Source organism: Pelobates fuscus, chromosome 6 (assembly GCF_036172605.1).
Source record: "Pelobates fuscus isolate aPelFus1 chromosome 6, aPelFus1.pri, whole genome shotgun sequence".
Lineage (NCBI taxonomy): Eukaryota > Metazoa > Chordata > Amphibia > Anura > Pelobatidae > Pelobates > Pelobates fuscus.
Genome location: NC_086322.1, coordinates 252,180,528 through 252,324,564, shown reverse-complemented (window position 1 = coordinate 252,324,564; position 144,037 = coordinate 252,180,528). Strand labels below are relative to the sequence as shown.

The window sequence follows — 144,037 nt, the reverse complement described above, 5'->3', positions numbered from 1 at the left end:
CTTGCACCTCACTTGCCAAATAAACACATTATAGCATCACTGCGCACAAGGAACATCACCTACATACATATACATACATGCCAGGACATACTTGAAAACGAGTGAAATCTCAATGTATCTATCCTGGTAAAATATTTTATAAATAAATAATACCCAATGCCCAAGATGTTACATGCATATGTAGATGACAATCGTACTGTCATGATTCTATTTGCTCACTATAGGTCTTAATGCTTTCCAATGGAAAGCATTGGAAAATGCACAGTAGTGCCGGTGGTATTAACACTGCCTAGTTTTACATTATTTTCAACAACATATCTGTCTGTGCATATTGATCACAACATACTTACCATTTGCAAACTTGGTAACCATGGAAGAAAATTCTATAAATCTATTTATTTGGGTATCTTATAATGATTTTCTCATAGGGGTGCTTATATCCATTCAGAATCCAGCTCGGAAACAAAAAATACACAAATGAACTTGTGATGACTTTTAAAAAGGATTGTATTGGTTGTTTGTATACTTAAGATTTATTCTATTTTTTATGTGTCACTTTGTTTAAATAAATTGCCTTTTGTAAATAAAGAGAATTGTATATTTATGCTTCGTTTCGCTTTTTCCATCAAAAACAGCCATCAAAAAGTAGTCAACTTGGAGAATTATTATTACCATATCGGCCTATTGTGACCGAACATTTGACATTCCTGACAAAGCACACTGATGCACAAAGGTGTTACAATGATAGAAGAGCAAACGCGTTAAACAAAAGGGATGTGAAAATCAAAAAGGAAAATTAATTCCAAAAGCTGTGTTAGAGAGACATGGCTAAAATTTGCTTGGCTAAAACCCCCTTATCGAATCCCTAATTTCCAGTTTTGTGAATAAAACCTTTGATGTATTGATTAAATAAAAAATTCAGGCAGCTGAAAATCAAAATGAAAAATTTCAGTTAAAATAGCCGTACAGAAAACATACTAGTCAAATTCAGCTATTCACATTGTCAATTCTCCACTATTATCTGCTTACTTTATAGACCCCTGTGAGTATGTCTACATTTCCTAAGCTCGGACCTGGATTAAAGGTTTCTTGTGTCAAGAGTAAACTGAATGGCAACTTGCATGAAGTAATTAAAGGATCCAAGCACCATGACCACTTGTGACCATTGATTTGAAGTGGTCATGGTGCCTGAAGTCTCTATGTGTAGGGTTTTGCTTTGAAACACTACACATACCCCTCTGCCCTATTGCCGTGGAGTGGAACCAGTCCAAAATATACAAAATCCCTCAGCTCTGCAGTGCATTATAGTGGTGCCAGGACTGCCCCATTTTTAAGTGGTTAAACTATTTAATTTTGGTTTGACCTCTTACCTGGGATCTTTATCCATCTCTGCCATCAAGTAAGTCTTTTGTACAGCAACCTAGGCTCTAGTGGCATTCGGAATCTGGAGTGGCATTCGGTTAGACGTCAAGTGCACACGGAACCCCAAGTTCATGCGGAAACCCAGCCCTACCAAGAGATGCATGGTGCATTCAGATCCAATGGTATCCAACCTGGAAAATATTGATTGGCTGATAGTATTATTCCCTACACTGTCAGCCAGCCATTGTTGGATTAAAGGAACACTATAGTTGTCCACACCACTTCATCTCAATGAAGTGGTCTTGCTGCAGTGTCCTTGACCTCTTAACCCTGCCAAGCAAAACATCAGTTTTTGAGAAACTACAATGTTTACTTTGCAGGGTTAAGTCCACATCTACTGGCTGACAGCCACTAGAGGCGCTTCGGGTGAGGAGTAAAAAAATAGGAAAGCATTGCAAGCTTGATAGCACACTCCTTTTGGAGTATTGGAACATCACAGAGCTGGCCAATCTGTTCGTGTGAGCCTCAGACTATAAAAAGGTAAGTAAATATTTTTATTTTTTTTAATGTTTATTGCATACGGAGGGGTGGTTCCCAAAAAAGAGTAGGAACATGATAGCATTAGAAATACAGATTTTTATTCCAAACACTCTAGTGTTCCTTTAAATTGAGATTGATAACCCAGAAGTGTAAATTCTGAATTATTATTGTAGCCAAGATCAGGTCTGCGTTTATAAAGGATCTTTAGCGTTCCCTGTAGGAATGTGTTCACAAATGCATTGGTTTATTCTCCCTATACACAACAAAAGACAGAAATGGAAGGTATAAATAAAGGTCCTATCTACATGACTTTCAAATAGCAAGAGTGATATAAAATAAATCCTATAATTACTGTAAAACATTATTCATATTCTGTAGTTCTGGAGAAAGACTTTCATTGGTAAGAAGAAATAATTCTCTATTGTCTCTTATATCCCATCTATAACGCCCATTATTCATGCCTTACTAGTACAAATTGATTTATAACTTCTGCACCCAATACATTTCTTCAAGGTATGCTTGGTGATATGTAGGTCATGCATAAAAAGACTTTTTGGCCTTGATTTAATTCTATTGGCAAAAAAAAATATTTATTTTTTTGCAGTGCATATGTAATAACAAACGTGCACGGGGTACCCCAAAGGCAATCCTCCTGCTTTGCAGACATTAGTAACAATGGAGTATACATTAGTACTTGCACAATTTTTAGTTAGGAGATGAAGTCATGTTCAAAATACATTAGATGCACAATTTAATAATCATGTGATAGGTGATACCATTAGGTTCATCTCTTAGCGTATGTGGGCTGGTTCGATCAGCAGATATTAGTCTTCTTAAGCAAGGGTCATCAGCTGTAGCTAGCACAACCCTTCAAGTGTAACTGTGATTATTTAGCTTAGGGTGATGTACAGGCTAGGAAAACGTGAGTTACTATAGAAGATTGTCTAGTCTATATATGCACATTCCAACAGTGGTTCTATGTAAGACTTAAGGTGCATTACATTACATTTTTATGCGAGTTAATATTAACCCCTTAAGGACACATGACATGTGTGACATGTCATGATTCCCTTTTATTCCAGAAGTTTGGTCCTTAAGGGGTTAACGATTAGGAACGGGCTAGTGCAACCTGTCTAGACTAGACTGGGAAACACTTGTATAGTGGGGATTGATGCACCAGTAAATGTCAGTAAAATTCTGGCTTCTTGTGCCTAAACACATTTAAGCTTTGTTAGGAAGTTGCTTGGAGCTTAGTACTGAGTGCCTAGCTATTTGAAATTATAGATAAGAGGAGACAGCAGAGCAACATCAGTTAACAAACTGAGAGTTCATTCTGTTGCGCAGAAACCTTTCCCAGTGCTCGCGTGGAGTGTCTAGGCCTCAGTCCTCAGGGGGGCCTGAAGTGAGCCGACGCCTGTTCTGCTGAGACGCTGGGGTTGCGTGTAGGCTGCCCGGGTCCAGGCAGCGCCCAGAATTGTGGATTTCATGGATGTCATATCACCTTTCACTTGTGCGCTCTGGGCTTGGTCAGGGGCCTGATTCGGTGCGCCCCAGTCCTGGGGTCCCCAGGAGGTAACCAAGTCTAGTGTTCCTGAGGGCCATTTGGGACTCTGGTGCGTCACTTTTACCCTTCTGCCCTGGTACCGTTTGAGAGCTGATGCCCTTTCGCCACGAGCCTGGGTTCTGGTGTGGCCCAGGGTCTTCTCTGTCGGGATTTTGCGGTGGGTCCTGTTCACAGGTCGCCATCGTTTATGTCTTACCCACCTCCACTGGTGTGGCTGGCACCTGTGGGGCATAACCCCTTTCGCTCTTGGTCAAGGAGGGCTCCAGGTTCGGGAATCTGTAGCTTGGGGCTCCCAAATGCCTGTAGGCGGTGTTCCAGGTGTCCCCTCTGCCAGGGCTGCTTGCTTTGCAGGCTTTATATGACTTGGCCCAGTGATCTGCAGGCGTGTCAGTAGTTTGGTCCAAAATGTTTCGAAGATTATGTCGATCGGGTCTCTTTCATTCTTGTTAGTGCCCGGCCTGGTAGGCTGGTGTTTGTCTCGCATAGCTGGATCAGATGTGTCCGCCATTTTGGAGGCCCCGAGTCCCACATTGCTAGTATGCGTTGCTGGCTGGATCGGGGGGTGTGGGGTTCTCTGTTTGGTGGGGACCGGGATATCCCACCGATCCATAAAGGGGGGGGGGGGAGTTTTGCATGCTCGTATGTGGCTGTGTGCGACTGGCGGGAAAGCAGCCGCCTTTCCCCGACGCCTCCCACGGTAGGCCTCACTCCGCTGTTGCGGTTCCCGGTTATCCCAGGTGTCGATTTTGGCATCACCGGGTTCGGGTAGGTTTCCCCAGTGCAGTGGACCGACTTGCAGGAGGTTTGTGACGCTGCAGCTCGGGTTAAACAGCAGCTTGTGCGCTCGTCGGCAGGAGCTCATGCAGAGCACGTCCTGTCAGCTCGCTGGCTAGGCTCCGTCCCAAAAATACTGTTTAATGCTTTCTAAAAATTCAAGCAGTAAAACCCGATAAGCAGGTTCACAGCTCGAAATTAAACCATCTATAAATGCGCATCGGTACATTAGTCATTCCAAATGTAAACTTTTTTAAAAAGCCTATGAAGGTCAATATAACCACCATATTTAGTAGACATACCTGCGCTCACCATACTGCGGTGAGGGTTTGTCTACTAAACAGTGATCAGCTATTTTCCTGTGATCGTCAGGTGGGGGCTACTAATACAGTACACAAGTTTAGGACTTAGTGTCCCCCCACCCATGTGTGTTTGGCTGTTGCTAATAATAATATACAGACCCCAGCACGACCCACTTGGCAGTGTCTGGTGGCTACTAACAGAAGGGAACTGTTGTCACCACCCATGGTGCCAGATGAGGCTAATAATATAATAAAGGTGGGACCTATTGTTATCCCCCCAGCTCCCACCCATAGGCATCAGGTGGAGGCTATTAATTAAAGGGAGATTGACATATTGTCAAGCCTGCTCCCCCCCCCCCTCCCCCATTTATACAAAATCTGTATCACCCTAATAATAGTGAGGGCACCAATAAATCTAATACCTGTAAAATAAATGATAAAAGTTTGTCAGACTTTTTTTTCCTTCTTAAATCTTTTCATCAGCTCCCTCCCAAAAGAAATGAATTGTCAATGCTACTATTAAAAATAAACGAGACCCAATTCACCAAAAAAAAAAAAAAAAAAAAAAAAAGTGATGCTTTACAAATTAATTAATTCATTGATATAGTGTTCCTGTAAGTTGAAGGGTTACTCCAACCACCATGACCACTTCAGTAATTTGAAGTGACCATGGTGGTGGGAGTAAGTACATGCAGTGTTTTCGTATTTATTCTGTACTTTTGTGCTCGGGCTAGTTGCATGTTGTAAATTCTGGCAACAGATGTAAAGATTTCCTCCATTGCAGGCAAAACGCCTGCAAGAGGAAGCTAACTCTCCTCTCCCACCCTGTGCGTCTCCCTCCTGCCATTGCCGAAATATGTTTGTTTTTTTAATCCTCCCTCCTCTTCCGTATGCACTTTGAGCCTGTGAAATGGTCCACTCACAGCCTTCTCTATAGGAAGCCTCTGATTGGACCTCGTGCGACTGCCCTGACGTCACTAAAGAGGTGTGGAAAACAGCGCCTTGAGATTTGCCAGACCCTGGATTCCAGGTAACATAACTTTATTTTTTACCTTTTTTTTTTTGTTTGGGGGGGGGGGGTGCCAAATATGACATTATACTTTGAAAACAAAAACTTAAAAAAAAGGGTTAGAATAACCATTTAGGGTTAGAAATTGGTTTATTTTGTAGTTACATGACATAGGGTTTTTAGTGTTAAGACGATTAAAAGCCTGAGAGGGTTTAAAGTTGTAGTAAAAGGACTGTTTAGCATTAATGGGTTTAGGGTTAGAGTTCATTTAAATTTAGTATTAAGGTACATGATGAGTTTAGTGTTGAATAGGATTAAGGTAAATGGTTTATTTTCAGGTTAAGGCTTTGAGTGCTGGTGTTTGAAAGATTATTCATAAAGTGCTCACTGATCACCATCCTATGTCTTCTGTAGACAAGTTCGTCTCCTATTGTTGATGATATAAGAGCTGCAGGAGTGGTTATACAGTGTGTATCACTGAAAGCTTCACCTGTTTCTCCAGCAAGACATTTCCTGTGAGAGGCTGTTAGTGGGCAGATAGGAAGTGATCCCTTCTACTTCCTGTCTAGCCTCACACACAGACACTGGTAGAGCAGGGAGTGCACTGAGTATTGCTCCTTCTATATCTGCAGCTTGCTATTAAAGGATCACTATTGGGCCAGGAACACAAACATGTATACCTGACCCTTTAGTGTTAACATCATGCCTCTATAAATATAGTAAACGTCTTACTGTATTCAAGCCTGAAGCTGTAAATCTGCATGCTGCTAGACTCAGAAAAACAAGCAGTCTGCTGAAGTGGTAGCCTGATCCAATCACAGTGCTTCCCCATAGGATTGGCTGAGACTGACAAAGAGGCAGATCAGGGGCAGAGCCAGCATGATTCAAACAAGCCCTGGCCAATCAGCATCTCTTCATAGAGATGAATTGAATCAATGAATCTCTATGAGGAGAGTTCAGTGTCTGCATGCAGAGGGGGGAGATACTGAATCACAGGATGCTGTGCACAGTGCTGCCCTGTGCTCTGCTGACAGCAGATCTGAGTGGATGGGGGCATAATATGCCTCCATCAACTCCGAAGTCCCTCTGGTTCACTCTGAGTGACTGCAACTGGAGGTGTTCCTAGCTTTCAATGTAAACAATGTATTTTCTCAGAAAATACAGTGTTTACATGAGAAAGGCTGCAGGGAGCTATAGTTCTCACCTGAACAACCTCATTAAGCTGAAGTTGTTCAGGTGACTATAGTGTCCCTTTAAGGCTGATCACAGAGGACACTGGCCAACAATCCTGGTACGTATTTCTACCCACCCGCTGTCACGTATTCATCCGCTTATAAAAATGTGGTTAATGACATTTACTGTCCACACAGGAAAAGTTGTGCCTTGCAGCAACCTAATCCACAGAAGGGTTAATGCTGAGCAGCAATTATGCAAATGGAAACCTGGTAACTGACTTTGGGGTCAAAGGCCGGTTACAGCCTAGCAGACCTAGAGGAGGGGTATTTAGGCCCAGTTCTCATCCTGCTCAGTGCCCTGTCGTGGTTTCCCTTGTGCTTGTCCGAGAGCGCGTTATTGATTCTGGTATTTCTGGTTATTTGACTTTGGCATTGATTTTGACTTCCCTGTTTTCTGGTATCCCTGACTCCTGGCTTTTCCTTATCGTTGTGTCTCTTTCTGTATCCCTTGACCTCGGCTATTCCTGACTATTCTTTGGTACGTTAGTCCGGCCATTCTAAGGTCGGGTATACGTTACCTATCAGTCCTCTGTTACACAATTCTACGTGCTGGATCATACTGTAATCCTGACACCCAGCCTATTTAAAGGGAAACGGTGGGCTAAGAATACTATAGTGCCCCTTCACTTGTATCCCCCCATCCCCCACAGCTCTGCCTCTGCTCCTCCTTACTAGGGGGATCTAATGCGCATGCGCTGTGAGCACATTAGTACAACCTCATCGGAAAGCATTGACTCAATGACCTAATGACCTGGAAGGTAGACAGCCACTAACCCTGCAAGGTACTTATTGCAGCTTATCAATAACTGCAATAATTTCAATTGCAGGGTTAAACCAACAGGGGCATTGCACCCATACCACTTCAATGAGCTTAAGTGGTCTGGGTGCCTACAGTGTCCCTTTAAGCACAAAAGGGCACATTATAAGTGCTGAAAAAGGTACCCCCTTCTGGACAGGTGCCTACTCTACCTAATGCAAAATGCAGCCATGGTTAAAATAGCAGAGTATCCTGTACTAGTCCCCCCACCCCTCTTTATTTTATTAGCGACTGGGCAGGAATAGATTTTCTTTACAGTCAGCAGCTGCTGGTTACTTACTGTTTAGTAGATATGCCCTACTCTTGGCATGGCAGTAGGTTTAAGACCTCCCTCATACTAATGTGGTCATATTGACCTCCATAAGATTTCCTTTTATTTATTTATTTTAACTATATGCTCACTCTCTGCATGTGTTGCCATCATGGCAAATAGTCCAAAAGGAATTTTAGATTTGGAGATTTTAAACTAGAAGTCTACAAAATGAGAATAGAACCAAAAGAAGATAGGATGTATAAATATTACATTATTCGTCTCTATCCCTCGAACACGTTAATAAGGCCCATTTAATTAATTAAACACGTTATTGTTCCTTTTTGCATCTTTTATATACTTCTAATAAAGAAGTATATTTTTAATCTTTCCTGGACCATCCAGCTCTGTTCATAACAACTAGACATTATCCCCTGTAGTGGGGATTAAGCCACCTACATTCTGAGGACTGAGCAAAAAGGTTTGAGTGAGTAAATCTTAAATTATTGTATATGCTTTTCCTGTTACAGTATGCACTATAGTTTATTTATTTTTTATTTTATGTCACAGTGAGGACTAGTACCACGAGATAGATCCATATATTCTATATGCAGTGCTTGAATAGTGTATGCATTGTCTTTGTAGTTTATGCAATGTGTTTTTTGTGTTGGCCGTTACATAGTTACATAGTTAGATAGCTGAAAAGAGACTTGCGTCCATCAAGTTCAGCCTTCCTCACACCTGTTTTTTGCTGTTGATCCAAAAGGCAAAAAAAAACCCCAGTTTGAAGCACAATTTTGCAACAAGCTAGGACAAAAAATTCCTTCTTGAACCCAGAATGGCAGTCAGATTTATCCTTGAATCAAGCAGTTATTACCCTACATTGAAAGATTATATCCTTGAATATTCTGTTTTTGCAAGTATGCATCTAGTAGCTGTTTGAACATCTGTATGGACTCTGATAAAACCACTTCTTCAGGCAGAGAATTCCACATCCTGATTGTTCTTACAGTAAAAAAACCTTTCCTTTGCCTTAGACAAAATCTTCTTTCTTCCAGTCTAAACGCATGGCCTCGTGTCCTATGTAAAGTCCGGTTTGTGAATAGATTTCCACACAATGGTTTGTATTGGCCCCGAATATATTTGTATAATGTTATCATATCCCCTCTCAGGCGACGTTTTTCTAAACTAAATAGGTTTAAATTTGTTAACCTTTCTTCATAGCTGATATGTTCCATTCCTTTTATTAATTTTGTAGCCCGCCTCTGCACTTTTTCTAGTGCCATGATATCCTTCTTTAGAACAGGTGCCCAAAATTGCACAGCATATTCAATATGTGGTCTTACCAGTGATTTATAGAGAGGCAAAATGATATTCTCGTCCCGAGAATGAATGCCCTTTTTCATGCATGACAATACCTTACTGGCCTTGGCCACTGCTGATTGACATTGCACATTGTTGCATAGTTTGTTGTCTATAACAATTCCCAAGTCCTTTTCGTGTGTTGTTATCCCTAATTCACTTCCATTAAGGGTATACGTTGCTTGTGTATTCTTTACGCCGAAGTGCATAACTTTGCATTTTTCAACATTAAATTTCATCTGCCATTTGAGTGCCCAGTCCTCCAGTCTATCTAAATCCTTCTGCAGCAAAGTAATATCTTGCTCACATTGTATTATTTTACAAAGTTTTGTGTCATCTGCAAACACTGAAACATGACTTTCAATGCTGTCTTCAAGATCATTTATAAAAATGTTAAATAGAAGGGGTCCCAGAACAGACCCCTGAGGGACACCACTTGCCACCTCTGTCCAGCTTGAAAATTTACCATTAACGACAACTCTTTGTATTCTGTTTTTAAGCCAATGCTCTACCCAAGAACAAGCATTTTCATCGAGACCGATTTCCTTGAGTTTGAACACTAATCTTTTGTGTGGAACTGTATCAAATGCCTTGGCAAAATCCAAATAGATCACATCCACTGCAACACCCTGATCTATACTTCTACTTACTTCTTCGTAGAACGCAATCAAGTTAGTTTGACATGACCTGTGCTTCATAAAACCGTGCTGATTTTTGCTGATAACCATATTCTTCTCAAGGAATTCTTGAATATTATCCCTTAATAACCTTTCAAATATTTTACCAGCCACAGAAGTTAAGCTCACAGGTCTATAATTTCCAGGCAAGGATTTTGAACCCTTTTTGAATATAGGAACCACATCTGCCTTCCTCCAATCCTCCGGAACACTTCCTGAAAGAAAAGAATCTTGAAAGATTAAAAACAGAGGTTCACTTATTTCTACACTTAGTTCCTTAAGTACACGTGGATGGATACCGTCAGGCCCTGGAGCTTTGTTTATATTAACTTTCTTTAGTTGCTGCAGCACATTGTCTTGAGTTAACCAATTACAATTATTCTGCAAGTTTTTAGTAGCAATCATTTGCACATCTATTGCCATGTGTGACTGACAGGCAGTGATAGGGTCTGTATTGTCAGGGGAAAGTGAGAGAAACAATTAATTAATTTATTATTTTTTTCTTTATTTCATATGTTTCTCCCCTTCCTGCCTTTTACCTCTGGTCAGGGAGCGGGGACAATGTGTCCGGTAGTGTATGGAGGTTCCTAAGCTCTTCTCTCGGCCCCGGCAGAACGCAGCATCGGAGAGTTATCATGGTAACCAAGGCAACACTTTAACCGCCGAGGCTTGAGAGAGGAAGAGGACCTGGCAGAGGAGGAGACAGACTGCCTCCCTGTCTTCTTCCTCCTCACTAGGCAAGTGTGAAATGACTGCATGTATGTACACACACACACACACATGCATATATTTATGGGTCCCAGGTGCCTTACAGTGTACTGCTTCAACTCTCCTGATGGCAGCCTTACAAATAAAAATAATTAACACAGGCAGTTCAGGACTTTGCATTCAGGTTGCTTGATTGGCAAGTCTGAGGGATGGCAGTCGTATAACAGATTAATCACATAAATATAAATAATATCAAATTGAAATCCCAATGTCAAAAGTAAGGATACAATTTTCTAGGCAAGCTATTCTTGCCCACATTTGCTACAGTTCAGATTTTATTGTTGAATAACTCTTTATGTTTGCTTATCACCTAAGCACTACAGAATTTGTTGGCGCTATATAAATGCCAATAATAAGATTTAATTTAACAATTTGTGAGGTCTGCATAATAAAATTAAATGTGGAAATCCACTTTTCTGAATTTACTTATCAGTTTGCCTTTCATGTCTTTTAAAAAAAAAAAAAAGTCTTCAGACCGGTCAGTAAGCATACAGAGCATAGACCGAGAGAGAGAGAGAGAGAAACCAAAGTAATGCTACTGCAATGTGTGTCCAGGCTTTTCCAAGACTAAATTGTACAGTGATGTCTATTGCAAAATATTAACTACTGGTACATATTTAAAAAACATGCAAAAAGCACAAGTTAGCAGTGATTTTCAATGGGCTTTTTTTTTTTCCAATGACATGATGGGTCCCCTTTAATGCAACTTAGAAAATATCCTGCTAGTCATTTAACTATATTACTACCCAACAGTATCCAATAGATGTCAGTGTAGTACAAAAAAACTTGCCTCCATGACCAAAATGATATGCTGAAAATATATAGATAGAATTTGAAATCAAAGCTGTAATAAGAAAATGTTTGTCTCTCTTTGTGGTTGGAATTGCGCTTGTTACTGCTGTGTGATGGATGTGAGTGAGTAAATATATAGGAGCTTCATATGTGCTATGGTCTCTCTCTCTCTCTCTCTCCTGCATGAGTGTGAGTGTATAACTGCGTACATGTGACAGGAGTTGTGATGAAGATCTTCCCTTATTTATGATGTTGCATGCTGCTTTATTATCAGAAAAGCATTTTACTGCTTTCCCTTGCCACAGGCAGATGTAGTGTGGAATGAGGGTAGACCGTGGGTCTCAACTGGCCAGAAATCTCTAAACCAGGCTTCGTTCGCCAAAGATGGCTGCAAACCCTATATGAGCTGCGGCATCGCTCCATATGACCGGGGAAGAATCTGATAGGGGTGGAAGGAACATTGCTTTCCCATTCCGATTTGAAAGAAACCTAAGCCACATATGTAGGTCTGTCTTAGCGTGTGCGTATAGAGATATGGAGCTAGTGTGGGTATTAAGAAGAGGAAGAAGGCACAACAATCTAGAAATAAACGCCCGGCCTTGTGGAATAACTTTCATGACGAAGTTCAACGTGCCCAGTAAGGATTGTAGGTCTGCTCTGGTACACGTGTCCTTAGCCAGAAAGCATTCCAACAATTCTATGATCTGCTGTACCTTCTTTATTGGTAAACTAGCTTGTAATAAGACAGTGTCTAGGTGGATACCCAGAAAGGTCAGATTGGTCGTAGGGCCTATTGTTTTCTCCTGTGACAGCGGAACCCCTAATGCTAAAAATAGAGCCAGAGTTTTGTGAATACTGACGGTTGAGGACTGAGGTGATTCTATGGTAAGAAAGTCATCCAAATAATGTAGGACCGAGGGGCATTCGGCAATGTTGAGGTGCAGCCAACATAACGTGTCAGGAAAAATATCAAAGGTTAAACGAGTGGCAAAGTAGTACTTATTTCCCCAACGAATGCCGTGCACATGCCACAGGGATGAATGAATGGGTAGGAGCTTGAATGTGTTTTCCCTAACCAAGCTCCTACACCAGTCCTTAGAATGGCATCATCCACCACTGTGGCGTATTGCAGGGAGAACTCGTTAATGCTGGGGGTAGATAAAGAATGTGGAACCGACAAACTGTAGATTAGCCTTTTTTTATTGTTGAATTTTCCAGTGGCTATACCTATTGGGTTGGTAAACCAGCTGGAAAAGGTGGGGTTAGAAAAAGGGACTGTTGCTCAACTCTTTCGTAAGCAGTAATTCTGTTCTGACGGGGTCAAGAAGGGCAGACTGTAGGTTGGGACATTTGTGAATACCAGTGGGGAGTGTGACAAGGCCAGTGTGGAAACCGTCGGTGAACCCTTTTACCAAGAAGTCGACTAGGTGATGGGAAGGGTGTGCCTGGAGGTAAAATGCTAGGTTATCAATGCTAACTTCGGTTAGGCATTGTTTTGGGTACAGACGATTAGGACACATATATTTTGTGTGTGCCCTGAAACAAATTGAGCAGGCGTGCAACAATGTGCACAAGCTAAATCCACAACTGCCAGAATTAAAGTTGTTGCAGATTTGAGCATTCCCCTGGTATACTATGGGTCTACCCAACTTGTCTTTCAGTCCTCTGTGTTCTGCAGTGGAAGAAACGAAGGAAGCACGTCTAGTGGTAGGAAGACTAGGATTGACTGGGCACAAGTTGGTGGAGTGTGAGATGGAGGCGCACAAGATGGTTTTTGACCGGCAAAATGCTGACAGAAAGGTTCTGTGTCAAGCTTACTCCAGTTGGTGTGGGTATTAAACTGGGTGAGGGATGCTGCTTTAGCCAAAAAAGATTTATGATAGTCAGAAAAAGAGAACCTCCCCCCCCCCCCAATAATTGTGCCCTTTGTCCACCAACTTGTGCATGTACAAATCCAAATCCTCCCTATGGTGAGGGGAAGTGGAACAGATTATGATAAAGGCACGATAAAGGCTAAAAGCAAGGACAAATTCAGGTATGGTAAGCTTTCGGTTGAGTCTGGGGTATCTGGCTTTCAATACAACCGAAAGATCGCCATAGCAGTATGCCTTGTTCTCAACCACGTCCTGAGAATCAATTAGCAAAGAGACTAGGTTTATGTCCCTGCCTTCCAGGATGTCTTAACGAATGGCCGGGGGTACGAAGTAGGCGGGCGTGATGACGTGAGTTGAAGTGCTCGGTATTGGGTTATGGTGGTGTCATTACCGTGGGAGGGAGCCGGAGTGGGGGTCAATATGGGTGGGACTGTCGATGTCTGGGGAGATTCCAATTTGTCCAGCCTAACGTTGATCGTATTAATAGAGGCAAGGAGAGATTACATTAAACCATGGGTGGGCTGTAGGAGGGGGGCTGGCAGAGAGCTGTTACTTACCTTCACAGCAGCTCCTGTCAGCTCCCTTCTCTCTCCTCCGGTCCATGCAGCTCCCAGGTCAGCTCCCTCTGCAAGTCTCGCGGCCACGCAGAGCGTTGCCACGGTAACCCGTGGCAACGCTCTGACCACGCGGCTCTCGCGAGACTTGCAGAGGGAGCTGACCTGGGAGCTGCACGGACCAGAGGAGAGAGAAGGGAGCTGACAGGAGCTGCTGTGAAGGTAAGTAACAGCTTCCTGCAAGCCCCCAGTCCTTGTCTGTATTATGGCAATGTAAATTGCCATAATACAGACAATTGACTCGAGTATAAGACGAGTTGGGTTTTTTCAGCACAAAAAATGTTCTGAAAAACTCGTCTTATACTCGAGTATATACGGTATATACATTTTAATGAGAGCAAGAGAATTGGAACCAGTGGTGTACACACGATCCATGGGGCCCCGGTGCGAAAACTGGTCCGTGGGCCCTCCCCGGCGCTTACACTGCGCGGGCCGGGGCCGCAACACATGGCATGCGCATTCGGAGCTGAGAGGCGGATCGGGGGGCAAAGATCCCCAGCGTCAAGGGAGCCCGGCACTGGAGAAAGGCAAGTGCTGAAGGGGTTTTAACCCCTTTAGCCCAGCGGGAAGGGGGCCACAAGGGTGGGACCCAAGGACTATATAGTGCCAGGAAAACAACTTTGTTTTCCTGGCACTATAGTGGTCCTTTAATGACAAACTTTCAGATACACATACAGACAAACAGATATCCATGCAGACGAAGCGATACACATACAGACCCACATACAGACCCACATACAAGCACACACACGTGCAGACACACAGAGATACACATACACATACACACACTCATACTGACAGACCCACATACACACTCAATGACAAACACATATACACTCTAACTAACAAACACACACTCAATAACAGACAAGCACACACACACACTCACTAACATACACACACACACTCTCACAAACAGATGCATACACACTAGCTAACAGACATACATACACACTCACTGACAAACACACACTCACTAACAGACACCAAACAGACTCACTAACAGACACACATACAGTAACACTCACTGACACTCACTAGCAGACACACACTCAATAACAGACACACACTAACACACACACACACAAACTAACACACGGCTAACACACTCAGTAACAGACACACACATTAACACACTCATGACACAAACACACTCACATATTTTATTTATTTTTTAATCCCCAAGCCTCCCAACTTTCCCTGGGGTCCAGCAGAGCTGCTGGGCAGCCGGTTACTGCAGGCAGCGAGGGAGCACTGATCTTCCTGTGGGAGCTGGGCAGAGAGAGCTCCCTCGCGCCCGCCCGCAAAGTGACGCCACTGCTAGCCTGGTAGACCCTGAGGTGGCCAGCTCCTGGGCCCCCCAGGAGAAGAGGCTGGCAAAATGCGGCCGTGGCCCCACTGGCGTACATACCAGGGTCGTCGGGCGAGCCTGGTCACAGCTGCGACCCCTGCGACAGCGGTATTTACGCCAGTGATTGGAAAAATACAATGTACATGAAGAGTAGTTATATTTTTATCTGCTGTCATAATGTAATTTGGCCGCTAGGGGTCGTAGTAGAGCGACCGAGTGCATAGAGAGTGTTTGTTTGTAATGACTTGTTCGTATGACGAACGACCGGCTTGCCGATCAGCATTCAAAGTTAGTACCAGAACCAGAAATAAGTGAACCTCTGTATTTAATTTTTCAAGATTCTTTTGTTTCAGGTATTGTACCGGAGGATTGGAGGAAGGCAGATGTTGTTCCTATATTTAAAAAGGGTTCAAAATCCTTGCCTGGAAATTATAGACCTGTGAGCTTAACTTCTGTGACTGGGAAATTATTTGAACGGCTATTAAGGGATAATATTCAGGAATTCATTGGGAAGAACTGTGTTATTAGCAATAATCAGCATGGTTTTATGAAACATAGGTCATGTCAAGCTAACCTAATTGCATTCTACGAAGAAGTAAGTAGAAATATAGATCAGGGTGTTGCAGTGGATGTGATCTACTTGGATTTTGCCAAGGCATTTGATACGGTTCCTCACAATAGGTTAGTCTTCAAACTAAAAGAAATTGGTCTAGATGAATATTCTTGTTCTTGGGTAGAACATTGGCTTAAGGATAGAGTACAGCGAGTTGTCATAAATGGTACATTTTCAAGCTGGACAAAAGTGGGCCCGCAGTGGGGTGACCGGTCGACCTGCACCGGAGTACTGGTAAATCCGTTTTTTTTACAGTAAGAGCAATAAGGATATGGAATTCATTGCCAGAAGAGGTGGTTTTGTCAGTCTATACAGATGTTTAAATTGCAATTGGATAAATACTTGCAAAAACATAACATACAGGGATACAATTTCTAATTAGTGGGCTAATAGCTGCTTGATCCAAGGAGACATCTGACTGCTATTTTGGGGTCAAGAAGGAATTTTTTCCTAGTTTGTTGCAAAATTGGAAGCGCTTCAGACTGGGTTTTTTGCCTTCTTTTGGATCAACAGCAAAAGCATATGTGAGGAAGGCTGAACTTGATGGACGCAAGTCTCTTTCCTTATAGCAATGCCCAGTAGGAAGGCTGAGCTAGGTATCCCACTATCCCACAGACTGGCACACATACATACATACATACATACATACATACATACATACATACTTACATACAGACAGACAGACAGACATGCACACACACACACAAGACATACATACAAAGACAAGACACACATATATACAGACATACACACATACAGACACACACAAGACATACTACAAAGACAAGACACACATATATACAGACACACACACACACACATACAGACACACACAAGACATACATACAAAGACAAGGCACACATATATACAGACATACACATACAGACACACACAAGACATACATACAAAGACAAGACACACATATATACAGACATACACACACAAGACACATACAGACACACACACAACATGCATACAAAGACAAGACACACATATATACAGACATACACATACATAAGACACACATACAGACACACAAGACATACATACAAAGACAAGACACACATATATACAGACATACACATACAGACACACACAAGACATACATACAAAGACAAGACACATACATAAGACACACATACAGACACACACAAGACATACATACAAAGACAAGACACACATATATACAGACATACACACACAAGACACATACAGACACACACACGACATGCATACAAAGACAAGACACACATATATACAGACATACACATACATAAGACACACATACAGACACACAAGACATACATACAAAGACAAGACACACATGTATACAGACATACACATACATAAGACACACATACCAACACATACAAGACATACATACATACACACACAAGACATACATACAAAGATACATACACAAACAAACACACTTTATATTTAAGTCACCCTCCTGTTTCCTACCTTTAAAGTGCAGGAGGGTGACTTTCCCTGGGGTCCAGTGGTGGCTCAGGTGGATGGGAGTCAGAGTTCCTCCTCCTTCCTCCTGCGCGGCTCTCAGTATGCTGGGAGGAGTGACCGGGTAATCACTTCCTCCCAGCAGAGATGATGTCATCACAGAGGGCCCGGTCGCGCTGTTAAAGCGCCCAGCGCTGACCGGGCCCCCTCACAATCCACATCCATCGGGTGACCCTGACAGCATGGGCCACCCGATGGACCCCTCCATATGTGGCAAACCGCCGGGGCCGCAAGTGGTGATGGCGGTACCCAGTCACAGGGGTACCGCCGGCTCTCGCCCACCCGCCTAATCAATCATCAATCACCCAATTTGTAAAAAAAAATTGAAAATCCCTACCGCCCACCTGGAATCCTGAAACGCCCACTAGTGGGCGGTAGGGACCAGGTTGACGACCCATGGTGTAAATAATTTGATTGTCATCTATTTTTGTATGCACTGTGACTATTTTTTGTTCAAAATAAATATTCCTTTATTAAGTTCTGCCTTTGTCTGGTAAAGAATCACATTACCTGAAGAGACTAATTGTAGATTATGCTAACGTAGTGTACCTATAATCTTAATTTTAATAATGACAGGAGGCTTCATATTTTGCATAACTTTCTTTACTTTATGCCTCCAGCACAAGTCAATCAATAAACTTTAAACAAATCAGTAACAGGCATCACATCCATTTATAAAGCCCTGACAGACACATGACTTCCTCTTTCTTTGATACGTGAAAACAATCTGTAACAACGTCAGGGAACATAAGTCCTGAATAACATGGAAAACATAAACTTGATCTATATGAGATAAATTCCAGCTTGTCCGATATATAATCCACCAGCGAAGATCACACTGAAAAGAACAGAAACAAGTGAAAGGTGATAAATTCCAGTTTCACTGTATATCAATATAAATGATAACATTATGCATCTTCTAAAGTTCTAACATCATGAAATATATACACTAATGATAGACGAATATTACCACATAAAACATCCTATGCATACACAAGATTAGATGAACTAAACCAAATACATTACTGAGTAATTGGAAAACAGTGAACAAAACTTCCCATAGAAAAGGGGGGAGGGAAAATACTCACCTCCTGTCATTATTAAAATTAAGATTATAGGTACACTACGTTAGCATAATCTAAATTTTTTGTCACATGACAGGAGGCTTCATATTTTGAATTTTTAAAGCTGTGGTAATAACGAGAAAGATGTGTGTATTCTGAAAAAAATAAAATATGCGGAAAGTGTCTTCCAGCGTCCTGCCGAACGTATATTGGATAGAAAAACTCCGCCAAGAGCGCCTGAAAAGCGGTGTAGCTTCACACTGAGTGAGCCCCGAAACATGTCTCCCCTCGACCAGAGATAACAATCAACAACCCATCTAGCCAGAGTGGTAGTGGCAACTGATATGTGAGGTTTGGTATAGGAGACCATAAGCTGTCCGCATCGTGAAAAACTAAGGGTTGTAGTGACCTCCCCATATCGAGTAAGCGCGATCACTACACCCAGACAGGTACCGTAGGAAAAAAGGGCTAAGACACGGATTTAGACTCCGTTTTGGTTCTATGGGACACCATGAAGGTCGCTCCTCCCGGGAAATCGAGAAACCGTCCTCGAACGCCGACACTCGTTTAAAAGGATACTAGACATAAAAGTAATGTGAGTTTGGCCGAAAATCGCAGAACGTGCAACGTTAATGGACCGTAACGATCGGTCATTCGAAAAAAGGTGAGATAAGAAATCCAACCCGTGGTAATAGATACTGTAAAGGAAGCAACATCCCTTCTCATATACCAGTGGCTCCAAATATTCCATGCTGATGCATGACTCTGTCGAGAACCTGGTGCCATTGAGTCCCATAATAGGTCTCTAGTTGGCTGTGATAGTCCCTCGACGATCCAGGCGTCCCTGAAACATTCAAGGTCACTAACTCCAGATGCTCCTGTAGGATCAGTGGATGCGGTTCCCTTTTCAGGTCTGTCAGAAGAAGGGGAAATGATGGGAGGAGCAGAGGGTGATACTGAGCTAGGGTCAACAAGTCCGGGAACCATGCTGGACTCCTCTCCAACGGTGCTGTGTGCTCTCACCAAAGAGAATACTAGTCAGTGACCGAAGAACCGGTCTGCCGTGAGGTTGTTGATCCCCTGTAGATATTCCGCCTTGATCGTAACATTGCGGTAAGGCAAAACGGTAAATGACCCTTGTCTCAGTCAGTACGCGTGACCGGGCTCCGCCCAAGTTGTTAATGTATTGAACCACGGAGACATTGTCCAAGCGTAAGAGAATGCAGCAATTGGACATGCTCTTGGTTAGACTGTGGATCGCAATAGGATCCTGCGATCAGTACCAGATAGGTGATATGGAGACCGTTACTCAATGGTCGTACGTGTTTCCGGTTCTTAGGTAGTGGGCTTCAGTCTTGCATGGTAATGAAGCAGTCCCGGAAAAGTCACTTAGATGGAGGACGAGAACAGTCTGACTGCCCTCACTAGTAGGCGGAGAGGTATGGTGTCTTTCCGGAGTACCTGTCTGATTTTGTCCGAACTGCCGCTATCTTTGTGGGGAGGCGTAAGACGCATGAGTTGGAGTATATTTCGAATCCGAGGAAATTAATCACTCGAGACAGGGACAGAGCCGACTTCTCTCTGTTCACTACGAAGACCCAACCATTTCAGGAATCTTATTACAAACCTCGTTTGTGACTGTAGTCTGGAACTGGACTAGCAAGAAAACCACAAGTCGTCCAGGTATATGAGACCGCAGATACCCCGTGCTCTCAAGCTGTGTCATGACCGGACCGTCAAATCCAACCGTGTGAACCAGTGATGGTCGAGGATTAGATCCCATAGGAGGTAACTACCTTCCATTTGAAATATTGGTACACCATAAAGCCCTTGAGTTGGTGTAAGTAGGTGACTGGATGATAGTCCCCCTTATTCTTTCTGACCACCAAATTATTGCTGAAATAGCCCTCGTCGTCTGGAGCGAACCCTACGGCTCCTTTGGCGAACAGTGGTCAAATCTCCTTGTCTTGGAGTGATATGTGGGCTTTCGGTGCCCGCAGTGGGGTGACCGGTCGACCTGCACCGGAGTACTGGTAAATCCTATCGCGTACCCCTTTATTGTTTGGAGGACCCACGCGTCCTGGGAACCCTTTTAACAGGGCCGCTTTGCGTCATTCCACGCACCTGGTTACATTCGTGTTGCTCAACGTGCATATTGCCCGTTGAACCCATTCCCTCACATCATGAGTCTTTAACGGTGTGTCTTGGGCGAGGGTTAGGTGCGCAAATTAAAGTATTTCTGCCAGGGTCAATCATATTCAGTAGTTTGTCTTGAACTGCTTGAAACCCGTTTCCTAAGCTCTTCCATGGTTTTTGGCCTGATCTGGACAGAAATATCACCACCGTGGTATCGAACTCCGGGGTGAGGGCATTCTTGTCCGGTAGTAGGGGTGTGGCATTCGGTCCTGGAAAACAGAATACCAGTTCGATACCGTAGTACTCTTGTTGTTACCCCGTGTGCCTCCACATACACTGGGGGTCACCCAGATGTTAATCAATCAGTACCACTAGTATATTCTGAGGAGGGGGGCAGGGCCGGATTAAGAGCCCAGTGAGCCTGGTGCTGACGATTATGATGGGCCTAATTACAAAATCTTATTGACCAACAACACCAAAACAGTCCTACCTCCTAAGCGTCATGTATCTGATGGAGATGGTGCTGGAGGGAAATTCATAGGATGCAGCTATGAGAAAACACATACCCTATGCTAATATCACGCTTTCATCTTTTAAGTAAACCCGTCCCATAGCATACCCCCTAACAGCAGTTAATAAATAGTCCGAAAAAATACTTTTATTTAGATTAAACTAAAGATTAGATTTTAATCTAAATAAAAGTATTTTTTCGAACTATTTTAAATACTTTTATATTTATCCTTATTTTTTTACCTGGCATATTCTAAACATCTGAAACTTTTATACCATCCAAAGACTCCATGGTGGGGTTTGTACCACCCAGGCGCTTTACACAGAGCGGTTTGTCTGCTCTGTAAATTGTAAGTACATCTCTTATTTTATCCAGCACTTTTTTAATATAGAGCCCACTATGGGCATTCTCTTGTGTTTTTATTTCATGTAACCTGCACTGAAAATCTCGTGAGAGGAATATCCTACATGTGGGGAGTTTAAATACCACTGTATGCTGTTTTAACTCGAGCTGGTTATAGCTCCCATAAATGTGAGTTGGCATTTCTTAATCTCAGTGTTGTCTGTAGCCATACTCCCTTAAGTTACTGCACCATTGGTCCCCTCTGTGTGTTTTTTTTTTCTTTCATATATGCTGATGAGAACTTGACCCAAGACGTCCTGAGAATTTCTGAAGAATATACCTGTGAATTAGAGAATTTAATTTGCCTGTTTCCCTGGTATTTTTTTCCCCCTATATATTATACATTTTATTTATTTACTTTGTTCTTGGCGCACCCTGTAGTTGTTGTTTCCTGTTTTTCCACCCCTAACAGCAGTGTCCAGTAAAGCAGGAAGCCTACAGATGGGGTAAAAGGGTGGGCCATTGACACAAATCACATAACCAGAACTGCCGAAAGGGGCGAACATACACAAAAAGGGGACATGTCTGTGTCCCCATGTCTCCCAGTCCCTTAGTGTCTGTGTCCCTATGTCTCCCAGTGTCCCCATGTCACTAGGACACTAGGGGACATTAAGAGACATTGGGACACTGGCTGACATGGGGACACTGGGATACTAGGGAACACTGTGAAACAAAGGGACACAGACTCTGGGGACACTGGGAGACATGGAGACACTGGGTGACTGAGACATGAGAGGAAAATGGGAGACATGGTGCACTGAGACACTGTGATACATAGGGGACACTGTGATATATAGGGGACGCTGGAGACTCGATAAAGACCTGAGTACAGGTCAAAACATTGTGGTGTCCAATAAACCTGCTTGAATCTATTAAATCTATCACAGTGAGTGCCTGAGTTTTTTTTCTTTTATACTAGGGGACACTGAGACACTTGGGGGCACTGTGAGACATGGGGACATTGGGATACTAGGGGATTCTGAGAGACTAGGGGGCACTGAGACACTACAGGCACTGAGACACTATGGACACTGGGAGACACCAGGGAGACATGTGGCACTGGGAGACATTGGGCAGTGGGAGACATGGGGCACTGAGACACTCTGATACATAGGGGACACTGGAGACTTGATAAAGACCTGGGTACAGGTCGAAATGTTGCGGTGAGTGCCTGAGATTTTTTATTTTATACTAGAGAACACTGAGACACTTGGAGACATGGGGACACTGGGAGACATTGGGACACTAGGGAGACATTGGGACACTCCCTGGCTGGGAGACATGGGGACACTGAGAGACTAGGGGCCACTGGGAGACATGGGGCCACTGTGTCCCTAGTGTCTCAGGGTCCCCATGTTCCCCAGTATCCCTATGTCTCCCAGTGTCCCAATGTCTCAGCGTCCCCAAGTCTCTCACTGTCCCCAAGTCTCTCACTCTCCCCATGTCTCGCAAGCTCGAAACTGCTGTCTGGACTCTCTGTGCAGAGCTGCTCCCCCGCGGATCAGTGAGTAGAGAGAGGCAGGGAGGGAGATGCTGTAACTTCTTATCCCTGCCTCTCTCCACACAAACCCCTACTGGCCGGCGCTGGTATTGCAGAATAATCTCTGTTTATACTGAGACAGACATTTGTATTGTCGGTATTACTGCAATACCGGCACCGGCTAGGCAGCCTTAAATACTTGAGAAATACTTCTGAGAAATACCTGGCAACCATAAGAAATACATGAGAAATACCTGGCAACCCTAAGAGTAGTGTGTAAAAAAAAAAATCATTTTTTTTTCTTTTTTTTTCTTTTAAATCAATGGGCCTATTCCATGGGCCTGGGCCTGGAGCTGCAGCTCCATCAGCCCCTATGTTAATCCGGCCGTGGAGGGGGGTCACCCTCAATAAGACCGGGTTGAGCCGTCAGTAAAGTCGAGACACAGCCGTTTATGTCATCCTTATGTCATAGTACTGTGGAGGTTTGGCCACAGTGTGAGCCCTCCTTCCAACATTGGTAAGGAGGTGTACGGATGACCCCAGCTGTAGCATGGAGATGCCGTAATACAGTAACTTATGGAGACCTGTGGTCTGTGTATACTATGTGGTGAGTCCCTAGTAGGGCGCAGGGGTCAGCCCGTCTGTAAGGGGGGTCACCCCTGTAATTGTATGTCACTAGGGCTGATGCCAGGCTCGCTTGGGGGTCACCCAGCATAGGGGGTCACCCCTGTATATGTATACAATTTAGGACTGTTGCCAGGCTCGTTTGGGGGTCACCCAGCGTAGGGGGGGGGTCACCCCTGTATATGTATGCCATTTAGGACTGGTGCCAGACTCGCTTGGGGGTCACCCCTGTATATGTATGCCACTTAGGACAGGTGCCAGACTCGCTTGGGGGTCACCCAGCGTAGGGGGGGTCATCCCTGTATATACATGCCACTTAGGACTGGAGCCAGACTCGCTTGGGGGTTACCCAGCGTAGGGGGTTCACCCCTTTTATATGTATGTCACTTAGGACTGGGGTAGACTCGCTTGGAGTTACCCAGTGTAGGGGGGTCGCTCCTATATCAGTTTGTCACTAGGATTGGTGCCAGACTCGCATGGGGTTCACCCAGCTGAGGTGGGGGTCACCCCTGTAATAATAACCATTAGAGGTAGTCCCCTAGGTTTAATTGCCAATGCTGGCCTTCTGTAAAGGTTATGTCTTTAAGCAGTAAAGTCTGGACAGAGAGGGAGTTAAACTGCACAAAGAGTGGAGCAAGAACATCTATAGAGGAAAGTGGCACAGAAAAAGGCCTGTGTCCACATGTTATATCACTGCAAGGGAACAGATACATTATCCCAGGTAATTGGTACTTTCCTTTGGATTTCATGTTAAATATATATTGATACGGTAGTCCAATGAAATTTGTAATAACCATTCCCTCTTTCTCGTGATTGGGTTATTAACTTGTTTACGCATATAGTGCCTATTTGCTCATTTCAGAGATAATGACATATGTGAAGCAGTAAGTCTATAAGTACGTAATACAAACTCTTTAGGTGTGCAATCCCTCTGACTTACTGTAGCAACCAAACAATTTAGTAAAAAGAAGCAAATATAGAGAGCCAATTCGTGGGAATCATGAACTGACGAAACAAGATGGCCGCTGAGGATCTTGCGGTATCGCGAGATCCATGATGGCCGCCGTTCGCACGCGAAATGCCGTGTGGTCCATAAACGCAACCGCGGCCGGCCGGTACAGGCAGGCGCTCCCTCGCACCTCCAACACCCTTGGGAACAGCCCCAGAACCTGACTAGCGCGAACGCGATAAAATGTTGTGATTCGCGCAAGAGATGGGGAGGGGGAAACAATAATACAAGTAAAACACTTGCAAAGTGACAGAATTATAAATAACATGGGGAGCAAGGGGTGGAAGAACCACAATTTTAAAAAAAAAAAGATAAGCACTTGTAAAGTGACAGTATATAAAATAGCAAGGGGTGGAAAACACAGAATTATAGAAATAATCACATGTACAGTGACAGTATCATAAATATGTAAAAACCACAATATAGAAATAAGCACTTGCAAAGTGACATGATTATAATAACAACGGGAGAAAGGGGTGGAAGAACCCCAATAATAAAAAAATAAGCACTTGTACAGTGACAGATTATAAGATATATGGGGAGACAGAACCACCATTATAGAAAAATAAGCACATGTTAAGTGACAGAGTGTAAGTAATAAAGGGAGAAAATAAGCACTTGCAAAGTGACCGATTATAAGTAATAAGGGGTAAAGAGGGGATAAAACCAAGTATCCAGTATATAAAAAAGAAATCAACATCAATAGCTTAAACAATGAAAAAAAACTGTTGGAGCAAATTACTCTGACCTCTGCCTTGGCTGGAAGCAGCAAAGAAAGAGGAAGTCATGTGTCTGTCAGGGCTTTATATATGGATGTGATGCCTGTTACTTGTACAGTGACAGATTATAAGATATATGGGGAGACAGAACCACCATTATAGAAAAATAAGCACATGTTAAGTGACAGAGTGTAAGTAATAAAGGGAGAAAATAAGCACTTGCAAAGTGACCGATTATAAGTAATAAGGGGTAAAGAGGGGATAAAACCAAGTATCCAGTATATAAAAAAGAAATCAACATCAATAGCTTAAACAATGAAAAAAAACTGTTGGAGCAAATTACTCTGACCTCTGCCTTGGCTGGAAGCAGCAAAGAAAGAGGAAGTCATGTGTCTGTCAGGGCTTTATATATGGATGTGATGCCTGTTACTGATTGAATTGTGCTGCTGGAGGCATAAAGTAAAGAAAGTTATGCAAAATATGAAGCCTCCTGTCATGTGATAACATTTGAGTTTTGCAATTGCATAGGTATTGGGCTAAATTGTTTTTGGTGGGTTTTTATTTTTACGTTACCTTGGGGACCAAGGCACCCCATTTATAGATTGTCTTGGTGGTGGCAGCGTTTAAATAGTAACATTTATATTATTATGGTTAAGTGTGGGTGGTGTTAAGGGATGTTTTTATCATTATGTCCGGTCTACTGCAGACAAATAGTGAATCTTTCACCACCAGAACCAGAACCAGAAGTCACGCACATTCTTGGAGTAGGGTGTGCTCGTGACAAGCATGTCCACAGAATGAAGAAATAGAATTAAGCATACAATTTAAATAAGAATTAACAATTCTACCTAACCGGTTAGAGATTAGACAGTTGTTAGACTATATGTAGAGAAATTTGAATAGATTAGGTAAGATAAATAATTAGAGTAATGCAACTCCACCTAACTTGTCAAAACTAGGCAGGAGGAATAAAATATATTAGAATGAGATAATATAGATAGTACAAAATGGCAAATAGATGTCCTATAGATGTAATTTAAAATAATTAGATGATTGAATATTAAATAGAAAACAATCCCCAGAACTTTAGATAATTTATCTCTTATCTAACTCTATATAAGACTAATCAATTTACTGCTTAAATTAATCCCAATTCCTCTGGTATCAAGGGATTCCCTTCTTAAACCCTGAAAATTCATTCAGAAGGTTTTCCCCAGGCGAAGGTGCTACTCCAGCACCGAATCGCCCATCGGGAACCTTTTATTCCATATTTTTTTGCACAATGCACAATCTTTACAAGTTTTTCACTTCTGGCGGGGGCTGGGACTGAGGGAATCTGTGGGGAACATTGAGGGACTGCTTACGTAGGTAGAGATGTGTGTAGGATAAATTGAGGTTATATGAAGCAAATTAGCCAGTGTTTGGAGACCTAGTGTTTGAGTTGAGACCAGAGGAATAGGGATGAATTTAAGCAGTAGATTGATTAGTCTTATATTGAGTTAGATAGGAGATGGATTATCTAAAGTTCTGGGGAATTTTTTAAGCCAGAGCATCAACAGCAGATATCTATGGGTGCTTCCTCAGGACCATACCCCTTTCAATGGACAAGATAATGCAAAGAACCACAAGAATATCTAGAATCAATAATGGACTGCACCTCATACTCATCTTGACCATCAACAGACACCGGACAAGGAGCAGGGACGTCACCTGCCTAGTAAGCCTGCTATAAAGGGACGTCTGGAAAGTATTTGGAATCCATAAAGAACTGGGCAGGTCAAGTGAATAAGTCACAGGATTGACGCATTGAAGAACCTTGTAGGGACCAATACACCTAGGAGCAAACTTCATTGAAGGGAGATGGAGATGTATATTGCAGGTAGACAACCAAACATTGTCACCAACCTGATAAGAAGGGAGAGGTCTTACAATGCAAACGATTTTTGGGACATAGCAGTATTCTGCACAGAAATCTTTAAATTTTCTCAAACAGAATGCAAATCATTTAGATGTGAATCCAAGGAAGGTATGCCACTGGACAAAAAAACACCTGGAAGCACACTATTCCATAGACAAAGAAAGGACATTGAATAGTAGATTAATGTGGAGTAGTGTCCCTGGCATATTCAACCCAAGGTAACAGAGCAGTCCATGTATCTTGATTTAATGTCATGAAACCTTGTAGACAAGTTTCAAGAGACTGATTAGTACTGATTCAGCAGCCTCATTCGACTGAGGATGATAGGTTGAAGAAATAGTTGATTGCCCATTTCGGAACAGAACCCCATCCAAAACTGAGAGATGGATTGAGAACCTCTATCTCCTCATGTATAGGTAATGACTTCAGTGGTATGAAGTGAGCCATCTTTGAGTACCTGTCTACTACAATCAGTAGAACGATATTGCCTTAGGAGGGTGGTAAATCAACTATAAAATCCATAGACAGATGTGTCCATGGTGTAGAAGGTATAGGTGGTAAAAGTAACAAGAGACCAGCTGTTTTTCGTGTTGACGATTTGCTCCGAATACAAATAGAGCAGGCTTTGATTAAGTATGTGACATCTGTTTTTAATGAAGGCTACCAAAACTTAATTTTCTCAAGGGGCAACTCTGTAGGTGCTTTATCTTGATGAGATTGTATTTTCTTTAACAAAAATGATGAGATAGTCATATGAGCAGTGGCTATGATACGTTCAGAAGACACGATGGGAAGGTCACCTTCTGGATTAACCTCCTGGGTTTCGAATTGTATAGACAAGACATCAGCCTTTTTGTTACCTTATCCTGGTCTCTAAGTGATTATATAATTGAAACGTGAGAGAAAAAGACACCAGCGTGCTTGATGCAAGGACAACCTTTTAGCATCGGTAATGTATAAACGGTTCTTATGGTTGGTTATTACTAAAACAGGATCTTTTGTACCCTCTAATAAATATCTCCATTCCTTGAAAGCAAAGACCATGGCCAATGATTCTTTATTACCAATGTCAAAAATCTTCTCTGTCTTGCATAGTATTTTAGAGGAGAAATAACAAGGATGTAGAGGTTGAACCTGATTAGTTCTTTGGGACAATATAGCACTAATTCCATCTTCTGATGCATCGATCTCCATTAAAGGGACACTCCAGTGCCAGGAAAACAATCCGTTTTCTTGGCACTGCAGGTCCCCTCTCCCTCCCACCCCCCATCCCCGGTTGCTGAACGGGTAAAATCTGCTTCAGAAATGATATAGCCCAGCAACTGAACACTAGAGTGGTGAAATGAACAATTCTCAAATTTACAAAACAATCCATTCTCATATATAATGTGTCTCAAGATCAGGTGAATGTACAAGAATGTTATCGAGATACACAACAACGCATTCAGTGTTTCCTTTTCTAATGATACTTCCTCCCCTCGTCTTGTCTCGATTGGAGTCCCCCAAGGCTCTGTCCTTGGTCCCCTTCTATTTTCTCTTTATACTGCCTCTCTTGGCAAACTTATTGCCTCTTTTGGATTCCACTACCACCTGTACGCTGATGACACCCAGATATATATCTCCTCCCCGGACCTCTCCCTTGGCATCCTGCAATGTGTCACTGCTTGCCTTTCTTCCATCTCTGATTGGATGTCCTCCCGCTTTCTAAAACTCAATCTCTCTAAAACTCCTTGTCTTTCCTCCTCCAAATACTGATCCTCCTCTCTCGCTCTCCCTTTAAGTCAGTGGTATTCACATAAGTCCATCCTTGTCAGTGCGCTGTCTTGGCGTCAAACTTAACTTTGGCCTCACCTTTGAGCCTTACATCCAGTATGTTGCCAAATCCTGTAGATTCCAACTTAAAAACATAGCCCGCATCCGCTCTTTTCTTACAAAAGATTCTACCAAGGAGCTTGTCCATGCTCTAGTAATTTCCTGCATGGATTATTGTAACTCTCTCCTGATTGGGATTGGTCTTCCCAAAAGCCATATTGCCCGGCTACAGTCTGTAATGAATGCTGCGGACAGACTGATTTTCATCTCCAGTCGGTCCTCTCACACCTCACCCCTCTGTCAGTCCTTACATTGGCTTCCTGTATCTTATAGGAGTCAATTCAAAGTGCTAACCGATACATATAAAGCACTAAACAATTCTAGCCCCCCTTATATCTCTTCACAGATCCATAGGTATGCCCCTTCTCGGTCCCTCCGCTCTGCCCGTGACCTTCTCAGGTCCGCTGCTCACACCCATACAGCCAACTCGCGCTTGCAGGACTTCTCGCAGGCCGCTCCCTTCCTATGGAATAGCCTGCCTACCCCAATCAGACTATCCCCTAGTCTTCAATCATTTAAGAAGTGCCTTAAACCCATCTCTTTAGGAAAGCTTATGGACTCCCAGAGTAACCTCTACCTTAAATACCTGTCGCTTGCTCTCTCCTAAAGGGCATCACTCTACTCTCTCCTCCAGCTCTGCTTCACTCCCACCTTGTTTGATTGATATTTCTGGCCTAATTTGTTTTATACCCCATAACCTATAGACTGTAGGCTCGTTTGAACAGGGTCCTCTTCAACCTATTGTTCCTGTAAGTTTTCTTGTAATTGTCCTATTTATAGTTAAATACCCCTCTCATATTATTGTAAAGCACTACTGAATCTGTCGGCGCTATATAAATGGCGATAATAATAATAAAATAATAAATAGCTTTGGATAACTTTGTCACACCTAATTGCATGGGTTACATAGTTACATAGTTAGATAGCTGAAAAGAGACTTGCGTCCATCAAGTTCAGCCTTCCTCACACCTGTTTTTTGCTGTTGATCCAAAAGGCAAAAAAAAAAAACCCCGTTTGAAGCACAATTTTGCAACAAGCTAGGACAAAAAATTCCTTCTTGACCCCAGAATGGCAGTCAGATTTATCCTTGAATCAAGCAGTTATTACCCTACATTGAAAGATTATATCCTTGAATATTCTGTCTTTGCAAGTATGCATCTAGTAGCTGTTTGAACATCTGTATGGACTCTGATAAAACCACTTCTTCAGGCAGATAATTCCACATCCTGATTGTTCTTACAGTAAAAAAACCTTTCCTTTGCCTTAGACGAAATCTTCTTTCTTCCAGTCTAAACGCATGGCCTCGTGTCCTATGTAAAGTCCGGTTTGTGAATAGATTTCCACACAATGGTTTGTATTGGCCCCGAATATATTTGTATAATGTTATCATATCCCCTCTCAGGCGACGTTTTTCTAAACTAAATAGGTTTAAATTTGTTAACCTTTCTTCATAGCTGATATGTTCCATTCCTTTTATTAATTTTGTAGCCCGCCTCTGCACTTTTTCTAGTGCCATGATATCCTTCTTTAGAACAGGTGCCCAAAATTGCACAGCATATTCAATATGTGGTCTTACCAGTGATTTATAGAGAGGCAAAATGATATTCTCGTCCCGAGAATGAATGCCCTTTTTCATGCATGACAATACCTTACTGGCCTTGGCCACTGCTGATTGACATTGCACATTGTTGCATAGTTTGTTGTCTATAACAATTCCCAAGTCCTTTTCGTGTGTTGTTATCCCTAATTCACTTCCATTAAGGGTATACGTTGCTTGTGTATTCTTTACGCCGAAGTGCATAACTTTGCATTTTTCAACATTAAATTTCATCTGCCATTTGAGTGCCCAGTCCTCCAGTCTATCTAAATCCTTCTGCAGCAAAGTAATATCTTGCTCACATTGTATTATTTTACAAAGTTTTGTGTCATCTGCAAACACTGAAACATGACTTTCAATGCTGTCTTCAAGATCATTTATAAAAATGTTAAATAGAAGGGGTCCCAGAACAGACCCCTGAGGGACACCACTTGCCACCTCTGTCCAGCTTGAAAATTTACCATTAACGACAACTCTTTGTATTCTGTTTTTAAGCCAATGTTCTACCCAAGAACAAGCATTTTCATCGAGATCGATTTCCTTGAGTTTGAACACTAATCTTTTGTGTGGAACTGTATCAAATGCCTTGGCAAAATCCAAATAGATCACATCCACTGCAACACCCTGATCTATACTTCTACTTACTTCTTCGTAGAACGCAATCAAGTTAGTTTGACATGACCTGTGCTTCATAAAACCGTGCTGATTTTTGCTGATAACCATATTCTTCTCAAGGAATTCTTGAATATTATCATTTAATAACCTTTCAAATATTTTACCAGCCACAGAAGTTAAGCTCACAGGTCTATAATTTCCAGGCAAGGATTTTGAACCCTTTTTGAATATAGGAACCACATCTGCCTTCCTCCAATCCTCCGGAACACTTCCTGAAAGAAAAGAATCTTGAAAGATTAAAAACAGAGGTTCACTTATTTCTACACTTAGTTCCTGGGGCAGGCAATGCTAAACGCTAACGAACTGTAACGTAATCGATCAAATAATTTAATTCAGAAGGCAACTCCTTAGCAACGATTTTATCCTGGATGTTATCAGCTAATCCTTATTATTATTATTATTGCAATTTATATAGCGCCAACAGATTCCGGAGCGCTTTACAATAATCCTTCCTGAAAAGTAGTAATCAAGTTACTGTTGGTCTAGACTACCTCAGAAACTTGCGTCCTGAACTCAATAGCATACTCTGCTACTGTGTGAGAACCTTGTCTGATTTTCATCAGTGATTTGCCAGCATAATGACCACACCCTGGAGCATCAAAAGTTCTATGGATTATGGGTGATTCTGACTCCCATAAAGGGTTAGCCCAAGCAGGAGTCTTATCAGCTAAATGGTTGATTTGGAATGCAATCTTTGCTCTAACCGTAGGAAAAGAGCAGGGTTTCATTTCAAAGTGGATGCTGACCGGATAGATTAAACCACGGCAATTCAGTGGATCTCCACCATATCATTGTGAAAGTTTCATATGAGTAGGGGGAGCATAATGACTGTTCTCATAGGCCGAGAATGTGATAGCGGATACACCGGTAGCAGATTGTGCCTGGGGTTGCAAGTGAACTGTGTGTTGTAATAACTCCAGTCCAGTAATATGGTCTGGAGGGCCTTGGCAAATTGATCTGTACGATGATCAAGCCCAGCCATTCTTGCTCCTTGTACTGCCATCTGCTGAGATAGGTCCGAAGGGTCCATAGTGGCCCTGTTGTACTTTCACGGTTATGTAGAAGAACCCAACACTTAAGAGATATAAACTACGTATTACCAGGCCCTATAACATGTAGAATAGTCAGAGAGGAAGCCGAAGTCAAGAGTAGAAGAGACGGTTAAACAAGCCAACATTTGTAACAAGAAATCCAAAATACAATAAAGCACACTTTTGGTTAATCAAGAACCACAACAGGGCAACTTGCTACAGAAAACCCTGGGTTTATATAGACAGGGCACTAAAACTATTGCATAACGTTACCTTGGAGCACCTGAAAACCCGAATTCAGGTGAACGCAGAATTCAGGTGCTTGGTCTGTGCATTCGTGCCGACTAAATCGTCACTTAGAGTCGCGCCGCTCTGATATCAGCGTGTGTGTATACAAATAGATGCACATGCACAGTATGCAGCGTCTGACCCGACAGATTGGCGAGCTCCAGAATGGGTAAGTATTACAGTAGGTTCCTAAACAAGTACAGTATTTTTAGCAACAGCATTTTCTTGCCCAATGCTGTCCTGCCTGACCAGGTCAAACATGTTCCTACTGTGTGTGACATTGCTGGGAGAAACTTGGAATAGTTGGCCTAGAATAGGTCCCCTCCTATGTCGGATAAGATAATAAAAAAAATTTATGGAACAGCCAAAATGTTGTTTTTTTTATATGGTAATTGTAGCACATGTCAATTTCAGGCTAGAAAAACACAAGTTTTAGAATTCCATTACAGGGGAAACTTTTCAAATTAATCACTTTTGGTTTTATATGGTTTTCAGTTTTTTTGTCTTTTAATATATATTTTTTTATTATCATGCATTTATTTGGAGTCACATGATGGGTTTCTTTATATATACATATATTTATTTCTATATATATTTTTAATATATTCTAATCTGATTTCAGTATCTGATAAAAGAGTATTTTCCGTGGATATAGCAGCACATCGGATTTCCTTAGAATAATGTATATATGTGGTGGTATACACTGCAGCAAAGTGAGAGCCTAAAAAAACTCAAAAAGATAAAAGAGAAAACATTAGTGCTCTCTGTATGGTCTGTGCCAGAATAATTAATATAAAGAATCAGATTTAGGTGGTATAATCCCCCTCAAGGATCCGATAAGCTGGTCCACATCAAAGTACCCGCACACAGGAGAAAATATCCAGTAGTGATGATATGAACATGTGAAAGGCGGACTTCGCAACAAGGTGAGAACCAGGGAACCCAGAAGGAAAAATTAAAAGGAGATCAACAGTGCTCTCTATATGACATGGGTCACAAAGATGAATTTTTCCTCAGATATTCCTCTCTTCACTGAAACTCCTGGTATAAAACAATCTGAAATCTTCCCATATTAAATTATGTATTTTATGATCTGGAACTATCAAAATAAACAGAAGTCCTAGAAATATGATGTACTCTATAAATCAGGGCAAAAACATTAGTTTATTATGAATTACTTTTATTTAGATGCACTAATTATGTAAACATTATTAATACCAAAACTGTGAAAAAAAAAGTATTTCTCATAATTTTTTATTATAATTAATGAAAATGTATAAATGTATATATCACATCGAATCAAAGCCGCCTTTCTCCTTTAAAAATGGTATTTGATATGTGCTACTGCAATAAATGAGGATGGAAATAGCAAAAATGCCAAAATTGCTCGTTAATCCAAGTAAACTAGCAAGCTGAAGCTGTGTCATTAAGGTGTTAATGTAAATTTTCAAGTTAATCCCCACCAAAATGCCAGCAGTCTTTATCACATTCTTTCTTTGCTTATATAGCATAGTATCTTCACTTATCTCCGGGTGGAACCTCTATTTACAGGTGCTGACACATCTGTGGCTCCCACCCCTCCTTTGATCATCAGACCCCCATCAACCAACATGCCCCAGGTCACTCACCCTCCCAGCCAGTCTCTGCTTAATGACGTGATCTTGGTGCCTATTGTGTCCTTTGAATTTTACCACCATAGGAATGGACTTATAAGTTTGCAGGGGTTCCTGACGCTGGAGACATAAGACAATATTTTATTTTAGTCAAGGTAGACACAATATTGATATTCTGCAACATGTACAGGGTGGCCCATAAGTCCTTACCCATCCAGCACACAGATTCACTATATACATAAGATATATGGATGGGTAGGGACTTACGGCCACCCTATATACAGTTGCAAGAAAAAGTATGTGAACCCTTTGGAATGATATGGATTTCTGCACAAATTGGTCATAAAATGTGATCTGATCATCATCTAAGTCACAACAATAGACAATCACAGTCTGCTTAAACTAATAACACACAAAGAATGAAATGTTGCCATGTTTTTATTGAACACACCATGTAAACATTCACAGTGCAGGTGGAAAAAGTATATGAACCCTTGGATTTAATAACTGGTTAAACCTCCTTTGGTAGCAATAACTCCAACCAAACGTTTCCTGTAGTTGCAGATCAGACGTGCACAACGGTCAGGAGTAATTCTTGACCATTCCTCTTTACAGAACTGTTTCAGTTCAGCAACATTCTTGGGATGTCTGGTGTGAATCTCTTTCTTGAGGTCATGCTACAGCAGCATCTCAATCGGGTTGAGGTCAGGACTCTGACTGGGCCACTTCAGAAGGCGTATTTTCTTCTGTTTAAGCCATTCTGTTGTTGATTTACTTCTATGCTTTGGGTCATTGTCCTGTTGCAACACCCATCTTCTGTTGAGCTTCAGCTGGTAGACAGATGGCCTTAAGTTCTCCTGCAAAATGTCTTGATAATTGGGAATTCATTTTTCCTTCGATGATAGCAATCCGTCCAGGCCCTGACGCAGCAAAGCAGCCGCAAACCATGATGCCCCCACCACCATACTTCACAGTTGGGATGAGGTTTTTGTGTGCTGTGCCTATTTTTTTGCCACACATAGTTTTGTGTGTTTCTTCCAAACAACTCAACTTTGATTTCATCTGTCCACAGAATATTTTGCCAGTACTGCTGTGGAACATCCATGTGCTCTTGTGCAAACTGTAAACGTGCAGCAATGTTTTGTTTGGACAGCAGTGGCTTCCTCTGTGGTATCCTCCCATGAAATCCATTCTTGTTTAGTGTTTTATGTATTGTAGATTCGCTAACAGGGATGTTAGCATTTGCCAGTGACTTTTGTAAGTCTTTAGCTGACACTCTAGGATTCTTCTTCACCTCATTGGGCAGTCTGTGCTGTACTCTTGCAGTCATCTTTTCAGCAGTGCTGAACTTTCTCCATTTATAGACAATTTGTCTTACCGTGGACTGATGAACAGCAAGGCTTTTGGAGATACTTTTATAACCCTTTCCAGCTTTATGCAAGTCAACAATTCTTAATCGTAGGTCTTCTGAGAGCTCTTTTGTGCGAGGCATCATTCACATCAGGCAATGCTTGTGAAAAGAAAACCCAGAACTGGTGTGTGTTTTTTTATAGGGCAGGGCAGCTGTAACCAACACCTTCATTCTCATCTCATTGTTTGGACTCCAGTTGGCTGACATCTCACTCCAATTAGCTCTTGGAGATGTCATTAGTCTATGGGGTTCACATACTTTTTCCACCTGCACTGTGAATGTTTACATGGTGTGCTCAATAAAAACATGGCAACATTTCATTCTTTGTGTGTTATTAGTTTAAGCAGACTGTGATTGTCTATTGTTGTGACTTAGATGATGATCAGATCACATTTTATGACCAATTTGTGCAGAAATCCATATCATTCCAAAGGGTTCATTCCAAAGGGTTTACTTTTTCTTGCAACTGTATATGTTTGATGGATGGAAAGTCTTGCTTCATGACATCTGCTAGAACATTGGGAAACTGCAGTTTGCTTTCAGAGGGGGTAACGGCATTAACAACAAAAAAAAAAAAGCCAAAAAAACACCAACCTTTTACACTTTCTTAACAAAAAGCAGATTTAGTTCAGTCAGTCCTTTTGATGGTCTTTGAAGTGTCCAAGAGTGTAGTAAAGATTTCTTAGGAAACACAGTTATCCAGCCTGGGGGGAAAACATTTTAATGGAAAGAGCAGGAGAGACGTTTTAACTATTTAAGCACCGGAATAATATCTAGTGAAATACATTGCATGCGTATGGCTGGATATTTTTTTAGTTTAGACACCTTTCAGACCAGTTATGTTTTTAATAATTTTAATACAGCAAATCAAATGAGTTTATCAAATATTAATGTCTAAAAGCCCACAAATAACTGAAAAGGTGCAAAGTATATATTAACACACATGTATGAATATATATACAGAGCTGGCCCAAGACATTTCCTGCCTGTGTCCAGCGACAAAATGCCCCAGAGAACTCTGCTGTCAGGCTACCTTCTGCTAGACATTAGTTTACTGCGTCAAAAGTTATGTGAGTGGTGGTCAGTCGACCCTGCACCAGGGTCATGGCACTGTATGTGTTTCTAGTATCAAATGTAACATATCTCACTATGGCCATAGTTCCTTATGTAGTCAAACTGTTGCAAATATGATGTAACTTTGGTAACACCCATCTAGAACATTCTGGACCCATTCTGATGACATCAGACTCTAGGCCTACATAATAATCTCAGACCACTATTGGAACGGTGTTTTATCAATGTTTCTAATAGCCACGGAGTGCTTTCCGTATTATTTTATAATTTTCAGTTTTTTGGCTTCTCTGTTACCCTGATTTTGGATTGTTTACTCGTATAGTCTCTATTCTGTACCCCATTGAACTCGGCTTGCTCTTTGACTATTCTTTCGTTATAGTATGTTAAGCCGGGCCACCTCTAAAAAACGGTAATACATATTGTTCTTTGCTTTGTCCTATATTTGTGAGTTGGGACTCCATACTGTCCTGGCTATGCTCTGTCTATTAAAACCCAAACCTACTGAGGCCATACCTATAAAAGGCACCACCACCGCACATTACAAAAACATAATACAAAACTTTTCCCTGTACTCCAATTCATATTTAATTTCCTTTCCAACCCATTCCCACATCCGAACATCCTCTACATATTTAATTACACCTCTGCATGCCCAGATGGTATCCATTGTCTCCCCACAGGATATTTTAGCTTCCATTGAAAACACAGTTGAAAAACAGAATATAGCCCCCATGTCCCACATTCCAAGCACAGCCCCACATTTACATTCCCATGTCTGTTCTTAAAATAATCCGCTTACCATATCCACTCAATTTATCACCCAAACTCACCTAGTTTATTGTCCCAGCAATATGCCCTGTTTATTATACCCAGCAAAATTCCTCTCATTCACTGTAATTGAAATAATTGTCAGAATATGTTTAGATTCTATAAATTAATCATATCGCGCCATATTTCCTTGATATATTGTCCTTATCTCTATTCCTCAATTTACTGCTTTCAACCTTGATTTTCAGTTCACAACATTTGTCAATAGTTCCCCATTTTTGGTATAACAACCCAATAGGAGGGGTGGGGACAGAGAAGGGCACTTTGTGATCACCAATGTCACAAACTCCAAGTTTCCCTACAGAGCTGTTGCATAGGGAAAATACACTGTTTCTTTTCACATTGTGCCAGTGAATAAAATTATACGCTTGTTTTGTGTTTGCTGGTGACCTGTGTCTATTCCTTCCAACTCCGGTGTCGTGCATGTCGGGAGGCCAGTGAAAGGAAGGTAAAGTGGGCGAGCCAGTCAAGTGACCATGCCATTAACTGGCGGACCCACCATAAAGGACATTGCTCTGCCCGAGTTAATGGTAAGCCAGCCTGGCGTGAATGGTGCATACAGTTTTGGTGCTCCCTGCAGGGTCCTAGTGACTTAAACATAGCACGAGTGTGTCTTATGTTAGGCTCGTGCTATGAATGTTGGGGATAGTTTCCTGGTGTCCCCAAAAGAGGGGCACAAGGAAACTAAGGCGGGACAGTAGGAGAGGACATAAAAATTGGGACTTTCCCACAGAATTCGGGACGATTGGGAGGAAGTGTTTCAGAGGACACATTTAGGACAAAGCTGGGACAGAGTGTTGTGTGCATATGTGTAAATGTGAGTCTGGAAGCTGCTTGTGGTGGTTTATGTGTTTCTATGCCACTTGTGGAGTTGTGTGTGGAGGCTGCTTGTGGTGGTGCATGTTTGTGAGGAGGCTGCTTTGGGTTTGTGTGGATGGGGGTAGTCTACTTGTGCGATTGTTGCATGTGTAGGTTAAAGGATGATTTAGGTGTTGCATATATGTGGGTGAGGCTGTTTGCAGTGTGGTATGTATTTGTGCATATGAATAGGGGCAGTAGTGTGTTTGTGGAGGGATAGAGGTCATTATGTGAGTTATATTTTAACTATTTATCATTGAACATTTCTGGCCATATACTTGGCAACATTGGGGCTCTTGTGTGTTTTGGGGTAGACAGGCTCTAGTGTTGGGAGGAGATGGGAGTGACGTCAGATGATGTTGGAGGAGGTGGGGGACCAACCCACTGCGAGGGACATCAGTGCTGGGATCGGGTAAGTGGAGTAAGGGTTTACACTGCTGAGGTGGGGGGGGGGGGGGGGGGGGGGAGCTGAGGAAAGTATAGTGCTATGAATACAGCTTAGTATTCCTAGCATTATAGTTTCCCTTTAAATGAAGTCTGGATGCTTTTCGTTACTTTAAAGAGAGTGAAGTGGGGGATGTCTCCTAAGGACACTGGTATAGACAGGGACATTTTAGCCGCGAGGCAAACAAGGCATTTGCCTTGGGCGGAATTTGCCCAGGGCAAATGTCTTGCTAGCCTTGCGGCTAACAGTGAGTGTGTGTCTGTTAGTGAGTGTGTGTGTCTGTTAATGAGTGAGTGTGTCTGTTAGTGTGTCTGTTAGTGAGTGTGTCTGTTAGTGAGTGTGTCTGTTAGTGTGTGTGTCTGTTAGTGAGTGTGTGTTAGTGTGTGTGTCTGTTAGTGTGTGTTTGCCTGTTAGTGTGTGTGTATGTCTGTTAGTGAGTGAGTGTGTGTGTCGGTTAGTGAGTGTGTGTGTCTGTTAGTGAGTGTGTATTTCTGTTATCAAATGTGTGTTTCTGTTAGCTAGTGTATGCGTATCTGTCAGTGAATGCGGGGCAGGGGGGAAGGGTTTGGTGGGTGGGTGGCCTAGGGCAGCACAAAACCAGGATACACCACTGGGTATAGAGATGATTGTGGGCTGCTACCTCAAAGAACAAAACTAACATATGTTTGTAAATCATTTTTATAAACTAGTCCTTTCAGCATGGATAACATACATCAATGCAATTCATACCCCTATTTTTATATAAAATTAAGAAGGTGAGTGGAGTGTGCTGGAATGATGTGCATGTGTGGTTTCTGCAATGTTTTCGAATTGGGCCAATCAGGTGATCGGCTGAATTCCGCAACAAATCCGGAAATTGTACCCGAATTACTGATTGGATCATTTTTGCGCCTTTTTGAATCGAAATTTGAATGAGCCGAACTGACATCCAGTTTCTGTCTTCATAAATAAATTATTCAGCAGAACGTACATTTCTTGCTGAGCACAAGTCTGCTGGTTTGGTGGGAAGCTGCTCCTCTGGTTAAAAAAAAAAAGAGAAAAAGTGAGAACTTCCTCTTTAAACCAACCCTTGTTATTAGAAACTTTTCTGGCACTCAGAGGGTTAAATGAAAGAAATGAAGTAGAGGGAAGGTGAGAGCCTCCCTTACTTACATTTTTTTTTTTTTGTGCATTTTAAATAGTGCATGAACAAATCCCAGGCTTGTTATAAACATTGCACAACATTTTTACAAGGAAGTACAATGGCACATAGATATTTTTGTAACTTTTTTTTTTTTATTAGAGCAAGGTTAAAAAAAAAAAATACAGAAAAATAAAAAATAATCATCAAGGAAGACAATGCTCCACCTTCAGATATTTCTTCTAGAATTTTACTTTAAAAGAAAACCAAAAATAAACAAATAAATAGTGTGCTCAAAAAGTCAAGTGACTAGACTCATTTTTTTTTTTTTCAAACGCCCTTTCATGCCCGGGCAGCAACAGCCAATCCGATCTAGAGCACAATGTATCAGCTAACATTCCATTTAAATGACAGTCCGGCCCACCAATAAGAGTCTAGATTGGATTCTATAGCAATCAGGAAGTCCAAAGGTATAAGTAAATCCTGTTAATGTGCCCTGCATCAGTTCTAGAGCCCGGACTGCTGTGATTGTGCCAACAATGCACAGGAACCTCTGAAACTTGTGCTTTTCCAAAAAGATTCTTTTGTAACACTGCATGTTTTTTGGGGTGTGCTAACTCTGCTCCACTGGTCAGAAAGACATACAGAACAAGATACTTTGTATCCCTTAAAGTCATATTTTTTTTATTTCCACCAAAGATGTTTACAGAAGATTGATATTGGTGATTGCAGCAGCCAGTACCAGGTTCTAGAGAAGATCCCTTTGCAGAAATTCCACAATGAAGATTTTGGTGGCAATCTGTATACTTCATGCTTCTTTTGGGGTTGTTTATCCAGCACAGACATTCCAAACCTTGTCCCATTTAAAGCCACAGAAAAGTGATGCTGTGCAGGCTCAAGCAGTGACTGATCTGCTGAAACGTTTGATTGGGGACAGGGCTAATGGATTTGTTGTGAAGGTGAACAGCCACTTGGCTGCTGATGGACTGGACACCTACCAGCTGAGTTCACTGCCAAGTGGCCAAATTTCAGTTGTGGGAAGCAGTGGGGTGGCAGCAGCCACAGGGTGCTACAATTACTTGAAATATTACTGTGGGTGCCACATCTCTTGGTCTGGAGTCCAGCTGAACTTACCACCTGTCCTTCCTCCAATATCATCACCAGTTACTGTCAAAACACCAAACAGGTAATGGCTCTTTAGCATGGCATACCAACTAGAACTGCATGCCAGCAGGAAGAATTGAAGTGTGAATGTCTGTAATGAATGAAAGAATAATTACATATAAAAAAAATAATAATTTTCTGGGAGAAACTTGATTTAAACTTTTTTTTTTTTTTTTTTAGATTGTGGTCACTTGTTTGTGAGGTCCTGCGGTTTATTTTTTAACATTTATTTATGATGGTATTGCAAGCATTGCCCTCTAAAGATGGTTGTTACTTTAAATGACCTAATACAGATGTTTTTGTGTGTTAAGATTTCATGGAAGAGGAACCCTCATTTCAATATTTAGTGTTAAAAAAAAAAAAAAAAAATTACCTCTGATATTTAATTTATGATGTTCCACTCAACTTCCCTGTTTTTTTTTAGTTGTATATTAACATTTTCTGAAATAAGAATTGCCTCATTCCCTCCCTCCAGTAAACTGTATTGAAGCTTACTGGGGTGAGTAAAGCAGAAGAGGTATGTTAAAACACAAAACATACCTCCTCTGCAACACATCACAGTGACTTTACCAACTTGTCTGTATGCCCGCAGTACTATATTCACTTATGTAGCACTGTGGGGGGTTACATTTAGAGGAGCACTATAGTTACCAAAACCACTGTAAAGGTAACAAGGCATAAGATTCTTCTAGCGCTTGTTGTGCGATAAGAGAAGCAGCTCGAACAACAGAATCTAGAGTCTCTCCTTTCCATTCCTGAGTAAGTTATATGCAAGAAGGAGGAAGTAGCGCTTTGGGAAAATCCTCAGATACAGGCCAATATGCAATGAGAAGAGAGGACAAGGAGGGAGATATAGTGTAGAATGTAATTTATTGATCGAAGAAATGCACTTGCACTGTATGGAGCTGATAATTGGCTTCAATTTAGGAAAGCATTGGGAGGCTATTGTGCATGTGTGGCAAAAAGCTGCGCAGCCAATCAACATCTCCATGGGGACCATTCAGTGCTCACAGATCTAATACACTACCCCTGAATCTAATACACTGCCCCCCCCTCCATCCATTATTACACACTGCCCCTTACCCCCACCATTCTAATGTGATACACTGCCCTCCCTCTAATTTAACACACTGTCTCCCTTCCCACCACTCTAGTACACTGTCCCCCTCCCTCCTCCAAATTAATATACTGCTCCCTTCCCCAATCGAAAGGACACTCCAGGCACCCAGACCACTTGTGCTCTTTGGAGTGGTCTGGGTGCCAACTCCCACTACCCTTAAACCTGCAAGTGTAATTATTGCAATTTTTATAAACTGCAATAATTACCTTGCAGAGTTAACTCCTCCTCTAGTGACTGTCTACTAGACAGCCACTAGAGGGCACTTCCTGGTTTCTAACACAGGTTTTCTGTGCTAGAGCGTCGCTGGACGTCCTCACGCTATGTCCCCATAAAATCCCCATAGGAAAGCATTGAAAGCATTTTCAATGCTTTCCTATGGGGAGGTCTAATGCACATGCGCGGCATTGCCGCGCATTAGGTCTCATCCCGCCGCCGGGCATTGCCGTGCATGTGCAATTGGTCTCCCCTGCCGGATGAGGTCGGCGGGGGAGGAGTGTGGGCGCACCCTAAACCTCGGCGGTGGTCTCAGGTAAGTCACTGAAGGGGTTTTCACCCCTTCAGCAACATGGGATGGGGGGTGGGAGGGAGAGGGGACCTGCAGTGCCAGGAAAACTATTTGTTTTCCTGGCACTGGAGTGTTCCTTTAATACACTGCACCCCTGTCCCCTATTCAACACAGGAAGGTCCCCTAAGCGCCTCTTCCCCTACCTTAAGATGAGCCGTCAGTCCTCCAGTTCCAGCACTTCTTTGCTCAAGCAGGCTAGACAGTCTACTGACACTGCGAGCAGGAGGGAAAGGGAGTAGCTGGCCTGCTTTGCTGACGGCCAGCCACTCAGTGCACTGTAGCAACTGGTGTGGACTAATGCTTAGCGGTCTTATGGCCCCGAAGCACGCGATCGATCGTGGCAGCCACAGCATAAAGTGGCCCCAGGGCAGGCGGGTCGCAAATATATTCATTGTGGACAGCAGGTTTGACATGCTTGGTCCAGCATCTTCTAAATCCCCATTAAGGCAATACTTTACTATAGGGAAGGCCTAATGCACACATGGCGTGGGGATATTGGCGCTGGAATCGGGTAAGTAAAAGCTGTTTTTTTTTTGTTTGTTTTTTACCATTTTGTGGCCGTGGGGGCTGCATGGGCTGAGGGACACTTTAGTGTTAGGAATACAGCACTAAAGTGTTCCTTTAACTACCTTTTGAATGTTCATGCCATTGTTTCAATTACTAAGGGACCACTAAGGTCAAGTCATCTCAATGATGTGGTATGGGAGCAGTGGTCCTGTGCTTTTAACTCTGGAGTTGATCAAATCATTTTTTTTTTTTTATACTTTTGTAGAAATGCCATTGTTTACATTGCAGGGTTAAAAATAACCTGTGTGTTTAACCGAACGCGATAGTATTCCTTTACCAACCTAGTCTGTTTTTCTGGATTTTTTTCCCTTTCACCTACTTTTCTCAAGAGAGTGCACACACTGAACTCTCTGTATAGCAAAAAAACATGTATTCAGAACTATAGAGCTTTATAATAACCTTTTAGATTATCTTGCACTCCATGGGTGTATTAATCTTAATTCGACCGCAACACCCCTGTTGGCTCATGTCATCATTACTATTTATGTCAACCAACCCAATAGGGAAGCATTTAGGGAAAGTGTGCATGCGCAGCAATCACCTTGCTGAGACCAATCCGCATTTCTTCTTAGAGATCTGTTGAGTCAATGCATCTCTATGGGGAATGTTCAGCATCTCCATGCAGCTGTCTGACTGACATTGTGGCTTGGTAGAGGTCATGGTTTGTGACCGAAACATTGCCTTGTGAGTCTGGTGATATGCTTCATTAAACTGCCATATTTGGACCATAAAAACATGTATTTCTACTGCTATCGTGTCCTTTTGAAGTGTGTGTGTGTGTGTGTGTGTGTATATATATATATATATATATATATATATATATATATATATATATATATATATATATATATATATATATATATATATATATATATATATATATATATATATATATATATATATATATATATATATATATATATATATATATATATATATATATATATATATATAGATATAGAGAGAGAGAGAGAGGGGGGAAAGCTTTTAATTTACATTTTTCCCAGCATCAACACCCGCTCCTCCTCCGGTAACGTCATCCTGGAAGCGTTGCTTCCTCAATGACCTCCAATCCAATGCACTGGGGACGATATGTTTGTGTGCGTTGAGCACCATGTACACGTCCAATCAAATAAGCTGCAGTTGATGACGTCAAAGGTCATTAAAGCAGAAGCACCTGTAGTGGCCATCAAGAAAACTGCCAATACAAGGGTGTTTAACCCTGCAAGTACAGCCTTGCCATATAGTCTAAATGCAATGTATGCCGCTGAAACAGCGAGGGGTCAGAGATGAGTCTAGACAGTAAGAACCTTACAGCCCATCAAGGAAAATCATCCAATTACTGGGAAATGTTTAGACTGCCAATATAGAAAATATAGATTTTGTTAAAGACAGGAGGCGAATGTTATCCATTAAATTCATTCCTTACTACTCCAACAGCAAAATAGTTAATAACAAAGTTTGATGGAACAAAAGAAAAAAAATCAAACTTGATATGTAACATTAGTGGAACACTCAGTCAGTAACCAATCAATATGAAGCACAGTCTATAAAGGAGATAACCCCCCCAACTGATCTTCCTCTTTCATGCTGCAGAATTCAAGGAAATATAAGAAATGACTAATCCATAAGGGACAGCAGAATGAGGAAAATAAAGGATATTCACACTGAAACGACAAAATGAAACGAAAGGGTGGATTAATCGGGCGGGATAATATTTGTCTCCTGTGTTTAATATTTTCTGACACTGAAGATTAGGAAAATCTTAAATTTGTATCTCAGGCAGGAGGTTTATATAATGCATGTTAAAAGCTAATCTATTTTTTTTTATTGAAAATTTTTATATTTTCCCTTCGTATACTGGGATGTTCCTTATGGTTCTGGACAAGAAGCTCCCCCTTCTTAGAATTTAATTGCTGTGCTCCGCCTGCTGCCTCCATATAACCTGCAATCCAGAGTATCATACCAGTTCTTCTTGTCCCGTCAACGGGACGGACCGGTTCCCCAATGCAGGTGGAGAATTGGTGCGGTCAGCACAGGTTGCTGATCGGGAGGTGAGTGCCCGATAGCTCCCCGGGCGGGAACTGAGCGGCAATAGTACTTCCGGTTTCGCGTTACGGAACCTGACCGGGTACTTACTATTTGTGGCATTTCTGTGAGTTCCCAGGCGGTCCTCATTCATTGATCATTACGCATGCGCACAGCGGTGGAACACACGCCCGGGAGGAGAATTGCGCAACTGAGCATGCCCGAAACGGTGTTTGGCGCCAAATTCAAAATTTGGACTTGTAAAGCTGTGCAGAACCTTCCTGACCCCAAGGGTGGGTGTACAGTCCTGGTTCTCCGTGTCACCAGCCCTCCTACATGGATCTTAGGTGATTTGAGGTGAGATTTAACTCTTTAAACTCTATATGTCCAGTCCTATATCTCCGGATAAGACAGATAAAGACAAGATGTGAGCATCTGTTCCAAAAAAAGCCTTAAGCAAATCTAAACACTTATGTTGTCTGGAATGTGCTGTACCTCTACCTGACGGATGTCGCAAAAAGACATGCAATCAGTGCTCAACGGAATTGCTAGAAAAAGCCAAGCAGACTGATATGGCATCCTTCCTGGGCTGCTTTCAGGAAAATTTGTCCCAGACATTTGAATCTTTTAAAGATGCTGTTAAGAAAGAGCCGGCTATTCAAGAGAAGCTGCCTAAGAAACGTAGGAGAAATAGATCTCCTTCTCTGTCTGATATTTCTTCAGGAGAATGCTCTTTTTCTTCACCTTCTGATATTTCCAGCCTAGCTTCAAGTGTGGAAGAGGGATTTCCACCAGAAGAGCTAAAAAAAAATGTATTAACCCCTTAAGGACACGTGACATGTCATGATTCCCTTTTATTCCAGAAGTTTGGTCCTTAAGGGGTTAAAGAAGTGACGACCGCTGTACAAGAACCAGAACCTACCAAGGGTAAGGTTAAAGGTTTCCCGATGCCACCTAAAATCTTGGATCTCCTTCATAGAGAATGGAAGAATCCGGAAAGAAGGGCATTTATTTCTAAACATTTTAAACTTCTGTTCAAGCTACAGTCTGAAGAAAAATGGGAAGATCTTCATAAAGTAGATATTCAGATTGCACAGCTGTCAAAGAAAACCACTATACCCATAGTCTCAGGACTTAAAGATCCTATGGACAAACGAGCCGAAACTTTGTGTAGAAGAATCTTCCAAGCTGCAGGCTACCAGTGTAGAGCCGAAATTGCAGGTTCAGCGGTTCTCAGGGCACAGAGCGTTTGGCTTCAAGCCCTGGAAGAGTCTCTTATGGGAAAGTCCAATACAGATCCTGCCCATCTTATGTTCCTACTGAATGTCATCAGTGGCCAGAAGAGCGCTTTGGCTACGAACATGGACAGCTTATTCGGCGTCTAAGGCAGCCTTATGTGAATTACCGTTTGAGAGGAACAAACTTTTTGGAACTCCTTTAGAAGACATTATTAGAAAGATGTCGGAAACAAAGAAAGCCCTACCTCTGGAATCAAGAACTCAGGGATATAAAAGATTTCAATACAAGGGTCAGCGGTCCTTTCGTTACCAAGGGCGGTTTCGCAGGTTTCAAAAACATGGAAACAGCAGCCAGTGGTCTAGACAGGAATCCAACGGGCAAGACAAAAAGAAAAAATGTTGACGCCAAAAGAGTTGGAGGACGCCTTCGGTTCTTCGCCCAAGAATGGTAAAAGAGTACGTCAAATGGGTGGATTATAAAAACTGTTTCAGAAGGTTACAGAATCAAGTTTTCCACAAGACCACAACCTTCCTTCCTACTGTCAAGCTATCCTTCCAGGAAGAAAACAGAGGCACTCCTAACAGAAGCCCTTATTATTTTAAGGAAAGATGTTGTAGAGATGGTACCCAAATGTTGGGAGTTTACTCACGCCTGTTTCTGGTTCAAAAGCCAGACGGATCCTTTCGGCCTATCCTAGACCTAAAACAGGTCAACGCCTGCATTCCGTACCAAAAGTTCCGGATGGAGAATATTTTATCGGTAACGCACATTTTACAAAAAGGAGATTACATGGCAAAGTTAGATTTAAAAGATGCCTACCCCCATGTTCCGGTTTCAGAATCTTCCCGGACGTTTCTCAGATTGGCGATCCTAACAGGAAGGTGAAGAATTCTCCATTTCCAATTCAAGGCTCTACCGTTTGGCCTGTCCTCGGCTCCTCGGGTTTTTACAAAAATCCTGGCACCCATAGCAGCAGCTTTATGACTCAAAGGTATCTCAATTGTTCCGTAACTGGACGATTGGTTCTTGAAAGCCCAATTAAAACAAATTCTGAAATATGATCTCAAGATCGCTATGAAGGTTTTAAAAGAACACAGTTGGCTGCTGAACCTAAAAAAATCCAAGTTGATTCCTTTGCTGAGTCTAGAATTCTTGGGTCTTCTGGTAGAATCACAGTCCCTGTCTCTTTTTCTACCAATAGAGAAACAAATGAGGATTTTAATAGCAGTATCAAAGATACAGAAAAACCTAAGCTCAATCAAGGATGCTATGAGGTTACTGGGCCTCCTCACTTCTGCAATCCCGGCAGTGGCATAGACAAAGGCAGAATCAAAACCTTTACAATGGGACATTCTTTTCCAATGGACACGAAAACAGGAAGATCTAGACTCTGCCTTTCACCCATCCAAAGTGGCAAAAAAAATCAACTAAACTGGTGGAAAGACAGAAGCAACATTTCAAAGGGCCTATTGTTTGCACAAAAGCAGTGGGTTACAATAACCACGGATGCTTCCCAGACTAGTCGGGGCGCCCATCTAGGTTCTCAGTTCCATCAAGGTCTTTGGAACAGAGAAGAGGCATGGGCTTCCTCAAATTTCAGGGAGTAAAAAGCGGTATGGAAGGCTCTGGTATCCTTCAGTTCAGTCATCAATCAGGCAGTGAAGATTCAGTCGGACAACGCCACTACAGTAGCGTATTTAAATCACCAAGGAGGCACATGGGTGAAAGCTCTACAGGATCTCTGCTACCATATAATGTCATGGGCCCAAGCGAATCTTCTCGCAATCTCAGCTACCCATATCAGAGGGTCTCTAAACGTTATTGCAGACGACCTCAGCAGAAGTCATTGGTCTCAGGCAGACTGGGCACTATCAAACCAAGTTTTCTTGGAGCTGGTTTCCCGCTTCGGCAGGCCAGATATAGACTTAATGGCCACAAGGAGAAACAGAAAAGTGCAGATATTTGCTTCTCTCCAAGCAGGAGATTACCCAGATGTTCTAGACGGTCTATCGATCACTTGGAACTTCGAAATGGCTTATGTTTTCCCTCCTGTAGCTCTTATTCCATGAATAGTTCAGAAGATAAGATGGGATCAGGCAAGAATTTTAGCAGTCCTGCCCTTCTGGCCAAACAGGAGTTGGTTTTCAGAAGTGGAAAACATGACCATCTCACGTTGGTCTCTCCCAATCTCTGCCAACACATTAGAGCATGTTACTCTTCCCGTAGAAACCCTGGAAATGTTTAATCTGACGGCATGGTTGCTGCAAGGTTGATCCTCCAAAAACATGGTCTTTCAGACCACTTATGTGACATTTTGCTGTCTTCTGTCCGCTTGTCCACTTCTAAGATCTATTTCAGGGTTTGGATGAATTTCAGAACCTGGTGTTCCATTCGAGGTTCGGATCCTGCCAAAGCATCAGTCCCGGAAATTCTTTCTTTTTTGCAGGATGGGTTTGAAGCCGGCCTAGGGGTCTCTACACTCAAAGGCCAGATTTCAGCTCTACGTCACTTCCTGGTTCGTGACATTGCCTCAAACCTGCTTATACGAAGATTTCTTAAGTCCATAAGGCTGAAGAGGCCTCCCAAGTTAGTACCTTTCCCTACCTGGGATCTGTCTCTGGTGCTTCAAGCCCTTTGTGATCCACCGTTTGAACCATTACTGGAGGTTCCTATCAAGCTGCTTACCTTCAAGATGGCTTTCCTGGTGGCTATCACCTCTGCTAGAAGAGTAGGTGAGATCCAAGCTCTCTTCCTCTCCGGAGTTCACCATTTTTCATCAAGACAAAGTGGTCCTGCACACCAAGCCTTCTTTTTTGCCTAAGGTTATATCAAGTGCTGCTATTAACCAACCTATTATCTTGCCGGCTTTTTGTCAATCTCCTACATCTCCTGGATGTTAGAAGATCCCTGAAGATCTACCTTCTGAAGACTCAGGGGTTTAGATCCTCAGATCATCTATTTGTATACTTTCAAGGCACTAACAGGGGTTGTGCTGTCTCCAGACCCTCTTTGTCCAGATGGCTGACAAATACCACCAGGTTGACTTATCAATCCAAGGGAATTTCCTTAGATTCCTGTTAAAGGCTCATTCCACTAGGGCTATGGCGACCTCCTGGGCTGAAAAAGCAGCTGCCTCACCTAAAGACATCTGCAAAGCTGCTACTTGGTCTTCCTTACATACCTTTATCAAGCATTATAGGCTGGACGTATTATCATCTGAAGCTGCTTTTGGGCGTAAGGTGCTGCAAGCTGTGGCCTGCTGAGTTCCCACCCTTTGTTTTGTGCAGGGATCTTGCTATATCCCACTTGTAAGTACTGCCACTATACGAAGGGAAAAACAGTAATTTTACTTACCGTAAATTCCTTTTTTCTTAGTATAGTGGCAGTACTGGCTTTCCCTCCTCTTTCATTTGGATTAAATGAATTTTTGCATTATTCAGTCTCCATTTGGTTCTTTTGTATTACTGGTATGGTACTCTGGATTGCAGGTTATATAGAGGCAGCAGGCGGAGCACAGCAATTACATTCTAAGAAGGGGGAGCTTCTTGTCCAGAACCATAAGGAACATCCCACTTGTAAGTACTGCCACTATACTAAGAAAAAAGGAATTTACGGTAAGTAAAATTACTGTTTTTATAACAATATATGCATTATTATTATTATCTGGACTGGCCCACTGGGATATCGAGAAATTTCCTGGTGGGCTGCGGCACTTAGGGCCAGACTGTACACCGGGAAAGTTAGCAGCTGGCTTCCACCAGCAAAGAGTGAGGAAGCAGTGCCACCTGGGCTACAATGGCCTCAATGCCCCCAGCAAATCACACAATGTACTGCACAAGAAAATCTGGCACTGGCAGTGGTGTGGCCGTGAGGGCATTGGATGAGGCCCCACAGATGGTTAACTGGGAGGTCTTCAGGCGGACCGTTTAATAGTGCACCGGACTGGGCCCTGTCACTTTGTTAGTTTCTCCATGGCCTGCTGGAAGAAAGGGAGTTCACTTCCTCCCAATTAACAGAGTGCTGTGTGGGGAAGAGGAGACGTCACACAGAAGAGTAGGAGGAAAGGGACTGAGGAAGTGTTGTCTTAGACTCCCATCAGCCTAGATCAGTGATGGCGAACCTATGGCACATGTGCCACAGGTGGCATGCCGGGCCCTCTCTGTCGGCACGCGGCCGTAGGTTCGGCATCACTGCAGAGTAGGCACCTGCCTGCCCTAAACGGCAGGTGTATACTCTGCTTCCGTGTCGGCAGGACCGGAAGCAGGGGGGAAGGATCGAGGAAGCAGCTCTCCTGTCCTCCCGCGAGCTGTGTGGAGCGTTGCCGCGCGTTACCACGGCAACGCTCCACACAGCATCGCGCGGGAGGACAGGAGAGCTGCAGGCTCCTGTCCTAGATAATTACCACCACCGGACCACCAGGGATGGCTGTGTCCCCCCCCCCCCCCCCTTCACCAAAGGTAAGAGGAAGGGGGGGGATTCAGTATGCTTTAAAAAAAAAAAAAAATGTTTTTAATGTATCAGAACACCCCTACCCACCCCCCCAACAGAACATCCCTACCCACCCTCCCCAACAGAGCCCCCCAACACAGCATCCCTACCCCCACCGCACCTCTAGCCCCACACACACACCGCACCCCTACCTCCACACACACCGCACCCCTACCTCCACACACACCGCACCCCTACCTCCACACACACCGCACCCCTACCTCCACACACACCGCACCTCTACCTCCACACACACCGCACCCCTACCTCCACACACACACACACACACCGCACCCCTACCTCCACACACACACACACACACACCGCACCCCTACCTCCACACACACACCGCACCCCTACCTCCACACACACTCACACCGCACCCCTACCTCCACACACACTCACACCGCACCCCTACCTCCACACACACACACACAGCGCACCCCTACCTCCACACACACACACACACACACCGCACCCCTACCTCCACACACACCGCACCCCTACCTCCACACACACACACACCGCACCCCTACCTCCACACACACACACACCGCACCCCTACCTCCACACACACACACACCGCACCCCTACCTCCACACACACACACACCGCACCCCTACCTCCACACACACTCACACCGCACCCCTACCTCCACACACACACACACCGCACCCCTACCTCCACACACACACACACACACACCGCACCCCTACCTCCACACACACACACACCGCACCCCTACCTCCACACACACACACCGCACCCCTACCTCCACACACACACACACACACACCGCACCCCTACCTGCACACACACACACACACCGCACCCCTACCTCCACACACACACACACCGCACCCCTACCTCCACACACACACACACCGCACCCCTACCTCCACACACACACACACACACACACACACACACCGCACCCCTACCCCCACACACCGCACCCCTACCCCCACACACACACAAACACATACACTGCACCCCTCAATACAGTATATGTGTGTGTATTCAGCAGTGTGTGTGTGTGTGTGTATTTAAAGGACTGTGTGTGTATTTAGCAGTCTGTGTATGGATGTATTAACCCCTTCAGGACGGAGTCAATAGTGCACGTTCTGATCAAAACAAAAACTGGAATTTGCGCTATATGTCTGTTCACCCGTAGTTCCCCTCTTTCAAATTATATGCACCCACACTTATTATATATAATTTTGTTCAGGAGAAACAAGGCTTTCATTCCATATCAAATATTTATATATGAAACATAATTTATGAATAAAATTAAAAAAATGTGAGAAAATAAGATTTTTTTTTTTATTTGTATTTCTGTCTGCCTTTTTAGCTGTGAATGTCATAATACTATTAGGTTTTACTGCAAACAAATGCACATATTTGTAATCAGCGATGTCTCACGAGTACAACAGTACCCCCCATTAACAGGTTTTATGTTGTTTTGGAAAGTTACAGGGTCAAATATAGAACATTCCATTTTTAAATTGAAATTTTCCAGATTAGTAATGTTACCTTTGAGACGGTGTGGTAGCCCAGGAATGAGAATTACCCCCATAATGGCATAGCATTTGAAAAAGTAGACAAGCCAAGGTATTGAAAGTGGGGTATGTCCTGTCTTTTTTAGTAGCCACTTAGTCACAAACACTGGCCAAAGTTAGCGTTCATATTTGTTTTTGTGTGATAAAAGCAAAAAACGAATATTTGGCCAGTGTTTGTGACTAAGTGGCTACTAAGAAAGACTGGACATACCCCACTTGCAATACCTCGGGTTGTCTACTTTTGCAAATGGTATGCCATCATGGGGGTAATTCTCATTCCTGGGCTACCATACGCTCTCAAAGGCAACATAACCAATCTGGCAAATTTCAATGTCAAATAAATGAAATGCAAGCCTTATATGTGACTCTCTAACTTTCTAAAACACCATAAAACCTGTACATGGGGGGGTACTGTTATTCTCGGGAGACTTCACTAAACACAAATATTAGTGTTTTAAAACCGTAAAACATATTACAACAATAATATAGACCATAAAAGTGCCGTCCGCTTGTAAAAAATGCGAAAAACTTCACTTTTCACTTTCACGTAAAATATCATCGTTGTAATACAATTTACCAGTTTGAAAGACTAATATTTGAGTTCAGCGAAGTCTCCCGAGTAAAACAGTACCCCCTATGTACAGGTTTTATGGTGTCTTGGAGAGTTACAGGTTCAAATATAGTGCTTGCGAATTAAATTCTCTGCACTTTCTCCCTGTGTTGTCAGGCATGTCAATCCAATTTTAATTAATCAAATCATATAATTACATTAAAAGATTATTTAAATATACACGTAGATTTAATATATATGCATTTAAAGGTATTTAAATTCTACGTGTATACTAATGTAATCTTTTATGTATTTATATACACTTAGAATGACATTCTATATATATCTATCTATATATAAAATACAAATAACCGCAAATATATATATATATTTGCGGTTATTTGTATTTTATATATAGAATGTCATTCTAAGTGTATTTTGTTACATATATATATATATATATATATATATATATATTGGTAACAAAATACAGTTAGAATGAAATTACATATGCATATATAATTTATATTAAATTTTGTTTCAATATTTTATTTATTTATTTGAATTATACGTATGTATATATAATATATGTACATCTATTATATATATAATATATACATATTATATATGTAACGTCATTCTAAGTGTATTTTAATATTAATATATACTTATATTAATATTAAAATACACTTTGTATGACGTTACATATATAATATGTATATATTCTATATAATGTGTATGTGTATATATATATATATATATATATATATATATATATATATATATATATATATATATATATATATATAGTGTGCTCCCTTCATTACTTCTCTCTCTCTCTCTCTCTCTCTCTCTCTCTCTCTCTCTCTCTCTATATATATATATATATATATATATATATATATATATTTTTTTTTAAACATGTTTAATTTATTTTTTTTACTCTTCCTACCAGCAGGGGGACTGTCTGATATTTCAAACAGTCCCCCTGCTGGCAGATCCATAGCCAGCTATAGAGGGCCATGTGATCGCTCTTTGAGAGCGATCACATGGCCCCCGGGGGCCTCATTTGCCAGAAGGGGGCTGCCTGGGCTCTCAGGCAGCCCCCCAGAAGAGGATGTGGATTGCGACGGAGGTAAGTAATTGCTACCTCCTGGGGCTGCAAGCCGTTACGGCGTACCATGCCGTCGCAACGGCTTTAATGCCCATTTAATGCGTGACGGCATGGTACGTCGTAACGGCGGGAAGGGGTTAAGCAGTCGGTGTGTAAATGTGTTCAGGTGTGTTTTGCATTTGTTGGAGATACTAATAAATATATGCTTAATTTTATCTATTAATATCATTATTTAAGATTTTTATAATTGAACTCTGTTGTGTCTTCTAAAACAAAAGATGTTAACTAGTTCGGACAACTGTACGAGTTGTTTTTTCTGAACTTAAATCTCAGTATTCAGGTTTAATTGCCATGTTGGCACTTTGAGGGGAAAAAAGTTGACATGTATTGCGGTTTGTGCACTCGGGCTCAAAAAGGTTCGCCATCACTGGCCTAGATCATCCAGCTACCACTGGAGCAAAAAGGAGGGTGACCAAAATATGTAAATTCTAATAGCTATAACGCGAGTAGGGGCATGTCTAGTAAACAGTAAGCAGCCAGTGGCTGGGGGGGTTGAATAAAAAAATAATAATAAAGTGAGTGTTAATGTGTGTGTGTGTGTGTGTGTCAGGAAGTGTTACTATGTGTTTGTCTGTTAGTGAGAGTGTATGCGTGTCTGTTAGTGACTGTTTATGTCTGTTAGCTAGTGTATACGTGTCTGTGTCATAAAACCCCTCAGATTATGCTCAGTTACTTCTACTGAGTAAAAAAAAATGTCAAATGTATGACATATTTTATGAAATTATAGTGCTGTAAAAGAGACATGACAGGTTTTTAAGTGTAAATTTTCATGGAGGGTTTTGATGCGTCTGTGTCCCACTTTGGAGCACCTGAGCAGGCTACATATTCCAACTACACCATAAAGGCATACCATTTCTTAAAGAAGACATCCCAGGGTATTTCAAACAACATGTTTTGAACCTTAGCGTAGGATACTTTTTCTGCTAGCTTGTACCAAGTGTAGTGGCAATAAGCATTATTTCTGCCTTTTTGACACACAAAGCAGGGGCGGGCTGGGCCGGGGGGCAGGGAGGCAATTGCCCCCCAGGCCGCCCGAAATTATTTTAGGACCGGCCGCGGCGGGCCGGCCCTTTAAATGCTGCAGCCGCCGAGCGCTCTGTAAAGAGCGCTCAGACGGCTGCAGCTGCTTTTCCCTCCCTCCCCTCCCCTGTAGGTGGCCGAGCTGCACTCCGGTCCGCGGTCCCGGCCGGAGTGATGGGAAGGTGCACACTGAGCACCTTCCTATCACTCCGGCCGGGACCGCGGACCGGAGTGCAGCTCGGCCACCTACAGGGGAGGGGGTAAGAAGAAGGGGGGGGAGGGGGGAGAGTAAAAAGAGGGGGGGGCGGAGAGTAAAAAGAGGGGGGGGCGGAGAGTAAAAAGAGGGGGGGGCGGAGAGTAAAAAGAGGGGGGGGCGGAGAGTAAGAAGAGGGGAGGGGGGAGAGTGAGGGGAGGGGGGGAGAGTAAGAAGAGGGGAGGGGGGGAGAGTGAGGGGAGGGGGGGAGAGTAAGAAGGGGGGGGAGAGTAAGAAGGGGGGGGGGGAGAGTAAGAAGGGGGGGGAGAGTAAGAAGAGGGGGGGAGAGTAAGAAGAGGGGGGGGAGAGTAAGAAGAGGGGGGGGGAGAGTAAGAAGAGGGGGGGGGAGAGTAAGAAGAGGGGGGGGGAGAGTAAGAAGAGGGGGGGGGAGAGTAAAAAGAGGGGGGGGGAGAGTAAGAAGAGGGGGGGGGGGAGAGTAAGAAGAGGGGGGGGGAGAGTAAGAAGAGGGGGGGGGGGAGAGTAAGAAGAGGGGGGGGGAGAGTAAGAAGAGGGGGGGGAGAGTAAGAAGAGGGGGGGGAGAGTAAGAAGAGTGGGGGGGGAGAGTAAGAAGAGGGGGGGGGGAGAGTAAGAAGAGGGGGGGGGGAGTAAGAAGAGGGGGGGGAGAGTAAGAAGAGGGGGGGAGAGTAAGAAGGGGAGGGGGTATAATAAGAGGGGAGGAGTAAGAAGAAGAAGGAGTAAGAAGAAGAAGGAGTAAGAAGAAGAAGGAGTAAGAAGAAGAAGGAGTAAGAAGAAGAAGGAGTAAGAAGAAGAAGGAGTAAGAAGAAGGAGTAAGAAGAAGAAGGAGTAAGAAGAAGGAGTAAGAAGAAGAAGGAGTAAGAAGAAGAAGGAGTAAGAAGAAGGAGTAAGAAGAAGGAGTAAGAAGAAGAAGGAGTAAGAAGAAGGAGTAAGAAGAAGAAGGAGTAAGAAGAAGGAGTAAGAAGAAGAAGGAGTAAGAAGAAGAAGGAGTAAGAAGAAGGAGTAAGAAGAAGGAGTAAGAAGAAGAAGGAGTAAGAAGAAGAAGGAGTAAGAAGAAGGGGGGAGTAAGAAGAAGGGGGGAGTAAGAAGAAGGGGGGAGGAAAGAGAGGAAGGGGGGAGGAAGAAGAAGAAGGGGGGAGGAAGAAGAAGAAGGGGGGAGGAAGAAGAAGAAGGGGGGGGGGAGGAAGAAGGAGGAGGGGGTAAGAAGAAGGAGGAGGGGGTAAGAAGAAGGAGGAGGGGGTAAGAAGAAGGAGGAGGGGGTAAGAAGGAGGAGGGGGTAAGAAGGAGGGGGGGAGTAAGAAGAAGGAGGAGGGGGTAAGAAGAAGGAGGAGGGGGTAAGAAGAAGGAGGAGGGGGTAAGAAGAAGGAGGAGGGGGTAAGAAGAAGGAGGAGGGGGTAAGAAGAAGGAGGAGGGGGTAAGAAGAAGGAGGAGGGTGTAAGAAGAAGGAGGAGGGTGTAAGAAGAAGGAGGAGGGTGTAAGAAGAAGGAGGAGGGAGTAAGAAGAAGGAGGAGGGAGTAAGAAGAAGGAGGGGGGAGTAAGAAGAACACAGGGAGGAGGGGGGGTAAGAAGAACACAGGGGGGTGAGAACACACAGAGGGAGGAATGAGAAGAACACAGGGAGGGTGGGTGAGTGTGAGAAGAGTCCGCTAGGGGAGGGTGGGGGAGAGGTGAGACCACTAAGGGGCAGGGGAGAGCTCTATAGGACAGGGGGCAAGACAGGGAGCTCTTTAACACTACGCGCACACACACACACACAATGCACCCCTATACATACACAGAAACACACAATGCACCCCTATACATACACAGAAACACACAATGCATCCCTATACATACACAGAACATGCTTCCCTTACACACAGAGAAACACACAATGCATCCATTACACACACACAATGCAACCCTTACACACAAAGACAATGCATCATTTGCACACATACACAGAAACATACAATGCAAACCCTTACACACACTGTTTTTCTTACATACACACAGAAACACAATGCATCTCTTACACTCAATGCACACACATACAGACACACACCTTGCATCCCTTATGCATACAAACACAGATTCACACAATGCATCCCTCACACACAACCAGAAACACATAATACATCCCTTATACACAAATACACACTGCTTCCACTACACACAAACACACTGCATCACCTGCACAAACTGGTATCCCTATACACTACATACCATAAGCACACATATTAGATCCTCTACAATAACTCATAACACATCCCCTACACACTCCACTCCCTGTGAGCGAGCTCATGGGTGGGTGGAACATATAAGTGGACTTATGAGTGGGCCTTATGGGCATACTCACCGTCAGGCACTGGGGCCCAGACCTTGAGCTGTGTAAGAGGCCCCCCAAAAATGGAGCTGCTTCCAATTCTCCCAGAACGTTGAATTTTGTGACCACAGTTGCAAACAGCCTCCAGAGGTCCTGTTCTACACCAGACCAGTGGAGCCAAACTGCAGCCCATCATCATCATCATCTAATTGTAAGTAGGCAATCTAGTATATTATTAGTGACACTAATCTATAATTTACCTCACATTAAAGGGACACTATAGCTTAATGAAGTGGTTGTGGTGTCTATAGCTGGTCCCTGCAGGCTTTTTAATGTAAACACACACTGTGTGCAGCACTGGCGTTAGTTCATATGGCAGATCATATGGGTGGGGCATTGTGATGTCACATGGGGGGGCGGCAAATTTATATTTTGTCTAGGGCGGCAAAAATCCTTGCACCGGCTCTGATCCTGGGCAGGTGCACCAGTCTACTGGTGACCCACAGGAGGGGAGTGCACTGATTGCACTGCACTCTCCTCCTGTCCAGACCTGTCTTGACCGCAGTGCAAGTGCCCTCTGCCCCTAATTTACAGTGGCTCACACTCACAACAAGCAGTGCCTAGAGCCCTTTGCAGAGACGGAAACAAAGAGGTTCTGCGGCAGCTGGCCGTCCTGCAAGCATTACATTAAACAGCTGTTCCCCATGCAGCCACAGGTGGCGTTGTGCTGGGAGACTGTGATTACTCTTCACTTCCTCCCAGCCTACAGAGCAGCGCATGGGGGAGAGAGGAGGGGGCATGATTTAATCTTGAATAAATCCTCTAAGCAAACCTTTATACATTTTGGGATCAGCTCTGTTTCCACAGTTTATTGGTGTTTACTCTGATGTCTGTATTAATATTGAGGGATGTCTAAATAGTAACGTCAGTGTGTGTGTCAGCAGGGCCAGCCGTTAGGGTGGGCAAGCTGTGCGGTCACGCAGGGTGCCATGACAACAGAGGCGCCCGGCGGCCAACACAGCTCACAAGTTGGGTACACCAGCATATTTAATTTAAATGATTCGCTGGTGGTCCACTGGTGCGCACCAGCAGTAGGTGCAGTCAGATCATATCCTCTCCCTTGTGGTTCCGACGCTCAGTTAGTGAGTCAGAGCACAGGCTCAGAGATTCTCAGCCTGTGCTCTGACAACATTGAAAGTCAGAGCCGTGAAGGAGCGGGTATGGCAAAGAGCTACTGATTAGCATAACATCAATATCCGTTATAAAACCAGGAAAAGGTGGGCATGGATGGTGAACTGATTTGGTGGTGCAATGGGCCACTTGACTGGTTAGTCAAGCCTAAGGCTGCCAGCCCTCCCCTGACACAAAGTGAGTTTGCGCAGTATATTTTGCAAACCTTATGTGTGCTACAGCTGTATAATACTACTTGACAGAAAATTTCCATCTTTAGTCGGGAAGGGGTTAAAACACTATATACAAGCACCCCTTCAAACACCAACAATGTACATTACACTATAGCGCTAGTAAATGCTGCAGCGCTGTATAGATATACAACCTAGAAATTTTGACTTGGGGTGCCTTGTAAAAATACAGAAATATTAAGGGCGCCTTCAGCATAAAAGGTTTGGGAACCACTGGAGTAGACTGTGTTATCAGCACTATGAAAAGTAGGTGGAGAATCATTATGTGGGTTAGACATAGTGGATAATAAGATAACGTATACCGACTGAGGAAGCCCCCACCACAGGGCGAAACGCGTATCGGACCTATTAGCCATCGGGTTGTGCCAATATTGGACATATTTGGACTTTTACCAATTAAGTATTTTATCTTATTGCACACTGTGCATTTTGTTTTACCTTCCTTTTTTTTTTACCAAATAAATCCTTTTTTATTAGAGATATCTCTCATCTCATCATTATTCCAGAATTTTTAAAGGCTACACAAGGACCAGCTAAAAGCAGGATGGGGACCCTTGAGAGCCATATGCTAAGATTTGGCTCCATGCTTGTGAGTACCTGCAACGTACAAGACCTTTACGTTATTCATATTGGCAATATTGCACTGTTATTTTGTTTTTCCTTATAGAATCAGCAGATGTGTGTTCCACCCACTGTATGTATGTATTTTTTTTTTTATAATTCTTTAGAGTGGTATAAGGGGTTCCCACTCAGGTGGTTTGTAGCAATTAGGCATGTGTCAGGTGTATCACGCATTTATCATAGTATGTGACTTATTTTCTACAAAGCCTGTTCCTTATTTTTATTGCACATAATATTTTACAAGTGCGGCACTGAATTTATATTTAAAATTCACTTCTGATTCAAAAACTTCACACTTTGGTGAATAAACCTGTAGGTGAAGCATAACAGTAAATCCGTCTTCTTGAATTTATTTGAAAAAAGCACATAACAATATATATATAGATATATAGATATAAACATGTGCATTATATCTGTAATATCCGTGAGTCCTACACTGATTTAAAATGGGAAATCTATGTGCTAACTGCAATACTTGCTGCTTAAACTGCTTTCATAGACTGTCCTCAATTTATAATTTCTTGTGGTCTCCTCCAAAGAGGCACCCATTGTGGATGGGTGAGGTGCTCAGCCCAATAGTAATCTGATCTGGATTCCAAATCTACATAGAAAAAAAAAAGGTGAAATTAGGGCACACCCAGAACAAGCATTAGGGTTCCCCATTTACCGTGTCGGTGGGGGGAGGAGACCAAGCCAGCGCTGAGAGACCTTGTCGCTGGAATATGATGAGTGAAAGAGGAGTTTTAAAGGACCACTCTAGTGCCAGGAAAACATACTCGTTTTCCTGGCACTAGAGTGCCCTGAGGGTACCCCCACCCTCAGGGTCCCCCTCCCGCCCGGCTCTGGAAAGGGGAAAAGGGTTAAATCTTAACTTTTTACAGCGCTGGGCGGGGAGCTCTCCTCCTCCTCTCCGCCTCCGTTCCGCCCCGTCGGCTGAATGCGCACGCGCGGCAAGAGCTGCGCGTGCATTCAGCCGGTCGCATAGGAAAGCATTTACAATGCTTTCCTATGGACGCTTGCGTGCTCTCACTGTGATTTTCACAGTGAGAATCACGCAAGCGCCTCTAGCGGCTGTCAGTGAGACAGCCACTAGAGGATTTGGGGGAAGGCTTAACCCATTAATAAACATAGCAGTTTCTCTGAAACTGCTATGTTTATAAAAAAAATGGGTTAACCCTAGCTGGACCTGGCACCCAGACCACTTTATTAAGCTGAAGTGGTCTGGGTGCCTAGAGTGGTCCTTTAACAATTTAATAACTGGGGGGAAGGCAGGAGGACATTATAGTGTTAGGAGTACAGTTTTGTAATGGTTTTTAGTTCACCAATTTTAATGCAAATAAAATTGGAACTGTGCCTATTTTGAAACATGGTTACACTTTTTAAGGTGTGGTTTTATCTCTGTATCAATGTTTTTATCATAGCATGTGACTTATTTTCTACAAAGCTTGTTCCTTATTTTCTGATTGTACATAATATTAAACAACAACGGCACTGAATTTATATTTAAAATTCACTTCAGATCACAAAACTTCACACCTTGAATAAACCTAGGTGAAGCATAATGGTTAATCTGTCTTCTTGCATTTATTTGAAAAAAAGCACATAAGCAGTATGCCTATGCATTATTAATCTGTGGTCAGAAAATTATTTTGAAGCCTATATATGGGAAGGCAGTAAAGCCTCGAGTTGTGAGAGGGGCTTGTATGGTAATATATACTCGTCTTGGTGTGAGTCTAGCGTAGAACTCTGTCACTTCCAGTTCCCTGAACACACCTTGAGTAAGAAAGCTGGAACACTGCAGTGATTCCTTCCACTGCATCGTCATTTTCTGGAGAATTGGGCAAGGGGAGGTTTCACCACTGTACAGCTTCAGTAATACATTTAGCAATCCAGATTTGCTGTCAAGGGAGGGGGGAATAAGTATCAGTCCAGTTGTCATGAAAAACATATCATTGGTTACAAAAACAAAACAAAATTACTTGCGCCCTAATCCCTAATCCTTATGCACATATAAAAAGGAACACTATAGGGTCAGGAGCACAAACATGTATTCCTGACCCTATAGTGTTAAAACTACCATCTAGCCCCCCGGATCTTCTTGCTATCCTAAATATAGTAAAATCTTACCTGTATTAAAGTCTGCCCCTGAACTGCCTCTGTCTGCTGACATCATCAGAAGTGGTGGTCTGAGCTAATCACAGTGCTTCCCCATAGAATTGGCTGAGGCTGTCAAGAGGCACACATCGAACACAGCCCTGGCCATTTAGCATCTCCTCATAGAGATGCATTGAATCAATGCATCTCTAGGAGAAAAGTTCAGTGTCTGCATGCAGAGGGTGGAGACACTGAATGGCAATGCTGCACTCAAGGCAGGACTGCTCCAGGAAGCACCTCGAGCAGCCATCTAAGGAGTGGTCAGTGGAGTTATCACTAGGCTGTAATGTAAACATTGCATTTTCTCTGAAATGACCGTGTTTACAGCAAAAAGTCTGAATGGAAAGATTCTACTCACCAGAACAAATACAAATACTGGAAGTTGTTTAGTGTCACTCCAATAGCCATTCAAGTGCAAGCTCACCTGCCACGTCAAGGCAAAACCTCTTATACTAACAATTCAATATAGTCACCAAAACAACTACAACTTAATGTATTTGTTCCGTTGAGTATAGTCAGTCCCTGCAGCCTTTTTGTAGTAAACACTGTCTTTTCAGAGAAAATGCAGTGTTTACGTTACAGCCTAGTGATAACTTTACTGGCCACTCTTCAGATGGCTGTTAGAGGTACTACGTGGGTCAGTGCTGCACATTGTGTCCACACTCTAAAAGGAGATGCCAATTGGCCAGAGCAGTGTCTGGCCTCGCCCCTGGCTCACCCCCTTGGCAATCTCAGTCAATCCAATGTTTTCCTATGAGAAAGCATTGTGATTGGCTGAGGTCATCACTTCTGATGATGTCTGCCAAGGAGGCAGAGCCAACAGACTGGAATAAAGGCAAGACTAGATAGTGTTTTCTAACACTATAGGGTCAGGAATTCATGTTTGTGTTCCTGACCCTATAGTGTTCTTTTAAGTTGGCCTATGGAACAGTCTTTTTGGGTTCTCTTTGATGCCTGGGCAGTTTGAAAGGTGAAAGGGAGATCACTGGGCAACGTAACAATCTAAGCACTGATACCACTTCATCTGAATCCCTGAACTTGACCACTGATCAGTAAGGACACTTTTATAGCTGTTTTTGTTCTTTTGTAACATATCATGTTTTACTTCCTCGTTTTCTCTTCATTTGTTAACCCACACATGGCCCTGCACATTTTTGTTTCCTTACTTTTGCATATTGTCCTAAGTTCAGCGCTTTTTGTTGCTTTGTATTTAGAACTGCCAGATTCAAATTTAAGGTGAATATAGCCAAACTAGAAAATAATCAAAAAAATAATGTATTCAGTTCGGCTGTTGTTGCCTTATATTTGAATTTTATTTTGAATTTTCACTTTATTAAATAGTCCTGTGCATTTAATCTGTATCTACCTGCCCTTATTTTTTTTTTTTTATATATTGTATTACAGAATCTAAATGCCTAAAGCATATTTAAAATGAACCAGTCCTACATTGTAGAAGTTTAACTAAATCACCGCCAAATATATTGAATACAACATATCATGCAAGAGATGCATGATCTATTCCGTTTATAATATAGAGATATACCTATCAGAATTCGGTGGCGCTTTTGCTACCAGCATTTTCTTAGCGTGCATGCTGGATTCTTAGCGGACTGACGTCAGTCACTCCATACCCATACTCCCTAGCCAGCGCTTGCACAGGTGACTAGGGAGCTATCAAAGCAACTACAGCTCATGCGTTGTGGTGTCAATGTGTGGAAAGCAGAAGGTCTATTCTGCTCCTTTTCTATCGGCCAATTGTTTGACATAGTCTATATCGCGGAATGGAGGGACAGATGTTAGAAATGATATAGTTTTCTCCCAAACGATACATTTCCTAGCAAAACTGTTAACACAATGTATAGATGGCAGTTTTAGCCTCTTTAAAAGAGCTTACGGTAGGTTGTACGTGACATGACACGTAGGTAACCTTTTAAACATAAAACTGTGCAATTATATTTTAAGGTACTTGTGAAACAAGACATATGTTCTTCATCTCGTTCCCCTAAAACTGAAATTTCCATTTTAATGCAGTAACTTTTAATGCTCATGGTACAACATTGAGTAACACATTTCTTTTACATGAAGGACGTTTAAAACATTGATGCAGATTATATTAAAGCTGCTAGCTTTGGTACCAGTAACTGATTTTCTCAGAGTTTAGTACAAATGGGCCCAATAAAACATCTCTTGCAAAATGAATGTCATTTTAAATAAATCTCTAAAGATTTCTAACTGCATCCTGTAACCGGAGCTGAATGACGTTTTTTTGACCCCCAAGTAGAAGGAATCCCCCACAAAGCTAACATGTGTTGTTGTTTAAACAGCTCGGTCGTGTTTTTACTTGAGGATGTTTATTCACTAAACTATTCACTATTCATTATTTGCTAGTAAAATAAAGCATAAACGGGGAAAAAAGCTTATGCTTTTTTTTTTTTAAACCGTTGCTTGTTTAGAGACTCGCCCACGACAGACTGGGACGTCTGCCCCATTCTCCCTCCATGCCGCCTGCTAGGCCGCACTGGAACTCCTGCTTCTGGAACGGCTTAGTAGACCGCTGGATGCGCCTCCAGAAGGTCAATCGGTTTGTGTAGCCAAGTTTATGTAGCACGTTGCACAATTGCCGCTATATCAACCAAACAAATGAGTTTTGCTCAGTGTGTCCTCGAGGAGCACTCGAAAGACGCATCCAGTCGCCATGATAGTCAGGCCCTGCCCCCCACTGGCACTGTACTTTAATCATGCAGAGTGAACCGCATGGCCGAATTTACTTGTCAGGTGCCTGTAGGCACAAAATTCTAAGACGACCCCCGATACCCAACCGCAAAGTAAGTTTAATTTATAAACTGCACATTGCAGGCATAAAAATATTCACATTTGACAACTGCATATGTATAAATGTATGTATGTGTATATGTCTGCTCTGCTTGTAATGTATTGTGTAAATCTGTGAGTATAGTGAGTGTATGCAGCTGTGTAAGCGCAGAGTTAAAGATAATGTTAAAAGTGGTTAGGGTTAAAGGGGCGTTAATGTTTGAGAGGGGCTAATGTCAGATTACATAAGGTTTAATGTTAAGAAGATGAAATGGAGAGGGGTTTAAGGGACACTATAGTCACCAGAACAATTGATGTAGTTGTTCTGTTGTCTGTCCTATCTCTGGAGGCTTTTTAATGTAAACACTGCCTCTGCATGGAGATGTTGAACGCTCCCCATAGAGATGCAATGATTCAGTGCATGTATGAGGAGAAGCTGATTTGGCATGTGCAAAAGCATTGGATTGGTAAAAAAAAAAAGGTACGTTTTTTTTTGTCTTTTTTATTTTATTTTTATTTTAAACTTCTTTAAGGATGGAAAGGGGTGGAGCGACCACCTAACAAGTATGTATTTTTTTTTTTTTAAACACATACAGTGTTCCTTTAAAGTTGTGGTATAAAGGTTGTTTAGGATTATTTTTTAGTTTAGGGTTAGAGTTGGCCTAAATGTAGTATAGGTGTACATGAGGAGTTAAACATAGGACTAAAGGACCACTATAGGCACCCAGACCACTTCAGCTCAATGAAGTGGTCTGGGTGCCAGTTCCCCTAGTTTTAAACCTGCAGTAGAAAACATAGCAGTTTTAGAGAAACTGCTATGTTTACATTGCAGGGTTAATCCAGCCTCTAGCAGCGGTCTCCAGAGTTTTCCAGCACTTCGTCATTACGCAAAACTGTTGTTGTGGTGCCTGTTGGGGGAAACGTTGCCATTGTTGCACATTGCGCCACAAGATAGGGTGTTAAAGTAAAATAAATGTTTTTAAAAGTCTATGCTAGTCTAAAAGTTGTCGACTCGTAAGTGGTAGCCTCATGGTAGGAAGAGATCTAATACTATTTTGCCATTTGTACTCAAAGAATCCGGGCAGCCTAGTGATCAGGATGGTAATCTCTTCCTTCATAAATATATTGCTTGTAGTACATTCGCACAATTTCTAAAATTGAATACCATACTGAGCCTACTTGGAATGAAATCCGCTGCTTGAAAAGCAATCTAACCTTGAATTTCATGAGTGATTCATCTGTATAGATGTGCTGTTGATGTAATTTTCAGAAAAAAAATAAACTGCACATTGTATCTTCTTTTTTTTTTTTTTTACTTTTTACTATGTCCATGCCCATCTTCAGTGCCCTTTATTTCAGTTAGGTGAGTGTGGTGCCAGGTGTTTTATTGCTGGTGGTGTGACACTGGATTGACTGGCATACGAATTGGTTTGGGTAGCCATATATTAAAATGAATGGTCCGTAATGAAAAGTAAAAAATAATTTATTGGCTTACAAACTTGAATGCTGGTTCTGATGCCATAAGTTGCTGTATATGGAGGTATCTAAGTTTATGCCGAAACCTTAACATTATTGAATGTTTACATTGTGGCATAACTAGAACTAGTCAGACTAATTTACACATTGCATGGCTGATGGAATAAGTTGAGTTGAGAACTACATACATCTAAGTACTCAGTCTTCTGTTTTTAGGTTTCGCTACTATCAAAATGTCTGTACCTCAAGTTATTCCTTTGTGTGGTGGAACTGGACTCGATGGGAGAAGGAAATCGACTGGATGGCCCTCAATGGCATCAACATGCCCCTTGCATTTACTGGTCAAGAAGCAATTTGGCAACGGGTAAGCAAATAAATATTTTTCTTCCGGTTATATCAAGACATCCACATTTCCTTAGTTCTTCTCGCTGAGCATTACTTAAACCTTTCTTTATCATTAAATTTTTTTTTTTTTTTTTTTTTTTATTCATGGACAATTTAAAAATGTATTTACGAATTTGATCAGTCTTCTACTAAACTAGATCTGGTGTTGCTTAAAGGGATACTATAGACATCAAAACATCTTTAGCTTATTAAATCAGTTTTTGTGTATAGATCACGCTGCTGCACTCGCTCTGCTCAATTCTCTGAAATTTAGGAGTTTCATCACTGCACACCAAAACTGCTTCATTAAGCGAAAGTTGTTTTGGTGCCTGTAGTGTCCCTTTAAGTGGAATGGCACACACAATGCATGTGTCTCACTAGTTTGTTCAGTTTTCCATGCTGAACAAGATTTGCTATTGCTTCTGTGAAATGGAACATTTACCTTAAGGTATGCATTATCTTTCATGAAACCAGTTTTTGTTTTTTCAGGATGTGAAAATCTTTTAGTTCAGTTTTACATTGTGAACAAGATTTGCTATGGCTTCAGTGGAATCACACAGACACAGTCATTCTTAAGATATAAGCCATCTTCCATCAAACCCGCTTTTTTTTTTTACACAAAACATGTGGCCTATTTCGCCTGCAATTTAAAAATCGTTTTATTCGATTGTGATAGGGAGAAATAAGAGTAAAAGGTGTCAGATAAGGACATTGCTGATTTGGTACTACCTAAACATCTCCTAAAGCAACTTAACCCCTTAAGGACACATGTCATGATTCCCTTTTATTCCAGAAGTTTGGTCCTTAAGGGGTTAAAGAAACACTTCAAGCCCTATAGCTTGTTGTAGTAGTTATTGTGGAGGAACAGACCTGGTGGGTCTGATGGGAGTTGGACGCCCCCTGGTGGGTTTTGTATATATTTAAACTTGGCTTTTAATAGCACAAAAAATAAAATGGAAAAACCCTCAAAAAAATGTAAAAAACTAAATAAAGTAATGAGTAAGGAGAGAGAGAATATATGCTCATAAATGGGACATGAAAAAAATCTAGAAGATGTCTTATGATAAGCACAGAAGGAATCTTCAAATAAAGATAAATCCCATATGGGTGCTAAAATCTTTATTGTAGACTACTGGTAGCTATTGAAGAGAGATTTTCATCTATATTGATGAATCACACTGCCTAGAGATCTCTGAGTAAAGACTTGTAAGGTCTAACAGAGTAGCAGTAGCAAAGTGTAACCGTTTTTTACATAGAAGGGAAGGCTTGTTTAAATTGAATTGTATAAATGAGGATTCGGTACAAAGTTGCTGCAGCTTGTATCCATTTACTGGTGTACAGTGTATAGCTAAAAAACAAACAAATAGCTGCAACTTGATTCTGCAAGAGAAATATAGGAGTATGTTGAGAGAGGATAGAGAGAGAATCACCAACTTGGAACCATCCCTTGCATCCAAGACCAAATCCCCAAATGAAGTACACTTTCCGCTTGCTAAGGTTAAGGAAATGAATCCAATTCTGTCTGACTAGCTGGTAGTAATAACGATGGCACACAAGCGTCTATCTGACCTAACAGGCAGTTAGGTGTAAGGGATATCTTTATTTGAAGATTCCTTCTGTGCTTATCATAAGATATCTTCTAGATTTTTTCATGTCCCATTTATGAGCATATATTCTATCTCTCCTTACTCATTACTTTATTTTTTACATTTTTTGAGGGTTTTTCTATTTTATTTTTTGTGCTATTAAAAGCTGTTTTAACCCCTTAAGGACAGGACTGTTTTTGCGATGTTGTACATTTGCGACCAGGCATCTTTTTACACTTTTGTGGTGTTTGTGTTTAGCTGTAATTTTCCGCTCTCTCATTTACTGTTCCCATACAAATTATATATTGTTTTTTTCAGGACAAAATGGGCTTTCTTTACATACCATTATTTATATAATCTCATGTAATTTAATTTTAAAAAAATGAAAAAATATGATGAAAAATTGAAAAAAATACATGTTTTTTGAATTTTATGTGAAAAATCTTTTACTCATCTACAAAAGCGAATGAAAAAAACTGCTAAATAGATTCAAAATTTTGTCCTGAGTTTAAAAATACCCAGTGTTTACATGCTTTTTGCTATTTTTTTGCATGTTATAGGGCTATAAGTACAAGTAGGATATTGCGGTTTCAAAACATACATTTTTAAAATGTATCAATAGTGACATTGTAACACTATTATCTGTCATAAATCGCTGAATAACACCCCACATGTACATATTTTTTTTAAAGCAGACAACCCAGGGTATTCAATATGGGGTATGTCCAGACTTTTTTAGTAGCCACTTAGTCGCAAACACTGGCCAAAGTTAGCGTTCATATTTGTTTGTGTGTGAAAAAAGTAAAAAACTAAATTGAACGCTAATTTTGGCCAGTGTTTGTGACTAAGTGGTTACTAAAAAAGACTGGACATACCCCATTTGCAATACCTTGGGTTGTCTTCTTTTGCAAATGGTATGCCATCATGGGGGTAATTCTCATTCCTGGGCTACCATATGCTCTCAAAGGCAACGTAACCAACCTGGCCATTTTCAATGTAAAAATATTTGACCCATATATTTGACCCTGTAACTTTCAAAAACGCTATAAAACCTGTACATGGGGGGTACTTTTATACTCAAGAGACTTTGCTGAACACAAATATTAGTGTTTCAAAACTGGAAAATGTATCACAACAATTATATCATCAGTAAAAGTGCTGTTTGTGTGTGAAAAATGCAAAAAACTTCACTTTCACTGACAATATCATCGCTGTGATATGTTTTACTGTTTTGAATCACTAATATTTGTGTTCAGCAAAGTCTCCTGAGTAAAACAGTACCCCCCATGTACAGGTTTTAGGGTGTCGTAGAACGTTACAGGGTAAAATACAGTGCTAGCAAATTAAATTCTCTGCAATTTCGGCGTGGGTTGGCAGGCAGGTCCCTCAAATTGCAATTAATAAAATTACTTAATTATGTAAAAATATTACATAAATACGCACGTAGAATTTAAATATATATGCATATTTATATATTTGAAGTCTACATGTATATTTATATAATTATTTATGTAATTTTGTATATGGACATATGAATAGTTCGTATTCTTTTTATTTATTTATATATACATAGATATATACAATTTCATTCTAAGTGTATTTTGATATAAATATATATATTAATATCAAAATACAGTTAGAATAAAATTTCGTATAGATATATAATTTTTTTTAAAATTTTTATTATTATTTTTCTTTTTTTAATTTAATTTAATTTACTTATTATTTGTATTTTATAATAATATATATATACAATATATATCGTTATTATATATATTCTATATATATATGTGTGTAATTTAATAATAAGTGTATTTTTATATTAATATATGTACATATTAATATAAAAATAAACTTAGCATGACATTATATATATATATGATATATAGACATATATTATATAGGTATAATATATGTCTATATATCATATATATATACACATATATAATAATAATTTTTTTTTATTCACTATAACTTTAATTTTTTTAATGATTTTACAGCAGCAGGGAGACTGCCTGTCAGCACAGACAGTCCCCCTGCAGGCAGATACTTGGACACCTATTGTGACCATGTGGTCGCCCTGTTGGGCGATCACATGGCCACAGGGGTCCTAATTCGCCATGGGGAGACTGTCTGGGCTGCAGGCAGTCTCCCCACAACGGGAGCACCGCCGATCACCGCCGGGGGAACGACGGCGATCGGGTAAGTACCTCTTAAATTTAGGACGGTTCAGGACCGTCGTCGGTCGGCAACGCAAAAATGCTGATGACGGTCCTGAACCGTCTAGCGTCGTTAAGGGGTTAATATATACATAAATAAATACAATAAAAAAGGCTGCGCACAAAAATAAAATCCAATGGTTTAGACAAAAAAGGAGAGAATAAGTCCAGCTATTATGTCCTTACAAGTGTCCTTGGTTGTTGAGGTCTTCTACTTGTGTAGTGGTATCACTTGATATGAAAGATAAAAAGGAACAAGGAACAACCAATGGTGTAGTACGTAAAATTCAGATATAGACGTGAAAAATAATAGTATAAAACTCACATTTACCAGAGCTAATGTCCAGCTCTGGAGTGAAGTGCGTACAGCGGTTTAATCCCCGCTTATGGGATATAAAGCAGGTTCCTCTCCGTGAGTGGTTTTCAATTCTCGGGATAAAAAGAAACAGCCAATAGTGCTCACTGTATGGCAATATAAATAAGAATAATAAAAAAATGTACTTACAAAATAAGAGCAGACACACTGCTCTTTGATGACAGCTTGGGTGGATTGATCCCCACCTAAGGATTTCTTTGGGTACAGGAAACTTCCAGGAGTATTCAAGGTTTCTTATAAAACCAGTAAAAAAATGATAAAAATAACAATAAAAAGCCAGGGTAAAAAAGAAGTTATGTGTCTATAAAAAAGATAATTGGCACAAACAAATGACAATTGTGCCAACAATTGTGCCAATTATCTTTTTTATAGACACATAACTTCTTTTTTACCCTGGCTTTTTATTGTTATTTTTATCATTTTTTACTGGTTTTATAAGAAACCTTGAATACTCCTGGAAGTTTCCTGTACCCAAAGAAATCCTTAGGTGGGGATCAATCCACCCAAGCTGTCATCAAAGAGCAGTGTGTCTGCTCTTATTTTGTAAGTACATTTTTTTATTATTCTTATTTATATTGCCATACAGTGAGCACTATTGGCTGTTTCTTTTTATCCCGAGAATTGAAAACCACTCACGGAGAGGAACCTGCTTTATATCCCATAAGCGGGGATTAAACCGCTGTACGCACTTCACTCCAGAGCTGGACATTAGCTCTGGTAAATGTGAGTTTTATACTATTATTTTTCACGTCTATATCTGAATTTTACGTACTACACCATTGGTTGTTCCTTGTTCCTTTTTATCTTTCATATTAAGTGATACCACTACACAAGTAGAAGACCTCAACAACCAAGGACACTTGTAAGGACATAATAGCTGGACTTATTCTCTCCTTTTTTGTCTAAACCATTGGATTTTATTTTTGTGCGCAGCCTTTTTTATTGTATTTATTTATCTTGTTTTAAAGGGTCTGAGGGATTCCCTTTTTTTAAGGTTGCTGCCAAAAAGTTATCTAGCGCTGTCTTATTCTTTTTATTTATTTTAATATATACATACCCACCAGGGGGCGTCCAACTCCTATCAGACCCACCAGGTCTGTTCCTCTTTATTTCACAAATGTGAGGGTTATCCCCTATTCTGGCCGCCCCTGACACACACCAAGCTGACTCCCCTCGGGGTATTTAGCTTTTCTTCCCAGTAGTTATTGTGGCAAGAGGGCCCTGGTACCCCAACTCCTCCCCCTTACCGGTGATCTGCAGGGTGCTGCTCCCTACCTCCACTACTGCTCAGGAAATTTAATTGCCTCTTCTGAGCTAAAAACGGCAATGCAGTGCTAGCTTATTGGCTGAGAGCATACGTTGGGCCAATGAGCACCCTGACCACTAGACTTAGTTCGGTATAGAGAGTTTCTGGAACTCACTGAGCAGTAGTGGAGGTGACAAACAATGCCTGGCTGTCCCCAGGTAACACTAGCAAATATTCTAAAACGGTTTGACTCCTGGCACCATAAAAAACGTGCTGTAGTGATTATGGGGCTTGGTGTGTAACTTTAATATGTAATTTATGATCAATTACAAATCTTCATTGCTTTAGAAGCTGTTGTACCTTTAGATAATGAGATCATAAAGGTTTATGGTTTACAGGTTTGCTATAGTCAAAACAATTGAAAAACAGGAGATAATTGAGTCAGGAAATGTACTCCATTATCTCCAGGCACAGAAATATGCATTTTAACAACACCCAAAAAGTGCCCCCAAAACACATGGAAACCCCTGATAGCCCCGATCTGGGGGACAAACCTATCCAAAAATCACCCAGATTGGTTCAGGGGTTTGGGATTTCCATGAAAGTCATAATTTGACCAACTGCACATGTGGCTCCTGCCCAAAAGAGTTCCAGAGAATCAGGGCATGTGGTCGGTCTAGTTTGGTTGTTTAAAAACCGAACAAACTACCGAACATAGTCAATCGTCTTACCCTGGAGCTTGTTCCCCTCATCCAGACGAACGCTTCCACCAAATAGCGCCCTTCTAAGTTGTGTTGAACCGAGCGCAGGCGATGATGGAAGGCTAGCGGTGTTCGGGAGTTTCCGTGTCCAATTTTTAGTTCCAGGAACTCGACGACCAAACACCGCTGTCTGCATTCATGCGAACGGCGGCCACCCAGACAAACCATTAGAACACTGCGGTTAGAATCGTTACCAAGTGTTAATAGGGTTTAACAAGCTCCCAGGTGGTCTCGTGGTTCGTGCAGCTATTCGGTTGCCGAACCACATAATCCCAATTATGTGCATGAACAGAGCCATGAAAAGAGCCTTTTTAAAGTATATTAGGCAAGGTCTATTGCAGGGGCCATAGTCCTGAGGCAAGAGGCTGGCCTGCAGGCCCCTCCAAGAACCCGTGGCGAGGTTCAGTTCGTCACATATGTCATCTAACACGTCTACTCCAGGTAACAAATAAACCTATATATACCTTGCACATTAAGGTTGTGTTGTGTGGTGGCACAATTTAATACCACTTTGTATATATAATTTATATTCCATTTTCTGCACGTTTATTAATGTTTTTACTACTACTGAGCATAGGTTAGTACAAATCGAGGCTTGATAGACACTATGAATTGTACATTCACTGCTGTGTGTGAGCGAACGATCAACCTGGATCTCCCACATTGTTTCTACATATTATGTAAACTCTCTTGGGGTGTGTGTTGATTGTATTAGAAAAAGGATGTGAGTGAAGGGGGTGTATGCCTTACACAACATTTTGATGTGCATATAGCGAACAGATGTTTTTGGGTTTTTTTAACCATTATTTTATTATTTTATATCTATATATATATATATATATATATATATATATATATATATATATATATATATATATATATATATATATATATAATATAATATAATATAATATAATTTTTATTCTCATTTGTACAAACATTTAATGACGTACATACAACTTTAAGCCAAATTATCGGTTGACATCATTTTGATGCGAACACCAAAATGATCCGAACAGATGTTTTATTTAAATTTTTTTTTACTTTTTTCTGTCAGTCTAGCAGTTTAGTTCCTATTTATTTGAATTTTTTTGAACTAGCCTTCGGATTGTAATCTTCTCCGCTGTTATCCTACTTTCACAGCCTAATGTAATGCATTTAATTTAAAGGATCATCATAGGATCAGGAACACAAACCTATAGCGTTAAAACCACCATCTAGCCCTCATGCCCCCTTTGCCACCCTAAATATAGTAAAATCTTACTTGTATTCAAGTCTGCAGCTGCTGCCTCTGCCCCTGATCTGACATCAGAAGTGGTGGTCTGAGCCAATCACAATGCTTCCCAATGATTTGCCGAGACTGTCAATGAGGCAAATCAGGGGCAGAGCCAGCACAAGCCCTGGCCAAAAAGCATCTCCTTATAGAGATGCATTGAATTAATGCATCTCTATGAGGAAAGTTGAGTCTCTATGCAGAGGGTGGAGACACTGAATGGCAGTGCTGCCCAGTAAGCAGCACTGCCACAGGAAGTACTTCTAGCAGCTATCCGAGGAGTGGCCAGTGGAGATATCCATAGGCTGTAATGTAAACAATGCATTTTCTCAGAAAAGACTGATTACTGCAAAAAGCCTGAAGGGAATGATCATACTCACCAGAACAAATACAATCCGCTGTATTTGTTCTGATTACTATAGTGTCCATTTAATAACAAGAGAGTTGTGTAAGGTAGACAGATTTCTCTTTCTTTGACTTTGCATTGCTGTAAAATAAATGTTCTCTGGATAAATACATATGATCTCCCTCTAGTGTCCTGTTTATTAAAGCTACATTGTAAGGTTAACCCAAAGAGAGATTTACCTGCAACTAATGTGACTGATAAAATAGGGGAGGGATATTGTTAATAAAAAAAAATATAGTGTGAGGTGCACACGTCCCCTGGTTGAGTGTACACTGCGTGGTGTATGATGGTCTCTCAGCAGTGGCACGATGGTGTCCTCATTTTTCCCTTCAACCCAGGATGCTGATGTCAGTGGTGGTGGCTCAGGGATCTGGAGGTTATTCGAGACTCGTGGCAGCAGCTCTTCATTGGAAGATGCGTCTTAGCAGGGCGAATTTATATTGACACAACTCCTTGCCTTGTTATGTTTAAAGGATGTATGTTCACTTGACAACAGGGACAGTGGAGATTTAATCCTCTTTCTATCTGACATAGACACCTGCAAAGCAATTACAAGAGATACAGATCTCTGCAACAACTTGGAAGACTTCTCTGGGTCACACTTAAAGCTTTTATGAGAGGGACATTCATAGAAGCAACCTTCAAGAAAACCCTATGGGCAGGGCCGGACTGGGATAAAAATTCGGCCCGGGCATTTTTTTATCAGAGCAGCCCACTAAGAAGGGGCGGGGCAGAGAGGGTGTGTTTTGTCGTCACTAACGACAAACACGCCCCCTTCTCAAAGTGCAGGCCAGGGCAGACCATGCGCAGAGCTCTGCCAAAGATCTCTAGCATGAGAAAAAAGCCCTGTATTTGTTCTGCACAGTGCAAGCAAATTTAATAACATGCTTGCCCTGTGTTTCCTTGCAACTTGTCTCTGGTGTCTCTATAAATGGATACCAGGAGACAAAAATGCCAGGAAAGAGTATTGTGCTGTGTTTGGAGCCTGCTTGTGGGATTGTGTGTGTGTGTATAGAGTGAGCTGATTGTGGTGTGGTATTGTGTAATAAGGTCGGTTTTAGTAGTGTTGTGTTTGTGGTGTAATGTAATGCATATGTGGCTAGGGGCTGTAGAGAATGTGTGTATAGGGGATGAAGCAAGTGTGTGCATACAGGCTATAGTGTGTGTGTGTGTGTGTGTGTGTGTGTGTGTGTATATATGTGATGTAGTGTTTGTAGAGAGTGTGTGTTTAGGGGTGTAGTATGCGTTTGCTTACAAGGAATCTAGTGTGTGTATAGGGGATCCAGAGTGTGTATGTCAGGAATGTAGTGTGTGTGTGCGTGTGCATATATATATATATATATATATTGTGTATGTGTGTTGGGGAGGTTCTGTGTGTATGTGTGTATAATGGATGCAGTGTATGATGTGTGTGAGGGTCCTGTGTATGATGTGTTTTGTGATAGTGCTGAGTGTGATGTGTGTGAGTCCTGAGTGTGATAGTGCTGTGGATGATGTGTGTGAGTGCTGAGGGTAATGCGTGTGAGAGTGCGGAGTGTGATAGTGCTGTGTGTGATGTGTTTTGTGATAGTGCTGTGTGTGATGTGTTTTGTGATAGTGCTGAGTGTGATGTGTGATGTGTGTGAGAGTGTTGTGTGTGTGATGTGTTTTGTGATAGTGACGAGTGTGATGTGTGTGAGAGTGCTGTGTGTGAGAGTGCTGTGGATGATGTGTTTTGTGATAGTGGTGAGTGTGATGTGTGTGTGAGTCCTGAGTGTGATGTGTGTGTGAGTCCTGAGTGTGATGTGTGTGTGAGTCCTGAGTGTGATGTGTGTGTGAGTCCTGAGTGTGATGTGTGTGTGAGTCCTGAGTGTGATGTGTGTGTGAGTCCTGAGTGTGATGTGTGTGTGAGTCCTGAGTGTGATGTGTGTGTGAGTCCTGAGTGTGATGTGTGTGTGAGTCCTGAGTGTGATGTGTGTGTGAGTCCTGAGTGTGATGTGTGTGTGAGTCCTGAGTGTGATGTGTGTGTGAGTCCTGAGTGTGATGTGTGTGTGAGTCCTGAGTGTGATGTGTGTGTGTGAGTCCTGAGTGTGATGTGTGTGTGTGAGTCCTGAGTGTGATGTGTGTGTGTGAGTCCTGAGTGTGATGTGTGTGTGTGAGTCCTGAGTGTGATGTGTGTGTGTGAGTCCTGAGTGTGATGTGTGTGTGTGAGTCCTGAGTGTGATGTGTGTGTGTGAGTCCTGAGTGTGATGTGTGTGTGTGAGTCCTGAGTGTGATGTGTGTGTGAGTCCTGAGTGTGATGTGTGTGTGAGTGCTGAGTGTGATGTGTGTGTGAGTGCTGAGTGTGATGTGTGTGTGTGTGTGCTGAGTGTGATGTGTGTGTGTGTGTGAGAGTGCTGTGTGTGATGGGAGTGAGAGTGCTGTGTGTGATGGGAGTGAGAGTGCTGTGTGTGATGGGAGTGAGAGTGCTGTGTGTGATGGGAGTGAGAGTGCTGTGTGTGATGGGAGTGAGAGTGCTGTGTGTGATGGGAGTGAGAGTGCTGTGTGTGATGGGAGTGAGAGTGCTGTGTGTGAGAGTGCTGTGTGTGGTGAGAGTGCTGTGTGTGGTGAGAGTGCTGTGTGTGGTGAGAGTGCTGTGTGTGGTGAGAGTGCTGTGTGTGGTGAGAGTGCTGTGTGTGGTGAGAGTGCTGTGTGTGGTGAGAGTGCTGTGTGTGGTGAGAGTGCTGTGTGTGGTGAGAGTGCTGTGTGTGATGGGGGTGAGAGTGCTGTGTGTGATGGGGGTGAGAGTGCTGTGTGTGATGGGAGTGAGAGTGCTGTGTGTGATGGGAGTGAGAGTGCTGTGTGTGATGGGAGTGAGAGTCCTGTGTGTGATGGGAGTGAGAGTGCTGTGTGTGATGGGAGTGAGAGTGCTGTGTGTGATGGGAGTGAGAGTGCTGTGTGTGATGGGAGTGAGAGTGCTGTGTGTGATGGGAGTGAGAGTGCTGTGTGTGATGGGAGTGAGAGTGCTGTGTGTGATGGGAGTGAGAGTGCGGTGTGTGATGGGAGTGAGAGTGCTGGGAGTGAGAGTGCTGTGTGTGATGGGAGTGAGAGTGCTGTGTGTGAATGTTAGAAGGGATTGAGTGTTGGGGGGGGTAAAATAAAATGTAGCATTATGCCCCCCCCCTCCTCCCTTCTTACCTGTAGCCTGGGAGGTGGGGGGGGGGGCGGCACGCTGGTGAGTAAGAGGGGGGGGACCGGCACGCTGGTATCTTCCCTGGCGGTCCAGTGGGTGAGTGATCTCGCGAGAGGAACCCGGCGGAGCTGCAAGATATAACTCCGCCGGGTCCTCTCCCTCCCCAGCCGCATGTCTTTCCAAGTGGGCCGGTGAGGGAGATCTTTGATCTCCTCACCGGCCCTTCATTGAAAACAGCGGGGCCGGCGCTCATATAGTGCCGGCCCTGCATAGACCGGCAGGGGAGATCCTGGGACCTTCCCCTGCCGGCCTCGGCCCATGGCCACCGCGGCCCACCGGGCATTTGCCCGGTGTGCCCGATGGCCAGTCCGGGCCTGCCTATGGGGTTAATATGACCATCATAGTTGGTAAATATGCCTCCACTTACCATGTTGCTGGCTGCTTACTGTAATAACACATTAGTGACTGGGAAGCTATTGCAGCCCAGTCTGTGATAAAACATTAGTGGGACCTGGCGCTGAAGTCATGTACAGGAGATCCTGTGTATAGCCTGATGGGGCAGGATCATGTGCTGGTCAGGCTCCCATTAGACTGAACACAGAGTTATCCCAGAGTTCTGGAACCTATGTTCTGTCCAGCAAACAACCAACAGAGAGTTAACAGACAGGGTATGCACCCTATCAGGCATTACCGTGTAGGTAGGTGCTTACTCTGCCTAAAGGGAAATCTGGCCCTGCATTCAGTTTGGGTCAAACCAGTTTTACTTACCGATCCCTAAAGAGTCTTGGATAATGTGTTACCAATATAACATACATTATCAATCCATCTTTGGGTGTTAATATTGGTTTTGGGCTGGTTATGCCAGCACTCGCAGCTTATCGTTGCCTTTGAGGCTTGGAGTACTTTGATCAGATAATCTTTTGGATCATCAGAACTTTAGCAGAGCAGTAAGGATTTAGATGTAAGGAGAGCCACATATTTCCGGGCTAACTGCCTGAAAACTGTTTGGCACAAACTATCGGACAGTGTCAAACACACTCTCTCTGGACGATGACTTGTTATAGTGCTTTAAGTATCCCTTTATAATATGTTATACGTTATTGCTTTTATGTATGAAACACGCTTATTATAGTCATTTATTTCAGGTGTATTTGACTTTGGGTCTGACCCAGTCAGAAATTGATGACTTCTTCACTGGACCAGCTTTTCTGGCTTGGGGACGAATGGGAAATATTCACACTTGGGCAGGACCTCTGTCTTCTTCCTGGATGAGCAACCAGTTGTCCTTGCAGGTAAATTTTAATCCATGCAATCCCTTCTCAACTGAAACATTACACATAAATACAATCTTGGAATGTTAAGACCTTTATGTTTTTTTGTTCTGCTGAATGCACTCTACCAGGGCCGGACTGGGAAGAAAAATTCAACCCGGGCATTTTTCAATCACAGCGGCCCCCTAAGAAAGGGGTGGGGCCAGAGAGGGTATGTTTTGTCATCAATAATGACAAGCACGCCCCCTCTTAAAGTGAACATGTTGATTCAATGCGCAGAGCCCTGCTGAAGAGCTTTATCATTAGAAAAAGGCCCTGTATTTGTTTTGCGCAGCATAAGCAAATTTAATAACATGCTTGCACTGTGTTAGCTTGTAACTCGTCTCTGGTGTCTCCATTAGTGGGATACCAGAGGAGAAAAGGGCCAGGAAAGAGTATCGTGCATGTGTTTGGAGCTTGCCTGTGGGATTGCGTGTGTGTAGTGAGCTGATCGTGGTGTGGTATTGTGTAAATAGATCAATTTCATTCGTGTTTGTGGTGTGGTGTATGTGTGGCTAGGGGCTGTAGAGAGTGTGTGTGTATAGGGGGCATAGTGTTATAGGGGATGTAGTGAGTGTCTGCATACGGGCTGTAGTGTATGTGACGTAGTGTATGTAGGGATTGTAGAATGTGTGTGTTTAGTGAATATAGTATGGTTTTTTTTCTTTTTTTTCTTACAAGGAATGTAGTGTGTGTGTGTGTTTTCTAGTGTATAAAGGAGAGAGAGAGTGTATCCAGAGTTGGTTAAGGGATCTAGCGTGTATATTAAGCTTGAGGGGTGCTGTAGTATATATATATATGTTTGGAAGTATTGTATGTGTGAGGGGCACAGTGTGTTGGGTGAATGTTTGGAGGGGGGGGAACATATTTTAAATATGTATTTTATTTTATTTTTTCATAAAAAAATGTATATCCTGATTATCTAAATTCATTCATCTACAACATATGTACACTATTGCCTACTGATGATCTCCTTCATAATATATTAGTTCATCAAAAATTGATAAATCACTTATCCATTGGTTACTACATATATGGTACACAGATAGAAAATAAATCATAAGCTCCTGGATAATTAATCTATAATACAAATCCATATATATATATATATATATATATATATATATATACACATACACACACACATCCTAGGCTATATACAATAATCTACATTGACAAAATGTTCAGATGGATCCATTCCTTAGTGATCTTCATTGGAAAAAAAAAGGTGTATATACAAAATGTGAAAAAATAAAAAAAGAATATAAAAATGAAAAAAACGAAAAATAGTAGAAAAGTAAAAAACAGATGAAAAAAATTACAAGTCCTTTGAAAGTTCACTATATTATTGTGTATATAGCCTAGGATGTGTGTGTATATATATATATATGTATTTGTATTATAGATGAATTATCCAGGAGCTTATGATTTATTTTCTATCTGTGTACCATATATGTAGTAACCAATGGATAAGTGATTTATCAATTTTTGATGAACTAATATATTATGAAGGAGATCATCAGTAGGCAATAGTGTACATATGTTGTAGATGAATGAATTTAGATAATCGGTGTATAATAAATCTATTTCACTTTTTTGCATATAAAATATAGACTCTCATAATTTTTTCGTGCATATGAGTGCGGTATTTTATTGTTGTTTTGTATATATTGTTGAGGCTATGGATGGGGAATACCTCTAAATACCTGCACCGTTTAGTAATTGAGTGCCAACACAAGCATTAATTTTGTAAAAACTTTATATCCCCTGTGCCGCAGTCCCTGGAGGCACTAGTGGTGAGTGAACTCTATCCTGCTGGGCTAGAGTTCACTCTCGCGAGATCTGAGCATTGCCGTGGTAACCGCGGCAACGCTCCGACCTTGAGAGAGGAACACGGCAGAGCTGCAAGTAAGAGCTCCCCCGAGTCCTCCTCTCCCTCCCCAGCCATCGGCCGTTTGACTGTGCCTGTGGGCTGGTGAGGGAGATCTTTGATGCCCATGAAGGCACACAACAGGGATAGCGCTCGGATGGTGCCGGCTATGCATGGACCAACAGGGGAGAACACGTGATCTCCCCTGCCGGCCTTTGGGCACAACTAGTCTTCCACCCCAATATATTTGTTCATTAAATGCCCAAGCATGCATGTGCACACCTGCGGTATCATGGGACATAAATTTGCCCAAAAGATGTGCAGCAGAGTTCCTGGCCCCCTCTCCTCCAGCTCCCTGTCAGGCTGGGCCAATGTCAATAACATGACCTCGCTACCAATAATTACAGGATCAAGGGGTGCATTGTTTAACTCACTCGTGCAGTCCCCAATGGTGGAGTGCCCCTCCATTTGTATGCTACTGATGGTGAGAAGTATTTTTTCCTTTCTTCTGTGAGGATATATATGGGGTAAAAAATATAAATAGTATTTTTATAACAATTAGCAAAAATTTATTTAATTTTATTATATCAGAAATTAATATATATTGGCACTGTTCCCCTTGATTTAATATAATTTAAAGCTATGAGCTACCCACTATTTTTAACTCTTATAGACCCTGGAGTAAGTTTCTATTAGAGGTTTTGTATTTCACACATTAATCACAAACTAATTATAAAAATATAATTTATTGTGACAAAAATTAAAGGACCACTCTAGTGCCAGGAAAACATACTCGTTTTGTCCCCACCCTCAGGGTCTCCCTCCCGCCCGGCTCTGGAAAGGGGAAAAGGGGTAAAACTTACCTTTTTCCAGCGCTGGGCGGGGAGATCTCTGCCTCCGATCCTCCTCCGTTCCGCCCCGTCGGCTGAATGCGCGCGCGCGCATTCAGCTGGTCGCATAGGAAAGCATTTACAATGCTTTCCTATGGACGCTTGCGTGCTTTCACTGTGATTTTTCACAGTGAGAATCACGCAAGCGCCTCTAGCGGCTGTCAGTGAGACAGCCACTAGAGGATTTGGGGGAAGGCTTAACCCATTAATAAACATAGCAGTTTCTCTGAAACTGCTATGTTTATAAAAAAAATGGGTTAACCCTAACTGGACCTGTCACCCAGAACACTTCATTAAGCTGAAGTGGTCTGGGTGCCTAGAGTGGTCCTTTAATAATATGTAACATGCGTGACAAAAATCAGTTAATATTTAGGTATAACATAAGTATACAAAATGGCAGTTTAACAGTTAAAATCACTGATAGAAATAGCAACATTTAAAGTTGCAATACACTACTTAAGAAACTTAAACCAACATTTAAGAACACGCATCAGAGGAATTAAGTAGTTTGTTGTTTTTTTTGTTGTTGTTGTTTTGTTTTAGTTTTTCTTGAATTTTTTTTAAATTAAAGAGGCTCGCTAATATATAATTTATTTTGTTTCATTTAATCTCAGCACAAGATTCTAGACAGAATGAGGTCCCTAGGAATGATCGCAGTATTACCAGCATTTGCTGGTCATGTGCCACAGGGTATTGTAAGGTAAGAAAATAACTGATTTTAACTGATTTTATTACCTCTTTTTCCAGCGCCGGGCGGGGGACTCTCCACCTTCTCTCCTCCTCCTTCTCGTAGTCATCAGATGAATGCGCATGCGCCGCGCGCATTCAGCCAGTCTATAGGAAAGCATTCACAATGCTTTCCTATGGACGCTGGCGTCTTCTCACTGTGAAAATCACAATGAGAAGCGCGGAAGTGCCTCTAGCGGCTGTCAATGAGACAGCCACTAGAGGCTGGATTAACCCTATTGTAGTCTTTGAAACTGCTATGTTTATAGAAGAAAGTGTTAATCCTAGCTGGACCTGGCAACCAGACCACTTCATTAAGCTGAAGTGGTCTGGGTGCCTATAGTGGTCCTTTAACACTTTTGATGCCTGGCCTATGGTCTATCCCTTTTACAGGGCACATCAAATGTAAATTAAACTCTTTGGTCAATCAGATGTACTATTATTCAACAGAAATTGGCTCTTAAAAACCCTTGCCATTTAATAGTAAGTCCTATCTGACGGATTATTTTTATTATTGCCATTTATATAGCACCAACAGATTCCATACCGCTTTACAATATTATGAGAGGGGGGGGGGATTTGACTATGAATAGGACAATTACAAGAAAATTTACAGGAACCATAGGTTGAAGAGGACCCTGCTCAAACGAGCTTAGTCTATAGGAGGTGGGGTATAAAACACATTAGGACAGGAAATAACAATCAAATAGACAGATTGATAACAAAGCTACATCAGTTTGTTTGCTTTTTCTTATTAGCACTGTGGATATGGTAGGTATAGTGGGGAACTCCCCAAAAGGTACACTCTTGCTCTTTGGGTTGATAAAACTACTTTGGCAATGTGTCTATTTTCCACACTTGTGAGATTATCTAAAAATAATCTAAAGCTAAGGGTCCAAAGGTAGCATTTTTTTAAATAACGTTGGGATAACCAGTCTGCGATCTTTTGTCGCAGAGAGCTGCATAGAGTACCTTTTACACTACATTGCTTCCAGCACACATCACGTTCGGTTCAATGCTTTTTATAGAACTTTATGTACATTGTGGTTGTGAAAGTGGTTTCCTATTTTTAAAGCTACAATATCATTACAGGTTTTCAGAAAGTCCTTTCATTAATTCTATTTTCTGCATTGTTCCGTAGAGTATTCCCTAAAGTAAACTACACTAAGCTTGGAGCATGGAGCCGTTTCAATTGCACATATTCCTGCAGCTATGTTCTGGATCCTGAAGATCCAGTTTTCCAGAATGTAGGAGGACTCTTCTTAAAGGAGATGATTCAAGAATTTGGGACAGACCACATCTACAATGCAGATACCTTCAATGAGATGAATCCCACCTCTTCTGACCCAGCCTACTTATCGGCAATCAGTAGTGCAATATTTAAATCGATGACAAACGGTAAGAGGACTATCGAGTGAACAGTATTTACTGTAAAAAAAAGGCAAAATATTCATTGTAATAATATTCCCCCCTTTTCCCATCTCACTATGAAAATGGTCTGTGTTCATTAGTGAAGCTTTGCTCTAGATTTATTTATTTTTTGAAATTGTATTTTGAGTTTCCAATTCCAAAAAGCATCTGCGTCAAGGTACAAGAATAGGTATATAACATATACAACAACATATATCAATGTATAGGTAGGTAGCGACACATGCATATCCATGTGTGGTGAGGGCCATGCATGGCGTCCTCTGGGACTTTGCTCAACATGTAAGAATATTTTGACATCAGTCTCTGACTGACATCATTATCAGAAAACATTTAGGAGCTGTTAGGATGGCTGTATGTCGTACGGTAGTGTGTAAAGACTGTGCCAATGTCAACAGGACAATCTGCAGGGGCTATGAATATTTATTCAGTAACTAGATGGAGTCGGGAGGGTCAGTCATCTGTTATGAATGTATCATGTCTGCTTTCCTCTCAGGGGCGTTACAGCCATAGGAGGCCCAAAGAAGGAATGTAGCGAAGTTGTATAGCCTAGTAAAATTGCGGAGCGAGTAAGCCACTCTTCGGCCCTTGGTTGGTTTTAGACTGTTGTTGTGTCCGATTGGCTTCGGCCTGGTGCCTCCCTTATCTTCATCTTGCAGGTTCAGCTGTCGGAGAAATAGCTGTTGGTCGTCTGAAGAGGACATGGTAAACGTCTGGTCTCCCTGTGGTACCGCCAGGGATCCATCCGCGCCCCACCGGTATCTGACCCCCGCCTCCCTTAGCCGTTTGGCTGTTGGTGCCAGCTGTCGCGGTTCTGCCAATGCATAGAACGGGAGATCCCTGTAGAGGGCCACAGTGCTACCCACCATTTGCACTGTGCCCAGGTCTCTGGAGTGGGACACGATAGCGATGTGGGTTGTCATATCCTTCGTGATGGCTATTGTGTCTTTGGGTGCTTCGCCAGGAGCTGCTGCAGCCTTGCGGATTCTGAACGCGGAGAGTCTCATACTGGACTCAGCGCCCCCTTTGATGCCCATTATAGATAATAGGCCGATGAATGTAGGGTAGAAGGGCGTCCCCTTCAACGCTCTGTGCGATCCACCGGAGGCGGACATTCAGACGTCTATGCCGTGCTTCCATTGTAGTGACAGTCCATGTGAGCTTTTGGACTTGTAAGGTGAAAGCTGTCATTGAGTCCTGGGAGTGTTGTATTTGGTGCTGCCTTGCGCTTTCTCTGGACTCCACTGCTGTGAGCCTCTGTTGGAGGTTCCCTACCTCTTTCTGAGTGTTCAGCAAGTCAGCCTTCCACACCTCCCTCATTTCTACCAAGAGCTCTCTGATATCTCGCTGGGGATGAGTCCTCCTCCGATTCGGAGTCTTGGTATTGGGCCCCTATTTCAGCAGGAGATGGGGTGAGACTCTTCCTGAATTAATTTGAGTCCTCGGAGCCTTCTTCGTCACTGGGTGCCTCGGGTGCCATTTTGGCGGGAACCGGCGGAGTAGGCCTCGCAAACAAGAGCCGAATATTTTACATTGTAAACCATCCTTGGGGGTGAAATGTTTAACCCACATATTTACTTTCCTCTAATCACGTGTACTATAGACTTCATTAAATCCTCAACCAAACTGCAGACATGTAGGTAGTGATCTACTCACTCTTTATCTGCCTGTGTGTGCTTTCCTTGTAATGCAGTGATGTCTGTAGCTGAGTCCTGTACATGCACTGATAACAAAGTCTTTAATGCAAAACAAATATATTTAGGCAAAACTTCAAAGGTTTGAGCATACAAAAAATATATATAATCAATTTAAACTAATATATTGTATAATATGAATGAGTAAAATTAATTAAAGGTGTATTGGTGCCCAGAGTGTCCCTTCAATACTGGAAGCGAAGTAACATTTGGCTGATAGTAGAAAAGATAGAAAAACAGTGGTATTATCAGGCCTTAGGATGGTCAGACTAACACAGATAAGAATGAAAAACAAAGTCTAGCAAGCCTAGCAAGGGTCACGACAATTAAGGAACATCTTAGCAATAAAACTAGCTGGGTTGGTATACCAGACGTCAGAATAGTTAAATTACAAAGCCAATGTCACTACTGGAAAATAAAAAAGGCAAAAGCAATAAGCACTTACAGGTGCAAGAACCACAAAAGCACTGGAGAATAGGGTTTGAACTGTAAAAGTACAAGATGAATTCCTTTCAGCGCTGTCAAAATGTGAGCATGCTCATACACATATTGGATGCACAGTTTAGGCAAAGATGCTGGTAAGGCGTGGGGCTTCAATAAAAGCCTTACGTCTGCAGTGTGCAGCTAGGAAAACGCAGAGAATGACGCGGGGTATCAGTGGATTCTCTAGGTGTATTGTTACATTGCTCGAGCTGTAACTTTAAAGATTAAAAAGCAAACCAAACCTATTTCCAATCCAAGACTCATTATTTAACATGGGTCCTCAGAGGAACACTCCAGGCAACATAACCACGATGAGCTATAGTGGTTATGGTGCCAGGTGTGTCCTGGCAGCCCCCCTGTCCCCAATGTAAATAGTCAAATTGACACTTTCCACATCTACTACAGCCTTCAGAGAGCCATAAACTCCTACATGGAGCTTTAGTTGGCTCTCCTGAGCTAAGTACTGTAGTGATAGGCCAACGCATTGTTTGTGAGTGCCGGCTGATTGATGTCAGTCAATGAGTGAAGCTCTGCACTGCTAGGCTTAGCTCAATACAAAGAGCTTCCGGACTTTGTGGAAGAGGTGACAAGCGCCCGGTGGACCCCAGGTAAGTTGTCTAACCATTGGAAAGCAGCTTGGGGTGGACACCATGGCACTCCAGGCATCATAAACACTACAGCAGGCTTACTGAAAGTGGAGTCTTACCATTGCTTTTTATAAAGGGGTGATATAATATTTTCATCTTCTGATTTACTGTATGGCCTTTGTAGTTGTTGACTGACATTGCACATTATTGCCTAATCTGTTACTTTTAGTTATTTCTAACAACTTTTATGTACCATTACCTCTAATACTTCCACATTAATAATATATATTGCTTGTAGGTTCCTTAGCCCGAAATGCAAAGTTTTCCATTTATCTATACTTAATATAATCTACCATTTGTCTGCCCAATCCTATAACTTATTTAAATCACTCTTATATTCTGTTATTATTTTTATGATTCTTATTATTGGCATTTATACAGCGCCGAACTTATTCCGCAGTGCTACACAATATTATAAAGGGGGAAACTAAACAATACATGAGACAATTGCGAAATGTTATTTAAAACTAGGTTGAGAGGACCCTGCTCAAACAAGCTTACAATCTTGAGTTCACACATTTTTACCATGACTAGTTACTTTTACAAACAGTCACATGGCTTTCAATGCCTATTCCAAAATTATTAAACGGTCACTCTAGGTGTCATAACCATTTGTAAGTGGTTATGGTGCCTGCAATCCCTCAGTGCTTTCACATGGTTCAGTGTTTAACTATATGAAAATGGTTTAACACTTCTGCATTAGTACGAGAGGAATAAGTTGTTGGTTGAGAGGATTAACTGAGCACACTCAGCTATCACTGCTGTCCATGACTAGTTTGAGCTGGTATGGTTGAAGTAGAGTATGACTCCGTAGACATACTGCCAGCGGGCTGCTGGTGGCCAGGAACCCTCATTCAGTGTTAAACGTTTTAATAAATATTGTCTATCGGAATGACATCATAAATTAAAGTGCTTAATTCAATGTCTGGAAAGACACAGCTCCTCCTGAGGCTGCAGCTTCTCTTGTTGGTTCTGCTGCCACAGTTGTTCCTGTTCCACACAGATCCCTGGCCCAGAGAGTCTGGAAAGACAAGCATGCAGACCAGATTCACCCACTTTCGCATACATAAAGGAGGAAGTGAGAGGCCAATACGCTTTGCATTCTGTTTGTCAGATACTGCTCTGTGGCATTCGAGAATTGCCAGGATTCCAAGTTGACTTCACACAGCTTTTGACATCACATGGTTTGTCAGCCGGCCGGGATTTAAAAAAAAAAAAAAAATATATATATATATATATATATATATATATATATTTTTTTTTTTAAATTTGCAGCGGGGGCGGAGCTTACCGTGCGGCGGGGCGGAGCTAAAAGCGCCGGAAAACTGATGCAGGGGAAGCAGGAAGGAGTCCCTGCTTCCCCACAAACAGTCACCAGGAGCTGCACTGCCTCCACAATGAACTCCACAGGTAACTGTGATTGTCAGGTGAGTGTGACTCTCTGCCTGTTTGTATTACTGTCTGTGTGTGTGTGTGTATGACTGTCTGCCTCTGTGTGTCTGTGTGTGTGTGTGTATGACTGTCTGCCTCTGTGTGTCTGTGTGTGTGTATGACTGTCTGCCTCTGTGTGTGTGTGTGTATGACTGTCTGCCTCTGTGTGTGTATTACTGTCTGTGTGTGTGTGTATGACTGTCTGCCTCTGTGTGTGTATTACTGTCTGTGTGTGTGTGTATGACTGTCTGCCTCTGTGTGTGTATTACTGTCTGTGTGTGTGTGTATGACTGTCTGCCTCTGTGTGTCTGTGTGTGTGTATGACTGTCTGCCTCTGTGTGTCTGTGTGTGTGTATGACTGTCTGCCTCTGTGTGTCTGTGTGTATGACTGTCTGCCTCTGTGTGTCTGTGTGTATGACTGTCTGCCTGTGTGTCTGTGTGTATGACTGTCTGCCTGTCTGCCTGTGTGTGTGTGTGTGTGTGTGTGTATGACTGTCTGCCTCTGTGTGTCTGTGTGTATGACTGTCTGCCTGTCTGCCTGTGTGTGTCTGTGTGTATGACTGTCTGCCTGTCTGCCTGTGTGTGTGTGTGTGTGTGTGTATGACTGTCTGCCTCTGTGTGTGTATTACTGTCTGTGTGTGTGTGTGTATGACTGTCTGCCTCTGTGTGTCTGTGTGTATGACTGTCTGCCTGCATAGGCGTGCGCACGGGGTGTGCCGGGTGTGCCTGGGCACACCCTAATCCCCGCAGCACGCCTATGTATTGAGACCGGCAGGGGAGATCTCAGGATCTCTGCTGTCGGCTCATGCAGAGGCCGGCGCTATCCGAGCGCCGGCTCTGCTCTCAGCCTCCCTCCCCACCGACCCACAGGCAGGGAGGGAGGCAGGAGAGGACCGGCGGAGCTCTTGCCAGCATCTCCGCCGGGTTCCTCTCGCGAGATTTGAGCGTTGCCGCAGCAACGCTCAAATCTCGCGAGAATGAACTCTAGCCCCGCAGGGTAGAGTTCACTCTCCACTGGACCACCAGGGATGGTGGTAGCATGGTCCCCCCTCCCTACATAAGGTAACAAGGGAGGGGGGATATTAACTAAACGGCACCTCACCTCACCTCCACTGGACCACCAGGGAAGGCAGCAGGAACAAGAATCCCCCCTCCCTACATAAGGTAAGAAGGGAGGGGGGATATTGAGTCATGTACCCCCACCTCCACCCCCCACAATCACCCACACACATACAGCACACACAGCACCTTCACACACACAGCACCTTCACACACACAGCACCCTCACACACACAGCACCCTCACACACACAGCACCCTCACACACACAGCACCCTCACACACACAGCACCCTCACACACACAGCACCCTCACACACACAGCACCCTCACACAGCGCACACACACACATACAGCACCTTCACACACACAGCACCCTCACACAGCACCTTCACACATACAGCACCTTCACACATACAGCACCTTCACACATACAGCACCCACACAGCACCTACACACACACAGCACATACACACAGGACCTACGCACATACAGCACTCACACATACAGCACTCACACACAGGACCTACGCACATACAGCACCCACACACACATACAGCACCCACACACACATACAGCACCCACACACACATACAGCACCCACACACACATACAGCACCCACACACACATACAGCACCCACACACACATACAGCACCCACACACACAGGACCTATACACATACAGCACCCACACACACATACAGCACCCACACACACATACAGCACCCACACATACAGCACCCACACACACAGCACTCACACAGCACCCTCCCACACACAGCACACATACAGCACACACACAACACCCACATACAACACACACAGCACCCACACCCACATACAGCACACACACACATACAGCACACACACACACACACACAGCGCCCTTACACACACACACAGCAGTGTGTGTGTGTGTGTGTGTAAATATATATATACTTCTATATATATATCTATATATATATATATATATATATATATATATATATATATATACACACATACATATACACGCGGCGTGTGTTTGTGCTTTAGGGTGCACACCCTAATGCAATAGGCTGCGCACGCCTATGTCTGCCTGTGTGTGTCTGTGTGTATGACTGTCTGCGTGTGTGTGTGTGTATATGACTGTCTGCCTCTGTGTGTGTCTGTGTGTATGACTGTGTGTGTGTCTGTGTGTATTACTGTCTGCCTCTGTGTGTGTCTGTGTGTATTACTGTCTGTATGACTGACTGCCTCTGTGTGTCTGTGTGTTTTACTGTCTGTCTGTGTGTATGACTGACTGTCTGCCTGTGTGTGTGTGTGAGACTGTCTGCCTTTGTGTGTGTGTATGACTGTCTGCCTGTGTGTGTGTGTGTGTGTGTATGGCCGTCTGACTCTGTGCGTGTGTGTGTCACATACAACCAATACACGCATATCACACACTGTTAATACACCCATTACAAATATCACACATAGCATACATATCACACACAGTCATCACACCTACTATCACATACACAGACAACACAAACATTACGGCATACATGGATGACGGGGGGGGCGCTGTGAAGATTTTTCGCACAGGGCGTCTAAATGCCTAAGGCCGGCCCTGGTCCCGTGTATGTAGTAAAATGCATAGTATAGTAAAAAAGTGCCTTTTATGCACCGACAAGCCGAACATTGACTGCGTCCATGTGAGTGTGGTTACACCAATTGAATTGGACTACCACTTTATATGCATAAAGACCTTCTATTCCTTCAACACCAAGATTGCCTCTGATACCTACATGATGCTAATGCAAGTGTTCCTGAGTGGCAGTCAGTGTAAATATCCTCAGGCAGAGCTCCATGTTCTCCATCAAATAGTGGCTGTCTGCAGATTAAGTGATGCAGATAATCCTTAGAAAAGCTTGTTTTGCAACCTTAAAGGACCACTCTAGGCACCCAGACCACTTCAGCTTAATGAGGTGGTCTGGGTGCCAGGTCCTTCTAGGGTTAACCCATTTTTTCATAAACATAGCAGTTTCAGAGAAACTGCTATGTTTATGAATGGGTTAAGCCTTCCCCCTATGTCCTCTAGTGGCTGTCTCATTGACAGCCGCTAGAGGCGCTTGCGTGCTTCTCACTGTGATTTTCACAGTGAGCGCACGCCAGCGTCCATAGGAAAGCATTATGAATGCTTTCCTATGTGACCGGCTGAATGCGCGCGCAGCTCTTGCCGCGCGTGCGCATTCAGCCGACTGGGAGGAGAAGAGGAGGATCGGAGGAGGAGAGCAGGAGGAGATCTCTCCGCCCAGCGCTGGAAAAAGGTAAGTTTTAACCCTTTTCCCCTTTCCAGAGCCGGGCGGGAGGGGGTCCCTGAGGGTGGGGGCACCCTCAGGGCACTCTAGTGCCAGGAAAACGAGTATGCTTTCCTGGCACTAGAGTGGTCCTTTAACTAAATGACACATGGTACATTCTGTTATGCCCCTTCTTCGATTTGACGATTATGTGTTTAAATGTCTGAGCTGGATACTTGCCCTTCTAGTCGACCCATAAAAACCAGCCCAGCTCAGTACTGTGTGGAATGCAACTGAGCGCTCCTTTGTCATTTTGAGAACCCAATATATTTGTCTGGATATGATTGACTAGGCCAGCACTATGAACCAGATAAAAGTCTGTGATATTATGATGGAATGTTGTAGTCAAGGCAACATTACTATGAAGACAGAACTCCAGAGGACACGGAACCAGGACCCTTGAGGCGATCCCTGCCAGAGTGACACGAGGAGAAGATGCTGAGTGTTGAGTGGACACAGACATTCTTAAGAATATCTAACTTGTAAGTATACTGGAGATGATCCATATAACACCATGCATGCTGAAGAATGTATTTTAACAAATAAACGCATGACTTGGGGAACCGTATCCCCATCTATGATGATGTGCTATTGTGTTCATATGAAAATCCTCCACATCAAAATTATTAAGGCTGAAATTAAGTGTGTGTAAAGCAGTGTATAAACTATGTGCCAATGTCCAAAATTATTTATACCAACATGTTTCACTTCCCATCATGTAAATCTACTGTTGCCCCATAACAAGTCATTACTTGTTTTGTTTGTTACCCTAGTAAATGTATTGTCTAGTCTATCGATTCTTGCACGTGTGATTGTACATGCCTGTAGATACTTTAAATGTTCCTGATTTCTCCAGGGCCCTGGAAAAACTGTACGGGAGGAGGGAGAGGTATAAGGGAGAGAAATAGGATGAATGTATGTTTAGCTAACCCTAAATGTAACTCTAACCATAATTGTAATGCTATCATTAACCCTAAATGTAATGCTAAGCCCTTAATGTAACTGTAAGCCTATATGTAACGCTGTTAAAGTTAATGTTAACTTTTAATGTAACGGTTAAGGCTAAATGCTATGCTGCTCTATAACACTAATGCATAGGTAACGCTACATGAAAATATACTGTATAAATAGTGTTCTTTATAAATGCAGTTATAGTTCACACACAAAAATAAAATAAAAATAAAAGTCCAATAAACTAACACTTTGTTTGTTGATTCTAACTTGTGCCAGGTTCCTACATTCTAGAAAGATTTTTTTTTTTTCTTATTTTTTTCTTTCTTCATTTCTGACAGTACCCGCCAGTAAATTTCTGCTGCAGTTCCTGTAACTCAGGCCTTGGTACATAAGTCATCATCAATGCCTTCCCTTTTATCTCATTTTCCTTCCCAATAAGTCCACACTCTAGTCCTACATTCTAGAAAGATTTAGTGCATGTTACATAATCTGTCTCCTGCATGGAATCTTTGAGTTGGGCAAAGTCGACATGTGGAATAGGCGTTCACACACTTTGGCATCGATTTAATATCTTTTGTTTAAGCTTGTTAAGTGATTTCATATTTTCAGCTTACAAAGATTCTTTTCAGGATAGTAAAATAGCAAAAATATATCCTATATAAAAAATCAATATATAAAAAAATATTAAAATCGTAAAACATTTTTAAAAATATTAAATCATTTGAAAAGTGCTGCACTTAAATTGTGCAAAGTACAATGAATATTTATACTTCTATCAAGCTCAGCTGTGCAAGCAATTTTCATACATATCTAAACATTTAAAAAGTGCTTTCTAGTGCAGAATATCTGATGATAATGAATACCTTATTAAATATCTATAGATAGCACTCACAATTTCCAGAGCCTCTTCAAAATGGGTCTGGGTATAACAGCTGAATATTCGAAGGATACAGAATTTTTATCTCCTTCCCAGACACAGAAATCTGTAGTGATTTGGATACAAGGTGAGAACCCAAAAGGCCCCAACAGTGTGATCTAGACAAAATTTGAATTGGTTATATTCAGATAAAAACCTCTTGCAATCGTTTTGTTAGAATAATAAAAAAAAAAAAAAAATTCTTGTTTTCATAGTCTTTGCGTCAAAGCTGGCTAACCCCTGCTCTCCCTCCATGTGCGATCCATAGTGCTCTGGTTCACCAAGAAGTTCCAGGTCAGCATACTCTTGACATCACTGACGCGTTTAGCCCAATGAATTCGGGCTTCCTCTAACAAACCCTGGTTCTCTCCCACTTTATACAGGGTCCTCATCTCTCTTTGGCGTTCATTGATTTGTCCATTTCCCAAAGCTTATTTAACTAATGTTTGTGTTAGTGTCCATTAAATGCAAATAATATCTCAATATATATATATATATATATATAATATTTCTTTTAAAATAAAACCCTTCTTGCCATAATACAATGCAAAAAAAACATACATTTCTTAAATTTTTAATACTTAATTCACACATTTATGTTATGATCACTTATATGTACTTGTAACAAGGAAGGGAAAAAAACTTAGTATCATAAAATGAAATAGCAATATTTCTACATATAATACAAAAAAAAATATTTAAATTTTGTTTTCATACTTCTAACTCATACTTCAATTTGAATACTCATTTCATTTGAGAAAATTGAAGACTATTTGCCCCTTGGGTTTGAATGTTTGAGTTAAAAGTATGCCTTTTTTATTGAATTTTTTTAAATGTAGAAATGTTGCGGTTCTATGATACAATTTTTTCCCTTCAGTTCTTGTAATATAAGCTTGTTAACAAACTACGATCTATAAATTAATTTTATAAATGTATGTGGCGTATTAATATGTGGATAAATAAAAATGATTTATGTAAATAAACTTTTTAAATATACAATATTTGTAATTTATAATACAAGCCACAACAGAGAGAAATATGCATTGTACGATAAGTATGGATTAAATTACGTTTAGTAATTATGCCCTTATGTTGCATATATACATACGTGATCATAATAACAGGAATGTGTGACTAAAGTATTAACCCCTTAAGGATACAACTTCTGAAATAAAAGGTAATCATGACGGAATATATCCGTCATGTGTCCTTAAGGGGTTAAAATGTAGTAAATACATGTTTTTAATTGTTTTATGGTAAAAAAGGTTTTATTTTGAAGAATTCCCATGGATATTGAGAGAGCCAGCCTTGACACAAAGACTATATACAAGGATCTTTTATTTTACTAATGAATGTGAAAGTTTTAATTGAATATTGCAAATTAACACTTTGGTAATCTTACACTATTGGGGCCTTTTGTGTTCTGTCCTTGTGTCCAACTCTTCAGATTTCTGTATATCTGTGTATCGGAAAGAGATAAATAAACAGATTACCTGGAAAATTCAGCTGTTCTACCCAGAACCGGTTTGAAGAGGCTCTGGGAATTGTGAGTGCAATACTTTCAGTTATTCAATAGGGCATTCGATAATATCAGATATCCTGCACTTTAAAACTTTATATTTTTTAGATCTGTATGAAAATTTTTGCACAGTAGAGCTTGGTATTTTTATGTATTTCTTATATTTTCCAAATTTTAGGTGCATTACTTTATATGTTTTTTGGGGGGTGGGGGGACACTGTATTTATAACTTGTTGCAGCTGTAATTGCATTTATATGCACTTTAAAAATTTAAGCTCTTTGTAAATGTATAGCGCCTTAGCACTTTTGGATATATTAACATTTGAAATTTTATCCAGAAATATTAAATATATTAAATCAAAGCCTTAGGCTAAATAAAATCTCAACACCGCTTTAAAATGTAAATCGGAGAGTGAGAAAATAAGAATAGGGGTGTCCTAAACACTTCAGCCATGCATGTGACCTTTAGTGGGTGCAATGGTTAAAAATCACTTTTCGCCTGCAGTAGGCCCAAAAGGATGATAGTCGCCAACACCTATTAAAAACAATCTAAGACAATTTAACAGAAATCTATATGATAACACAATACCAATATAAATGTCTGTTCAGTAACATTTGGTATATTCTTCTACCAAAGGTAGGACTTAACTAAAAAATAACATTAATTATGAACAAAATTGTTACAAATTACACCAAGCAAACAGATGAAATAAAAAAGGGAGACAGACTTACTATCCTAGTAAGGCAACACCATGTTCCATCCCTAGAGTGTATTTGATGGAGTACGGCAGTGATAATTCAATGCAACTTTGCGTTTTAAAAGTCCTAGGTGTCATTCGATATTATATAGACTTTTAGTTAATTTAGCTTGCTAGGTCTGTCCTCCTGAATTGGGATTGAATTTAGAACTCCCAGTTTCATAAATGAATACCAAATCTGGCCAACAATCTACACAGTATTTTTTACAAATCTGGCCAACAATCTACACTGTAAGGCATTCAAAGCAATTTTTAGGACAAAATAAACAAACTGGAAAAATTATCCAAGTCAGCTACGCTTTTAGTTCAACTTTTTGGCCTAAAATGTAATATTCACTTTGAATTCCCGACAAGTCACACATTCCGTTTTGTGATACAAACTACTTCTACGTCCTAATATTGAGGGTGTCCCTGGAACTATTTTTTTACTGGTCTCTCGTGGCCAGCCGACATGCAATTTGGAGTTAGTCTACAGGCACACCTGTTCCCTATCTTTGGCCTGCTATATACCGTACAACACAGACATGATCTTCTGTATTGGAGATTTGAAAGTGTCTCATGTATTGATAGAACGAAACTGTGTATCCCTGTGTGGACAAAGTGGTTTGTGTATGCATGTTAAAATGTCAACAGTTAAATGTTATATGTGTATGCATGTTAAATGTCTAACGTTTGATGGAATTTCTTCAAAAGGCATGTGCTATGTATATGCTTACCTTCAACATCTCTACCAACTCACTGTTGGCTTGTGTCTTGTGGGTCCCATGTCATTCTCCCCTTCTTTAACTTCCTCTGCTTCTCATTATTATTATGATGATATTTATAGAGCGCCGTCAAATTCCGCAGCGCTTTACAATGGGTGGATGAACAGACATGTAGTTGTAACCAGACAAGTTGGACACACAGGAACAGATGGGCTGAGGGCCCTGCTCAATGAGCTTACATGCTAGAGGGAGTGGGGTAAAATGACACAAAAAGGTAAGCATAGTATTAGACTAGTGACAGTTTCAGAAGAGGAATCGATTGGGAGCTATTAACAGCTTAATTAATACTATTTTATGAAGAAGTGGGTTTTTAACGATTTTTTGAAGGAGTGGAGACTGGGTGAGTATGGACAGAAGATAGACGTAAGTCTTCAGCAGATCGTAAGGGCCTAGACGGGACATACTTGTGTATAAGGGAGGATAGATAGTTGGGTGCAGCATTATGTAGAGATTTGAAAGCAAGAACCAGAATTTTAAATTGAGCTCTATATTTTATAGGAAGCCAATGTAGGGACTGACAGAATGGTGAGGCATGGGAGTTGCGGGCGGACAGGAAGATGAGCCTCGCTGCCGCATTCAGTATGGACTGTAACGGCGCAAGTTGGGAGCACGTAAGACCACTGAGAAGCAGATTACAGTAGTCAAGGCGAGAAAGGACAGTGGAATGAACCAACACCTTAGTCGCATCTGGCGTTACGTAGGGGTGGATGCGCGCAATGTTTTTGAGATGGAAATGACAGGATTTGGCGATAGATTGAACATGAGGCTTGAAGGAGAGGTCGGAGTCAAAGAGAACACCTAGGCAGCGAGCCTGCGTGGTGGAGCTGATGGTAGCACCGTTGACTTTGAGGGAGACAGACACAGGAGTAACAACACTTGAGGGAGGAAAGACCAGAATTTCAGTTTTGGTCAAGTTTAGTTTAAGGAAGTGGGCAGCCATCCAGTTAGAAACAGCAGAGAGGCCGTCAGAGACACTAGTCAAGAGGGACGGGGAGAGATCAGGAGAGGACAGGTAGATTTGCGTGTCATCTGCATAGAAATTATATTGGAAGCCAAAGGAGCTAATGAGTTTACCAAGGGAGGCAGTATAGATGGAGAACAGTAGGGGACCAAGGACTGGACCTTGGGGGACACCAACAGAGAGGAGTTGGGGAGAAGCAGAGCCAGAGGAAAAACACTGAAAGAGTGCTGGGAGAGGTAGGAGGAGCACCAGGAGAGAGCAATATCTTGTAGACCGATATTGCGGAGGATGAGAAGAAGCTGTTGATGATCAACACTGTCAAAAGCCGCAGACAGGTCAAGGAGAATTGGGATAGAGTAGTGACCACGAGATTTTGCAGGTAGATCATTGGATACTTTGGTCAGTGCCGTTTCCACAGAGTGCTTAGCGCGGAAACCAGACTGAAGCAGGTCTAGCAGAGAGTTGGACTCGAGGAAGTCTGCAATCTCGCATACACAATTCTTTCAAGGATCTTGGATGCAAAAAGCTGTAGCGAGATAGGACGATAGTTGGATGGGGAGTTAGGGTCATTGTGTATACCTAAGACCCACCCTATTATGTACCTCTGTCTGAGTGGCCTTTCCTAACATCTACCCCCTTGCTCCCCTTTATACTCTCCTAAAATTGCTCCTTGTAAGATAATCCATGCTTTCCCTCTGTCTCCCTGTCCTACTGTGTTACTGTCTATATCATTTTACTTCATCATGTAGACTTATTAATGAAACCACAAAATGTAACTGTTTTCCTAGGTTTATACACAATATATGGAAATAAACTTTCCTGTTCTCTGATTGGTCGAAATGTTTAATATGTTTGTTTATACCTGATTACTTTTACTACATATATTAACCAGGGGAAATTTTTTTTTTTGTTTTTCAGATCGATTCTTTATTATGATTATTATTCAAACTTTGGTGCATCTGAAATTTTGGAAATTCATTTTTCTTATTTCTTAAGACCATTATTCCCTATGACCAAAGAATGAAGGTGGCAATCACAAAATGACCAAGGAAATTACCAATTTACGGGGTTATCTGCTAAACTGCTGAAATATCTAAATTAAAGGGACACTGAAGACACCCAGACCACTTCTGCCCATTGGAGTGGTCTGAGTGCCAACTCCCACTACCCTTAACCCTGCAAGGTAATTATTGCAGTTTTTTAAAAAACTGCAATAATTACCTTGCAGGGTTAAGTCCTCCCCTAGTGGCTGTCTACTAGACAGGCACTAGAGGGCACTTCCTGCTCCATACATGTGCTATAGCGTCGCTGGACGTCCTCATGCAGTGTGAGGACCTCCAGCGTCGCTCAATTCCCCATAGGAAAGCATTGAAAGCATTTTCAATGCTTTACTATGGAGAGCTCTAATGCGCGTGCGCGGCATTGCTGCGCTTGCGCATTACGTCTCCTCAGCTGGCGGGCGGGATCAGTCTCGCCCACCGGCTGACGTAATGAAGAAGAGGAGTGGCAGCAAGCAGAAACCACCGCCTAGGGACACCCCTTCAGCAGCCGGGGATGGGGGGGTGGGAGGGAAAGGGGACCTGCAGTGCCAGGAAAACTGATTGTTTTCCTGGCACTGGAGTGTCCCTTTAAGAAAAGCCCTTTTCTTAATTTTGATTTTTCAGCTGTTTAGTAGATGACTCCATAATTGTATCTCCTTACATGGGATAGCATAAGGATGCCAATTATCAAATAAGGGAGCAGGGGTGTACCTGGAGCAATTGGCACCCGGGGCGGATCCTTTATTTGGCGCCCCCAACTTTGAAATGTAAAAAACAACTGCAAATTTTTTAAATGTATTTGGCACTGAGCACCGACACACAGACACAGACATGTATAAGTGTGTGTTTGCGTAGTGGATGCAGTCAGGGCCGGATTAACATAGGGGCTGATGGAGCTGCAGCTCCAGGCCCAGGCCCATGGAATAGGCCCATTGGTTTAAAAAATATATATATATATTTTTTTTTTACACTTTTTTTTTTTTTACACACTACTCTTAGGGTTGCCAGGTATTTCTCATGTATTTTTTAGGGTTGCCAGGTATTTCTCAGAAGTATTTCTCAGGTATTTGAGGCTGCCTAGCCGGTGCCGGTATTGCAGTAATACTGGCAATACCAATGTCTGTCTCAGTATAAACATAGATTATTCTGCAATACCAGCGCCGGCCAGTAGGGGTCGCTGTTTGTGTGGAGAGAGGCAGTGATAAGAAGTTACTGCATCTCTCTCCCTGCCTCTCTCTACTCACTGATCTGCGGGGAGCAGCTCTGCACAGAGAGTCCAGACAGCAGCTCCGAGACATGGGGACGCTGAGACATTGGGACACTGGGGAACATGGGGACCCTGAGCATGGACGTCCGCAGGAATTTTTCCGGGGGGCTAGGGGGGCATAATTGTAATGACATCCATGCTTGGCCCCTTTTTGACAGTGTCATGAAAGGGAAGGAGCATAGTCATTTTCACATAAAGCAAGGATGAATAGCGTTTTCACAACTATGGTGTCAGGAATATATGTTTGTATTCCTGACACTATAGTGTTCCTTTCATCAAATTACAGGAACATTCTGGTCAGGAAAATGCTTTGATGCAAGGAGGCCCTTGGGTGCTCTTTCTTTGAAGGGGTGAAACCGCTCTCAAATGGTTTACCCCCAAAGGCTTCCTTCAGCTCCAGATCTCCAGGTCGCTCAGTAGTATTCGACTTCTAAAACAGAGTGTCAGGAAGTGCAGATTGACGTTGGGCATGGGTGCCGCTGATTGGCTAGAGTGGTGAGCTGACACTCTAAGCCAATCGCTAGTTCCCGATTCATAAAAATGTTTTACGTGTTTATGAATGGGGAGCTACTGATTGGCTTAGAGTGCTAGCAGACCCATCTAGCCAATCAGCGGCACCCCTACCCAGCGGCCCTCTGTGTTTCCTGACACTCAGTAAATAAAAGTGAACACATTAACACTGATATTGTTTGTTTTTACCTGGGGAGATGAGAAGGTCCAAAGTTTCCATGCCAGGCACAGGTACCAGCGCCTTATGATGTGGTGTCCAGAATGAAGTGCTCCAATCTCATTTTCTTCTCCTTCATTTGACACAGTCTTCTTTTTCTTCTGAGGCTCCTTCTGCTCCTTTACCTTTCTGCTACTTTCTGCTTATTTTGCGCCCTTCTGCTCCTTTCTCTTTCTGATCCCTTTCTGCTCCTTGATGACCCTTCCTGCTTCTTACTGCCCTTCCTGCTTCTTTCTGCTCCTTCCAGCTTCTTGCAGCCCCTTACTGATCCTTTCTGTTCCTTCTGCTCCTTGCAGACCCTTCCTGCTCCTTGCAGACCCTTCCTGCTCCTTGCAGACCCTTCCTGCTCCTTGCAGACCCTTCCTGCTCCTTGCAGACCCTTCCTGCTCCTTGCAGACCCTTCCTGCTCCTTGCAGACCCTTCCTGCTCCTTGCAGACCCTTCCTGCTCCTTGCAGACCCTTCCTGCTCCTTGCAGACCCTTCCTGCTCCTTGCAGACCCTTCCTGCTCCTTGCAGACCCTTCCTGCTCCTTGCAGACCCTTCCTGCTCCTTGCAGACCCTTCCTGCTCCTTGCAGACCCTTCCTGCTCCTTGCAGACCCTTCCTGCTCCTTGCAGACCCTTCCTGCTCCTTGCAGACCCTTCCTGCTCCTTGCAGACCCTTCCTGCTCCTTGCAGACCCTTCCTGCTCCTTGCAGACCCTTCCTGCTCCTTGCAGACCCTTCCTGCTCCTTGCAGACCCTTCCTGCTCCTTGCAGACCCTTCCTGCTCCTTGCAGACCCTTCCTGCCCCGTGCAGACCCTTCCTGCCCCGTGCAGACCCTTACTGCTCCTGCCCCGTGCAGACCCTTACTGCTCCTGCCCCGTGCAGACCCTTTCTGCTCCTGCCCCGTGCAGACCCTTTCTGCTCCTGCTCCTTGCAGACCCTTCCTGCTCCTTGCAGACCCTTCCTGCTCCTTGCAGACCCTTCCTGCTCCTTGCAGACCCTTCCTGCTCCTTGCAGACCGTCCCTACCCCTTCCTATTCCTTGCTGACCCCTCCTGCTCCTTGCTGCTCCTTCTACTTTACCCTCCTGCTCCTTGAAAACCTTTCGACCCCTTCCTGCTTCTTGCTGCCCCTTGCAGAACCTTTCTGCTCCTGCTACTTTACCTTCCTCTTTGCGGTCTCCCCCACCCCCCATCCCTCACTTATCTGCTCTGTAGGCTGCCTCTGTGCTGCTCCTCTGCGATTTCAGTCATGAGAGAGAGGCAGGGATAAGCTGTAGCTTCCTGCCTTTCTCCATTCACAGTGCCACCTACTGGCCAGCGCTGGTATTGCACTATATTCTCACACTAAAACGAAAAATAACAGCACAAGCGGAAAAATCCGGGGGGGGGGGGGGGCGGCAAGTACCTCCCTTTACCCCCCCATTCGGACGCCCATGACCCTGAGACACTAGGGACACAGTGGCCCCATGTCTCCCAGTGGCCCCTAGTCTGTGTCCCCATGTCTCCCAGCCACTGTCCCTAGTGTTTCAGTGTCCCCATGTCTCCCAGTGTCCCCTAGTGTCCTAGTGACATCAGGACACTGGGAGACATGAGGACACAGACTCTAAGGGACACTATAGACATGGGGATACAAACACTAGGGGACACTGGGCGACATGGGGACACTGAGAGGCATGGAGACACAGGGAGACATGGGGACACTGGGCGACTTTGAGACATGGCAGTGTCCCCATGTCTCCCAGCCAGTGTCCCTAGTATCTCAGTATCACCATGTGTCCCTGGTGTCTCTCAGTGTCTGTAGTGTGCCAGTGTCCCTAGTGTCTCAGTGTTCCCTAGACTCCCAAAGTCCCCTAGTCTCCCAATGTCTCTGTCCCCATGTCTCCTAGTGTCTCAGTGTCCACTAGTATAAAAGAAAAAATCTCAGGCACTCACTGTGATAGATTTAGGCAGGTTTATTGGACATCGCAACGTTTCGACCTGTACCCAGGTCTTTATCAAGTCTCCAGTGTCCCCTATGTATCAGTGTCCCCTATGTATCAGTGTCCCCTATGTATCAGTGTCCCCTATGTATCAGTGTCCCCTATGTATCAGTGTCCCCTATGTATCAGTGTCCCCTATGTATCAGTGTCCCCTATGTATCAGTGTCCCCTATGTATCAGTGTCCCCTATGTATCAGTGTCTCAGTGCCCCATAGTGTCTCTGTGCCCATAGTGTCTCTGTGCCCATAGTGTCTCTGTGCCCATAGTGTCTCTGTGCCCATAGTGTCTCTGTGCCCATAGTGTCTCTGTGCCCATAGTGTCTCTGTGCCCATAGTGTCTCTGTGCCCATAGTGTCTCTGTGCCCATAGTGTCTCTGTGCCCATAGTGTCTCTGTGCCCATAGTGTCTCTGTGCCCATAGTGTCTCTGTGCCCATAGTGTCTCTGTGCCCATAGTGTCTCTGTGCCCATAGTGTCTCTGTGCCCATAGTGTCTCTGTGCCCATAGTGTCTCTGTGCCCATAGTGTCTCTGTGCCCATAGTGTCTCTGTGCCCATAGTGTCTCTGTGCCCATAGTGTCTCTGTGCCCATAGTGTCTCTGTGCCCATAGTGTCTCTGTGCCCATAGTGTCTCAGTGTCCCCTAGTATAAAAGAAAAAAATCTCAGGCACTCACTGTGATAGCTTTAAGCAGGTTTATTGGACACCGCAACATTTTGACATGTACCCAGGTTTTTATCAAGTCTCCAGTGTCCCCTATATATCACAGTATCTCAGTGCCCCGTGTCCCCTCGTGTCTGTCATCCAGTGTCCCCAAGAGTCTCAGATTTCCCAGGTCTCCCAGTGTTCCATAGTATCTGTGTCCCCATGTCTCCCAGTGTCCCAATGTCTCTCAATGTCCCCTAGTGACATGGGGACCCTGGGAGACATGAGGACACAAACACTAAGGGACTGGGAGACATAGGGACACAGTCATTCCCCCTTTTTGTGTATGTTCGCCCTTTCGGCCGTTCTGGTTATGTGATTTGTGTCAGTAGCCCACCCTTTTACCGCATCCATAGACTTCCTGCTTTACTGGACACTGCTGTTAGGGGGTATGGGTTTACTTGAAAGATGAAAGCATGAGATTAGCAAAGGGTATGTTTTTTTCTCATAGTTGCATCCTATGAGTTTCCCTACAGCATCATCTCCATCAGATACATGACGTTTAGGAGGTAGGACTGTTTTAGTGTTTTTGGTCAATAAGATTTTGTAATTAGGCCCATCATAATTATCAGCACCAGGCCCACTGGGCTCTTAATCCGGCCCTGGATGCAGTGTGTGCGCTTGTATAGTGTATGCATTGCAGTCTGTGGTGGAAGCAGCTTGTGTGTATAGTGTATGTATATTGCATGCAGTGTGTGAATAGTGTATGTATATTGTATGTATAGGGTGTAGTGTGTGTGTGTATATAGTTGTGTGTGTGTGTGTAGTGTGGAATAAGCGCTGCCACTTACCTGTCCCTCCAGTCCTCCTCGACTGGTGGTCCGGTGGCACAGCATAGATGGGCAGTGAAGAGTGGCCTAGTACTCTCCATGCTCGTTTCCCATCCAGCAGCAACAGCAGAGTCCTCTGTTCTCGCGATCCGCGAGAGCGTTGCCGCGGGTTGCCGTAGCAACGCTCTCGCGGATCGCGAGAACAGAGGACCCTGCTGCTGCTGCTGAATGGGAAACTCTGGTAGATATTCTTATAAGCATCCGGTCCCTTTTCATAAGACACAGGGGCGGCAAAATGCCACCCCTGCGAAAGTTTGCCCCGGGCATCCCCTTAGTGAGTGGTACCTGGGGTGGATCACCCCCGCCGCGCCCCCCCCCCCCCTTAGTACGCCACTGTAAGGGAGCTATCTGCTACACAGCTGTTATCCTTTAGTTCGGTAATTACATGTAAGGACACCAAATTAGGTAGTTATCCGCTAAAATGCTGAAAGAGCAAAATTAAAAGGGCTTTCAACGATCTTACGGCTGTTTAGTAGATAACTCCTTAATCTGGTATCCTTGCGTGATAAGGGAGCTATCTGCACCCTAGTTTGGTAACCTATAAATATGTCAATCCTACATAAGTTTACCAAATTAGAGAGCGATCTACTAATGAGCTGAAAGACCAAAATTAAGAAAAGGACCTTTCTTAAATTTGATCTTTCAGCAGTTTAGAAGATGGCTCCCTAATATGCTACATTTGTATATCACATGAATGCTATATACATGCAGCACATACATTCTATATATCTCCATTAATTGTTAAATATGGCAATTCTACATTAGGATGGCTAGTAAACAGCTGAAAGATCATAGTTACATAGGGGAAAAGAGATCTGCATCCATCAAGTTCACCCTTTCTCACATTTGTTTTTGCTGTTAATCCAAAAGAAGGTTTTTTAAAAAAAAAAAAAAAAAAAAAAAAAGCCCGAGTCTGAAGCACTTCCAATTTTGCAGTAAACTAGAAAAAAATCCTTGACCCAAGAAAGGCAGTCAGATATCTTCTTGGATCAAGAAGCTATGAACCCATTAATGAAAAATTATACCCCTTTATATTCTGTTTTGGCAAGTATGTATCCAATTGCAGTTTTAACATCTGTATAGGCTCTGATGAAACAATCTCTTCAGACATAGAACTCCACGTCCCATCTTGTTCTTACTGTAAAAGACCCTTTCATTTGCCTTAGACTAAATCTCCTTTCTTCCAGTCTAAATGCGTGACCTTGTGTCCTATGGATAGTGCTGTTTATTATTAGATTTCCAGACAATAATTTGTATTGGCCCCCATTTATATTTGTAAAAAGCTATTGCATCTCCTCTGAGGAGCCGGTTTTCCAAACTAAAGATATTTAAATTTGTTAACCTTTTTTTTTTTAACTAAAATGATTTTTTCCTTCTATGAATTTTGTAGCTCGTCTCTGTACTTTTGCTAGTGCCATAATACTTTTCTTTAGAACAGGTGCCCAAAATTACACATCATATTCAAGGTGTGGTATTACCAATGATTTATAAAGAGGAAAAATTGTATTTTAATCCCCAGTATTCCCTTATTTATACATGACAATGCCTTGGCAACTACCGATTGACATTGAATATTGTTGCCTAGTTTGTTGTTCTATAACAATTCCCAAACCCTTCTCACCAGACTGCGGCCCTCCAGATGTTGCTGAACTACAACTCCCATGATTCTCAGCATTGCATTAAATTACAATATGTATGCCATTTGAGTGCCCAATTCCCCAATCTATCTAAATCCCTCTGCAGCAACATAATATCCTGCTCACATTATTACTTTACAGAGGTTTGCAGGAACGTTGCAGCCAGACCACTTCCGTTAACTATAGTGGTCTGGCTGCCCATAGTGTCTGTTTAAACTCACAGGTCTTTCATTTCTAGGCAAATATTTTGAATCCTTTTTTAAATTAATAAAAGCCCATTTATTTGTATCTTTCAGTTGTTTAGTAGATAACTCACTAATTTGGTATCATTATCAAAACTAATAGATCAAAAAAAAAGTTTTGGTTTGATTTGTTATTTTTCCATTTAGATATTTGTTGTCAGAAATTACAGAATTTGGCCAAATTCTTGCAAATTTGGATTAGGGACAAAACTAGCTGTACTACCCTACCTTATACCATGTTCTTCAATGCAGCTGTAATCATAATGCCCTCTAACATATCTGCATGTAGTCAACTATAAAAGGTTAAAGGGAAAAACAATCTAAAACTTGATTACCATTCATTAACATGTCTAACTTTTTTTTTTTTATCTTTTACACCCTAGTGGATCCTGATGCCATTTGGCTGATGCAGGGCTGGCTGTTTGCTAACTGTCCATCATTTTGGAAGCCGACACAGATTCGAGCTTTGCTCCATGGCGCACCTATTGGTAGGCTCATCGTATTGGATTTATATGCAGAAACCTTACCAGTTTACCAAAACACAGAGTCTTTCTATGGGCAACCATTTATCTGGTGCATGCTCCATAATTTTGGAGGAAATCATGGATTATTTGGCAAAGTTGAAAGTGTCAATAAAGGACCATTTGATGCCATGTCCTTCAAAAACTCTACCATGGTTGGAACAGGACTGGCCCCAGAAGGCATAGAGCAGAATGATATGCTGTATGAGCTAATGAATGACATTGGGTGGAGTTCCAAACCCCTTGACTTGACACAGTGGATCACCAGTTATGCCGACAGACGTTATGGCCAGCAAAACGCTAATGCAAGGGAAGCATGGCAGATTCTTCTTAAGAGTGTTTATAATTGTACCAGGTATTTTGTTGACCAAAACCATAGCCCACTGGTTCGAAGGCCGTGTTTGAATATGAACACTGATATTTGCTATAAGGAAAATGATCTGTTTGAAGCTTGGAGACTGATGCACGAAGCATCATCATCACTGGCAAACAGTGAAACCTTTCTCTATGATCTTGTAGATGTCACTAGAGAGGCCATGCAGCAGTTAGTAACTGCATACTATATTGAAATCAAGTATGCATATGAGCATAACATATTGGGAATGCTTATGAGTGCTGGTGGTGTCCTGGTTTATGATCTTCTGCCTGAACTTGATGCTCTCCTTTCTAGTCAACCTCAGTTCTTGCTTGGACGTTGGCTGGAAGCAGCAAATTCTATGGCATCCACCAAAGAAGAAGCTGTGTTGTATAACATGAACGCTCTCAATCAACTCACTTTATGGGGTCCGGATGCTGACATCCTGGACTATGCCAACAAGCAGTACGGTGGACTGATTGAAGATTATTATAAGGAGCGCTGGACCCTCTTTCTGTGGTTCCTCATAGAGAGTCTCAACACAGGGATTCCAATTAGTGATCTGAAATACAATGAAGCCGTCTTTATGGTGGAAAAAGAATTCATATACAATAAAAAGATCTATAGCTCGAGCCCCAAAGGAGACACCATAGAAATTGCCAACAACATTTTTCTCAAGTATTTCCCTCATTTCATGAAAGCAGGTCATGGTAGATGGAGTAAGAAAATGAAGCTGCTGAAAAACATTAAACTTGGCTTTTTCTAAGTTCTATGCTATGTTAATTCTTTCAAAGATGCAGATGAAGCACATCTCCCCAATCTATAGCAGTAGATGTTCATTTTATTATTATTTGATGGTTTGCACTAAAACTCTTTTAAGCTCTTTTTGCTCTTTGAGGGTATACAGTTGTACTAGGGGCTTAAATTGTATTTGTGATCAACATGACATACATGTTAATGTTAAATATTTGGGAATTACGGGAAATCTTTTTGATCATATATTGACCATATTTGCGTTTTTGGGCACCTTAAAGAAATACTGACCTAGAATAAGTTAATTGAGTTTTAATTCATGTTGAAGTGGAACTATAAAATCTCAGGGTTTTTCAAAATACGTATTTCTGATGTTGGAAAAATTCGATATAGAAATGCACACTGCTGTATTTACCTCTAGAACTGAGCACCTTGATCTTGGTTCCCTGTCAAACATCGTTATAGTTATAGTTACTTGGGCTAAATAGAGACATGTCCATCAAGTACAGCCTTCTTTACATCTGTATTTTGCTGTTGATCCAAAAGAAGGCAAAAAAAAAAGTTTGTCAGTGGTTTACTAACGCATAACATAGTCATCCTTCACTGAAACGCTACGCACTCCCTCCCTCAAGTTACCTACTGGAAATAAATGATCTTATATTTGAATAACAACTGAAAAAAAAACAAAAAAAAAACACTTGGAGAACATACTGGCGGAACGTAACTGAGGGTCGGACCCAAATGTGACCAAAGCTATTGAAATTGTATTACTGACTTGTTGACTCCCACTCTTTTTTTCTGTACCCCTTTTCCCTTCTAAAAACCTCAATAAAAATTCTTGAACTAAAAAAAAAAAAAAAAAACAGTTTGAAGCACTTCCAATTTTGCAACAAACTAGGAAATAAAATCTTCTTGACCCCAGAATGGCAGTCAGTGTTATCCCTGGTAGAGATGTCCCGAACAGTTCGCCGGGAACTATTCGCCGGCGAACATAGCTTGTTCTCGGTCGCTGCGGCAGGCGAACATATGCGATGTTCGGTCCGCCCCCTATTCGTCATCATTGAGTAAACTTTGACCCTGTACCACAGTCAGCAGACACATTCCAGCCAATCAGCAGCAGACCCTCCCACCTCCATGATGAATAGAGGGCGGACCGAACATCGCATATGTTCGCCCGCCGTGGGGACCGCGAACAAGCTATGTTCGCCGGCGAACTGTTCGGGACATCTCTAATCCCTGGATCAAGACACTAATACCCCACAATTGAAAAATAATATCCTTGGATATTATGTTTTTGCAAGTATGCATCTAGTAGCTGTTTGAACATCTGTATGGACTCTGATAAAACCACTTCTTCAGTCAGAAAATTCCACATCCTTATTGTTTTTACTGTAAAAATTTTTTTAAAAAAATTACTTTCCTTTGCCTTAGACTGCATTTACTTTTTCATTCTAAATGCATTACCTTGTGTCCTATGTACAGTCCTGTTTATGAATAGATTTCCAGACAATGGTTTGCATTGGCCCCGGATATATTTGTATAATGTTATCATATCCCCTCAGAGGTGCCGTTTTTTTGAACTAAAGAGGTATAACTTTGTTAACCTTTCTTCATAGCTAAAATGTTCCATTCCTTGTATTAGTTTTGTAGCTTGTCTCTGCATTTTTTCTAGTGCCATAATGTCCTTCTTTAGAACAGGTGCCCAGAATTCACTACCATTTGGGTATAAGTTGCTTGTGCATTCATTACCCCAAAGTGCATAACTTAAAAAAGTTTTCCTTAAGTTTGCTGCCCATTTCCCTGAACTCCTTCTTTAAGGTCCTCTCTTCCTCTAATTTTGTCATTGGTACCAATATGGACCATGACAGCCGGGTCTTCCCCAGCCCCTCCTAATAATCCATCTACTCTGTCAGCAATATGTCAGACCCAAGCACCCGGGAGACAGCAAACTGGGCTGATCAGAGCGGCAGATTACTCGATAATATAGTTCTCTACCACCACAACTTGTCTAGCTTTTCTTATGTTCTCATCCCCACCAGTACTAGAGGGGCTGTTCCCTCTGCTGTTCTAAGAAACAGCTGCCTCTAGTACAGCTACTCCTGAGCTGATGCTCCCAACATCTTCACTCAACGGACAAACCTAATAGGTCGCACAAAGTCAGGACTAGCTAACCCACTCCTCTTTGCTACCCCCTGCTACCTTGCCCAACCCAACAGCTACTAGTCTCTTTCCCAGCTGTCTAATCTCCTCCCACTCTAATACCTGCCCTCAGCAGACCCCTCTCAAAATTTTCGATCTCCCTCAGTGTCGCAATTTGCTTCTCCAGATCTCCAATCTGAGCTTCCAGACAAGTCACTTGCACACACCTCTAACAAACGTATGGACCCTAAACCGATGCAACCAGGCATTCTTACATGCCTGAGCCAGACCAGCAATCTTGCTAACGCTCATTAACCTCATTCCCTAAAAAAGCAGGAGTAAAATGAACAAGATAAATATTGTTTTACTGTCCTGTTTTTAAACTCCTACTTAAAGAGACTACTTATAACCTCTGCTTTGTGCCGGGAAATCAGCATAGTCAATGTTTGTTCCAATGCAATGTGTGTTGGGAAATCAGCATAGTCAATGTTTGTTCCAATGCAATGTGTGTTGTGATGACAATTACTTATCTGTAATCGCATTTGAAAAAATAGAATCATAAGTTCTAAGTGATGCACAGTGTTTTTATGCAATAGTATAATTTTTTTTTTAGAAGTGATGGTCCTTTTGATTGAATCTAATTGCAGGGTTTTAAATCTGGATGTTGGGTTGCTTATAACCTCTCTGTATTTTGGATTATGTATTCTCATGTTGATTTGGATTTTGCTAACTGTGTAAAAAAATTAATAACATTTTTTATTCAGTAACATTCCAGCAACAGTTTGTGTTTTTTATTCTAGCACTCTAAAAACCAAGCTGCACACCTCAACTATTGTAAAAATAGCCAATACTTTATTTACTTAATGAATAATGACATAAATGTAAAACCATAAATGCAAAAACACACACAGCAAGTAAGTACAGACTGGAAGATATACCAAAGTTGTACAAATATTCTGTTGAGAAAGACATTCAATTGAATGCTGAACCATTGTGGGTGTAGTGGCCTGTGTCTTACCTTGGTAGGCTGGTAAGAATATTTGTCTAACTTTGGTATATTTTTCGGTCTGTACTCACTTTGATACACTGTATATGTATGAGACATACTCGCTACACCTTTTCAAAATGCAAAAAAAGTTATTTGAATTGCTGACAGAATTAATAGTTTTCTATTGTACAAAATCTCTAAAGTCTAATGTACAATGAACCAGAAGTATGTAATCCTTCAAAAATCCTTCCAGGATGATCATATACAATATGACATGGTTTGACATATACATAGTCTTCTTTTTTAAATTTAGAAAATATATTTAGGATATATACTTTGTGGGTCTGCTCGGTACCTTAGCCAAAATATGACACCTAACATCCACAGAAGCATCTGGTAAGACAACCTCTTTAGGAGAATTGCACAACTTCATTGTTATTGCTGTAAAAGAACCCTTTCTTCCAGGCTCAATCGGTTACCTCTTGTCTGTTTGTATATTCCTACTAATGAACAGGTTAGTACATAGTGGTTTGTACTGACCCTGTATATATTTGTATAGTGCTGTCATATGCCCTTTAAGGTGCCCTTTTTTTTTATAAAATAATCAAAAGCAGTTCTTCAAGCCTTTACTCATAACTAATGTTTCCCATCCCCTGTATTAACTGTGTATCTCTCCTCTGCACTTTTCTTAGTTCTGTAAACTCCTTCTTTAAAACTGGTGCCAAAAATTGTACCACGTATTCAGTAAAATTACATTTTGGTTTGTCTACCCACAACGAGGGGTTGTATGTAGAATGGTGATTCCACTGGCCACTGCAAACATCAAAAGAAAGCCAATAGCGTGATATAGTAAACATTAGACACTTTAATGCTTAAAATTGCACTTGCAAGAGGGCAATGAATTCAGGCTTGTCTCCACACAAGGTGGACTTGGAGCAATGTACTGCAGAAGATAGGTGAAACATCAATCAGCAGCCCGGCAGCAGGAACAATGAAACAAATACAAAGAAAGGGACAATAAAAAACAAAAGTCCCACAGTAGATATCCAACGCGTTTCATCCGATCAACGGACTTCCTCGGCTCCACGGCTGGATAATCTGTTCCGCAAATTCTGGTGGAAGCTGCAAGACAGATGGGTGCAGACTGAAAGAGAGCAGAAGAGGAATGGCAAGCAGCTGAACATACCTCCAGACCCTCCTTCCCTCCCGGCGGACGAGCATCAGAAACTACCCATGGCTCCTAACTTGAAGTTGCTGAAGAGACAGAAGACCCACCCAAAAGATACCCACTCAGGTCCCAAGTTGTCCAGCACTCGCTATGGCCTTCCTGGGCAGAGGGCCCAGAGGGGGAAGATCCTGGTGCTCAACCCACACACTCGGAAGTAGAAACCTCGATCCCAAGCATTGAATGCACCCTACCGAGATCATGCTCATGGTGACATGACAGACCGGAGCAGTAGGACTTGCACATGGGCCCTTGAGGTGGCTCAGGGCCAGTGGGGCATGCAGCCTTGGATACATGGGACACTATCTACTTACGTGACTCTGGAACCAGTACAGGCGTTGGGTGAATCATAGGCATGTCTGGGTGGGAGGGTTATGTAACAGATTTAGCTACTTATGGCCGCTTTTCCCCACATGTCTCTTACTACTTGAGAACTACTGCTGTGTTTCCCTTTAATCATAGCTTATAACCATCCTATAGAAGCCTGTTTTCAGTAAAGCATGTTTATTTTATTTTACACATACGGGCATCTTATACTATGTCAGGGTACACACTCTGAGCAGGCCCCCACTGATATATTAATATCCCTGCTTTTTACAGCATTGCCACACAAATACCTATCAAGCAAAGTTTCCATAGCTTTACTTGTTTTATGCCTGTTTTTACTTTTACTCGACTACCAACTAGACAAGTATGACTAGCCTGCTTATCATTATACTTACAAAATTGCACCACTTTCTCAATGCCATGTGTATGTACTACTTTGATATTATTGCTTGCTTATGCTGTCGTGGCATCATAAGCTCGTGTTAGCTTGTGCACACAGGTGTATCAACTCTACTCTTGCTATTTTGTATCACTCGTGATTATAACTTGTAAAATACAATTTAACATCCCTTGTACATGACTCCGTGAGTGGCGTTAACCATAGAAAACCGTAAAGAATAGCAATAAAAAAAGTGGCCAGGGGGGCGGAGCCAAGCAGCCAAGCTGAGCGGTCACACAGGAGAAGCGCTCCGTGCAAAACCGCTCAAATCCAGCCAGAATTGGGGCAAAAGCCTACAAAACGACGACTAACCGACACCGAGTAGGTAGCCCTAGACTGCGGGATTTAAAACATAGTCTCCTGACCGCGACCGGCGGCTCCTATCCGAGGATTGACCTGAGGCCTACCTGAGGCCTACTCAGCCACAGCAGGGGAGGCGGCCGATCCCTACGCTGACTGCAGCCCACTAATCTGGAGGTCTCCCCGGAACACTCTCTCCCTCCCCCCCCCCTGCCGGTGAGGGATATCCCGGTAACCGAAGCCTGCAACAAAGAGCAAAGCGACAACAGTGCCTGTCCCACACTGCCGACACAGCACTGACTGCCATGGATGTCACCACGTGTAACCCGCTGCCGCCCCTTGAAGAAAGGCTGGATCGCCTATTTGCCGCCTTTTGGGCAAAAATATATCACCGGGGGAGCACCAACGAGGAGACTACACCAGCAGTGACCCAAAGAGAGGATGTACTGAGACCTGAGGCTCCCGACCGGAGCTCTGGTGAAGCTAAGAGGGCGGGAAGGAGGAAACGGACGACCCGACGCAAACATTTCAACCACAGACCTAGACCAGCGGTGAGTCGTCCTGCCCCCCAGCAGAGCCTACCCCTTCGCAGCCCTGTAACCCTCGAGAAGGACAACACTCCCCGGACGGGGAAAACATACAAGAGACTCAAAACGGAACCCCACCGACCGCCCACTGCGCCCCTGAGAGTTCATGCCCAAGAGACCGAACCGCCACACAAAACGACGCCCGAAACGGATCCCAGTCAGGCGCTTTCTCCGGCCATTACACTCCCTTGCAAGCAGGGAATTGGCTGAAACCGCACCACCAGCGATGCACTGACCCTCAACCACGAGGCACAAGCAGGTCGGAGGACTGGCACATCAGTTTCACAAATCTATGTATGTTGGGACTCTCACTTATCATTTATCACTTATCTGTTATATGCTCATTTGTTTCACAGTCGAGCTCAGCACTAACCACTATTAGCCTAATGCACAGCTGCAGCAGACAGTGCAGGGGGAGCCCATACAAGGCATCGGATGAACCACACAGCACTGGGACTAAAAGTCTAGCTTAGGACTCTTCACTAGTCCTATTTTTCTGTTTATTTTTGCTTTAATAATTTGTTATAACTCAAATGATCTCCCATACAAGTCTACATAACTAATACCTGCACAATGCTTTTTACCCGCAGTTTAACATTCCCCTAATGTCTATAAGGGAATAAGCATACAAAAGTCAGGGTCAGTTCAAGCAACAGATTTTAGTTTTTGTTTTAATTTCAGCTTAGCCTTAACGTTGAACCTATAGCAATGCACTAACTGATTGCAGACACTCAGCATGTTACTAACGCGTTTGTTTAATTAACTATGCATCAAGTAGTCCTCACGACATACCAGTCTAGGTCTGAGTGCACAGTGTACTCCCTATTAATGTTGATGCTTTGCCTAGCTTACAACTTAACCATTTAATTGTATAACCAGCGTAAAGTCTGAGCGTGAATAACCTCAATATACTTATTTCAAAAAAAGGTGCATGGATTTATACTAACCCCAATGTTAAAATGTTGATACTCAGCGTGCGGAATGCTGTTGGGGCACCACACGTCTACTGTTATGGTTTTTATATGCACTGCAAAAATAAAGAATTACAAAAAAAAAAAAAAGTGGCCAATGCTCCTCAAAATGGTTGTTATCTGGGGGCGGGGGCGGGCCGCCGAGCGGAGTGGTCGCAGGACAGCTCAGCTCCTGCAAACGAGGAAACTAAAAAGCCTAAAACAAAGAACCCACAGCGCTATACTGACCCAGGTCTGCGACCCTCGATGGAGGGCTGCCGGAACCGGGGAGAGGCTTGCTCCCTGAGTTCTAGTCCCCCGGAGGTGAGTGCTCTGCAGCAGCAAGCGGGAACTTCCCTGGTGGTGAGTGGAGTGGACGGCCGCCGCTCCACTATCCTGCCTACCGGAACCCAACAGCCAAGCTGCGCACAGGCGGACCCGGCCCTGGTCCCTCCCCCTCTGGGCCGGGGGGGTGATCCCGGTCCACACCCGGCGACCCGGATCGTGAGGCTGCGACTGAAGTCGAGATACCCAACCACAGCCTCCAAAATGGCTGACTCCACGCGCGCAGCTACCACAAAGAGAACTCTGTGCCTCCCAGTGCTTCCAACTGCACAAGCCTCTACCTATGAATCACCTGTACCTCCGCAGTGGAGAAATCCCCTCTGGCGCGCAAACTCGCCTTTCTGCGGCACTCGATTTCTGCATGCTCTTCAACCACGAGGCAAATTTAAAATGGCCGCCACACAGGAAATCTTTGGGACTCGTTTGGATAACCAGTGCCGGGAAATGGGGCACCGTGAGTCCAGCCGACCTAAACTACCTACCACGCGTAATGCCCTGCTGGCCTGGACTGGAGGAGGAGAGCGGGACTATCCCGGTTTGGAAGACCTGAGGTCTACTTATTGGAGCAGAAAAGGTTGAAGGAGAAGGGGAAGAAACTGTCTCTGGCACTGAGCTGACCTGACCGATCCGGCCTACGAGTGGCATAAGCTATTTGTTATGATTTATTCCTCCTGAATCATGTTATTTTTCTATAAGGCTACCCAGAGTTTTATGTTTAAAAGTTATTACTACTCAATGGCTTTATACTCTTACACCTTACTCTACAGCACTAGACATATATTACTCTGCTATGTTTAATCTTGTACTCTACCTTCTATATGCAGCAACTTAGAACAACTCCTAGATAAACAATGTTGGTATATATAAAACTGTGTAGTATCCACTAATGCCTAACTATTGTCCAGCTATGTCAAAACTGCTTACCCTAGCTATGGTGACAGAACCTACTATCAACGATTGAATATATGTGCAACTAATTTTCTATAAAAATGTGCCTGATAACCAATTGTCCCGCATGTTAAGCAGAGTAAATGCTTGGACTGCTTTCGGGGCACCTCATGCCTACCTGTAACCCTTTATGTGCACTACAAAAATAAATAATAAAAAAAAAAAAAAAAGGTTGTTATCTTAGCTCTAAACAATTCATTTTATTTCCATATACTTAGAAACATTCTTAAATGTACAAACAGACCATGGCGCAAAGACTCCCACAGACTCCATGAATATTTGTCTAAAAAGGAATGGGACAAAAATATACACATCTTCTCATCTATTGATGCTTAGACCATAACCTAACACGTAAAATGTAAATACTCCTGCCTTGTTTAAATTGCCACTCGTGTCATCACGTCTACGAACAAGTTTAGCAACTTCCCTTCACTTGTTACTCCAGACTTATACTGTCTAGCCTGTTTAGCCTGCATGATATATAAATTAACAATGTGCCCCTATTTTAACCAACTACTTTATTTTGACTAACTCATGTTTTTTCTACAAAAATGTTGTTAGGCTTAATCGTTATTACTAATTTACTAATATGTCTCACGAATGCCGAGATTTTTTACTTGCGGTGCATTTCATTCTATCTCTCTTATTATTTTGCTATAATTTACTTTCAGTCTAGACCGTACATCCTATTGTATATATGTGCAATCTAGACATATATATTTCCCGCTCATAAAATAATCCTCTACTGTTTAAAAAAAGAAAAGAAAATGTGCACTGTACATAAAGCCACACTGTTGTTCACCATTGTTTATTGATAAGATTGCGTCAGCTATTGTGGCTGTGCAACTCTGTTTGTCAATCCACGCACGACATAAATAAAGAATTAAAAAATATATATATATATACACATCTTATACTCCCTTCCTTTCTCAAAATATGATTCTCTGTAGCGCCATGTTTACTTTGGCGTGATTTCTTCCATGAGTAATACCATTATGCCTAGTAAATTAAGGCTATTTGTGCAGAGGGTTTGAATTAGTTAAATAAAGGTAATCCAGCTCCTTGTTATATAAAATACCCATTTGTTCTGTGGTTGATTTTTGTACATCGTCTGGTAGAGAATCATGTGATATGTGGTTTATTAGCTGGATCTTAACCTGGAAATGTATATTCTGAAGGATAAACATGTAGGCTATGTGCACTGATAATATTCAAAATGATTGATTATTATGTATTTTCATGGTTTCTTTCAATTAATGGCATTAATCTAAAAATATCTATAAAATGTTTAATTTCTTTATCTGGTGTCTTTTGTGTGTTTGTTTTATTCCATAGTTGATCCAGATGCCATTTGGCTGATGCAGGGCTGGATGTTTGTTCACAGTCCATCATTCTGGATGCCTGCACAAGTTCGAGCTTTGCTTCATGGAGCACCGATTGGTAGGATGATCGTTCTGGATCTATTTGCAGAAACAAAACCAGTTTACCAAGCCACAGAGTCGTTCTACGGGCAACCATTCATCTGGTGTATGCTCCATAACTTTGGAGGAAATCATGGATTATTTGGCAAAGTTGAGAGTATCAATAGTGGACCATTTGATGCCCTGGCCTTTCAAAACTCTACTATGGTTGGCACAGGGCTGACCCCAGAAGGCATAGAGCAGAATGATATGCTATACGAGTTGATGAATGAAATTGGATGGAGTACCAAACCCTTTGACCTGGCACAATGGGTCACCAGCTATGCCGATAGACGTTATGGCCAGCAAAACTCTAATGCAAGGGAAGCATGGCAGATTCTTCTTAAGAGTGTATATAACTGTACCCAAATTTGGGTTGACCACAACCACAGCCCTCTGGTTCGAAGGCCATCTTTGAAAATGAGGACTGATATTTGCTATAACCAGAATGACCTCTTTGAAGCATGGAGGCTTATGTATGATGCATCCTTGTCACTGGCCAACAGTGGAACATTTCTTTATGACCTTGTAGATGTCACTAGAGAGGCAATGCAGCAGTTAGTATCTGCATACTATATTGAAATCAAGTCTGCGTATGAGAATGAAATATTGGAGAATCTAATGAGTGTAGGTGGTGTCCTGATTTACGATCTTCTGCCTGAACTTGATGCTCTCCTTTCTAGTCAACCTCAGTTCTTACTTGGACGTTGGCTGGAAGCAGCAAATTCTATGGCATCCACCAAAGAAGAAGCTGTGTTGTATAACATGAACGCTCGCAATCAACTCACTTTATGGGGTCCGGATGGTGACATTCTGGACTATGCCAACAAGCAGTACGGTGGACTAATAGAAGATTATTATAAGGAGCGCTGGACCCTATTTCTATGGTGCCTCATTGAGAGTCTCAACACAGGGATACCATTTAGTGAGAAGAAATTTAATGAAGCAGTTTTTAGTGTGGAACAAGACTTCATATACAATAAAAAGGACTATAGTTCCAGTCCTAAAGGAGACACCATAGAGATTGTCAAGAGAATTTTTCTTAAGTATTATCCGGATTTAATGAAAGCCGGTCATGATAGATGGACAAGCAAACTAAAACTGTAGTAAAACGTTTCACATTTCCATTTCAAAGTCCTTTTGAACCATTTAATGGGACAAAAAGATCCATCAAGCATGCTCTCCGTTATTAACCACTAATAATTAAAACATTTGTTCAGAATTTGAAGGTAACTGTTATCATTCCAACACGTTCATATTTTATATAACAAATTTAAAATGTTGGTATTGCCAATGTATATTCTCTTCAAAATCTAAGTGTTTCTTGCCACTATATTATAGCTATCATTTTAGTGCAGTAGCTAGAAGGAGGATTTTTACCACTGACTCTGAAGTGTGCAGATAAACATGTTAAAGCATTAATAATTAATTAGAAAAATGTAAACGTTATAAATGCAAACTTGAGCAAAGCAAAACTCAAGCATAGAAAAACTTAAAGATGCAAAATAAAAACACAACCTACAAAATAATCTGTCTGATCTTTACACCATACGCCACACCATCACAATTAAACTAAAATTAATATCTAAATGTTACAATATGTCCACAATTACGTATGTATACATGATTCGCAACTCGAGTGCCAGATAGTGAAAATAAATTCAATAACACAGACTTCAGAAAGAGTTCTAGAACCCCAACCTCACCAAAGAGACTCGATCGAGATTGCCAACCATACTTGCCTTCCAGAATTAACCACTGAAAATTAAAATTGCTAATGGCATATGGATTAAGTATATTCAACTAGAGTAACGCGTAGGTTATTATCAAGACAATTGTTTTCTCAAATTGTGTACTACAATAATTTTGTGTAGGACATAAAGCATTTCGAGATGATCTGAAAAATCATCACCAAAAGTCATATTATGGCTTTAAAAAGCAATTGTTGATTATGCTAACGTAGTGTACATATAATCTTAATTTTAGCAATGACAGGAGGTGAATATTTAGCATTTAACTCTCTTTACTCCAGCAGCACATACCAATCATAAAACCATCAACCAATCAGAAAAGTGATATAAGGCTGAATGTAGATTTTAATATGATTTGTTTTCTTTAATCATATATTTTGGGACATGGTTTGTGTATCTCTCTCTCTATCTCCCCCTCTCCCTCCCAAAGAACAAATCATATCAAAATCTACATTCAGCCTTTTCTGATTTGTTGGTTGGTTTTGTTAAGTACAGAAAAAAAATCAATAAATATATAACACCCAAACTGGACATAAGGAGAATGGTGGCCATTTTAAAGCTGGGTACTCTGCTGATTACTCTCTCTCCATAGTGTAGAGGACTTAATTTCCCTGTATTTTTTGTTTAACTGTCTAAAACTAAACACATTTAAAAGTTTCCCTGATTATTCGAGTTAATAACTATATTTATTCCATAGTATTGGAAGTGGGTATGATTATGATGCACGTCTTATGCTGTTAATGAGTTTGAAACCTAGAAATGTCAACTAGATAAAACCAAAATGAATATAGTTTGAAAATTTAACAGCTGATCATAAGTAGCAAACACTGAAATTAATTAATCACAACTACATAGGAAGCACACAAAATATTGTGACTCCACTTTCTGCTGGGTGTGGCGGTTATGAAGACACCAATGCTTGGTCTCTCTATAGTAGTAATGTTAAGACCCACATCCAGCTGCTAATAGGATCATTATCAAGAGCAGTCAATACTTGCTGAACTCTTAGTTAAAACACCACAACCACCACCACCTGATGGGGGAAGGGTGTGGTCAGGGCCGGTGCTAGGATTTTTGACTACACAGGCGAAGATGCATTTTGACGCCCCCTCCCACCCCCCAAAATAAACAATGCATCTTCACTTCTGTGTCTCGTAGCCCCCTTTTTAATTTCTTACCCCCATTAGTGTTGCATATCCACTCTCTTGAAAGTCTTACCCCTTTGGCCCCCTTGTGCCTTACACCCCCCTTTAGTCTGTCTCCTACAATCCCTCTTATGTATTTCTTACTTCCCCGCCAGCCCCTTTCTGTCTCTTTCTTCCCCCCAGCCCCTATCTATCTCTCTTTTTCTCCCACATAGACATAGATACAGGCAAAAATACATACATGCACAAATACACAAACATACAGACACACAACCATACAAGCACACAGACATAATTATTCAGGCACACAGTCACAAAGATAAACAGACACACAGTCATAAAAGGCACACAATCAAACAAACACAGTCATACAATCTACACATACAGGTACATTGTCGTACAAACACAGACATACATTCATACACAGGCACAGACATAAAGAAACATAGAGATAGGCATATAGAGACATACATACACAATGATACAGAGACATACATACACAGACAGTCATAAAGAGACATACATACACAGACAAACAAAGAACCCTGCACACTGATACCGTGTAAATGCTCCGGCCATCCACGGTGGTGGATGCTCCGTGTGTCAGGATCGGGACAGGGATCCAACACGCAGAGTACAAACAGTAGCCAGATATGTATACCGGACCTTAGAATGGCCGGACTAACGTAAGTAGTACAGTATAGAATGGTCGAAGACAAGCCGAGGTCGAGGGTAACAGAAGACAGGTAAGCGAGAGACAAGCTGAATCAAGGGTAACAGAGATAAGCAGAGTAAGGTAAACAAGCCGGGTCAAAACCAAAAGGGATAATAGAATACACAAGCACTGAGTGACTAGAACAAGCTAGAACCACGACAGGGCAATGAGCTAATGAAAGAAGCTCTGTTAAATACCCTGTTCAGAGCAGTAACCACGCCTCCAGGCGTCCTGATTGGTCCTGCAGCCATTGACTGACAGGTTGTTCCGGGGGAGTGTCCTGATGACTACTTCCTGCCTAGATGCTGTAAAAGGCAGTCACTCCCTCGCGGCCGGCCTAGCATGACCGGATAGACCGCGGGGAAGGGAGCCATCAGACCGTCTGGATGGAGGAACAGCTAAGTCTCTACCTCTTTCGGAGGTAGAGACCACAGGTACCCTGACAGTACCCCCCCTCTCAGATACGCCCACCGGGCGGAATGAACCGGGACGAGATGGGAAGCGAGAGTGATACGCCCTGCGGAGACGGGGAGCATGAACATCCTCCTGAGGTACCCAACTCCTCTCCTCAGGACCATATCCCTTCCAATCAACCAGATATTGTACTCTCCCCCGGGAGATTCGAGAATCAATAATAGAGTTAACCTCATACTCCTCCTGACCCTCCACCTGAACGGGGCGAGGAGGGACTATTGTGGAGGAAAATCTGTTACATATGAGTGGTTTCAGCAATGAAACGTGAAACGAGTTCGGGATGCGTAAGGTATTAGGAAGAGCTAAACGATACGCAACTGGATTGATACGGGTCAGCACCCTGTAGGGTCCAATATAACGAGGAGCGAACTTCATGGAGGGCACTTTTAAACGGATGTTCCTCGTGCTCAGCCATACCCTATCACCTGGAACAAAGACCGGAGCCGCCCTTCTACGTTTATCAGCGTGTTTCTTGACCAACATAGAGTTGTGCACAAGGATTTGTCGAGTTTGATCCCACAACTTCCTCAAATTGGCAACATGAACATCAACCGACGGCACCCCCTGGGAAGGGGAATCCGAAGGAAGAATAGACGGATAGACGGATGAAAGAAGGGGCTTGAATGAGTAGAATCGCAAACGAGATTGTTGTGTGCAAACTCCGCCCAAGGAATCAAACCGACCCAATCATCCTGGTGTACAGAAACAAAGCATCGTAAATATTGTTCGATTTTCTGGTTGGTACGTTCAGCAGCTCCGTTAGACTGAGGATGATAGGCAGAAGAAAAGTTTAATTTAATACCAAGTTGAGAGCAGAAGGACCTCCAAAAGCGGGAAACAAATTGGGAGCCTCTGTCCGATACAATTTGAGAGGGTATCCCATGTAGGCGAAAAATCTCCTTAGCGAATATCTCTGCCAATTCGGGAGAAGACGGGAGTTTAGGCAGGGGAATGAAGTGTGCCATCTTAGTAAACCTGTCAACCACGGTGAGGATAACAGTCTGTCTTTTAGAGATAGGTAGATCGACAATAAAGTCCATGGCCAAACAGGACCATGGTTTTTCTGGAACCTCCAAGGGGTGCAGGAATCCACATGGAAGCGTATGGGGTTGTTTGGTTTTAGTACAAACTTCACATGCATCGATGAACTCCTCAATATCCCTCCGCAAAGCAGGCCACCAGAAGTCCTTAGAGATCAACGCGTAAGTTTTGCGAATACCAGGATGTCCCGCCATCTTGCTATTATGTAAACACTGTAAAAGTTCCAGTTGAAGAGCAGGAGGAACGAAATGACGGCCCGCAGGAGTCTGTTTAGGTGCTAGATGTTGTAACTTAATGATCTCGGCCAGTAATGGAGAATGAATCCTGAGATTCGTATTAGCAATGATATTGCATTTCGGAACTATAGAAGAAAGAACTGGTTCAGGTACAGTAGAAGGTTCATATTGGCGAGATAATGCATCGGAGTTTTTAGAACCAGGTCTGTAAGTCAGTACATAATTGAAGTGAGTCAGGAATAAGGACCAACGAGCTTGTCTAGAGGATAAGCGCTTAGCCTCCCCAATATAGGACAAGTTTTTGTGGTCCGTCAAAATCGTAATAGGGTGTAGGGTCCCCTCCAACAAATGTCTCCACTCCTTTAAGGCTTTAATGACTGCTAACAGTTCCCTTTCCCCGATGTCATATCTGCTCTCAGGCCCAGAAAATTTCTTAGAGAAAAAACCACAAGGGTGTAACGGTTTATCCACCCCTAACCTTTGAGACAGAACAGCCCCAACTGCTGTCTCAGAGGCATCGACCTCGAGCAAGAAAGGCAGAGTCGTATCAGGATGGACTAGAATGGGAGCCGAGGCAAAAAGTTCCTTGAGAGTCTTGAAAGCACCAAGAGCTTCCTTAGACCAGAACTTAGTATCAGCCCCTTGTTTGGTCATATTGGTAATAGGCGCAATGATAGAGGAGTATCCTTTAATGAAGCGCCTATAGTAGTTGGAAAAACCAATAAACCTTTGGATAGCCTTGAGTCCTTTGGGCAAGGGCCAGTCTAAAATAGATTGGAGTTTTACAGGATCCATTTTAAAACCCTCCCCAGAAATCACGTATCCAAGAAAGTCTACCTGAGACTGATCAAAACTGCACTTTTCCAATTTGCAATATAGACCATGTTGCAGCAGCTTGTGTAATACCTTTCTGACCTGTCTATGGTGAGTCTCAATCTCCTTAGAGTGTATTAGTATGTCGTCCAGGTAAACAATAACACAATCATGCTGAAACTCCCTAAGTACCTCATTAATCAAATCTTGAAATACTGCAGGAGCATTGCATAGTCCAAATGGCATAACAGTGTATTCGTAATGGCCATACCGGGTATTGAATGCCGTCATCCACTCGTGACCTTGCTGGATTCTCACCAAATTGTAAGCCCCTCTGAGATCTAACTTGGTGAAGATTTTGGAGCCCTTAAGACGATCAAATAACTCGATAATCAGTGGGATAGGATAGGCATTTCTGACAGTTATTTTATTCAAGCCTCGGTAATCGATACAAGGTCTCAGCGTGCCATCCTTCTTCTTAATGAAAAAGAACCCAGCCCCGGCCGGAGAAGAAGACCTCCTGATGAATCCCTTTTCTAAATTCTCCCGAATATACTCCTCTAGAACCGAGTTTTCCTGAACAGACAAAGGATATACATGGCCCCTCGAGGCATAGTGCCGGGTAACAGCTTAATCTTACAGTCAAATGACCTGTGTGGAGGCAAAGAATCGGCATTCTTCTTGTCAAACACTGCCCTTAAGTCTAGGTAAAGGTCTGGTATTTGTCTTTCTGTGGACTGAGTAGGATTCTCCGGTATGTTAATATTAGCTAATGGAGAAACCTTGCACAAACACCGATCCTGGCAGCCCTGGCCCAACGAGAGTATCTCTCCTAACTCCCAATCGATAATAGGGTTATGTTTTTTCAACCATGGGTACCCCAGAACTATGGGAACAGAAGGAGACGAAATGAGCAGAAGAGATAAATTCTCCACGTGTAGGATACCAACATTTAAATCAATGGGTACGGTCTCACGAAAGATAACAGGGTCTAGTAGTGGTCTACCATCTATGGCCTCAACGGCCAAAGGTGTCTCCCTTAGCTGGGATGGAAAATTGTTCTTACTAGCAAAGGCTTGGTCGATAAAATTCTCAGCAGCACCGGAATCTATCAATGCCATAGCCCTTACTACTTCCTTCCCCCAAGTTAAGGAAACTGGTAGCAGAAGCCTGTGATCCTTATAATTAGGAGTAGAGGACAAAATAGAAACACCCAAGGCCTGTCCTCTAGAGGGACTTAGGTGCGAACGTTTCCCGGGCGGTTAGAACAGTTCGAGAGTAAATGACCCTTGGCTCCACAATACATACACAAACCCTCTCTTCTCCTGTGCTGTCTTTCCTCCTCAGAGAGGCGGGTATACCCTATATGCATAGGTTCAGTAAGCAAAGATATCGTGGAGTCAGGACTTGGAAAAGCAGGAGCTAACCTAAAAGAAGGTCTCTGGTTCCTCTCTCGAGTGTTCTGTCTCTCTCTTAGACGTTCATCTATACGAGAGATGAACGAAATTAAATCCTCTAAATTCACAGGGAGTTCTCTGGTAGCAACCTCATCAAGGATTACATCAGATAGGCCATTCAAAAATACATCCATATACGCCTGCTCATTCCACTTGATTTCTGCCGCCAGAGACCTGAACTCTAGTGCATAATCCACCAGTGTTCGGTTCTCCTGTCTCAGGCGCAACAGTAATCGGGCTGCATTAACCTTTCTACCTGGAGGGTCAAATGTTCTTCTAAAAGCAGCTACAAATGCGTTATAGTTATAAACTAATGGGTTATCGTTCTCCCATAGTGGGTTGGCCCATCTCAGAGCTTTCTCAATGAGTAGGGTGATAATAAATCCTACTTTTGCCCTATCTGTAGGATAAGAGCGAGGTTGCAATTCAATGTGGATACTAATTTGGTTTAAAAAACCACGACACTTCTCAGGAGCCCCACCATAGCGTACTGGGGGGGTAATGCGAGAAGAAGCACCCACTGTGGTTACCTCTAGACCTGAACAGACAGGAGAAACAGGGGTATTACGTATCTCCTCTGGTGGGTTATTGGCACAAGCTAATAGAGCCTGTAGCGCAAGCGCCATCTGATCCATTCTGTGATCCATGGCTTCAAACCTAGGATCAGGAGCAGCCAGCTGACTGTTTGTACTTGCAGGATCCATTGGCCCTGTCGTAATGTCAGGATCAGCTAAGTCTCTACCTCTTTCGGAGGTAGAGACCACAGGTACCCTGACACCGTGTCAAGCGGACGTCGCCGGATCCACCAGTAAAGTCTTCAAAAGGAATAAACGCAGGCAACACTCCAATAGTAAGGATGGTATATTTATTGGTAGGTGAACCACCCCATAGAAAGTGTGACGTTTCAGCTCATGCAATAAGGCTCTGCTGAGCCGAAACGTCGCACTTTCTTTGGGGTGGTTCACCTATCAATAAATATACCATCCTTACTATTGGAGTGTTTCCTGCGTTTATTCCTTTTGAATACATACACAGTCATACAGAGACATACAGACTGTATGTCTCTGTATGACGGTCTGTGTATGTACACAGGATGGCTAAAAGATAGATCCCCATCTGTCGTGCAACTTCAACAATGCTTTGAAAGCTGGGGCTCTACCGATTCCCCATGCTTGCAGGATTGTATTTAGCACGGAGCAGTATTTGTGTGTTTGACTGTAAGCATGTGTTTGTATGGAGTATGTTTGTATGATTGTAGGGGTGTGTTTGTATGTAGTGTTTGTGTTTGAATGCAAGCATGCATTTATGTGTAGTGTTGGTTTTTGAACGCAGGTGAGTGTTTATATATAATTTTGGTGTCTGATACAGAGGTGTGTTTGTATGTAGTGTTGACATTTGAATGCAGGGGTGTGTTTGTATGTTGTGTTGACGTTTGCTTGCAGGTGTTTATTTGTGTGTAGTGTTGGTGTTTGAATGCTGAGATATATGCACAAATACATATACACATACACTGCCACACACTGATACACATACACAAAGATACACACATGCAGATACACTTATACACAAACTGATGCACATTCAGATAGACAGACGCACAGATACACACACACATACAGATACACACAAACACTGACAGACATACAGATAAACACACACAATGATAGACATACACAAACACACAAAGACACACAGACAGACAGACATACACACACACTGACACAGACATAGACACACAGGCAAACAGACATATACAAACACAGACACACTGACAGACATATACACACTGACACACTGACAGACATACACACACAGACACACTGACAGACATACACACAGAGACACACTGACAGACATACACACACAGACACACTGACAGACAGACATATACACACACAGACACACTGACAGACAGGCATATACACACACTGACAGACAGACATATACACACACTGACACACTGACAGACAGACATATACACACACTGACAGACATATACACACACTGACACACTGACAGACATATACACACACTGACACACTGACAGACATATACACACACTGACACACTGACAGACATACATATACACACACACTGACAGACAGACATATACACACACAGACACACTGACAGACATACACACAGACACACTGACAGACATATACACACACAGACACACTGACAGACATACACACACACACACACTGACAGACAGACATATACACACACTGACAGACATATACACACACTGACACACTGACAGACAGACATATACACACACTGACACACTGACAGACAGGCATATACACACACTGACAGACAGGTTCAGGAGGGTGGCTTACCTGGGATCCAAAGTGCAGCCTGAGGTAGTTGGGAGTTGGAGGAGCTGGTCCTGCCCAGCCCCCCTCCTCTCTGCCTTCTCGTGCTCCAGTCTTCTTGGGAGGACTTCCTCCCATGCTGAGTTGAAGGTGGCCGGCGGTAGCTCCGCCCCTGCTGGGTGCCAGCCGCGCTGTGTGCTACAGAGGGAGCAGGGATATGACGTGTCCACACAGTCCGCGGCACTGCAGTTGGCGCTCAGCCACGCTACAAGAAGTGACCGGCAGGAGAGGTGAGTTGTGCGCTTCCCTCCTGCCGGTCACCCGGACTTTTGCGCCTCCGGGCCGGTGCGCCCTAAGGCCGCCTTATGGATGCGCCGGCCCTGGGTGTGGTATTACATAGGGATCATTGGCAAGCACTTTTTTCCACCCGGCAACTCAGGGGATAGAGGATTAGAATTTAGTATCTGTATCTGTGTCATCGGAAATTGGGTTGGTCAATTTATCTCACTTTCATTTCTAAGGATAAAATATGCAATAAACAGCAAACGGTGATTATTTAAAGGGACACTATAGTCACCAGAACAACTACAGCTTAATGTATTTGTTCTCCTGCCTATAGTATGTCCCCGCAGGTCTATTGCTGTAAACACTGCCTTTTTCAGAGAAAAGACAGGAGCACTTGTAGTGTCAGTCACTCAGATGGCTACTAAAGGTGCTTCCTGGGTCAATACTGCATACGGTGCAGCACTGACATTCAGCGTCTTTATGCTCTGCATGGAGACACTGAACTTTCTTTATAGAGGTGCATTGATTCAATGCATCTCTATGAGGAGATGCTGACTGACCAGGTTGGCATTTGGCTTCACCCCCCCACACCGCCTCCTTGGCTGTGTTTATCAGAATTGACAATCTCAGTCAATCCAATGCTTTCCTGAAGCATCTCATCATAGTGATCATCAATTCGGATCCCATTGTACAGTGCTATGGAATTTGCTGGCACTATATAAATAATAATAATGGTCAGCAAAGGAGGCAGATTGGCAGGGCCGGTGCAAGGATTTTTGGGTACACAGACGAAGATGATTTTGGAGCCCTCCTCTCCCCCCCTCCCCCCCCAAAGCATCATCACCTGTGTCCCTCTTAACCTGCCTTTTGTTACTTATCCCCTTTTTAAAATGTCTTACCCCTTTAGTGTCTTATCCCCTATTTTTCCCCATTGTGTGTTTTACACCTCCCTTGTGTATCTCTTACTACACCCCTTTGTTTCTTTCTCCCCCCAGCCACAGTGTCTCCTTCTCTCCCAGACCCTTTGTGTCTTTTACTCTTACCAGCTCCTTTTGTGTTTTTCTCTTTCACCACCAGCGCGTCTATCTCCCCCCAGCCCCTCTGTGTCTTTCACCCCCAGTCCCTTTGTATTTCCACTCACTGGCCCCTCTGTGGACTTTCTCACCCCAGGCCCATCTGTGTGTCTTTCTCCCCCCTCATGTCCCTCTGTGTGTCTTTTCCCCACTCAGGCCCTCCTCGTGCCACTCTCCCCTCCATGTCCCTTAGTGTTCCTCTCTTCTCCCCTCCATGTCCAATAGTGGTCCCCTCCCCGTCCCTTAATGGTCCTCTCCCTTCCATGTCCCTTGGTGTTCTTGTCCACTTCCTCCCCTGTCTCTTAGTGCCCCCCCCATTCACCTTAATGTTCCTCCCACCCCCATCTTAGTGTTCATCTCCCTTCTCTTAGTGGTTCCCCCACTACCCCCAGTGTTCATTTTTCCCTTCCCTCCCCTGCACCTTAGTGCCCCCCCCTTAATGTTTCTCTCTCCCCCCCCCTAGTGTTCCTCAACCCTCCCTCTTTTCTAGTGTTCTCCCCCCTGTCCCATAGCATTATTTTCCCCTTCCCCTGTCCCCCCCATAGTTTTCCTTCTCCCCCCTCCCATAGTTTTCCTCCTTTCCCTCCTCCCATAGTTTTCCTTCCCCCCCCCCCCCCATTAGTGCCCCTCTATCTCCCCCCTTTTGTCCCCGCTGTATGTCCTACTTTTCATGTAGCGTGGCCGAGCGGACCGCGGTACAGGAGCTTCAGTTTCCTGAATCCGGCTGAACTGACAGGAAGTGCTCTCTCAGTGAGCACTTCCTGTCAGTCCGGTCGGGTACAGGAAACATAAGTTCCTGTACCGCAGCGCTCACTGCTCCGTTCGGCCACACTACACAGAGTGCCTGGCAGGAGGGAGCGCTGTGCGCCCACCTCCTGCCGGTCACCCCAATCTAGCGCCCCCGTTTGTGTTTCTTACCCTATAGTGTTCCATTAATGTATAGAGTTAACCAATTGTTCAATGGTAATAGCCAGATAAGGGTTTATCACCAGCTTTTTTTTTCATCCATACAGGGTTATTTACTAAAGTGAGAATTCAAAGCGTATTTACGAACTGGAAACCTTTTCTGAGAGCTATGCTTTCCTTTCAGCTACTCTGTCCTTAAATGTAAAATTCACTTTGAAATTTCACTTTATTGAATAACCCTGTCAATCTTACTGTTCTAAACCCAGATCACCGTGTCTCACTTCCCTCAACCCCTCATCTTGAAGAAAGTGAAGCACTTCTAGTGAAATATCTGGTAAGCTTTGCTGGGAAGATATCAAGCTTAGAATTGGTAATGTCAGAGAATTTTGAGAAGAATGATAGCAAAACGATTATCCTGTTGAAATTTTCACCCGTATTATCTTAAATCCTAAACTATTGTAATAAGAAACTTCTGACATAAGTTTACATTTTTAAGGTGCTCCTGTTTTCCATTTAAACCAATATTTTACAGACAATGTGATAACAGTGCATGATCACACAGAAATTTTGTGAGGAAAAAAAAGTTATAAATGAATAAGATATAGTTTAGAAATGTCTCTAACTTAAAACATTGATACTGCATACTTTTTTTTTTTTTAAACTCCTGTATTGGAGGCAATTCATTTTACTTTGACTTACAAAGTCATTGCTGTGTTACCATTTTTTGATCTATTAAAACTAAACATTTACGAAAATGAAGCTTCTCAAATAAATGCTTATAATAAAAAGAACCACGTGGTGGTCAGGTCTTGTACTTTGAGAATTTTATTCTCAGTGCAAGAGTAGACCTGGATGAGTTGTGAGTATATTCATTTTCACATACTCATCTCATAATGTAGGATCCAGGGAAACCAGCAACAGCATGCTTATTTCATTGTTGCAGTGAGAGCTGAGATTCGGAACACTCAAAGGCAGGGCCGGACTGGGAAAAAAATTCGGCCCAGGCATTTTTTTTATCACAGTGGCCCAGTAAAAAGGGGGCGGGGCAGAGAGGGTCTTCCAGGGTAGACCATGCGCAGAGCTCTGCTGAAGAGCTCTAGCATGAGAAAAAAAGCCCTGTATTTGTTCTGCCTAGTGCAAGCAAATTTAATAACATGCTTGCACTGTGTTTCCTTGCAACTTGTCTCTGGTGTCTCTATAAATGGATACCAGGAGACAAAAGGGCCAGGAAATAAGTATTGGCTATTGTGCATGTGTTTGGAGACTGCTTGTGGGATTGCATGTGTGTAGAGTGAGCTGATTGTGGTGTGCTATTGTGTAAAAAGGTCGGTTTTAGTTGTGTTGTGTTTGTGATGTAATGCATATGTGGCTAGGGGCTGTAGAGAATGTGTGTATAGGGGATGTAGCAAGTGTGTGTGTGTGTGTGTATAGGCGATGTAGGGGTTGTAGAGAGTGTGTTTAGGAGTGTAGTGTGTGTGTGTGTGTGTGTGTGTGTGTGTGTATGTTAAGTGTGTGTGTGTGTTTGAAGGACCCAGAATGTGTATAGGAGATCTAGGGAGTGTGTGTATATAACGGATCCAGAGTGTATATAGGGATCTAGTATGTGTGTAGATGATCCAGAGTTGGGTAAGGGATCTAGTGTGTGTCTGGAATATAATGTGTTGAGGGGTGCAGTGTTTGTGAGGGGTGCTGTAGTGTGTGTAGTAAATATATATATAATTATAAATATGTCTGGAAGTATTGTGTGTGTGAGGGTGTTGTGTGTGAGGGTGCTGTGTATGTTTGAGAGGGTGCTGTGGGTGATGTGTGTGAATGTTAGAAGGGATTGTGTGTTGTGGAGCGGTAAAAAACAAACAAAATAAGCAGGCATTATATTCCCCCCCTCCCTTCTTACCTGTAGGGGGTGACCGGCACAGTGGTAGCTGGGAGGGGGGGGCTGCACTCTTACACCTTCCCTGGTGGTCCTAGTGGTGAGTGAACTCTAGCATGCGGGCTAGAGTTTGCTCTCGTGCAATCGGGCGTTGCCATGGTAACACTTCCGGATCTTGCAAAAGGAACCTGGCGGAGCTGCAAGATAGAGCTCCGCCAGGTCCTCCTCTCCCTCCCCAGCCGGCACATATCTGTGCAAGTGGGCCGGCCCATCATGGAAAACAGCTGGATCCTGTGACCTCCCTTGCCGGCCTTGGCCCATGGTCAGATGCCCAGTCCGGGCATGCTCAAAGGGTTGCTATAGATAGGTCTTGACAGCAATGATTAGTTACAATTTATGACTTAGAAAATGCACAATTTCAACTGTAAGGATTGTAAAGCAAGTCATCTAATTGTGGAAAAAGGCAAGCTATATGCAAGTTCTCAGTATTCTCTTGCACCTTGTTTTTAGCTCTCCATAAGTTTAACCCCTTAAGGACCAAACTTCTGGAATAAATGGGAATCATGACATGTCACACATGTCATGTGTCCTTAAGGGGTTAAAGGGTAATCCGGACGTGGAACTCATGGTACCTAGAGGGATATCGGCTATATCTCACTGACGATGGCTAACCAGGTTGAAACAATTTTCTGGGGTTGCTGTATTTCCAGTGCAGACAGAGCTGGCCTGCATTTTAGATCTGTTCCATCCTTTTGGGTGGAATCAGTCTGACATGCAAATGACCTGGTTCTTTTTGTACAAGATGAGGAAAAAACTGTTTGAGAGTTTAAGGCCTATCAGCGCCTGAGTGGGGAGGTATGGTCAACTTCCTCACTCCACTCACCCTGCAAAGCAAAACTCCTACTCTTTCCCCTCTTCCCCCCTCCTCTGGACCAGTGGGGGTTATCCCAGTTCCCACTGGAGTAACCTGCATAATCGCTCCAAGTGCCTACCGCCTGTTCAACGGCAACCACACTCTACAAGATGGCGGATGCCAATGCCTCTAAGGTGCAAGGCCGAGAGTGGACCCAGGGCGATCAGCCGACCCACATCGAACAACAGCCTGACACATCCCCTCATAGCTCCATGGACTGACTCCTACAGAGGCTTCTAGGACGCTCTGGAGAACCGCAGAGCTCCGTTGCCACCCCAAACACGGATGGACATTCAGAGGGGTGAGAGCGGGAGGGCACGGAGAACTCCCTTGGGCCTAACTGTTACTCATAAGCCCGTATTTCCTGCCACTGGCTTACCTGGGCTGAGGGCCACCATGGGCTTGACTCTGAGACATCGTCCACATCGACGGAGGACTCCCCGCCGCGGGCGGCGACACACCACCGGAGCCCCCTGTCGTTCCCGAACCGGGAGGGACTCAGTCCACCAGGGCAACTGGGTCCGTGGACCAGAGATGTCGGCTCCCACACAGGCCTGGGGCTGGAGGGAGTATCCACCTCGCCCCCATAGTGCTGCCACCTCTGACCGTTACCCAACTACAGGCATCATAAACCCCGACAAGGGCTGGAAGCTACGAAATACCCCACACAGGAGACGCAACGGAGTTCCCTCTGAAAGACTCAATAGCTACCTCCGAGCAGTGCCCAGAAGGGGAGTAGGTTGAAGAACCCCTATATGAGAGACAACACGCATACCAGACGCCGACCACCTGCTATTTCAGTAGATGACCCGAAGCTACTTGGTGCCCAAATCCTTGAGGATGAGTCCCAAAATCTCCTGAGCTTGATTAACGTACTCTATTCAAATGTTTAACCATTTTTTTTTTGTTTTGTTTTTTTGTTTTTTAGCATGATCCCTGACACCAACTAAACTGCCTACTTGCCTTACATGTTTTACTGCTAGCAATGTTGGGTGTGGGAGTCCCAGTGGTATAAGCTTAGTAGATACTAGCAAAAAGATTTCAGCCTGTTTAATTTTCTTTTATTTTATTTTCTTATCTCTCAACGTGACCTACACATAGAGAGGCATCTCATACTACCTAGCCGATATTTCCGGTAGCAAGCACTCCCTCTCTAATGGACCGCAATCTTTTAAACTGCATGTCTAGAAAGTTCCTGCCAACAAGCATGTAAAGTATAGATCGTTTACACAGGAACACTCAAACTGGATATGTTGCTCTATTAAAATTGTGCTGTTTTTTTACATGCTGACCAACTGTTAACATATGTTTTATCTAATACTTATTAATTCTGTTGGGGCATGACGAGCCCGCTTGTTATATTTCCATGCACTCCAAAAATAAAGAATTTAGAAAAAACAGTTGAGACCTGTGCGGAGACCCACAGGAGGTCTGCATCTGCATATGGAAGTGCTTAGAAATACTGGCTTTTTTTTTTTTTTTTTGCAGTGACTTTAAACTTTGGAGTATTGATTTAGGAACAAAACAAAACAGAGGGGGGAGGGGGGGCATTGCAATAAGAATTGTTTCACATGTGACCAAACCAATTAGTCTGAATCCCCAACCGTCCCAAAATTTCTTTCACACTTGACAGGAAGACAGACTAACTCCAGTGGTTTATGTACCTTGCATGTACATCAGAGACTTAATGATGCAAAACGTTGTATTGTATTATTTATCTGGTGTGTTATTATGGGTGCTGTTTCTTCAATGCTAACTACAAGTAGCATGTTTCAACCGCAAATAAGACATCCCCCGAAAGTAAGCCCTAGCTTATTTTCAGTGGATGCTCCTGAAATAAGTCTTACCCCGATAATAAGCCCTTGTCGCTCCCTAATCTATGTTCTGGGAATTTTCCCTGAACATAGATTTGTGAGATTCCATTAGCGAGTAAGCTTAACTATGTTCGGGTACATTTCCCTGAATATATATTTGCCGTATTCCTTTCGCAAGTAAACTAATCTATGTTCGGAGAAGTTTCCCCGAACATAAATTTGTGTTATTCAATAAGCAAGTAAGCTAATCTATGTTCAAACGTAGACCTGCTTTCTAGCACACGTTTTTCCCTGAAATAAGACATCCCCTGAAAATAAGCCCTGGTGTGCTTTTCGGGGTAAAACATAACATAAGACCTTGTCTTATTTTCGGGGAAAGATGGTATATATATATATATATAAATGTTATTTAAAGGTGCATTTCAAAATAAAGCATTTAAGGGGGTTTTACCTCGATGAGGTAATTTTATTAAAGACACGGAGGCTCATATTATGCATAACTCTTTCTTTATTTCCTCAGCAGCAAAGATAGAGGAATATAAATATTGTCAAAAATGAAAGAAAAACTGTATAGGCATAATGGGTAGCCGATCACATGGTAGAGGAAGTGGCTATATAAGTCCTGTGTCTCCCACAATCCTCCTCTTTCTTTGCTGCTTCCTCAGACAGATAAGTGTTTTTGCTTCTCTCTGACTCAATTTTGATCGTTTACTTGTATTGATTTTTCGTTGTATACTGATTTATGGCTTGTACAGTTTTTACCTGTTGCCGCTAGCGTTCCCCCTGGGACCCCTTAGTGCTCTTCCCCCTACCCGGGGATTCCTGTAGCCTGCCCTTCCCTCCTCCTCGTGCTTCCGCACGGCTCCCGGCTCTGTGCTTTTGCCGCGACCGCTCTGTTTTCGTCCGCGGCTGCGCACGCATTCTTCCCCGCTCGCGGGCGGGCTCGGCAGGTCGGGTGCATGAGCCCCTTCCCCCGCCGGGTGCCCGGTCGCGTGCGCCTTCCCTCACGTGCGGCGGCCATCTTGGGCGGACCTCGATCCTTCCCCTGTGCTGCCGTGCGGTCACCTTTGCTTTGCCGGGTCCCCTGGGAACGCTAGACGGTCTGTGTGTATCGCTTTCTGTGGGTTACTCAACCCTTTGCTCTCCTTTATTCACCTTAGTGTCATTTAGCGGTTTATTTTCTTTAGTTGCCACTACAGCTTTACATCATGCAGGATAGGGAGGATGGGCCTACAGGCCCCCCTGGGGATTTTCACTCAGACAGTGCTGAGGGTGGTATGGCCTCCCAAGAGTTTCAGGCCATGCTGGAAGCCACTATGGCCTCCTCCATTCAGAAGGCTATTGCCTCGGCCATGGGGGCTGTTACTACTTCTTTTTCGCAATCCATGCACTCCCTGGTTTTGCCTGCTCTGGCCTCCCCCGCCCCTACGGGTGTGGGGTCCCCCTCCCCTGCTCAGACTGTGCCTGGAGCCCGTAAGGCAAAGGCCAAGTCCAAACATGTCGGCTCCCACTCCTCGATGCAGGTTCTACCTGCCATGACTGACACGCTTGAGGCGGTCACAGATGGCGCGCACCCCACGCGCAAAAGAGCCCCTGGCCGGGCTAAAAAGGCTAGATTATGGAAACGGGCTAGAGCCCTTGATGATGGGTCGGATACCGACCGGAGTGTGGAGGAGGAATCCGACTATATGGAGTATGACTCCTTTGATGATGATGATGTATCTGGAGAGGGTTTGCCCCTTACGGGCGTTAACCCATCAGAGTCCTCCGCCAAGGCCAGGGGTCCAGTATTAGGCCCCTCTGGGGATGACAAAACGATCCTTGATCCTCAGGGTAACCCCCTGTTCGACCCAGACGACCTGCGTCACCCCCGGTCCGCTGAATGGGTCCCCCCGGATCATATTGCCCAGTATGTGGCCAAACGTATCCGCACACCCCTTTCCAGAGAAGACCGCAATAAACTACGGGCCGAATGCCCACGCCCTTCTCTCCCGGGCGCTGCGGGCAAAACCCCAGATATTGACCCACAGATTGCCCAGTTCCTGGGTAAGTCGGGCTGGAAGCCCAAAAAGGGTCTTGACAATTCCCTGAAGGGATGCCAGGACAAGATCCTGGATACACTGGGACCCCTCTCGAAGCTCTATGAGCTTCTAGATGCTGCTAAAGCTGGGGATTCTGTTTTGGACGTAGACGTGGCCATAGGTTGGGTCCAACGGGCCATATGCTTGCTGGGGAACGCCAATACGGCGATGTCTACGGAAAGGTGTAAGGCGATATTATTAAAAATAGACCCTAAGCTGGCCACTATGACTGTGGCGGAACCTGACCCGACTGAAGAGGGTTTACTGTTTGGTACCTCCTTCGTGAAGGACATGGGGTCGTATGTCAAGACCTTCACAGCGATTGACAAGGCGCAGGCGAGCATGAAACGCGTGTTCGCGCCTAAGGTTTTCGGTGGGGCCGGGCGTAGCAGGAACCGTCCACCCGGCCGGGGTTTCCGAGGCGCATTCCGCGCTACCAGAGGTTCCTTTTTTCCCTCCCGGGGATTTCAAGACCAAAGGACCCCTCCCTTCTTCCCAGCCAGAGGTCGGGCTTGGGGCTCCAGATACCCCCGCAGTGGTACCACCAGCAGACGTCCTTACGGTGAGTACCCTTTCTTTCCCTCCCGTTCAGGTAGCAGGGAGGCTGGCCTTATTTTACCGAGAGTGGACGAAGCTCACCTCGGATGCTTGGGTTCTGCAGTGTGTAAAGGGGTATCGCCTAGATTTTGTTTCAGTGCCTGTCCAGTTTTATTCCTCCAGAGAACTGTCCCTTCCACGGGAACAAGACGAGATGATCTCCGCGGAGGTCGGAGAGATGCTCTCCAAGGGCGCTATAGAGGAACTGCCATTCGCCGCCAAGGGCTTTACGAGCAATCTGTTCCTGGTGCCCAAGAAAGGAGGCGGAGTTCGCCCTGTAATAAATCTTCGTCCCCTCAACGCCTTCCTACGTTACCAACACTTCCAGATGGAAGGTATACACTGCCTCAGGGACCTTCTGCGCCAGTCGGACTGGCTTGCCAAACTAGACCTGAAGGACGCTTACTTCACGGTCCCCATTGCTCTGGAATTCAGAGATTATCTCCATTTCACATGGCACGGGCGGCGTTGGCGCTTCACCTGCCTGCCTTTCGGTCTCTCTTCGGCTCCCTGGTGCTTCACCAAGCTTATGAAGCCTGTGGTGGCGTTCCTCCGTACCCGAGGGGTTCGCCTCATTGTTTACCTGGACGACATTCTGATTTTATCCCAATCGAAGGAGGATCTCCTTCTACACCTGGAATGGACTACCGCCCTGCTACAGAAGTTGGGTTTTCTGATCAACTGGGACAAATCGGTCCTGGATCCCGCCCAGTCCATAGAGTTCCTGGGGTTCAGAGTGGACTCCGTCCAACAGTTCCTGTTTCTACCGAGTTCCAAGGTGAAGGCCATTCAGAAGGAGATTCGAAGAGCTCTGCGTGTCGCAGACTTGTCCATCAGACAGCTGGCGAGAATAATTGGCCTTCTCGCGGCCTCTATTCAGGCGATCTTCCCGGGCCCACTACACTACCGGGCCCTCCAACGACTCAAAGGGTCACACCTTCGGTCAGGTCACTCCTACGAGTCTCGGATACGCTTGGACGCAGAGTCCAGAGACGAGTTGGTGTGGTGGTTAGCACACATGGAGGCGTGGAATGGGAGAGCCATCTTCGGCTCCATCCCGGACGTAGTGATCGAATCCGATGCCAGCTTGCACGGCTGGGGTGCTCGTTGTGGCGACGTTTCCACAGGAGGCAGATGGTCCGACGTGGAGAAATCGTTGCACATCAACTGCCTGGAACTCCTGGCTGGGGCTTTCGCGATCCGCAGCCTTACCCCAGGACGGGCGAATTGCTGCGTTCTCCTCAAGATGGACAACGTATCAGCGGTCCGCTACATAAACCACCTGGGGGGTACGAAGTCCAAGATGTTGGCAATTCTGGCGAAAGATTTCTGGCAATTCTGCCTCTTCAACAACGTTTCGGTAACAGCGGAACACATTCCGAGACTAGACAATTCGGGAGCGGATTGGAATTCCAGACACTTAAGAGACTCTGGAGATTGGCGTCTACACACTTCGGTGTTCCAGAGCCTGGACATGTTGTGGGGAAAGTTCCAGATGGATCTGTTCGCATCTCGACTGAACACTCAACTGCCGAAGTTCTTCAGTTGGAGGCCGGATCCGGCAGCGATGGCGACCGATGCCTTCCTTCAAGAATGGCCGCGAGGTCTGCTATACGCATTTCCTCCATTCAACATGATAGCGCGCACGATCTCGAAACTGGTTCGCCACGACTGTCGTGTAGCGCTAATCACCCCGCTTTGGAGATCTCGACCATGGTTTCCCCGCTTGATGGAGTTGTCGATCGATTATCCTCGGTTGATTCCAATCTTCCAGGACCTCCTTCTAGACCCGGATGGGAACCCACACGGGCTAGTATTATAACACCAGCTACCCCTGATAGCGTGGTTCCTTTCAGGGGACCTTGGATTGTCCCAGACGTTCCGCAGACAACTCTCCTACTCCTCGATAACGCCTGGGCCCCAGGCGCACGAACTGCCTATCGAACTTCATGGAGATCGTGGTCTGGTTGGTGCATGGAACGGGCAGTGGATCCCGTATCTGCCCCTCTACCTTTGATCCTGGAATTCCTCACGTCCCTGTTTGACTCAGGCAAGGCGTACCGCACGATTAACCTCTCCCGCTCGGCTATCTCGGCCGGACACAGGGGTTTGGATGGTTCCCCTGTCGGCAGGCATCCTTTTGTATGTCGTCTTCTCAAGGGTATCCGCCTTGCTCGTCCTCCTCGGCCTCGCTTCTCTGCCTTTTGGGACGTTAACATGATGTTGCAGTTCCTCTCCTCATGGTACCCTAATCAGGAGCTGACTTTGAAACGACTGTCATCCAAGTTGGTAATGTTACTCTGTTTGATCTCTTGCAAGAGGGTCTCTGACGTCAGGGCCATGGATTGGGACGCCGTTGCATTCACCCCAGAGGGTGTTACTTTTGATATATCCAGGAGGACTAAATCTGCATCCAAGTCTTTTTCGTATCCCAGGTTTTCTGGCTGTCCGGCGCTCTGTCCGGTGGATTGTCTCAGAGTTTATCTGGATGTCATGAGTTCCCTTCGCTCTGCCGATCTCCACGATTTGTTCATATCTTTCAAGTCGCCTCATCGACCGGTTTCTACACCTACCCTGGCACGTTGGATACGTGAACTGTTATCCTCTGCGGGTATAGACACCTCTGTGTTTACGCCCCATTCTGTACGAGGAGCGATGGCTTCTAAAGCCTCCTCAGTCGGGTGTCGTCTGGAGGATATCATGCGGGCGGCAGATTGGTCCAGAGAATCGACTTTTAGAGACTTCTATTTCAGACCTATTGAACACATCGCATCTCGAATAGTTGCACAGCTTTGAACTTGCATAATATGAGCCTCCGTGTCTTTAATAAAATTCCCAGATTTTACTAGTAACATGACGTAAAGTCATGATTTTATTAAAGACACGGAGGCGGGTATTATTCCCTCCCGCCCTCCCGGTGTGGAATGGGGATACGAGATGCTTGAGACTCTACGGGTTTTTGCTGTTCAATTAGGTATGTATTGATTATATATGTTTATTTATATGATTGGATGGTTTGGTACGTCTTATTATGTTTACTAATTATTTATCTTTTGTATTTCAGAATCCAGTTTATTGTTTGTGACTACTTACAATGTTGTTTGGTAAGTCTACAGTTTTGAGTCTGGAAATTACCATATTTCTCTGTCTTTTTTAGCTTGATGTTGTCGCATTGTTCCTGTTTCCTGTGCTGATCAAGTAGGACATCGTTCTTCTTACCTGGTCTTCGGTTTTTGCAAGAAAGAGGGGGATTGTGGGAGACACAGGACTTATATAGCCACTTCCTCTACCATGTGATCGGCTACCCATTATGCCTATACAGTTTTTCTTTCATTTTTGACAATATTTATATTCCTCTATCTTTGCTGCTGAGGAAATAAAGAAAGAGTTATGCATAATACTCGCCTCCGTGTCTTTAATAAAATCATGACTTTACGTCATGTTACTAGTAAAATCTGGGAATTGTTCTCCGTTATTGGGGCTCTCTCCAAAGGTGTATTAAAGGGACACTATAGTCACCTGAACAACTTTAGCTTAATGAAGCAGTTTTGGTGTATAGAACATGCCCCTGTAGCCTCACTGCTCAATCCTCTGCCATTTAGGAGTTAAATCCCTTTGTTTATTAACCCTAGTCACACCTCCCTGCATGTGACTTGCACAGCCTTCCATAAACACTTCCTGTAAAGCGAGCCCTATTTAGGCTTTCTTTATTGCAAGTTCTGTTTAATTAAGATTTTCTTATCCCCTGCTATGTTAATAGTTTGCTAGACCCTGCAAGAGCCTGCTGTATGTGATTAAAGTTCAATTTAGAGATTGAGATACAATTATTTAAGGTAAATTACATCTGTTTGAAAGTGAAACCCGTTTTTTTTTCATGCAGGCTCTGTCAATCATAGCCAGGGGAGGTGTGGCTAGGGCTGCATAAACAGAAACAAAGTGATTTAACTCCTAAATGACAGTGAATTGAGCAGTGAAATCGCAGGGGAATGGTCTATACACTAAAACTGCTTTATTTAGCTAAAGTAATTTAGGTGACTATAGTGTTCCTTTAAGTACTGCTGGTCCTTAGAACTTAATCACTTGGCCTGTTAACCTCTAGCACATTTTTAAAGGGATTCTATACTGTAAGGAATACAATGCTGCATTCCTTACACTAGAGAGCCCTCTGCTCCCCCCTCCCTGTGGGTTAAAAAATAAATACTAACTTAGCGATTCCAGCGCCGATCTCCCTTGACGCTGGGTCGGCACTCCGCCTCCTCCGATGTCATCCAACACGGCAGCCTAATGTCTGATTGACAGCTTCTAGAGACAGTCTTAGTCTTAGTTCTGAAAGGTGATCATTGCAGTTTCTCTAAAAGAGGGGGCAGGGGCACTGCAGCCAGACCACTGGGGACTAAGAGGGACACGGACACTGCACCCATACCACTTCAATAAACGTAAGAGCCTATATTGTTCTTTTAAGGCAGTGAAAAAGTCTTGTCTCTTACCTACCTGGGGAACGGAGTAGGCAGAGTCTCTTATCTGCCTTGAGGACAGTGTAGGCAGAGGGAACATACCTGCTTGAAGAAGGCACTGGCAGAGGGGACATACCTGCTTGAAGAAGGCACTGGCAGAGGGGCCAATGTCTGCCCAGCTCAGCAACTTTTCCTTTCTGGAGTGGCAATACCAACCCTCCAGCAGTACAGGGCAAGATGTGCCATCACAGTGTGACAAGTAGTTTGTTTATGAGTTCTGAAAGATAGAGGACCAATTTTCAGCTGACCGCTGTTTTCCAACATCTTCAGCCAATTTAACTGTGTAACTATAAGTAGCAGAACATCAAGAAGGTTTAAATGCTAGTAATTGACTTTGTATTTTCACTTTTCTTCAGGATCAAATACATCTTCTCAAATATATTTAAAGATTCGAAACTAAGCAAAGAAAAGAAACACTTTAAAAAGCAGCTAACACTGACAAAACAAAACTTTTTTTTAGTATATTAAAATCCATAAACATAGTATTCCTACATCCTATACTTTGAATACGTGCTAAAACCAATGGTTTATACCACTTTCCCATATAGAAATTCCAAAATTCTTCAATCCCGCCCTATTACAAATTCCCACTAGATGGCGAACTACACTCCAATAAGTAATCCAATAGAGGGCTAATGAAATAGTCGAAAAATATTTCAACAATGTAATGCTTTTTCTCATTAGAACTTCTAATATTAAAGTATACTGTTCTTCCTACATGACTTTGACATAATATGACTTGGGCATAAAGCTATCCTAGATGTAAGATAAGGACAGGGACTAATGAAAGTATTTAGAAAATTGGGCAGACTAGTCACATTCTATGTTTATATGTAACATTTTGTCACGGCTCCCGGCTCGACGCATGGCGCGTCTGTGCATGACCACGCCGACAAGCTGAGCTTACCTGCTCGGTCGCGAGCCTTCTGGTCAATGTGCCCAAAACAAAGATGGCGCCGAACATGGGTCGCGGCCATCAATGGCTCCGCCCCCCAAGGTTATAGCAACTTGCATGTGACGTCACGGCGCCAACGCACACGCACGTTCTGGTGTCTGAGGTCACCCTCTGACCAATCACAGCCTAGAGAGGGATATTTAAATCCCTGATTCACCCCAGTACCTTGCCCTGTCGTGGTTCCCAAGAGTGCGTTCTTCCTTGCTGTTATTGTGATTTCCGGTATTTTGACCCTGGCTATTCCTGACTACATTGATTTCTGGTTCCATTGTCTTGGCTTGTTAAAAGGTATTTGTGTATTTCTGGCTTCCTTGACCTCGGCTATCCCTTGACCATTGTCTGTCTCTAACGTATTAGTCCGGCCATTCTAAGGACCGGTTTACGTTCTATCCTTTTTATTTTCTTTCTATTTTCTATGTAGATGTTACACTGGGAGTTTCTGTTCATCCTCCCTCTTTAATGGATTACCACCGACACATGATTAGATCCCATGTTAGATAAGTGTTCCTTATCAGTATATGGGAGGTTGCCCAGTATTCCTATCCCCTTTATAAATGATGAATGGCGACTCATTATGTTGTAGGCCCTGATGAAGGCACATAGTTACATAGTTACATAGTTACATAGCTGAAAAGAGACTTGCGTCCATCAAGTTCAGCCTTCCTCACATATGCTTTTGCTATTGATCCATAAGAAGGCAAAAAACACAGTCTGAAGCGCTTCCAATTTTGAAAAAATTCCTTCTTGACCCCAAAATAGCAGTCAGATGTCTCCTTGGATCAAGCAGCTATTACCCCACTAATTAGAAATTATATCCCTGTATGATATGTTTTTGCAAGTATTTATCCAATTGCAGTTTAAACATCTGTATAGACCAGAGATAGGCAACCTTTGGCACTCCAGATGTTGTGGACTACATCCCCTATAATGCTCTTACACCCATGATGTTGGCAAATCATCATGGGAGGTGTAGTCCAAAACATCTGGAGTGCCGAAGGTTGCCTATACCTGGTATAGACTCTGACAAAACCACCTCTTCAGGCAAAGAATGCCATATCCTTATTGCTGTTACTGTAAAAAAACCTTTTCTTTGCCTTAGATGAAATCTCCTTTCTTCAAGCCTAAATGTGTGACCTCGTGTCCTATGTATAGCCCTGTTTATGAATAGATTTCCAGATAATGGTTTGTACTGGCCCCGAATATATTTGTATAATATTATCATATCCCCTCTCAGGCGTCGTTTTTCCAAACTAAAGAGATTTAAATTTTTTAACCTTTCTTCGTAACTAAAATGCTCCATTCCTTTTATCAATTTTGATGCTCGTCTCTGCACTTTTTCTAGTGCCATGATATCTTTCTTTAGAACAGGTGCCCGAAATTGCACAGCATATTCAAGGTGTGGTCTTACCAGCGATTTATAAAGAGGCAAAATTATATTTTCTGCCGTGTGTGGACAAATGACATTCGCTTGTGAGGTACCCCAAAGGCAATCCTCCAGTGTTTTACATTTATGTATTACACAGGGGTATATGAGAGTCATGCACATTTGTGTTATTATTTAGTCGTACATGAAAATTAACAGGCGCTTTTACGAGTGAGTTATTACGTGCTGACAA

The 144,037-nt window shown here is 43.0% G+C and overlaps 1 protein-coding gene across 2 annotated transcripts; it reads left to right on the top strand.

The window, feature by feature from the left end:
- Positions 1 to 40,569: 40,569 nt before the first annotated feature.
- NAGLU (N-acetyl-alpha-glucosaminidase) lies at positions 40,570 to 118,685 on the top strand. 2 transcript variants are annotated; one of them, XM_063458942.1, is made up of 6 exons: positions 40,570 to 41,284; positions 66,806 to 66,953; positions 79,137 to 79,283; positions 82,676 to 82,761; positions 83,929 to 84,185; positions 117,339 to 118,685. In XM_063458942.1, the coding sequence occupies exons 1-6, from the start codon at positions 40,878 to 40,880 to the stop codon at positions 118,568 to 118,570; spliced, it is 2,277 nt and encodes a 758-aa protein (XP_063315012.1). In that variant the 5' UTR covers positions 40,570 to 40,877; the 3' UTR covers positions 118,571 to 118,685. The 2 variants fall into 2 exon arrangements, with proteins under 2 accessions (XP_063315012.1, XP_063315011.1); XM_063458941.1 differs by lacking the exon at positions 117,339 to 118,685 and adding an exon at positions 106,510 to 108,556.
- The last annotated feature ends 25,352 nt before the right edge of the window (positions 118,686 to 144,037 follow it).

Excerpts from the sequence above, each read along its gene's own strand:
- NAGLU (XM_063458941.1), top strand. The coding sequence starts at position 40,878 with ATGAAGATTTTGGTGGCAATCTGTATACTTCATGCTTCTTTTGGGGTT. Across the intron at positions 41,285-66,805 it reads ACTGTCAAAACACCAAACAG|GTTTCGCTACTATCAAAATG; the intron begins GTAATGGCTCTT and ends TTCTGTTTTTAG. Across the intron at positions 66,954-79,136 it reads AAGAAGCAATTTGGCAACGG|GTGTATTTGACTTTGGGTCT; the intron begins GTAAGCAAATAA and ends CATTTATTTCAG.